The sequence below is a fragment of the Hippopotamus amphibius genome, chromosome 11 (genome assembly GCF_030028045.1).
Source record: "Hippopotamus amphibius kiboko isolate mHipAmp2 chromosome 11, mHipAmp2.hap2, whole genome shotgun sequence".
NCBI lineage: Eukaryota > Metazoa > Chordata > Mammalia > Artiodactyla > Hippopotamidae > Hippopotamus > Hippopotamus amphibius.
In genome coordinates this window covers 49,806,995-49,951,173 of record NC_080196.1, presented here as the reverse complement: position 1 = coordinate 49,951,173, position 144,179 = coordinate 49,806,995, and the positions used below count along the sequence as shown (strand labels likewise).

Sequence of the window (144,179 nt, the reverse complement as noted above, 5' to 3'; positions counted from 1 at the left end):
TGCTCTGTCCTGCTGCCTCTCCATCCTCAAAAATGTAGACCGCACTTCAAGACCCAGGATGACTACATAACGCAGGCATTATGTCTTCCTTCCAGGCATCAGGAAAGGACAAAGAAAGGAAGGCTGTGCATTCTTCCTTTAAGAATATGCCCTGGAAGTTACACATGAGACTTCTGCTTGCTTACTTCCTTTATCTGAACTCAGTCACGTGGTTTCCCAAGCTGCAAAGGAGTCTGAGAAATGTAGTCTTAATTCAAAGTGAACATATAATTTAAAATATCTTACTATTGAGTGAAAAGATAAAGGTGATTTTCAGGGACAATTAGCAGCTACCACCACTTGGAACTAGCTAACGGAGATGTCAGAAAGCCAGAGCTTATCGAACCAGCTTCATGTAGAGGGCACAGGCAGGACTGCCATAGGTTTCTGGGTATTGTGAAAGGATTGATAGTGGTTTTGTCCACTGATCTAAGGAAAAACTAGTTTGTAAGGAAGATCATGTATTCATCTTGGAGCATATTAAGCTTGAGATATTTGTGGGACAACCAAATGGAAAGTACAGCTGAACAGTTGTAGAAATTTGAGGAGCTTGGAAGATTCATTGCAGCTGGTCACATAGATGTGAGAGTCATCGGTGTATAAAGTAGTTAAGGACAAGGGAGTGGGTGAGACAGCATCGGCTCCACTCTCCTTTCCTTTTCATGGCTTAGAAGGGTGAGGGATGTGGCTGGTAAAATTTCCGGCCATGACAGACCCCATGTGGCCCCTCTGAGCGCCGGCATAATTCTAGACCCTCATACGAGCTGGGAAGGACCTGTATGGAAACAGAAGCATAGTAAAGACAGACGAATAAAAGCATGTTGCACAGTTTGAAAAAAAAAAAAAAAAAGAACAGGTAGAAAAGGAATTCTATGGAGAGTCTGTGGGTGAAGAAGCGTTTATTCAGAATGGACTCTCCTTCCATTGCGATAGCAGATAGCCCGCGGAAGAGGAGGGGGGCAGGAGGGAAGCCCCTGCGGAAGTGTGTGGAGGAAGAGGTGGCCGGAGAGGCCACAGGATGACGGGCACCTGAGGATGGAGGCTCAGGTGTCATGATGGGAGGCCTGATCTCTTCCCTGAGTCCTGGTAGCTGCTAATCCTTTAGGAAAAGGGTTTTCTCCAGTGATTTCTCAGTCCATGGCTTTTTGCATAGGTAAACCCGTGTCCTAAATCCAATCAGCAGCAGAGGGCTAAGGACCCCACAGTCTGAGGTCCTGGACCACAGTCTTCTGCCTGTACTCTGCGCTCCAAGGGGAGCCAGAAGGAGGGGTAATTCTGAGACTTCCTAAGATGCGGGCGTGTTTGCAGGGACGCATCCTACCTGTCCGGGGAGTGGAGGGAGGGATCTTCGGATTTCTCTATCCCACGGGCAGCTACCCTCAGTGGCTTGGAGATATGTCTTCAGTAGATAGACCAGTTACCTACGAGCATCCATTTAGATCAAACTTTGGCAGACTGGAGCCCACTGGGCCAGATGGGACCCACTGCCTAGTTTTTAAACGGAGTTGCACTAAAACACTGCGATTCCTCTACGTAAGAACACTGGCAGGATTGTCTCTGGCTACCTGGGCGCTGCAGCGGCAGAGCTGAGTAGGGTGATGCAGACTGCATGGCCTGCACAGTCTGAAATGTTTACTACCTGGCTATTTACGGAGAAAGCTGGCCAAGCCCTAATGTGACAATATATACGAAGCACTTAACACAGTAATCTAGTGCATAGTAAGTGCTGATAATTTATAGATGTTTTTATTTTGACCTCTAAAGGCCAAATCTGCATCATTAATGTCTTTGTTACTAGCAATTTGATTTTAGATGCTCTGGAAAAGCGCTCCATCCTTCTAATGGTGGTGGTGGTAAAATTTTCCTATTTCTCCATTTTCTCTAAAGGCATGGACATATCATTCCAGCCATATGGATCTTTACGAGTGTGGAGATCGTGCCTAATTCAACCATATGGAAATTATTTTCAACTTAAAAGCATTTAAAACCAACAGATGATTTCATCTCTTATATACGCAATTATTATAAGAACTAAAATGTCCTACTTTTGGATGCCAGGACAAGTGAATTCAAGTGTCTTTTAATCACTAATAGTGACTATAAAAAGGGAAGTAAAAGTGCAATTCAATTAAAGTGTAATATTCATGGTTGTTGCATATGAAAATTAATAATATGTGAGAATATCAAAACAAAGCAAAGTAAGACTCATGGATCTTATAACCTCTTTTCCATTTACTTTAAGCACATGATTAAAAGATTTCAGCCTTAAAACTAAAATGCTGTGATACGGTAATACATTAAATGTTAACCCAAATGATGTTCAGAGTTTGGTGGAAAGAAATTCCTTCTACAGAATGTGGGAAATATACCTAGTTAATATATTTGATTAAATTTAATTGGAATCGTCTACAGAATGTAATTTGAGAAGAGCTGGACTGAGTTGACACCTTATAAAGAAATACCAAAAAGTGACTCGTTAAATGAAAGGTAGTAATGGCAGGGCCCCCCTGCAAGGAGACTTCGAGTTGAGCTCAGGTAGTAATGGGAAAGGAAATGACTCATTTGGGGAAGTCTGGGCATGTTGTGTTCAATCCTTAGCATCCTGGAGGGTCAGAGAAGTTCACGTCTCATAAAATCTCAGGCCTTGGCCAAGGTCAGATTTGAAGCAGTCATAGGCTGTTTTCAATCCTTGTCCTGCTCTTCTTTCAGCACCTATTTACCGTCTCATGGAGTTCTTTCCTCCCCTTCCAAGACCAGCACTGCGATGCCAGGAACATCCCGTATCTGCACTGCCCACCCTTCACCACCCATGACTCCTGAGCACTTGGAGGTGGCTAACGCACTGAGGAAATGAATTTTTTATTTTGTTCTGTCTAATTTAAATTTATGTTTAAATAACCACACATGGCTAACAGTTACCGCACTGGAATCACAGGTTCTATACCAAATAGGTTTCAGATTATCTTCCGAGAAGAGAGGAAGACGGGACGTTTTCCGTAAGTGACATTGATTGATTATGGCTTGAAGATGTTTCCTAACACTGTAGGAAACCCGCCAGATGTGACCCACTACATTCTGTACCTCTCACTACCTCTCATCCTTTAAAATGTACTTATCCCATGTCCCCTTTCTGAAATTATTTTCTTCCAGTCACTTCTCTACTTCATTAATTCAGCAAAGAATAACAAAGCAGAAACTACTGAGACAGTTTCTTCCCCTCAAAGACTTTTTTAGTCAGTTCTGTCCACAGATAAATACCACAGATTTTTAAGAAAAAAATAAATCATTCAGGCTAAGATTGAAAAATTCATTTAGAAATTGTGGGAAATCCTTACAACGTCATCTTGGTAAATATCTGATTATCTAGCATGATTCCAATTTTGTTTGTGTACACATGAAACAGGAGGGAAGGGGCCAGGGCACAACCTTTAAAAGAATGACATAGCCCGAGGACACAACATAAACTAATTAGAACCAAATAGGTCCAAGATGGCAGATGAGTCCACTTCCGCTAGACCTTGAGCCTTAGTATACGCTTATCTTAACACATCAGTTAAATGACAAACTCATAGGTGCCATGACAGTTCCAGGGGCAACCATAAAGGTCAAAAAGTGGGTGGTGGCCCAATTTCTGGAAATTCCCACCCCTTCCCCCAAATAGTTGGAACACTCCTCCCACTCAGTAGCCTATGAAATTACCCACCCCTATAAAAACTGACAACCCTGTACCCTGGGGCCACTCTCACCTTCTGAGATGGCCCACACTCTGTGGAGTGTGTTTCTCTCTAAATAAATCTACTTCTTATCTCTCACTTTGTCTCTCACTGAATTCTTTCTGTGATGAGACATCAAGAACCTGAGCTTCATTAAGTCCTAAAACCAGGTGATCTCAGTTAAAAGAACGTGGGTTCAAGTCCCAATCTGAGTTGCATGGTTTCATGTATATAATCCTTAGATGTCCAAGTTATTAGACACAATGAAAGTATTATTTTATAAAAGCAGACAAAAAGTAGCAAGACAAGTCTGACTCTCTAATAAAAGAATTTTCTAGAAAATCTGTAAAATGGAAAGATTTATATAACCCTGGACTTTTTTTTTTTTTTTTTTACTTCTCTTAAGTAAAGGCCTGTGTCTGTCTATTGGGGTAATGCAAGAAAAAAATCATGTCAACTCCGTCAATGACTAAATCAAGTAAATCTCACAAACTGGCCAGCAAAACAAAATCTTGTCAATGAGTTTTCTGACTCATACACGAGGAAATTATTTTTTTGGTTTTCTGAGTTTCAGTTTCCTCCTCTCCAATGGAGATTAAACATGTGAGGGGCGTCCCCATGACTCAGAACTCAGGGGACACACTGCCTGCTGCCACTAGGCAGTTGTGAGAGCAAAATTGAGCATGACTCTATGGGGCTCCTGGGCATAGAAGCCTTTCAAACAGCTGCTAATCAGGGAAGGGAGGGGGTGCAGAGACAAGGGAGGAGCAGGCAAGAAACAGTAGTGCAGCCTTGAGGCAGGGCTCTGGATCCCCCTCAAGGGATACACAGAACAATATCTTTGAGCTCTTTACAGAACCCCCACCAAATGGAAGATGTTCCAGAGAGAAGGTCACAGGTCAATAAGCTCGAAGCTCATCAGGAGACCACCTGAGGCCAGACTAAAGGAGGGTAGGTCTTGCACACACCCTGATCCTTATCAGCAACCCCACCCTTGAACCACTGTTATAAAACACCTCATCAAGTCCCCCTGGGTTAGGACACACAGTTTTGAGGGCATTAGCCCTCTGTGTCCTTTCTGCCTGGCAAAGCAATAAAGCTATTATTTTCTACTTCACCCAAAATTCTGTCCTTGAGATTCGATTCAATGTACAGAGACCAAGTTTTCGGCATGGAGAGGAATTTCCATCCAGTGATCACATTTATATTTTAGAGAGATTGCTTTATTTCAACAAGGAATTGAAAAGAATTGGCCAACATCCCTCAATGCCCTTCTTAGCTATGTCACTGCTTTTCCTCCATGTAGACCCTACACAGAGTCATCTCAGCCCGACATGGGAAAGTGACTTCTCCAGCCAGAGTCCAGCCTGGGGAGAGAGCGAGATGCCTGCTTTTATCAAACAGTAAGGAGTATTCTCTGTGGCTCCCACCAGACCTGGCTTAACTCCCAGGGTAGCTGTAACTCAGACATCTTGCTGCCACTCATTAGCTGCCATGTTATACTATCAGTTGGCTATATTCTAAATTCTTTTCAAACTTATATATAAAATTTTTAAATAAAATTCTTAGGGTTAATAGAAAATTAATGTTTGCTATGTACACCTGAGAGGGATATTTTAAATCCCTTTTAATATTCATGGGACACTAATAATGAGAATTAAAATGAAGGCCACATTTTGATAAACTTAATATTAACAGAGAAATAAATTTTGATACAAGTTACTGCCTTAATTACACTGAGTTGATATAATAAAAGATAGCTAGAAGTGCAATTAAATACATTTTTTAATTGATGTCAAAAGAAAGATGAAAAGGGACAAGTTGGGACTTCCCTGGTGGTCCAGTGGCTAAGACTCCACACTCCCAATGCAGAGGGTCCAGGTTTGATCCCTGGTCAGGGAACTAAGATCCCACATGCTGCAACTAAGACCCGGTGCAGACAACTAAAAGAAAAAAAAAAAAAAAAAAAAGGAAAGGGACAAGTTACACAGGGAAGGGGAAGTAGAAAATGATGATGTCAGAAAAGTAAAATACGCATGACTACAAGTTATGTGCCAACTTTTTCAATTTTTATAACAAAAAATTGTCTAGTCTCACTAGCACTTGACACAGAGACCCACCCTTCAGGCTCCAACATCATTCCAAGGAAACTTGGAAAAGCTCCATCTTAGAGCCTGGAGCTCAGGAGGAGGGAAACCTCTGACCTCCAAGTTAACCTGGGCAGTCAGATGTTTCTCTTGCATGAGGTGGGCCCTCAGTAGCAATGGTGAGATTTACAAGCCAGATACATGTTTGTCTAATCAGAGCCAGAAAGGGATTCTCTGCCAGTGAGAAGTGGAAAAGGCATTGTTCTGGACCAGAAAATTCCAAACTGGTTGATTAAGATTACATTTCTGCGAAAGGTCAAAACTGTGATTAAGTAAGGTATAAAATCTAGGTTTGCTTTTAGCCCAAGGGACACCGTTTTGGGCCTGTGGATTTGGGTCCCTAGGATGAGCCCTAATCTAATATGACTGGTACCCTTACAAGAAAAAGAGATTAGGACACAAACATACATGGAGGGAAGATCGTTTGAAGATACCAAAAGAAGACAGCCATCTACAAACCAAGGAGAGAGGCCCTAGAAGAAACCAAACCTACCAAAACCTTGATCTTGGACTTCTAGCCTCCAGACTGTGAGAAAATAAATCTCTGCTGTTTAAGCCACCCAATCTGCTATGGCAGCCCTGGCAAACTAATATAGGCACCTTTCCAAAATTTCTAAATCCAGTTGGTGCCTAGATCAGATTACACATAGAAAAGTGGTTACAATGTTTCCTCATTACTGTCCACTGGAAAAAAAAAATGCACAATCTAAAAGTTGAGAATTATGTTTTATTCTGCGGAATTTCTGAGGACTCCAGCCCAGGAGGCAGGCTCGCAGATAGCTCTGAGGGACTGCTCTGAAGAGGTAAGGGAGGAGCTAGTATACAGAGCCAGTATACACAGGGGTTTTTGCAACAAAAACCAGGTAGTTGGATCAGCAAAGACTGTTTAGTAAAGAACACCATTCATCTCAAGTTAATGAATTTTAGCGCTTCTCTATGTATGGGAAGATGCAAAAATCTGAGCTCCTTGAAATCTTTCCTTTGATATGCATCTTAGCTACCTAGGGCCAGTGTCCTGTTCATTCCCATCCTGAATCCCCTCCGGGCTCAGCATCAGAGGGGCTACAGTGGTGATGGCCACTGCACCCTTTGCTGATACGGCAGACAATGTTTTTTATTCACACTACGAAAAGAAAAGAAGAAATACCATCAATCCATGATCTGACTTTTACTGGTCTACTGGTACGGATCCCAAGACTTTCCCACTTCACTTTTAAACACAGATTATCCCCAAACTTAAGGCTGTTTGCTCACTTTTCTACTTCTAAAATGCTTAGCGAATGGACTGAGTAATTAATAACAGATGGTGAACAGGAGAAGTAGAATAAAAGAAAAAGCTATCTCCCGGTGGCATTGTTACCAAGACCTTTCTCCCAGACGGGTTTGTAGCAGAGGAACTACTGCAAAGAAGCAACTGGGGAGAACTTTAAAATGTGAGCTCGATGGAATAATCACCCCCACTTCCGGCACTTGGGTCTTTGTCAAGGGACCGGAACACCAGAACTGCCCTAATGGAACAGAACAATGACTTACTTATTCTGATATCCTGTCTCTTACTGAGACTTATGCCAGGTTGTTTTGAGGAAAGGCTAAACACCACATAATCACCTATTGTGTACCACTTGCTCAGTGCAGAGGGGCGTTTTGGGGAGTATGGGAAGGGTGGTTTTCTTCCTGAAGCATACGGGGCGTATAAACAGTATCCAGTCATCTGTCCCGCTAGTTTGGATTTCTAGGGACCTTGGTGAGCAGAATTTCTGAGCTGCAAAAAATATACTGTGAATGGGATAACACACACACCAGTATTTTATTACTGTCAACTACCTCGTGGATTCTCTGTGCCTCACCTTCTTTGATCTCTGAGGATCACACTACTAACTTTTCTGAGCTTTTTATTTTGACCTTGGGTAGATGTTATACCTTCATTTTTCCACTTTTGCCTATGGAATACTAATAACTTCTAGAAATCCATATTGATTAGATCCATTAAAAATGTATGATCTCTAACTTCACCTGGAGCATCAAGACAATTATTCTATTTATCTCTATTTGAGGTTTATTTATTTACACAGCTGTTAAAAAAAATACTATTTTCACTCTGGAATGCTTCGAAAATCCCAAATGCATCCTTGCATTTCCTACTACTTGCCTTATTTTGTTAGAATCTAATGTTTACTCAAATTTTACTACATAATATTTTATATCTATTCATGAAGTTTCAAAATATGCCAACAATTTTAATTTCTTAACTGAGTATCTGTGTATTCCTTTAAGAAGAAACATAAAAGTCTCAGAACACATTCTCATTATATCAGAGTCCCCGGTTCTGTCCATTGTAGTGCTAGTGATGTGATGCCCTCAAACTATATAACTTGAAATCTTTTTTACATGGTAAGAGCTACGAGAAGATGGACTAAAAACTCACAGGAAGCATTATTCCAAAGCAATTTTCTCTGAAAGGAATGCCCTCACCAAAGTGACAATAGAACTCATATGGGAAAATTCTCCATTAGAAGCACTAGGAACTGGGGTGTATTCCGAGCAGCCTGCAGGGGTAGATGGAAAATCAGCAGAGGATGAAAAGGCAAGAGCCATTCACATTTCATTGAGCTTTCACTTATTCTGACCCATCTCCTATTGTCTGGTTCTGTAAATTTGTTTTTAAAAACAATTATTATTTCATTTTATAAGAAGTATTAAACTCAATGCATGCAGTGATTCAAAATGCATAAAATACAAAGGAATCTACCCACATAACCTGAAATTTATAATAATACAAACAACTTGGGGAAATATCCAGAAAAGAAAATTATATCATATGAGATAAACAAAAGAAGGAAAAGACCAACAAATGAATCCTATTTGACTGAATCATCCACACTCCAGTCAACAGTCCTGGCCCCAGGATACTTTGCAGAAATGGTGGAGTAGTTTACATGCAGTAATGTAGGAGAAGAAAAACCTTTTTCCTTCTGCATTTGTATATTCAGTGACTGGGCCTGCAAATTAAACTGGTAAAAAACAGACTAACAAGAAAAAACACAGTTTTAATTATAAATGTATGCATTAGACTTCACAAAGGAAAATGTGGCTCCAGGAGGCAGCCAGGCGATTAAGGCTAAACAAAGGAAAAGGGACTGTGGGCTTCTGGCCTGGGGAGGCAAGTTTTGGGAAGGCCAGGGGAAGAAAAGTATGATTAATAAGGGTAGTCTTGTTATGCAGACTAGAGGCTTTCAGGTGATAAGAGTTTTCTCTCTTTCTGATACAGAGACAGCTCTACAATGGAAATTTCCATTTGTAATAAATAAATTTAATTTATAAAATGGGACATTTATATTTACTTTATTTTTAGGCAATAAGAGGGAGGTGAAGAGCTTTCCCTGTGTCTGCTGGTTCTCAATTTCCTTTAGCTCAAAATATCCCTAACACCAAAGTGGCATATTTCGGAGTGCCCTATTCTGGTTCCCTTCAGGGACATATTACCACAAATCAATGAATGTGAAATCCATCACTTCCCACTCTGTCCAGTGGAGACTGAACAGACTTCATTTCATCCCAGGAAAACTGCTAAATAATTTAAGAATATAGTGTGCTGCAAAGCTTTTTATTTTATAACAATGATTGGAAAAACTTTGCTATAGAGAGTAAATACTCAGCCAAGAGTAGGGTAAGGCAGGTGAGGCTTCTCAGGGACAAAACTTAAGGAAGCTCTCTTTCATTCAGGGTCATGCAGGTGCCCCTGGGAATGAGCACCTACTTAAATTTTACACCCCAGGCCCCTTCCGCACCTCACCCTCCTCCTGATCCCAAGTCAATCTGTTATGCTTTGCAAGCCAGATGGGCTTCCGCATCTATCCAACTCTTCCATTGTCCCACCACCACAGCATAGACAATGCCACCTGAATGGGCGTGGCTGTGTTCCAATTAAACTTTATTAACAAAAATAGGCACTGGGCCAGATCTGGCCTGAGGGCTCTAGTTTGCTGACTGCAGTTTTATGGAAATATTTAAAATTAATATAAATGTTATATTATTTGATTTGCCCATTAAATTTCATCAGTATGCAGACAATGTTTTATGTCAACAAATATCTATTTAAAAACAAGCTTCTCTAATACTGAGTGGACTTATGTAATGCTGGAAAGAAAGTTCCAGAATTGGGATCCCAAATGTCACACATTTCTGGGCTAAGGTATGTGTATATTGTCACACCTTTTAAAATTTATTAAAAAAATTTTTTTTCTTACTTATTTTTTTGGAGGGAGTGGCGGCTTCCACCTACCCACCTCCTAGTCCACTTGTCAACATACTAATTTTTTTTCTTTAAAAGCTAAATTTAAAAATTGCTTCCTCTATGAAACTGTCTCTCTTGATCTCATCTCCCCAAATACAACATTACTTGCACTCTCTCTGTGATGATACAGCCCTCGGTTTGGAATTCTATACTAAAAGTCTTCAGGTGGCCTTGTATTATAATTAACTATACATGTGTATAATCCTCACTAAATTGGAATGGCAGGGCTCTTCTTGAACTCACTTATTTTCCTAAATACTAAAGCATATTGCATTCTTGGTGGTCTTTAAATATATATTGCAATAAAGTGAACTGGTATTTCACATTGATTTGTTCTTAAGGTTTATAAAGCACCACTGTTACAAATCTCTCTCAGACCACTGCGCTCCAAAGAGAAGTGCCCTGAAGCCATGTGGGAAGCATATTCGGCAGACTCTTGGCTCCAGACCATGACCACAGCCCACACTTTGTATTTTGACAAGCTGATATACCACCCACCAGTTAATTATTATACTCTAATTTTCTGATGCTACATAACTCGTAATGAGAATACTCTAACAGCCCAAATATTCTACGCTTTATTAGAAAAAAGATAAATTGCAAACTATTTCTCAGAGTTATTCCACCAAATGCTATGACATCTGGGATTCTTTTCATAATAATCTAGCTGGGCAGGGGAAGAGGGGGCATAGATGAACCAAGAATGGTCACGAGTTGATGATTATTATATATAGGTACTGGATCCATGGGGGCTTTTGTATATTTCTCTCCAATTTTATGCATGCTTAAATTTTTCCAGTAATAAAATAATAGCAATTCAGCTAAAAAACAAAAGTCTGCCTTTGCCTTTGTAAATACATTTTTAATCAGAGGCCAATCCACAGGGAAATAGAAAGGAAGAGTAGATGGATGGATGGATGGATAGATGGATAGATGGATGCTAGATAGATAGACAGATAGATAGATAAAGCATTTCCCATTGAACTCATCTTTCTGGCTTCATTTGTCTTGCCCCAATTCCTTCTTGACCTTCACAGCTCTGGTAGTTTTTTTACTGTCTTCTCCAAAAGCAGAGTATTGTGGCATAATGGGTGAGTGGCTGGGGTCTTACATTAATACCATCTAAATACTGAACGTGCAATAGAGACAAAACACTGAAGTGCTGTGTATTCATACATTTCATACATTTAATCAATCATCCTTGTATACCAACCAATGAGTTCAATCCTGTTTATTACCCTGATTTAGAGAAGATATTGTGTAACTTGACCTGTGCAATTCTGCTTATATATCATTGGTGAAAATTGGGTCACAGAGTTATCCAATTGCAAAGACATCTGGGTCAGTATCTTTATTTTTTTAAAAGCAATTATAGTCTCAAGAAGCTGCAAAAATCTTATATCCCATGTAGCAATTACACTGCTTCCCCCAATGCTAACAACTTGCGTAACTATAGTACATTATCAAAATTAAGAAATTTACATTGACAGATTGCAATTAATGAGACTAGACTACAGACCCCATTAAGGTTTCACCAGTCTTTTATAATGAACTCAGTTTTCTTTTTTTTTCTATGCCTGTGTATGTGGTTCTGTGAGATTTTATCACCTGTGTAGACTCACATAACTATGGTCACAATCAAGATATGGAACAGTTCGCAAACACAAAGGAACTCCAGGAGATGGGTCTTTTTAACTACATACATTGCAGCCCTGAACAAAATCAGGGATCCTGCTAGGAAGGAAGAAGGGAAATGGATTTGGGGTAGGCAGCAAGCAATACCTGCCACAAAGGGCAGCTATTTTAAGCAGATGGAGTTTTCCATGATCTTGGAGGTATGAATAGATTCCATCCACCCCGTCCTTCCTCCTGACACATACACTCCTTTTGTTCTTTAGAAATCTCTCAAACAAATGCCATACAATTTGATTTATCTCATGCCATAGGGCTGCAATGACCCCACTGAGATATGGAATTCATGGTTTCAAGAAACAGAAAATATATGTCTGAATTCAATACCACTAAAACCACCCAAGAGACCAATGAAACAACAAAGGGTTTTTGTTGTTATTGTTCTAATGAGAATAATTCCTTGACACAAGACCAAAAGGCAACAAGTATAGGGAAATGAAAAACCCATAGGTTCTCAAATTGCATCATGTTTGGACAGGATGCTGGGAGTAAGGGTGACCTCTTAACTAGAGAACCAACCATTATTTGCAGTTCAATTCCAGAATTTCCTGAATGAAATCCAGCAATTTGATTATCACAGGACCTGAGGAACATTCCATCTTATTGACTAACATGAAAGTTCTTAAAGTGCCAATAATGAGGAGGAATGAATATGAAGAAACATAGAGAATTTGCACATTCACAGTAGGAAAAAATTATTTTCCAAAAGGTACAAATGTATCTAATAGGATAGGATCATTTATTGAGTGAACTTAGCTGTACTTGCTTCGTCAAAACAAGGGCAAGCTTGATATGATGTGGTTGATTGGTGACTAACAAAGGCAACCTGGGGACATTCTGATGACTTAGGACTTGTCCTCCCTGTAACTATTAGCTATGAGGGGTCTGCTGCAACCACAGCTAATATAATTAGCAACAGACTGCTCAGACTCTGGGGAGACTGACCCCACACAAGTAAGGAAAGAGCTACAGGGAAAGCAGTTTACCCTCCTGAGCACATCCTCTTAAAATGCTGCCTTTTTCACCATTTTTGAGATAGTAACAGAGGTTTAGATGGATGATGTAAGACACCAGAGTAAGCAGAGAGAAAATAAGGGTGAATCTACTCAATACTGGGTTGAAACCTTAGTGCTCAAACTCGCAGAGAGCCAGCAGAATTAACCAGAGGGTGATACCATTGTTATATGCAGGCTCCCCAGGATGGAGTGATGCCTGCAGCATTCTACCCTCCCCCAGCTCAACTGGGCTCCAGTTCTAGGACCAACCATCAGCAGCTAAGGGTGGGTGATAGATGTTTTGTGTACTCATTTCCCTTCATGATAGAAATGACCTTCTGAACTCAAAAGACTTGAAAGACTAGAGAATGCCATAGAGCTAATAATGCCTTCTCAAGTTTCAGGTCTTACACAGGTAACATCCCCAGGGGAAACAGATCAGTGCATTCCAAGAAGGAGTGGTGAGGACCATACCTAAAGGTAGCATGAATACCCTCCCAGAGCATGTTCAAATTCACAATAAAAACACAACAAACAAAGAAAACAAACACAAGCACAATGGTATGCTCCCTGGATAGTGAGGGACAAATTTAATCTGGGATCCTCCACTATGAGAATTCTACTGAGTAAAAGACAAATATGTTGTGTTCTTCCAACACTCTCCACATTTCCTTTGTTGCAGAGCTAAAAGCCAATTTTCTGCCTTCCTCATGGTTTCTTCCATTCATTGGCATTTTGCAGTAAGTTAAACCTTGATATTTTATTACTCATCTCTAATGCAGTTGATTCACCTTTCAATTGGTCTACTCAGCCTGAAAATTGGCTGATGGATGAGTCTTGCAGTTTGGATGCTGAGCGACGATCTTCAGCAGCATCCAATAGCTTCACGGAGGTGACAGATGTCTAAGCACATAATTGCCAGGTTCTAAGGGCTTGAAATCTCTTGTGGCTCAATTCACAGAACAGAAAGTCACGATAGCCCACCTTTTTTTTTTTTAATCACTTTTTAAAAAATTAATTAATTAATTAATTGTCTGCATTGGGTCTTTGTTGCTGCATGTGGGCTTTCTCTAGTTGCAATGAGTGGGGGCTGCTCTTTGTGGTGGTGCTCAGGCTTCTCATTGGGGTGGCTTCTGCTATTGTGGAGCACAGGCTGTAGGTGCTCGGGCTTCAGTAATTGTGGCACATGGGCTCAATAGTTGGGGCTCGCAGGCTTAGTTGCTCTGTGGCATGTGGTATCTTCCCAGTCCAGGACTCGAACCTGTGTCCCCTGCTTTGGCAGGCAGATTGTTAACCACTAAGCCACCAGGGAAGTCCCAAGATAGCCCATCTTAAAATCAAGAAATCCTGCACTTGCTTTATAGTACAAAATATTAATAGCTTTATTGATACTAAGAAAATATTAAAGGATTAACCGCTCAATGGTTTGTGTGTCCAAAAGTCTCCAAACACAAATTTTTCCTAACACTGTTTAAACTGTGTTGCATGAGCAGCACTGGTGAGACTGAAGGGGAAATGTGTTTCCAGGTAGTGATGTAGTGCACATGTCTTAGGCTGGACCAGAGGGTGTGTACTTAATGAGATAAAGATGACAGCAATTTCTTCACTTTTTTCCCATTGGGATGTGCAATCTGATCCTTTCCCCCTTGAATCTCCATTGGTCTCTCTGTTTGCTTGAACAACAGAATGCAGTGGAAGTTATATTCTGGAAATTCTAGGGCATGGTCTTAAGATGTCTTGCAGTTTCCACCTGGGTCTCTTGGAATACCTGCTCTGAGAAACCATGTGAGGACTCTGCACAGGGGCTTCCAATTTGAATTAGTCATGTGTAAGCTCTCTGCAGGACAGTCCCAGACTTCCCGTCACTACCCCCAGGTGCAAAACATGTGAATAAAGCCATCCTGGGCCCTGGGTCAGCTCAGCCCAGCCACCAGCTGAATCCCACTGAGTAACCGCAGTCAATGTCTAGAGCAGCAGAAAAATTACCGATGTGAGCCCTACCAAACTCCTGTCCTATATAATCGTGAGATGTAATAAAATGTTTTATTTTTAAATTTTTATTGGAGCATAGTTGTTTTACAATTGTTACAGTTGTGTTAGTTTCCACTGTACAGCAAAGTGAATCACCTATGCATATACAGATATCCCCTCTTTTTTGGATTTCCTTCCCATTTAGGTCACCACACAGCACTGAGTGGAGTTCCTTGTGCTATACAGTAGGTTCTCATTAGTTATCTATTTTATGTAGTGTCAATAGTGTATATATGTCGATCTCAATCTCCCAATTTAAAATGCTTTTTTTTTTTAAGTCACTAAGTATTGGGTGAATTTTTAAATAAGGAATAAACTGAGCCCGAAAAAAGTATATACCATGGTGTAATATTATAATTGATAAGAAATATACTTGGTCATTTAGATGACCAAATGTATTTCTCCTATATTTGGTCTTCATCCCTGTTTCCTGGATCAGAGCTCCCCAAATGCTTGCAATTTTCTTACCAATGAGAGCTATGAGAATATCTTTCATTATAATATTTGGTGTCGTCCTTAGTTCCTGAAATCTTTTCAGAGCCATAAAGGCAAAATGGGTATCTTATTATTCATAACAAGCCCTTTCCACGAAGACTGGGTTTATGCTAATGAGGTGACTTTAGGAAAGTACCTGAGGATGGGGGCTGGTTTCCAGGGGAACCAACAGGGAGGATAGGCTTGAAATCCCCCGATCTCTGAGGAGGGGAAAGGGTGCTGGAGGTTGAATAAATTATCAACGGCCAGTGATTTAATCAGCCATGCCTATGTAATGAGGTCTCCACAAAAATCCCAAGAGTAGTAGTGTTTGGAGAATTTCCAGGTTGGTGAACACATGGAGATTTTGGGAGAGTGACTCTCAGAGGCAGGGAAGCTGCAAGTTCTTTCCCATACTGTGCCCTACGCATCTCTTCCATCTAGCTGTTCCTGAGTCCTTCTTTACAATAACCTGGTAATCCAGTAAGTAAAATGTTTCTTTGAATTATTTGAGCCTCTCTAGCAAATTAATTGAACCCGAGGAGGGTGCCACGGGAACCTCTGATCTATCACCAATAGTCAGGAGCACAGGTGACAACCTGGACTTGCAGTTAGCATCTGACGCTGAGGGCAGTCTTGGAGGACTGAGCCCTTCACCTGTGGGATCTGACATTATCTCCGGGTAGATAGTGTCGGAACTGAGGTGAATTTTAGGACACTTGGCTGATGTAGGAGAACTGCTTAGGGTGGGAAACACCCTCCCCCCACCCATCTACATTGGAATTGGGTGTAGAACATTTTAGATGATTTAGTTCAAAGCCTTACATAGGATAACGACAGTTACATAATACTTACTATGTGCCTGGCACTGTAACACAAGCCGTTCTCAGAAAACCCTATGAACTAAGTGTTATCATCCCTACAAGGAAACTGAGGCACAGAAGGATTATATAACTTGTCTGTGGTCACTCCACTAACAGCAGCAAGGCTAGGGTTCAAAAAGTTTGCGCTCTTAACATTTACACTAAAATCACAACACTTCTCTTTTAAAAATTAGATTCCACTTATTTGAGTTAGGCAAGGCAAGGGCTGTGAGAGTGTGCGTCCTAAATCCTTTTCAGGTGGTCTGTGTAGGCAGACCATTGGTTCCCTTCTGCTTCGCTCTGGGCCGAGCTGACCAGCTCCAGGAAGGACTGGACGGGCTGGTGTGATGGGCACTGTCAAAGAGAGCCCCTGTGAACAGCCTGATTCCATTATACCATGCTCCATTTACAAAGATTCTCGAAAAATATATGCTTCCTGACATTAGGAACAGGAATAGTTACAATTGTTCTGAACAACAGGTTGGCTTTGAATAATGACTACTTAGTTTAAAAACAAATATACCTCCTGACAATAGAGGATCTCAGGTTATGCATTTTCTCTCTTCCTCTCTCCAGGCTCTACTGGATGCCCTAACCCTTGTTTCAGTTTAGATTTGGTCCTGATTCTTTTTATTTCAAGTGTCTGCAATTTGTAAATGCTTGTAAGTTTTTCTAAACACATTTTAGAGTAAGAAAAGGTAGCTATCAATCCATGAATAAAACGATAGGTGAGAAGATAGTTTTGAGTACTTGTGTAAGTTACAGAATTTAACTTAGGATGCTCTCATATTTTGATCTTGAACCTGAAGTGTGTGTGTCTGTGTATAAATTATACCATACGTCGTCCAGTTAGAAACTCTGGAATATTATTTAAAAAAAAAAAAGTTTTCGGCCAGAGAAGAAGAAAGACATCTGCTGTAGACATCAGTTAGAATGCTCTCAGGTAAACGAAACAAAAATACTAAACTACAAGGAGACCCAAAGTTGAGGGCCATTGATTTTTATTTAGCAAGAAGTCTGAAGCAGCTCTTCCAGGGTCAGTTCATCAGCTCCACCATGAACGCGTGGAGGACGGGTATTGGATATTCTCTCGGACCCTGCCCTGGGGTGGTAAGGTGGCTGCTGCCGTCTCCTACATCACTTCCTTGTGTGACTGCTTCCCAGGGCAAGCCAGGAGGGCAAGAAACCTCTCCTCGGTTATCCTCCTGCTTTCATCACAGAGGAGCAACTCTTCTTAGAAGGACTCCAGAAGACGGCCTCTTCCACCTCCTTGTTCAAAACTACCTGACGTGGGCATTCTCGGCTGCGAGGGAAGCTGGGAAAGGCAACGTGGACTTTTCCATCCTTCAGAGTGGAAAACAAGAAAGCAGAAATGGGGCTGGGAACAGTTAAGAAGGCAAATATTGCTGTCTGCCACAAGAATTCAATAAAAAACACTGATTATATAGAATATTTACTAAAGGGCAAAGAGTGATCAGAACAGAGGTGGCCTCGAACAGCCAGTTAGACTGAAATGGGGTTGCCCTTTACGTATTAAGCCTCAATTAGATACAAGTCCTCCAAAACATTAGCAAAATTCTCCCAAGAATGTGCATGTTAACTGTGTAGTTCTTCCCAGGAAGGAGCTGGAAGGGCTTTTTGTGGACTCCAACTTGAGGAGAGCCCCCGGGGATGCTTCTTGGGTCACCCCTTGAGGTCGAAGGGCAAGTCAAGGCTGCCAGTTCTCAGAATGACCACCTGCCTTTGTCAGAGAAACTCTGGATTTCTTATCTTTCTATATGGAGTTTAAAAAGCATTTAGCTGCTTGCAAAATGTCTGATAAATACAAGTAATTTGTTACAGCTGTAGTGTAGGGGTTCCCAAAATGTGCTCTGCATCAGAATCCCCGAGGCCTGCTTGTCTAAAATTCAGTTTCCCAGATGCTATTCCAGGCCCATAAATTAGATATTCTGACTCACTGATTTGGGGCAGGAAACAAGTTTCTGTATTTCAAGCAAGATGTAAAGTTGGAAACCCACTGAGATTCCCTATAACCAATATTTCCCTAAAAAGACACCTATTTCAATAATTAAGGATGTGAGCAAAGATTAAGTTACAGGGATGATTATCCTTTTGTCTTTCAAGTTGATTTTTTTTCTTCTGCCCTAAATTCTTGCGTTTGACTTTCAGCCTTGAAATTTTCATAGATTCAGAAATTACATTCCTGGTTTCTCCCAGCTTGTGTCTATGTATGCAAATTAAAAAGTGAAATAGTCATTGAAAGTATTATATATAAGTCACTTTTTGGTCCCTGTCAGGAATGCTTTGTTCTTTTCATCAATGAGGCAATATTTCAGAATAATTGTTTTAAATGACTGATGCAGACTTTTTCTTTTCCAGGAGTTAAATAAAAACAGGCAAGTACAGACAAATGCAAGCGGTACTTTGTGAATGGCTGAAATTCAGGTACCGTTTTATTACATCACAGCAGTGAGAGGCAGATTAAATTTCAAGCGAGGAGACTTTCAATATTGTTCCTCTGACTGCAAAGCGTCCATAGGCATTCCTTTGCACTAATAATTACCCTTCTCAGTTAATGCAATTGTTCCTAAAAATCAAACAGAAAGGTGCTAAAAAAATTAGTTTCTTTTTTGTTTATCCCAATACGAGAGGATCAACTGTAGATTAATTAATTGTTCTTGCTTCAGTTTCTATAAGCTACTGGTTTTCAATTCAGAGTTAAGCTTATGCTTTCACACTTAAAAGCCTGTTTATAGGATTATTTTAAATCCTCTTCTGAAAAGGTTTAATTTACAATTGAGCATGCTCTCTCCTCCACTTTAATTTTTCACAACAAACAATGCAAATGAAAATGTCCTCTAGGGCATGGAAAATTGGCGATGAGAGAATTCTCACACATTGACTTTCAATGTTTTTCTAATTTCTCTGGAAATGGCATTATATTTCAGTAAGTGCCCTCTCCCATTACAATGGAAACATGGACCCAAAGAACAAGAGAGCACAGGTTTCTGTCGCAAAGGCAAGCCCACTAGGACCCAGCACAGTAATAAAGAGTGAGAGCTTTGATTAATGACTAGAATGAGTAATAATTCTGTCCAGGCTTTACTTTGGCTTCTCCTGCTCCCCTGCTCCGCTTTTCCCCATCTTAACTTCAGTGACTACTCATCTCTTGTTAATCTTTAAAAGTTCTTCATAGAGTTTCTTCAAAATAATATTTTGTATATTTTAGAAAAATACCAAGGCAATAAGAGAAGAAGAACTGAAATGGGCAGGGAGAGTGAACTGCACTAAATCCAAGTTTTGAAAAGTGTCCCTAATAATCGACTGCTCATGTTGGAAATGTTAGCACACACACGCAAACGTGCGCCCACGTGTATCAAAAGCAAAGAATAAAGATAGTACCTTTTGAAATGTACCCTTTGAAAAAGGTTATGACCCTAACTTTCATCATGAAAATAAAGAGGTTTATTAGCATGAAGTGATTCTGCCCTCCCATTTTGTCTGCCTAGTTTGGGAGTTTCCATTTGTTTCATTTCCATTTCTATTTGTATTTATGTCTTGATAGCAAAAGTCAACCTTATCCCAAATGGAGCTAGAAGCCATGATATAGAATGGAAATCACTGATAAAAGGTAATCCCCTTTTCTCCCAGCCTGGTGGATGAGATCTGGGTAGATTAAACAGATCTGGATCAAACCAACAATGCACTCACTGATTTATGAAAGTCTAAGCTGTGAGCTTGGCATCACACCAGAAACCATTCGTTGGATGCCCTACCCAGGAAATACAGCATGTCTCTTCTTTTCCAGCAAGGTGGAATCATGAGGGAAACACAAGGGAATCATAAATCTCACCCAGTTTGGAAACGATTAACTGGCCTGTAGATATATGTTGTTTGACTCATATAGGTTTTTAATATTTTAAATTCATTGCCAACATTTAAAAACATGAGATTTAACATAGAAAAGAAAGATAATTGATATCTTTCAATGTAATAAAATATATGCTCTTTAATATCGTGCTGACAACTGTATTCTGTAGAAAGATAACTGATATCTTTTGAAAAACTAAAATATCTGGCAGCACCGAGCCTGCGTGTGGCAGTGATTGGCAAGAATGAAGTAGATGCTACTGCCTTTGGAGAGAAGGGGGGCCCTCCTTCCAGTTATCAGTCTCTACCCCCACCCCTCACCCCCTCTTGCCCATGGCCTGCCCACTTCACTCACAGCCACTGCCTGCCTGGCCTCTATGGACATCTGAATGTGTGTCTGCTGATTCAGCTCAGCATCTGCAATTTTCCAGGTGAGGAGACAAGATCGTAAGAATTAAAAGCCTTGACTGAAGTTGCAAGTCGACAGTTGAAGGCAGCTTATCCCTCAGTGGGGTAAAGAGGAGCAGAACACAGTGAGTCAAACTCCCCTATGCTGAGCAGGTGATGGGGTGTCATTCCAGACACCCGTGTGTGGGAATCTCAGAGAGCAGGTATGTGGGCAGAATTCCTTACCTGGATATGCTTCTGCTTTCTCCCAGTAAACTTAGAGTCTCATACCAGGGATTAGAGGTTTACTGTTACTGTTGCTAACAACATTATTAACCTTGCTGGAAAGACTAGGCCCAATTCCTGGGGCCTGATTAGACATGATTTAGCTCTACCATCTGGCAAAGATTGCCCAATACCCAGTACATACCAAGGGAAGCCCAGGAGTGGCTGGCCCTCACCGCATTCAAAAAGACAAAGATGTAGTGCAGTAGACAATGCAAAAACAGTAATAACACTTACTAAAAGTCGGCCTTAGTACACACTAGCAAATCTGAACGCCAGTGATACTGAGATATTCCTCTCTAAAAAATATGTTGTTATTTAAGTTCTAAGCAATTGCTGTGGCTATAATTGAATTTTCTTTTAACTATAGAAGCAGAAAATTAGCATATCATTTCTACATGAAACTCAGAAAATCCTCAGTTAGACATCCTGCCCCAGAACACCTAGACCCAGCAATGTGAATTCACTTTGACAGCAAGTTTTGTGACAGTTTGAAATCCTTTGAGCTGACTGCAGGCTAAGTTCCTGTTTCTAACCCCTGCTGTACTACATCTTCCCGTGTTTAAACAGGAGCTTGGAAATAAACAATGATGGCACAGTGACTGCAGAGACAAGAAACAGAACTTGAGTGATGAATTCTGTCATTGTATGGTATTTTATTTTGTGTTTACAATTCTTCAACTGCAGAAACCTTTATTTAAAGCCCCTACAATCAATCGCACTATCTTGAAGAAACAAATACATGGGTAGTTGCATTTGGGGAGGTTCATTATAAAATGGAATTTTTATAATCTCTGCCAAATTTATCCTTATGTTTAAGATTTTTCATAACTATTTTTGTCTATGTTGCTTAACGTGAAATGTTTTGAAATTAAAATGAGTAAAACGTGTTCTCTGATCAACTATGAGTGAAACTGATTTTAAAAACCTAGCTATCCTCTTTTTTTAAGGAATGTGTTAAGATTAATTTTGATGAGGTTATCAACAACTTGGCAAAAGTTAAGCCTCAAAAGCCAACTGTAATGTTATTATTCATTACTATGAGTGAACAATATGATCGTTACATCTTCCCCTTTGTTCAAAGAATACATTAATGTAATTAAAAAGTTTTAAACCATTACTCTGTGTTTCTCGTCTGGCCATTACTATTAGGAGGATTATTACTGATCATAATGTTATCTAATAAAGAAGGGTAGCATTTGAATAGCATAAACTCTGGGTCTTGACTATGCTAGAGTTTTCACATTTTGAAGTGCCATGTTCTGCCTTTACCCCGAACTAGATTGCCATGATTTCTCAGATACAGGGTGCAGGTTTTCACCTGTCCTGCATGTGGACTGGATTTAGTGCCAGGTTATTATCTACAATAGAATTGTCTGCACTGTGAAATATTCCCAGAAATCTGGAGACCTGGAGAGCAGTTTACTCCTCAGTTGATCCCACAGCACTTTGTTCACAAATATGTATGTCATGAATAAATGTTTGCATGACCATCTCCTCCAGCAGACATGAGCTCTTATAACATAGGGAAGGTGCATTAATTATACTATTTTGACGACATTTCAGGTACCCAATAAACTCCATTGAATGAGTAGACGGATGGATGAATGGATGGATGGATGGATGGTTGGATGGAGAGAGGGGTGGTATCTCACTGAAGATCAACACTTTGTAAACATATGAGGTTTCCTTATGTATTTAATTTATTAGGAAATATAATTAATTTAGTATTAATATATTAATTTAGTAGGAAATACATTCCTACTAAATTAAATAGATACTTTTGAAAGGAGTGATACTTTAATAGCTTGCTCTAACCCTAATATCATTGATATCACTTTAAAACTGCACCTCAGTTGTGTTAAGTATCAGTTAATCTGAACAAATTCTTTGAAATCCTTAAAAGCCAATAGCCAATCAATGATATGGCAGCCTAACCTAGCACAGAGTTTCTCAAACTTCAGCTTCATTGCGTACTACTTCATATTTTTGCATAAATTATTTTATGTGATTATTTAGTAAATATTTTTGTTTACCTCCATCTGCTTTTTTGCTTTCTTAAAGTTTATCTTACTATCTTAATTCTAAGAAATAATACCTGTGCATATTTGAGCTTTATGTGCCTCTTACGTTATTTTTCTAATGCACTCTTAAATAAACACATAAATATTGAAACATATCCTGTCCATTTTAGAACCAAGATCACCTTGTAGATACCAGCACAGCAGAATGAACATAGGCTTTGGGATAAGATAAATGGGTTTTCAAGACAGAGCTTCGCCATTTCCAAGGTAACTTAATGTCATCAAAAGTCAATTCCTCACATACATATGGAGTAGGAAACTAACGTCACAGAATCGTGACGTGACGATTAAACGAAAAACATGCAGATCTCCCAGCAGGAGCTTCCATAGATTATTTAGGTGCTCAGTCAGCTGCTACAATGGTGCTGATGTTTCACTTTTTAAACAAACCTTATTTCTTCTATCTGCACTTCTTACTTTCTCTAAAAATCTGTTGACCATTCTTATTCTAAATACACTCTCATAGAACCAACATGCCCAATTTTATGCAAAACAAGCAGCAGTCATAGCAACTGCATCAAATAAAAATAAAGATGAACAATATAAAAATAAATATGGACAGCTCTCAGGGAGCAAGAGTAGAGAATGGAGAATTCTCCTCCAGACACTGCTTCCGTGTTTCTCTGCCACCTCAGAAATAGCTTGTGGGCCCTCCAGACCTTGGACTCTTTATCTAATAAAAGGAACTGAATTCTTTCTCCATGGAAAACATTAGTTGATGAAATGTTCACTGATACACCATCCCTTTGCTTTCTCTTATTCCCTCTCAACATTTTCTTATTCTCATTGTGAGAGCATATGTAGAGCGAACGTGACTATAAAAGTGAGATCTTGTACTAGGGTTTCAAGAAAGGATTTCTCAAGTTCAAACAAGTTTTAACTGAAGGTTTCTTAACGCTTCTGCTATTGAACCAGCAGCCCAAGCCCTTATCAGGTGTCTGATCCACCCCACTGCGCTGTCTTTCACCCAAATGACATCAATTTGCTTTTATTATTCTTATCATGCTGTGGGACTTGCACTCTAAGAGAGAAAATAGGTTAAAAACAAGAGCAGAAATCAATAGCTGGAATCTGAACAGTGAACAGAAATTTTAGTTTACTTTTTTTTTCCCTGAGAGAGAAAAGTGCTTCAAGTTTTGATTGTATGGTACTGGCCTCCAAAGCGTTTAATTAAGATGTCTGAGGCAGATAATAACAAATGTGAAGGACTGGGCTCCTCAAATGATCACCCTGCAGACAGCCCAGAAACAAACAAGCACCGGAGCAAGAATACATGTTTCTCCTTCTAGCCCTTCGTCCTTTGGACTGAGCAAGCTGAGCGCACACGTGCCCTCAGAGGTCAGCCTGACTGCGGGTAGAAGAACAAAGAATCTGCCTTCAGTCAGACCTGGGTTCCGATCCTAGATCCGCCATTATCAAAGGTAGATCTGAAAATTACTTAAGTTCTCTGACTCTCAGTTTCCATCTATAAAAATGGGGATTATGCAGGGTTTTGTGGAAACTGATTACCAAACCCTTCTGATTATTTATTACTGGACAATACGCCACTCCAGAATTTAGGGATACATTAATGACCATGTTATTATGCTCATGAAGTTTGTGGTTCAGGAATTTGGACAGGGGATGGCCAATGTGGCTTGTCTGCACTGTTCTGCCTAGAATCTGGGCTGGGGAGACTCAAATGGCTGGGGTTGACTTGAGCAGATGAGGCCTGGGATTACCTAAGACTTCTTCCCTTGCAACGCCTGGTGCCTGAGCTGAGATGATGCAGATGGCCAGGGCTCACAGGATCTCTCTTGGGTAACATCAGGGCCTCTCCAAGTGATTTTTCCAAAAGGCCTTATCATCATGGCAACCTTAGGGTGGTCAGATTTCCTACATGGCAGCTCAGAATTCCAACAGCAAGTGTTCCAGCAAACAAGGTGGAAGCTGGATGGTCTCTCAGGACCTAGCCTTGGAAATCATGCAGCGTTATTTTCACTGTGCTCTGTGGGTTGGCACATGCCCTGCTCTGTCAGACTCAAGGGGAGGACACATCGGTACTGTACTTAAAACACGTTATATTTAAAAACATCAGGCCCACACCTGGAATATTACTTAATCTCCAGAAATATTGTAGATCAGAATGCCCCCAAGTCAATTCCCTGTTGTAATCATACTATTACAAATAAATCTTACAGCATATGAGCATATCCTTCATAAGGCACTTTTATATCCACTGATTCATTATGTTATATTATCCCTATCGAAGTAGAAGAAATATTTTTTCATATTTTGGAAATAACATTCAGAGAAGTTGAATCAGTTCCCCAGGATCACGGATGCATCGTTGGTAGTTAATTACACTGTTGGAAATTAACTCTCAAACAGTGGCACCCTCAAACACTAGAGACACATTGAGTGTGAGAACTCGGGAGTGAGGTCATCTATCTCTCATTATCATTAGAATCAGACCTGCACGCTCATTAACAATTTTTCATTTTATATACACTCAAGAACCTGAAAGTTAAATGCCTGAAAATGCACTGAATGTAATACACTGACAAAATACCACATTCACATGCCTTTAAAAAAATGCTTAATATTGACATTATTTTGATAATAAATTACATATATATACACATATAAATACATACATATATATGTTATAAAGAGCATTCATAGACATCATTACATTTGATTCTCAAGGAAATATAGTTATACATGATTTTTAATTAAACTCTTTTTTGAAAGTAATTATAGATCCACATACAGATATAAGAAATAAAGCAGAGAGATTCCATGTACTCCAAACCCACTTTTCCATTAGTGATAACACTGCAAAACTACAGTACAATATTTCAACCATGACATTGACATTCATGCAGAAGGTCCCCTCATATTGCCCCCCTGTCGCCACACCCATTCCCTACTGCCTTCCACCCTCCTTAACACCTGGCAACCACTAATCTGTTCTCCATTTTTATACTTTTGTCATTTCAAGAATGTTATTGACAGGTTTCCCGTTCTCTGAAAGTAGAGCGTTCCTGGGAAAACTTCATAAGCCGAAACGGTGTGAAGCAAAGTGATTACCCTAGGACACATCTTGCTAATGATGAACAAAATAAACTGAGATAAAGCACAGAGGCTCCCAGGCACAGGGAGCATGGCCTTTTCAACAAATGGCACAAGAGCATTTGGCTTCCCATATGCAAAAAAACAAAGACAAAACAAAACTTTGACCTAATTATCTTACAAGAAAATTAACTCAAAATGGATCACAAACTTAAATGTAGAAAGTAAAACTACAAGAATTTTAGAAAAGTAAACATAAGAGGAGAAATCTTTGGGATCTAGCTGTAGATTAGAATTCTTAGTCTTGAGAAAGTCAACAAAAGAAAAAATTGATAAATGACTTCATCAAAATTAAAATATTTGCTCTGTGAAAGACACTAAAATGATGAAAAGACAAGCTACAGATGAGTAAAAATATTTGCAATCCACATATCTGATAAAGAACTAGTGTCTAGATCACAGAGAGAATTCACATAATTCAACAGTACAAAGCAATTGGGACCCGGACCAACAACATGTTTCAGGAAGGAAGACGTAGAGGTGGCAAATAAACACATAAAAGATGTCCAACATCAATATTCACTGTAGAATTAAAGCCAGAAAGAGATATCATTGCATACCTATGAGTGGGGTTAAAATAAAAAATAATGACAACACCAAATCCTGGTGTTGAATGTGGAGAAATTGGGTCACTCATATGTTATGCGTAAAAATATAAAATGGTGTGGCCACTTTAGAGAAGTCTGTCAGTTTCTGAAATAACTAAACACACAACTATCATATAACTGAGCAATTCAACTGCTAGACATTTTATCCCAGGAAAATGAAGATACTTGTTCACATCAAAAAATGATCAAGAATGTATACAGCAGATGTACTCATAAAAAGCGCCAAACTGGCAATAACACAGATGACTTTCAACAGGTGAAAGTCTCCTTTTGTTGACCCTTAAACTGAGTGAAGTTTTGAAATGCAGAGATGATCTCTGACACTTACAATGGATACTTGTATGTTCTTACTATGTAAATAAAATTGCTGGTGTGAAATGACATTGAAGTTTGTCAACAAATGAATTCTTCCTAACTTGACTCCCAGAAGAACGTGTAGATAAACTATAGCTTTTCAATATGTAAATCTACTTTGCAACATAGCAATACAGCTTATACTGTATGAAAGTCTTACGATTTTCCTTTTAGATTTTTGTCATTGACTGCTGTGTTATTTATTACACCTCCACTTCTGCATATGAAGATAATGTCTTGCTCCAGGTAACCCAGGTAATAAATGCTAGAATGTGAACTGTTAAAGCCATGCTTTGCTGCCTGTAAGATTTGCTAGAACAAATCTGACGGTAGACTATTTTGTGTGTATGTCTGTGTTTCACTTGATCCTCAGGGGAAATAAGGGTGCTAGTACTTTGATTTTTCAGATGTTGGAAATATTTCTGGAGAATCAACTTGCCTAATGAGTGCAGAGCTTAACTGAACTAAGTCGTGATTCCAAACCCTTTAAATTTGACCTGAAAACTTCCCTTAATGGAATATCTTTTGGTATTCCCACATGATTGGATATTTAGTATAATATTTGCTTCTATTTCATGTTGTTGGTTACTTCACTCTTTGGTTCATCTCAAGTTGCAATCTGATTGGGGACATAAGTTGAAATGTGTAATTTATCAACTTTTAAATTAGTTTTAAGACACTGCTACCTTTTTTACTGAGTAAAAAAACAAGGCTGTGAGTAAATTTAATTACATGGAAACACAGGCAAGGGATTGGAAAAGTGATTAGAAACTTTCTGAAAAGTCAAGCACTGAATTTTCTTTTCCTTGAGAAGAAACTATTTCTACTGTAATTTCTAACGCCAACTATGGCTTCCTCTAACTTTTCTCCTTTTTTAAGAACTGTATTTGCTTCCCAAACAACAAAAAAATCCAGTGAGATACATACCTGATATAAAAGTATCCACAATTCTTTACAGTATCTCTTTTTCATTGTTCCTACTCATCTGCAAAAGAGCAAGGACAGGATAGAAAAGACAGCATTTAGTTTTTCACGAGGTATAATTGTTAAAAGAGATTAATCCTGGAAATCATGCTTTTCTATGGTAGTTCTTACTGTTTAAGGATCAGGAAATAAAATAGCCCACTATTCCGCAAACATAACCAACTTACATAAATAATGAATTACACTGTGAGGCCAAGAGTATACTCCATTCTCTGTTTTGGATTTGAATAAGCAAAGGTATAAATTCGTATGTTTTGAGAATGAATGATGGATACGTTTGAACCACCAGGACTTTTCATCACAGCTGAAGCCATTTTATCATGTAGAAATTCCTTTTTCCCATTTTAAGTAATGAAAGGCCATTCTTAAGAATATGTGGTCTAACAAGCAACACACTCTCAAGATTTCTTTCTTGTCTGTGATGTATACTGACTCTGCCTTCTGTGATCATCCAGTACCCTCGGGGACCATCCGGAATGGCATTTGCTTTGCTGCAAATCTAGGACGCTTGTTCCAGGGTCAGGAACTAATTGAGAAATGAAGCTTCTTTCAACTCTTATAACTCTTGATCGCACATGCCCTCCAGTGCATCTATGCTGCTAAAGGACTTGTATGCACCTTTTAGCAGAGTCCAGCCCTTCTTCCTCAATGAGCTTTGTGACTTATGAAGCAAGTGATTTCTGAGGACCCTACTTTTCTGGCTCTTCGATATGCAGCTGCAGTATGTGGTCAATCTGCAAGGGGCAGAAAAGTGAAGAGCTTCAGAGACCTTTCTACCCAATCATCTTGCTGTCTGACAAAAGATCCATACCTTTAACCAAAAAACATGGCCAACAGACTTTCCCAGTTGTGCTCCAGTTATAATTAGAGGAACAGAGATTCCAAATATAATACATCTTCTCCAGTCAACTTGTGGATGAACACTGATCCGGACGTGATATTGTCTAGCTGATCAGATCCACCCAGCTGGACCGGGCATCCGTAACGCTGGAACATGTAGTAGAAATCCGAGGCCTGGAGCACCTGGTAGAAAACCTCGGCCAAACTCCTGCCTTCGAGGCTCTTGAGGTTCAGCCGTGTGCCCATGCGTAAGTGGTCACCCACCGCCGCTAGGAAGTCCACCAGGTGCTGCTTCTGGTACCAGGCCGAGCTGCGCAACACCATGAAGCCTCCCCAGGTCGGCTCATTGCTGAACAGCTGCTGGTGATGAGCCTCGAGCCCTCGGAGCCGGGGCACTAGTTTCTCTGCACGTGCTTTGTATGCAGCGCCCCCTGCTCCGTGGTACCACCACTGGGGTCTCGGGGGCGCCCAGTGGCTCCTCCCACCAGCGTGGTCACGTGGTGGCACGCTCGCAGGAAGTGAGACCAGCCCCAAAGCGCCAGCAGGTGCCCAACCGGAAGCTGGTGTGTCATGGGGTCCGAGCTCCGGAATTTGCTCTGGGGGAAGCTCCCTGTCAGGCCGCGGTCTAAGAGCTGCGGGAGCTTCGTTCTTTTCGGGGGAGAATTCCTTGAACAGATTCCCAGCCTTCTGCACCTCCAGCAACCCCTGAGCGCCCCACTGGGCCTTACGCAGCCCCAGGGCAAGACTCCTGGCCGGCCTGGGCTCCCAAGCCGCTGGCCCTGGAATTGCACCGCCGGCCCTGGAATTGCACCGCCACACGGACGCTGCCATCTTGGCGGTGGCGCTAACGCAGTGCTGCCGCTCGTGGGTTGATTTTTTGTTTTTGTTTTGTTTTGTTTTGGGCTGTTTAATTTTTGTCTTATATTGAAGTATAGTTGGTCTACAACGTTGTATTCATTTCAGGTGTACAGCAGAGTGATTCAGTTATAAGTACATATTTTTATTTTTCAGATTTTTTCCCACTTAGGTTATGATACAGTTCCCTATGCCATACAGTAGATCATTGTTGATTATTGCATATATCGTAGTGTGTATATGTTAATCCCAAATTCCTAATGTATCCCAGCCCCCCCCCCCCCCCCCCCCCCCCGCCTCATGTGGTTTTGGTAAGAAATAAGGTCATTGGTGTAGAGACTTTGCAAATTGGCAAATGCTACCCCAGCATTGTTTTGAGGTCTGACTAAAGATTGTACACTTTTTAGAAGTAGAATTTTATGTACATAATTATTTTTCTGTTATGTAGAAGATCGGATTTGAAAACTTATGAGAGTTCTGTGGTAAAACCATAATCTGGTTTTCTCTGGTTAGAGAAAAATGCCTTATGGGTGTTCCGTATAAGAGAAGCAGGTATGTTTCATTGGAGCAGATGGCTGAGATGAAAGGCAAGCATAATAAAAGGTGTCTATAAAATCAGTCAAGTAAAACATTAAGTGTTGTGAAAAGTGCTCAATGTTTTAATTCTTTCAGGAGTTTGTTCTGTGTGTGGAGGCAAAATGATAACGATAAATTTCAAAGGCAGCCTCTCTGAACGACTTCCTCTGAGATCCTATAGAACTGGTAGCATTCTGATAGCCTCTAGGTGAGGAATGAGGATGCAGAGCAGATGGTTTAACGTTATTTGCCTTGGCAGCTCTAAACAAGAACCAGTGAGTCTACTGTCAACTTCAGGAAGGAGGCAGCCCTTTGAAGTGCCTGCAGCGCAAGTGACTCATGCTTTCCCAGTGATTCAGCAGGTTAATAATTAATAACATCTGAGACTTGTGCAAATGATTACACAAGAGCACTGCATGGTGCTATGAATTCCTCACCCTTGATACACTCAGGCTAAGTGTTTGTTACCAAATACTCTCTGCAGTCATTCTTAGCCATTAATCTAAAGTTTCTATGTTTATAGAACTGCTGTGAACGGACCAATTTGTCACTGAAAAATATTTGGTTCCTTTTGGTTGAAGAGAGAAGTTGGTAATGGGTCAGAACTCCAGGTCTTCCCAACTCCTCACTAGAAGGTAACGCTTCACAATAAAAGTGGTTCTCAGACTGAATTCTGCTACATGTACCAATATTTGTCAGCAAACCAGCGTTGGCTTCCTCTGTGGGAAGGCTAAGACTCTGCTCTCAGTCCTTTCATATATTCTGAAAGTATTTTGCAGGAAATGGTCACTCTGGGAAAACGTGACCATTTTCTAGCAGTAGAATTCAGGTAATCTGAGATCATGGGTCAGGCTCTTCCCAAAGTGGCTGAACACAGGATACTGGGTGAGGCCTAGGGCATCATTCTTTTAAGCCAATCTCCATATCCCTAGCACCAATTATTTCACAAATGAAAATTCATTTCTGATCTTGTTTTGTCAATGGACAAACCCTCTGGAGTTAATCAGAGATACAGATGGCTTGGGAATTCCCTGGCTGTCCAGTGGTTAGGAATCCATGCTTCCATTACTGCGGACCTGGAAACTAAGATCCCACAAGTCATGGGGCACAGAAAAAAAAAAGATAAAGATGGCTTAAGTAATGGCAGAAGCTGCCTAGAGGTGCAGTCTTTTGATAACGGCTTCCTGAAAGCTACGATTACGCCAAATACTTATCTTTAGGGTCAAATTTTTTACCAGAATATCTCAAATATTCATTGACTCTAATTAGCATACGTGCATATTTTATGCTCTAAGTTCTGTAATAGCATGAATTTGAAGTACAAATTAAATGTAGCTTTTAAAATGGTTACTTATCATTCATCTGACACCAATTAAATAAATCCACCTTAAGATACTTATATTTTTTAAGTCATTGAACCTGTACTTTTAAGTGGTTTTGTACTTTTGTGAAATGAACAGTTAGAACAGTTTGTTGTGATTAAAGCAATAACATATTTGATTAAATTTCTAACTTTCAAGTGTTGTAATATATTTTAGTTAATAACTATTCATTTGAATGATTTTGAAGCTTGGAAAATAATGTCAAAATGAGAGGAAAGTTGTCCAGCATTTCTTAGGAAGCAAATATAGTCAGCCCCCTGTATCTACAGGTTCCAAATCTACAGATTTCAACCAACCACAGATGAAAAAGACTCAAAAAAAAAAAAACTCCTGAAGGTTCTGAAGAGCAAAACTTGAATTTTTCTGAGCTGCCAGCAACTGTTTACATAGCATTTACACTGTATTTACAACCACTTACATAGCATTTACATTCTATTAAATATTGTGATTAAATATGGTTTAAAGTATAAGGGAGGATGTGCATAGGTTACAAACAAGTATTAAGTCATATTGTATAAGGGACTTGAGCATCTGAGGATTTTGTGTCTTGAGGGGATCCTGGAAGCAATCCCCTGGGAATACCAAAGACAACTACATTCTTAGACAAAAAGATGTAAGGCTGTTCTGTTTTAATTTTACATTTTTAAAAACTTAAGAATGAGAGATGGACATTTTACTAGGATAAAATTGATTAATATAATTGTCCCAACACATAAATCCTTTCTCCTGGGTGAAATTTATCCTCATTTGTACGATTTTCACTTTGAGAAGCACTTTTTAGCATTTTAAGAGGAAGTTTATGCTGGTGTTTAGATCCCTTAACAAGCATTTCTAGCCTCATTTGGTTGTTAGGCATTGAGGGCACTGCAGATTTTATTTCCCAGATTCACAATCTGCCAAGTCTCAGTTCTTGAATATTACATATTATGGAATTTATTCATTAAATCATCCTCTCATTCACAGGTACTTAGTGAGCAACAAACATGGATCAGCCACAGGAAGCTTAAGGTATGAGAAACACAGTCCCTGTCTCAAGAATGTCACAGTCTAGTGGAAAGCCTGAGAGGTGGCTGGTGTGATGACACTAGCTGACAAAATCGCTGAGAGCTTGGGCTCTGTAGCCCTCTTGTTGGGCTGGAATTCTGGCTCTGAGATGATGACCTCCCTGTGGTTCAGTATCCCCACCTGTAAAATGGGTACAATAATACTATCAACTTCATAGGGCTGTTGTGAGGTCTAAAAGCAGTTATTCATATTAAAAACTCAGAACAGGATCTGTCACATAGTAACAACTGTTGTGGACAGCACATGTTGGCAACAATTATTATCAAGTGTAGGGTACTAGGGGAGATGTTTCCACAAGAGTACCTCTGGTTCATCGAAGTCAGTTCAGGCACCAATTCCTTCCAAACTGAGCTCTTCGTTACCTTTCCTATCTAGAATTTCCCTTCACTCCCTGATCATGACTCTGGTAAGAGTGGTCATTTCACACTTCTTTTCCTGACAGTCTTATGTCCTCAGATGCATCTTTCACACTTCCCAGCCACTAATTTGAAAATCTTATATGATTATCTTTGATCATCTCACTCCCCTGATCAAAATCTCCTTCAATGTCTGTCATCATCTTGAGTATAAAATACAGACTTTTCAGTCTGACATGAAAAACAGGGCCTCCCAGAGCTCAAATTATCCTGGATCCCTCTTGGGTTTTGAGATGCCTTATTAATGTGTAAGAAATGGATAACTGCTAAAACAAAATCTCAAAATTTTGGTACATTTACATGTTTGTAACATAATAAACATACAAATACATATGAATATATATTTATTTATAAGTACATAAACATGTAATTATGTAATTCACAAGATAATGGGAGAAACCCTACAGTTCTTAATTCGTAGTTGATGTGGTTCATGTTTGGTACACAGATTGACAGCCACATGGTGACTGGAGCATCTTTCTCTTTCCATATGATCAGTGAACTTCTCTGTATTAGTTAGAAATGATTTTTAAGTGGAATTAATAAGTAATGTAATATCAGTTTATTATGTCTCATGATTCTGCCATTTAGATTGAACTTACCTTGCTGAGTCTATTCCCTCTGCACTTGCTGGGGCTGGAAAGTCCAAGATAGCCTCATTACTCACATGTCTGGTGCTTCAGCTGGGGGGTGGGGTAGCTGGTGGCTGACCAGGTGTCTCTTTCTCCATGTGGTTTCGCATGGCTACCTTGGGCTCCCTCACAGACAGTCTCGGGGTATGTAGACTTCTCACCTGGTAACTGGTTTCTGAGAGAGGAAGTCACTCTTTGAGACTAGTCTAGAACTGGCACTGTGTCATTTCCATCATATTCTGTTGGCGAAAGTAAGTTACAAAGCCAGGCCATTCAAGGAGAGGGAAAATAGAAGATAGACCCAATCCCACCTCTGGATGTGGGAAACAATGTGTGAGTACAGTGAGGGGAGGAAGGGATCACAGCCATCTTTGAGGACTTTCTACCCCAAGTAATGTCCACATGGAGGTAGTTACTATATTGATTCAGTGGTTCTACTCTGATACTTTTGGCTTCCCTCTCATTGTTGAAAGGTTATTGCATCTCCTCTAACTGTTTCAGCTTCCCCAGTCATGTTCAAAGGTAGGAAACAGAAGTGGTGAGGGGCTCAGTGGATTTCCTTGGGTGCTTCTTTCTAACCACTTAGGGAAAGAGTCTTTCTCACAAGCCCCAATCAGATTTCTTCTTATATTTCTTTGTGCAGGATTGGATCGTATATCTACCCTTAAGAGGATGGGTCCTTTCCCTAAGATGTAGTTAACTTTACATCTTAAACAAAATTGGACTTCTGGGAGCAATATAGAAAGGGGAGAATAGATTTTGTGCAAGCAAGCAGTGATGCTGGCCATGTTCTGTAACTGCATGTATAATCCAAATTGTAGAAGAATTATATAATTGTGTATAATTGCAGATAACACTGAAATATCCAGGTTAGCTATTTACCATCTACTGTCTGCATAACAAACCCCAGGCTAGTGTCTGACCGTGAGAACCCTTCACCTCTAGTGGGAGGAACTACACAAACATGAAGCAGAGAGCATGAATTCAGGGAGGGGTGCAGAATTGTGGCGAAAACATTCCATCTAAAATCCCCTCAAATTTATACTCCAGGCATTCTGAAAGCTTTGATTTGCATACCTGTAACGTCCTTCCTCATGCCTTCACCTGATCATCCTTCAAGATTCAGCTCAAAAGCCATTTCTTCCCCTGGGCCTTCTCTTAGTCTCAGGTTAGATTAATGGCCTCTGTTGCCTTCATACTCCTTGGTGCTCTGAGCTCGTCACCATTGTGATAATTGTATTATTAGATTTATTAAAATTATTTGTTTACTTATATATGTTTCATATTAAATCATAAGGACAGCCTAATGCCCTTCAATTAAGGCTAGGATTACATTTTCTGAGTCCTCATATCTTCAGCACTTTAAGAGTATTTGGGTCACAGTAGCAAATCAAATACTGGTTGAATACATAAATGGATGGACAGTAGGTTGACATTCTATCCTGAAGGCAGTGGGAAGCCATTGGACAATTTTAAATGTGATTGTTATTTTTGTAATTTTGGAGGGAAACATTTTGGTAGCAGTGAAGGATTTAGTAGAAGGAGTGAGACTAGAGAGGCAAGCAGATCAGGAAACTGACATAAGACTATATGAAATAATAAGGGATAGAACTAAAATAATGTCAGTGTTGAGGATGAGAACAGAGTAGACTCAAGCGATATTTAGAAAGTAAAGAGAAAAATCCTAATTCCCCATTAGTTCTGGGGGGTAAAATAGAGGCCAGTTCTTTTTTTTTTTTTTTTAAGCTCTTTATTGGAATATAATTGCTTTACACTGTTGTGCCAGTTTTTGCTGTACTACAAAGTGAATCAGCTGTATTTATACATATATGCCCATATCCCCTCCATCCCGTGACTTCCTCCCACCCTCCCTATCCCAGCCCTCTAAGTCATCACCCATCATTGAGTTGATCTCCCTGTGTAGAGGCAAATTCTTAGCTGGTATTTATGTTTCTGGCTTGGATTACCCATTGGAGATAGAGCCTTTTCTTGCTGTCGGGAATGTACCAAGGGGCAGGCATTCTGGAGTCTGATTTTAGAATAATGAGCATGTGGTAGCAGTGGAACACCCATGAAGACAGTTGAGTAGGCAGTTGGAATAATTGTAGCTTAGGTGAGAAATCAGAACTTGATAATTAGATTTGGAAATGATCGTAGATTACTGAAGCCATAGAAATAACTGTGTTCCCCAGGAGGAGTGAGAGAGGGGGCAGAGAACAAAGAACTAGCATTTGGTAAGAACTAGCACTGACCAGTGAGTGGAAGAAAACAAACCTGTAAAGATACTGAGAAGGAACAGCTGGATAAGCATGCAGGAAGTGAGGTGGACTGATTTGCTAGGGCTGCCATAGCAAAATACCGCAGACTCAGTGGCTTAAACAACAGAAATCTACTTCTCATAGTTCTAGAGGCTGGAAGTCTAAAGTCAGGGTGTTGGCAGGTTTGGTTTCTCCTGAGGCCTCTCTTCTTGGCTTGTAGGTGACCTCCTTTCTGCTGTGAGTTCACATGGCTTCTTCTCTGTGTATGCACAGCAGCATCCCAGGTGTCTCTTCCTCTGCTTATAAGAACATTAGTCACATTGGGTCAGAATCCTGCCTTCAAATGTAGTCATGTTGGGTAGGGCCTCAAGCTGTGAATGTTGGGGGATATAGTTCAGTCGATACCATGGGGATACAGTAGCAACATGGCAGTCGAGGGAGGCTACATGCTAGGGTCCACGGCATGAGACAAGGAAGCTTCCAACTGAAATGTGCCCACGAGTTTTACTGGTTGCAGACAAGGTGTAAACTAAACAAAAGGACTTTCTACTGGACAGGGGGCTGCAGTGGCTGATTAGTGAGTAAGAGATGAGAAGCAATAGCAAAGGGTGGCCTGATCATTCCACAGTCATTTCAAAATACTAGGGTGACTAGGCCCGTCAACCACCTGATCACTTTATCTGAGAGTGGAGACTCTAAGCTGAGCTGGATAGGCCTCATTTGCACCCAGGTTCTGATCCTTAAGAGCCCTGCGACTTTGGCCAAATGCTTAATCTCTCTAAACCTCAGTTTCTTAGCTGCAAGGTGAAGGGTAGAGTAGTATTGTGAGGACGTGCTCCAAAATGTTGAGGGATTATCTTTGGGTGATAGAGTTAAGGATCCTTTTTATTTTCTGCCTTTGGCTTATCTGTATTTCAGATTTTTTCTACCTAAAATTAACGTATATTACTTTGTAATTTAAAAAAGTCATGTTTTCTCCAAAAGAAACTTCGTGCTTTCTGTAAATGTGTGGCAGAATTGCAGTTTCTATGAATATCTGTGAAGACTTGCAGACAAGGAAATGGATTAGAGAAATATTCTCATTTTTCCCTTTAGTGAAGACAAGAAACATATGTTGAGTACTGCAGGGTACAGAATGGGGTTCACAGTTGAGAAAACAATCTGTGCTTTCAAGGACTTTGCAATTAGTGGGGTAGAATTCCCTCAAATAAATGAATAACAAAAGTGCACTCCATGCCAGTACAAGACAAACATTAAAAATAGGTTAAATAAACTAAATGCTTCTGGGGTTCTCCCTCAGGGAGGAGGGATGACATGAGGCTGGAGGAATCACAAAATGTTTCCTGGTGGAGGTGGCATCCTGGATGACCTGAAAGGGTGGGGGTCCCTCGCAAATTCACTATTGTCTCACTGCTATTGGTCTGCTTCACAATGGAAGGAAAATTGGTCCAGAGATAAGAGATGAAGATGTGGAGCAGCCGATTCACATGGAGAAGAGTCTCCCTGCCCACTGCTTTAGCTGCCAACCTCAACAGCTGCATGTCAGAAAGTTCAGGGGAGTCAAAGTTCTTGCTTCATCTCAACCGGGAGATGCAGGGCTTACAATAACCACATTTTGATCCAGTGCAATTGTTTTCTCTTTGTGTGTTCAAAGTTTGTAAAACTGAAAAAACAAAGATATTCAAGTTGTTTAACTTTCATTCAAGTTGCTTTTTATTGTTTTTCAATTTGATCAGAACTTAAAAATTACCCTCCTTGTTTTTCAACCCCTGAGTCACACTTTTATTTTTGGTTTCCATCTGCAAATGGCCCAGTTTTTGCAACTGTATCTTAACTGCCTATGTAAACACACAGAAAATTTTAAGTTAAATATACAGCTATGTGTGAAGAGCATGACTTAAGGGTATCAGACTGCTCTTTCAGTGAGAATTCCTAAAGGAAAGTCATACTGACAAATTTGTAAGATTGTCCAGTTGCAGTATACGTGAGTTTATGTGTCTCTAATTTCACTTCAGAGCTTTCTGAAAGATGAGTTTGCACTTTGCAGTGCTGAATTCAGACTCTCAATTTCACAGGAAATTGAGAATGAAATCAGAAATATTAAAGGCAAACAAAATTAAAATCAACATTAGTCATATATGATGACAGAGACCACCAGTTGAATATTCCACCCCGGAATCAAATACCTTACACTTGGCTTCTAACAATGTAAAATATCTGTTCTTTGCAATAAATATAGAAAAGAAGACCTTTGGAATCAATTGGGCATTTATTTGCCTCAGTGTTTCTGGGCATAAGGAAGTGTATGTATACTGTCCTGAGGAACTTGGGTGAGTTTAGAAAAAAAGAAAAAAAAACAAAACCACATACTTCCCCATTTTTAAGAAAGGGAAGTAGTATGACATCATCCTCGGCTAAAATCTAGCCTGTTTATATCTCAGCAATAGGCAGTAATAGCATGCCTTCTCCCAAGTGATAAAATGATTAGGACGATTAAGTATAATTTTCTTCTGAATCTTGGTTACCTCATTCGTTCATTCATCCAAGATTGTCTATTAAACACCTATTCTGTGCTAGGTCCTAGGGATACAGTAGTGTTTGGAGGAAAAGATAGAATTCCTGTCCTCAAGAAATTTCGACTTGGGTTGGAAGAAGGGAAAGGAAAGAATGACACAAATTATTATACAATTACAGGTGTAGTAAGCGCTAAAAAGGAGAGGCATGTGGTGCCAAGTGAACCCATAATAAAATGTCTGTTCAGGGAGGTCAGGGACATCTAGCCCACGAGGAAGTCACGATTCGCCCAAGGAAAACCAGGAGTGGGCTGGATGGAAGGAAAGACAGAGGAAGGGAAGTGCACCCAGGGAAAATGGGGAGGCTCTGTGTGGGAGGAACACAGAGCTCCTTCTAGGAATGTGGAGATGCTTTCAGAAGGAGAGGATAAGCCCAGGGTTACAAAGAGAGGAGGGGCTCAAGGCACCTTCAATGGTCTTGTTTCTATCCTCTGTCTCAAGAGCAGCAGGAAGCCATCAAATGTTTTTTTTTAATTTATTTGTTTTATTTATTGGCTGTGTTGGGTCTTCGTTGCTGCACACGGGCATTCTCTAGTTGATGCGAGTGGGGGCTACTCTTCATTGCGGTGTGCAGGCTCCTTATTGTAGTGGCTTCTCTTGTAGAGCACAGGCTCTAGGTGCATGGGCTTCAATAGTTGCAGCACATGGGCTCAATAGTTGTGGCTCACAGGCTCTAGAGCACAATCTCAATAGTTGTGGCTCATGGGCTCTAGAGCACAGGCTCAATAGTTGTGGCGCACGGGCTTAGTTGCTCCACTGCATGTGGAATCTTCCCAGAGCAGGACTCGAACCCGTGTCCCCTGCACTGGCAGGTGGATTCTTAACCCCTGAGCCACCTAGGAAGTCCCATCAAATGATTTTAGTAGAAGGGTTGGTATAATCAGGTTTGCTTTTTGAAAAATTGACTTTGGCTCTGATTTGAGAAATTGAATGAAAAGGGCCAGAATGGCTCCAGCTGGGGTTAAGTGGCTGAGAGACTCCTGATCAAGGGGTGGCAATGGCATGGGTGGAGCTGGTGGAGGAAATGGAGAGAAACACATTTTGAACTCAACTTTCCTCCATTGCTCAAGTGGCTTTGGCAAGGTGGCTGGTGGGAAGGAAGATGCCCAGTCCTGCTGATTTCACCCTGCTTCCTGCATTCTAAATTCAAGAGCTAGGAAGTGGTCTTTTCCTAAAGATACATTCAGAGGCAGCTTCCGTGCTGGGTGGAACAATGGTGACAAGACTTAATGTTCCAGGATCAAGCAAAAGAACTCTCAGATTGACAGGAAAGATTTCAGGGTTTCCTGAAAGAGCTACTTTCCAGGGAAAGCTAGCCTGGCCACCTGCTTCTGCAAGCAAGCTTTGTCTCAGATAAAGGAGTTTATGGTGTAACCTGCTGGAATATCTCCTGACCAGAGGGCTATACTGACTCCTAAGTCTTTGAGGGGGCTGGAAGTAGGGTGAGCATGAGTCGTTATCCAACCAAGACACATGGGAAAGATAAAGGGGATTCTATCAATAATTCAGCTTTGAAGCAGCTGTACACCAGGATTGCTTGGGGGCAAACCTGGTGACCTTAGCAAGAAGGGAGAGTTGAAAGTTCATCCTGTTCTGCTCCCACCAACATCCCCTTTTGCAGGGGCGAGGCTCAGGGTTCTGTCCCTTCACAGGCAGCGGTGGAAGGCAAACCCTGGCACTTCGCTGACTCCCGGGCCACTTTTACTTTCACACTTTCTGCCATACCTGATGCATTCTGAAGGTGACATTTCCCATTACCATTTTCACTCTGTGATGACTTATTATTTATAATTGCTCACTGTGTCACCCCCAGGAAGAAGGAGGTGGTTCAAAATGGGAGGCACCACCCAAAAGCTCATCAGAAATGCTGCCTCTTAGACATACTGAAGCAGAGTCCACATTTTAACCAGGTTTTCAGGGGGTCCACAAGTACATGAAAGTTTGAGAACAGACTTCTGGACTTCCACCTACAGTAAGATAAACATTTTACAATGTGACAGTGTAGGCATACACAATTGAAACAAAAGTTTAATGAGGAAATACTTTTACTACTTTATTTGGGAAAAAAAAGTGCTCACAATTCAGATTTCAGCATCCACTCTTGGGTCACCACTTCGAGTTTGAAAACCTGCTCCGAAGCACTTGGAACAGCCCAAAGCGGGTTGTGGGGAAGGGGAGGATGCTGATGGGGGTGCTTTGGAGAGTGCGCTGTCTGCGTTCAGCGACTTTCTGGAACGTCTGCACTTAGTGCTGCATAGTCAATCTTCAGAGCGGGAACGCGCGAGGCCGCTGAAAGTTTGCCAAAGCCCCGGAGGGGCCGGTCCCGGGGACGTGATTGGCAGCTGCGAGGGAGGGCTAGGGCCGGGAGCTGAGCCGGGGAGCAGGCTCGGGGCGGCGAGAGGTCCTGCCCAGCTGTTGGCGAGGAGTTTCCTGTTTCCCCAGCGGCGCCTGGGCGAAGTCGTGAGTCACTCGCGCGCCCGGCCCGACGACACTCCGCGCGCGCACCCGCTGGCCGGGCCGGCCTCCCGCGCAGCTCCCCTCGGCCACCGGGGCCCCCGCGCCTCGCCCGCCGCCACCCTCCGCGGCGTCACATCTGGCTGCACCGCTGCCCGCCGCCCGGCGCGGGTCCGCAGGGCGCGGCGCGGAGGCGCGGCGTGCGCGCTCGGGCCGGTCTATGAGGAGCAGCGGGGGCTGCCATGGGCCGGGGGCTGCTCGGGGGCCTGTGGCCGCTGCACGTAGTCCTGTGGACGCGCATCGCCAGCACGATCCCGCCGCACGTTCCCAAGTCGGGTGAGTGGCCCCCGCCCGGGCTTGGCGCCGGGGTCCCGGGGCCCCGCCGGGCTGCGCTTGACAGTCGGCCCGGGAGGCGGGCGGAAGCCGGGACGTGGCCCTGGTCCCAGTGTCCCGGCGCCCTGCGCTGGGACGGGTGCGTTTTTCTTTCCAAAGACCTGGAAAGTGGCCTCGGCGGGGGGCGCGGGGGGCGCCCAGCCCCCTTTGTGCGGGCAGGAAGGGCGCTGCGTCCTGGGCCGCCCCCACCCCCGGAAAGGGAAGTTTGAGAACTTGGTGATCGGCGGAGGCAGGACGCGGCCCGGGCGGCCTCCGAGCGAGCGGCGGGCACACCTGGTCCCCGGCCCGGGATTGCCCAGCGCCCCGAAAGAGCAGGGCCCCCCACCCTCAGCTCCTGCCCAGGGCCACGTGTCCCCAGGTCGGCTTTTTGGCCCAGAGTTACTGTAGCAAAGTTTCAAGAAGAGTGATTGCCAAAGGAAAGTCGTCTCGATGCACTGCGGGCTGGCGCGGATGGGGCAGGGAGTGGGGCTCGTCAGGTGGAAGGCGGAGTATTTACTGAGTGCCTGCTCGGTGCTCGGTGCTCGGTGCTAGGTGCTGGAGATGTTGCCTGGGGCAGGACAGCCCCGCCTTCTGGGCATGAAGGTTCTCTGCTATTGTTTGGTGGAAACGGAATGGTTAAAATCATAAATCCCCCTGCCCACCTGATCTTGGTGTCTAGAGGGGAGAGAGATGCAGAAATTGAGGTCCTAAGTGTTTGTTATGGAAATTACCGAACCCATGAGACCTTAAAAGTTAGAAATTTTGCAGCTTTTAGCTACAGAACTGAGTACCTGCATATGGGGTCTGGCAGTGGAGTCTTTGGAGTTTTGGGACCTTTCTGGGCTTCAGCCTCCTCATCTGTGAAAGGCCGTGGTTAGATTTGGATCATTTTACCGTCCCTTCACCTTTAACATCTTCTGTCTCTCTCCTCCCTTTTGGTGACTTGGAGGTGCCCTGTGTAGACTTGGGATGAAATGTAGAGGATCTGACAGCCCCCATCACTCTGAGGCACACATTTTGTTTACCAAGGGCCAGAGGCAGACTTACCTTTGGTTTTGTTTAAAAGAATTATGGACCAGTTTCTACATGGGACATTTCACAGTTCTTGAAGTGGATTGAGAACTTTTAAAAATTATGTTTTATATCAAAGGTGGCATGGAGATGGGAGTTTTTAATGGAATGAGGAAGCACTGTTGTAAACAAAAAAATCCTAACACAAGTTTGACTTCTACAATTTAATAAAGTTGCACTGTTTCATTCTTGGATGCTTTCTTACATTGCAGTACCAGAATGTTCAACTCTCTCTGATTATACACCAAACTCTTAAAAACTGAGTTATGTTTTGCTAATATTTTAAATGGCACCCTTAATTTTCAGTGTACATTAAAAATCATTAAAACTTTTGTTTCAGGTTACGAAAGAAGGAAATTAGTGGGCCCTGATTCTGTTAGGCTTTGTTTACAAGGATAAGATTTATGATTTGCAAATTCCAGACTCAGTAGTTCATGAGTCAGTCTCAGTTCATCTATATACACACTTTTAAACAATTAGCTTAAAAGCCAACTGGCTTTTTATTTGGGCTTTTAAACAGTTACAAAACCCACAGAATTCATATTTTTATGGAATTAAAGCCACAAAATGGTTGAACTAAGGAATCATTTTGAGTTGGTATTCATTTGAAATTACATTTTTGAAGATAGTTGAAGGTCAAAGGTAGCTATAATGGAGATGGGAAACCTAATTCCACTTGCATTTAATTTTCCATGTAAGTAATGGTTTCAGGATTTTCCTAACGTAATTGGTAACCTGTCACTACATCTTCCAAAATATCTTAATGCATGATATGATAAGAGGAAATGAGATTGTTCACAGCCTTCTCTTAGGTTACTTAAAAAAATCCATCTTATATTTAGTATGTTGACAGGTGAGCCAGGGACTTCAGTATAAGAGCAAACTTCACTAAGATATATACTTAAAGGTATTTTAGTTTTTGTTTCTGACTTAGTAGATTCACGTTTCCTAAGTGTCCCAAATAAATTAATTGCTCTTTGGAGGAAAATTTTAAATGTCTGAAAACTCTTCAAATCTGAAAAACATAATTTTTACTTTTCAAATACCTAACAAGAGATCTTTGTTGAGGACTCAATGTTGGTAAAAGTGTCGTATGGATAAATTTCTTTCCCCAAATCACTGCTGATTTTGTCAGGGTTCTGGAAACTGCTAGGCCCAGAATTTGATCTTTGGTCTGTTTGCTTTTGTTCCCAGAAAGCACATTTTTCACTTCTAGGCCACTTCCATTAGTGACATCTTACTTTTAACCAGTTATGGTTTCTATAAGATACTCATTACATTTTGTATTCCTTGCCTTTTTTTCAAAGTAGCACCCCACCTTGAAACGATGAGTCCTCATTGCTGTCTGTGGAGCCAGCATACCTGCTTACATGGTCTCCATTTCAGTTATCAACACAACTTTTAAACATTTTTCTTTTTTTAAACCATTTGTTCCAATTAAGAATGACACTTCATTGGTGCCATTGGTGCCATTGCAGAAAGTGGCCATTACCCATTCCTTTTCAACAGTATTTATAGTTCACTTTTTGCCAGGCAGGAGGCTCAGACCTAGAAACAGCATCTTGAGTGAATAAGACAGGCCTGGTCTTTGCCTCCATTGAGTCTAACATATCAGGAGTGTGTTGAGGCCCAGAGAAGGGTGGGTGCGTGTGTACTTGGAAGCATTATTGACTCTAGACCCGTTTGTCAAAAGCCCAGTCTGTTGGGCATTGAGTGTTTCCTTTCTCTCTGCTGTCCCTTTTAACATGTTTTTCATTGATCTGTCTTTTCTGTGCCTGCCTTATTCCGGGCCCCAGTTGGGCCGCCTCACCTTTGTTCAAGCTGCTGTCTGTCTGGAACTCCTGAATGGATAATTTAGGCTCATCTTTTAAGACAACTCAAGTGTCATCTTCTTAAGCAAACCTGCTTTCAATGCGCTGGGTGGAGCTAAAGTTTCCCTACTGGGGACAAGGCCTCTCTTTTTGCTGGTAACAATAGTAAGGCAGAATTAGCTCTTTATGGGACTCCCTTACCTGTTAGGCCTTTAATTCACTCAAAGGCACTGGGTTTGTCTTACTCATTTCCCTGTCTCCAGGGTCTCTCTCAGCACCTGGCACATCACTTTGCCCCCAGGAGCTGAGCCTCCACTTTATCCTCCTGGAAGTATTGCAAGCCGTTGAGCATTTTCACAACCAGGCAGTCACTATTTATTGGGTGTTTGGTCTGAATGGTAAAACCTTTACTTTTAGTGAGAATAGTTTGGCTTTGATCTCAATAGGCAATTTGGCTGTTTTATACTGTGTCATGGCTTCTTTTATTTGGAGATCTGTGGAAAAAGATGCTTTAACTTCTGACAAACATGATGGAAACCTGCTGGAAGTATTCATCCAACCTGTTTAACTATACATTTGAAATCACGTAGGGCATTCAAAGCCATTGCAAAACTTTTTCAAAGTTTCACCAAAGACATTTTCCAGTGAATACTGAATCCCCTGTCTCTCTCTCTCTCTTTTTTTTTTCTAGAAGGTTGTCGAAAGGAGACTTTCATTAAAAATGAAGTGCAGAAATCTAAACTTAGCTTTGAAGTTTCTTTTTTCATCAAGGTCTTCTGTTTTGGTTTATAAGCAGTGAAGCAGAGTTGGTCTAAGGGAAGTGTGGCCCTGGGGCAGCTGCTGTCTGCTGAAGAGCAGTGGGGCTATTATTTAGGTCTGATGCAAACCACCAAAACAGTTTAAAATAGGGTGTGGAGGAAACGTCCTTCCTGGCTACAGCATGGCATTATTTAGCCAATTTCCACAGAAGAGCATAACTCTTGTCACCTTGTTGGCTTCTGCCCTCCTGGGCCTTCTGTACAGCATCAGCAGATTAACTCATGATTCTCAGTAGAAATGATTTAGCAGACAGGCATTAGCAGCAAGAATGCTCACCATTTGTTTCACACTCTTTCTTTCCCTTGTAATATTTTGCTTCCTGTGTACTTGTGGCTTCTGACCAAGGCAGGCTAACTATGATTCTCCTTGCCTGGCGTGTCAGGGGGTTTGGGAAGCCGAGTAGGCATATTGGCTCATCTCAAGGACAAGCTGGGAGAAGGGAGAAGTAAAGCTTGAGAACCTGTTCTGAACCTGACATTATTATCTAATTTAATCCTCAGAAGAAACCGATAAGATAAGTTTCATTATCTTTATTTTATAAGTGGGGAAGGTGGAGTCTGCACAAGGCAACTTGATGTTTGCCTCTGTGTGTGTGTGTGTGTGTGTGTGTGTGTGTGTGTGTGTTTTCTAACCTTGTCTTCCTTGCAATCTGCTCGGCCCTTTTCCCTGGTGTATCTGTGTGTCTGTGTGTTGGGATGGAAGTTAGGGAGTGAGTAAAGGGATATCATACTCAAGAAAGGGGAACTAATATCCATTCAGTGCCCCCAAGATCATGATTTGCTTTGCTCACATGATCTGCCTTCTTCCTGATTGTCACTGTCCTACAGAAAATCAAGATAGGGTAGAGTCTCTTTGCCCCAGAAAACTCTGCTGTTGCTAGTCTGGTAACAGTGTCTTGGTGGTGGGGCGCCCTGCAGGTGACTCTTGTATTGACTGTTGACAGCAGTTGGACATGCACTGTTTTCAGAGATGTATACTGTCAACCCCAGATTCCAGGCACGCAGAGCCAGCATCTGTGAGGGCAGGTGGGCGGGAAGAGTCGAATTTATCCAGTCACAAAGGGGGACAATTTGACGTTTGGGGTCCAACTGAACACTTGTCGGTGGTTAGTATTCTTCTCCTCCCCAAAGGATCTGTCTTTTACCACAATCAGCGTTTCAGGACTTGGCACTCAGTGTGGAGTAACTGCCTCCTTGCCTGTGGTCAACTTAGGATCCCTTGCTTAGCCTCTTTAGGGTTCTCTGGCGTCTGTGTTTTGTTCGTGGGGCTGAAGCTATAGATCATTAGAATGGACTTAGCTCAGGGAATGTGCATGGTGATGGGTGAGATTGTATCTGGGGAAGGCTACTGCTCTCAAGACATGCTGCTCTTTCTTTATTTTTTCTCTTTTCTGATGAGATATTTCCCCCCAGTTTTTCTGCTCAGTTAAAATATAGGCCTAGTATATGGGCAAAAGGAGACTATATGCTAGGGATTTGGAGGGCACTACTTTTATGGTTCTCTGCTCAGGCCCCTGTCCATGGGGTGAGGTGACTCCTGGGCCTCTGAGTCCAAAGTCTCCCCTTTTTAGATCAGTTTCAGGTACCTGGGAACCCAAAATATGCTGCTCAGATGGCCGTGGACCAGCTTTTACAGCCTGTATGGACCTTTGGACCCATCTTCCTGAGGGCTTTTGTAGCCACTAGTCTGTGGGCCTGAGGGGTAGCAAAGGGACAGCTGTGTATGTGTGGAGGGGTGTGAGTGTTAAAACTTGGGTGTTGGGACTTCTCTGGTGGTGCAGTGGTTAAGAATCCGCCTGCCAATGCAGGGGACAGGGGTTCAATCCCTGGTCCAGGAAGATCGCACATGCCATGGAGCAACTAAGCCTGTGCACCACAACTACTGAGCTTGCACTCTAAAGCCCACGAGCCACAGTTACTGAGCCTATGCGCCACAGCTGCTGAAGCCCGTGTGCCCTAGAGCCTGCATGCAGAAATTACTGAGACAACACACTGCAGCTACTGAAGCCCGCATGCTCTAGGGCCTGTGTGCTGCAACTGCTGAGCCCGCATGCAGCAACTAACTGCTGAAGCCTGCGTGCCTAGAGCCTGTGCTCCACAACAATAGAAGCCACCGCAATGAGAAGCCTGCTCACTGCAATGAAGAGTTGTGGCCCCCACTTGCCACAACTAGAGAAAGCCCTTCTCGTAGCAATGAAGGCCTAATGCAGCCAAAAATAAATAAAAACAAACAAACAAAAAAACAACAAAAAAAAACCTTGCATGTTTTACATATCACAAGGCCCCTCTTGGTGCCAAATGGAGCTGCCAGTGGAAAGAGGAAGGTAGATTGCTGACCAGGTCTGGGCCAGTGTTTCCCCAGTTTCAGGGCTGGTCTCTGAGCAGGTCGAGTTTGAAAGTTGAACTTGGTCTTTTCCAAGACGTTATAGAGGTTCATTTATCCATCAGGGTAGAAGGATAAAACCTATTTTATTGAACAGTTTGCAGTATGATTTATGACTTTCAGTATTCTGACCTATGGTCTGTGGACCACCATTTGTACCCCTGCCCTGGGTCTTCCAATGCAGGGGATTGATCTACACCAATAACACACTTTTGCAGAGGTGTTAGGTACAGGATTAGTTATTGTTGATTATATCATATTTTCCCTGGAGTAGAGAGATTGCTCATTAATGAAAAAGCTAAGAGTTTCGCTGTAATCATAGAGTTGTATTTCCTTGGGGAAATTCAGTTTTTCATGGCTTGTCTTTCCTGCAGGAAACCTCGGCTGTATTCATTTGACTTGTTCTATCCAGGATTTCACTTACACAGTTTAAAATTTCCCAGCGCCTTGGTTGCATTTCCTCTGGGTATTGGGAACATGAGGCAAGGTGCAGCTTATCTGGATGTTTTCTTCTTCTGTTGTAAATATTTTATTTGAGTGATCCATGGCCTTCTCAAGCCTTTTTAAGGAAACAAGAATATCAGAACAATATAAAGAAGTAAAAAGCCATTAGGATACTATACAAGGTATGGGATCGTCAAAACTAGGCATTTTAGGGAGCTGGGGATTTGGCAGAACAACCGTGAGTATATTTGAAGGAAACTACGGAGTCAGGTGTGTATTTTCAACATTTGTCACTTTATCTGTTAAAGTTGTAAATCGTTACAGAGGATTCATTGGCTGTGGCAGGAAATTCACTCTGCTGCTTTGTGGATGACTGCTGGTTGTCCTAAAACTCTGCAGAACTTTGCTTTAGAAGGAGATGACAGTGGCTCATGCCCCTGTGAGTGCTGTTTCTGTCTTGAGGAAGCTTCACTTGAGAGATTTCCTGAGCAGGTTTCCCAGTAATGTATAGTAATGATTGTAGCTGCATTAACTGCTACTGCCTGGACCATGTTGAGCACTTCATGTGTATTAATTTAACCTCCAGACAGCTCTGTTAGGTTGACTTTATAATGCTCATTGTAAGTCCTGCAGAGATCAGGGAAATTAAGGCCACTCAGTTAGCAAATGATTAGGCTGGGGTTGAACCCAAGATGGTCTGGTTTGGGGACCTAGACCCTAAGTGTTATGCTCTACTGGACCAAGCCACCTCGATTGATATAAATGACTTCTCCGTTATAGCATGGGTGCTGGGAGACTCTAGGGGTGAGATCCAACATTTTTCTAATGCTTTGGCGCTTTTCATATGTTACCCCATTTAATTTCTTTAAGTACGGAAAATAATGTTTGATCCATACACCAGGTAGTCAAACCTTAGGCCTGTCTTGTGACCTCAATGGGAAAATGAAATATACACATCAGGTGGTACAGTCCTGGCTGAATCATGGCATAGTTATGCCATCAAAGAATTTAGTAGGTATTCTGAACAGAACAGGCACTTCATTTGGAGGAATTGGGGGAATTCAAGAATGCATAAGCAGGTGGGGGATATATATGATGTGCCAAGGTGGATTTACCACTATGTGGTTGGAACTTAACCTCCAGGCTTCTCCCTGATACAGGCCCACCTCCTGGCTCTAGGAGGGGCCCTGGCAAATATGGTTAACGAGTGTTATCAAGGTAAAGAATATTTAAGACATCTTGAAATGCCCTGAATATTACAGCTCATCTGTAAAAGAAACTTGATAGAGGTGTTCCCAAATTTAGAGGCAACCCAAAACGTTTATAATGAGTTATGAGGCTTAAAAAAACTTCTGTTATTCAAGAGTGAATTACAAATTCTGATCAACAGTTCTAGAGGAAAGATTGAATTTTATTATGAATTTTCTCTAAAGAGAATATCCTGAAAATCACTGGAAGAGGTGATCAAAGAGAATGCAACCAAAAAACGTAGCAATAATATTTCAGAGGTGTATCAGGCAATTAATTAATAAAAATATTTGTTTTCCTTTAACTTTTATATTTATGATATCTGCAGCTTCTTAAAATTTGTAATTTCTAAGATGCTACTCTATATTCTAAATATTTACTTTCATACCTGAATTTCTATTCTTAATTTTTTATATTCTTTTTCTTAAAGATTGCCTGTGAAACTTCCAAGCTTTGACTTCCACAAGACTTGACTCTATGCCTAATGGTAGGATTTGCTTGTTGGCTTAGAAAATAAATTTAAAATGCTCCTCACTCCCAACCCCATATAAATACTCTGAAGTTTGCACTGTTACATCAGCAAACCAAAACTTTTTTTCCCCTAACATCTTCATCATTTTCCTAGTGTAGAGGCCCTATATCAAGTAGAAAAGAAGTTGTAAATATGTAATTATCACAAAACTTTGATCTTGAATGATCTAATCCAACTCTGACCCTTAGTTTGAGATTAAGACTCTGCCTAGGAGACAGCTGGTAAAGATTAAACCCTGTCATACTGGCAATCAAGGTGTCTGGGGGACCTGGTTACCTCCTTCAGTCTTCCTGGGTCTCATTTTTCTTCTTTGTATAGTCACAAGAATGGAACTAGATGAGATTTGCAGCGTTTTCACTTCTGAAGTGTTTCGTTCTGGATGTTAGTAGAGGAAATCATTGTCACTGACTTAGAAAACATAATCCTTAACTAATCAAAATAGAAAGCTATCAAAAGTCATCACAGGTTGGAGCTAACAAACATCACAAACATCCAGTTGGGGTTTGTTGGAGATGACTGCTATTTAAAAAAGAAACAGAAGCCACAGTTATTTTGAAAAGTTCCTAGTGCAGGTGCCTGAGCAGACACCCTCACTGAAGAGCGTGTTTACTGCAGCTCCCGCTTTCTCCTTGCTGAAGAAAGGCTGCCTTGATTTGGGTGGGAATACAATTTCCCTCTGGTTAATTACAGTGTTTGCATCCTCTCCTTCCTCTGAGTTGGTGAGAATGTCTGTGAAGGGTTTTTCTGGAGGTAGAGAATTATGAAATGCTTTGCTATGCCTAGGAAAAGAAAGCCCTAAAGGAGCTTCTGTTTTTTGGGGGGAAAAGAAAGGAAACTTGTCTGAATATAGTTAGTCTTGTCTTGCCTTTCAAAAATTTCTCCACCTCTTTTCTTAAAATATTCTCAGAAAAGACAGAATTTACTCCAGATTGGCAGTTTTCAGATTGCTGTTTTAGACAGGGGAGCAGTTGTGAGTCCTGTAATTGCATTTCTGTATAGTCAGCAGTGGAGGAATCTTCTATTACTTTGAATGACTGTCTTGTTACTACAGCTCACATTTATGTTTTATTCTCTAAAACCCACAGTTTTGGCCAAAAAAAAAGAGACCATGTGATAAAATTTGCCTACAAATATGTGAAAAGGGAAAAAAACATCAATAGTAACATTTTGTATACACTATTCTGGAATCCCTTAAAGTTCAGTGTTACAAAATAATTTCTAACACTCTCAACCCACCCTGGGTACTTTTGCTTTTATTGTTATAATTTCTCTCTTGTCACCTCTTATTTATTCTAATGAGCAGCAGGCCCGCCAGCCTTTTCCTCTGTTGCCCTGTTCTGTTTTCCATCCCCTCCTCCTGCAGCCCTGCTGGCTCTATTTTCACTGTCCAGGAGCCTCATTCTCCTTTTCACATCTACCTTTCATGACTTATAGTGTGCCTTGAGGCCCAAATCTTGAGCTCAAAAATGATGCCTTTCTACCATCCCCTGATAACAGCAACTAAAGATGCTCTAATACTTTACTACTCAAAGGGTGGTCCAGCCGATAGCAGGATCAGCATTACTGAGGGTTTATGGGAAATGCAGAATGTTGGGCCTCTCCCCAGACCTGCTGCATGGAATCTGCATTTTAACAAGATTCCCCAGGTGATTCCTGTGCACAGTGAAGTTTGAGATGCACTGTTGTAATAGCATGAAAACCTTTCCACAGAGGTGTCAAGTGATCTGCAGAGATTTCAGTGTGGCAGATCAGACTTGTTTCTGTCACTGAGGAAGAGAAGGATTCAAGAAAGGGTGGCTGCCCATTTTATGAAGGTGCTTTGATGCCTCCTCAACTACAGGGCCCGTTTTAACTGGGGATAAGTAATGCTCTAAGGCCAGCAGGAGAGAGAATTGCTGAGGGCACGTCGAGTCAATTAATGAGTGGCTTTTAACCCATCTCTTTCTCCGAAACATCCGTCTTGGCTGCTTCCTCCACTGACTGTTCCTTGACCACCAAGTGTAGCTCCCAGCAATCCTTTTCTCTGCTGAACTCACACCATTCATCATGTTTACCCCTTAGGTATTTAATCACAGACCACCTTGACATCTGTAGGCCTTAATTCAGTCTGGAGTTACTACACCTTGGCATTTCTTAAAATATGTCGCACTTCCTTGTGTACAAAGTATGTCTCCAATAAATTATTGAATTAATGTCACGTTTTTCAGGAAGTCGTTCTACTTTTCAAAATTAGAAACAAATCTTTTATCTTAAGAAATTTATTTGGTCAGTGCTCAGTGAGGACTCAATTTTTCTTGAATCTCTCAAAATTAGTTTTAGACTGTTCTGAGAGCCCCACAGCTGGCTTTCTCACTGATGAACTTCTGTATTTTACTCAACATAAGGCAATGCTTGCGCCTCAGTTGCTTTTATCTTTAAGAATTATGGGTCCCTGTCAGTTGCAACAACCAGTTCTCACAGCTACTTTCTGATTTTTCCAAACAGTTTTATTTTCTGACTTTTTTTTTTCTTTTAACATCTTACTTGGCAGAAACAAAGACAGAAAAACCTTTCCATTGCAGCCTAGTCTCATGTTGCTCTCTGTTCCATCAGATCTCAACTTATTTATCAGAATAGCTTTCAAATCTTAATACCTAGAATCTCAATCAGACATTATTTGTGAGAGGAAACTACTTACAGGAAATGCATTTTTGCTCTTAAATTATACTACCACAATGCAAATCTGAAGTCCTGTTTTCTGTTGTATGTAAGGATCTCCTTGTTGGTTTCTGCCCATGGACACCCCTTGTCTCTTCAATACACAATACATCGCCATCAGTTAACTCCCCCTCAGATGTCATGTTGAACAGGTGACCTGCTGGAAGACTTCCATGGATCCTAGGTGATTCCACGGCCCTTGCTTCCTTTCTGAGGCCAGGGCTGCATCCCTGGCTCCTAAGACACACAGGAGGGCCCCAGCATCAGTTAGATGACTGCAGGTATGCATGAGGCCGTCCTCTCCCCCAGTCCCCTTGCTGCCCTCATACATCCTCAGGCCCTGGTTTCACTCAGCTTTCCTAGCCTGTGACTCTTCTGCTCCCCACAATTTTCCCATTCTCTCTTCATGCCCTACAGTACCTCTGTTCCTTTGAAACAGTGCCTGGCCAAACCCCACTTCTTCTGTTGTGTCTACAGTCAGATTTGTCCTGTTTCTCACCTTCGCAGCCTCTCCATCAGGCCTGGCTTCCTCTTGGGTAGCCTTGGTGGGAAGCTCCACCTGGCTGGATGTGTGTGTGTTTTAACTCCCTTTCTAGAAGGAAGCTCTTGGAGGGAGAACCATCTGTTGGCTTCTTCTCTGGCGCTCAGCATGCATGCCCCTCTGAAGACCAGAGACACTGCTTATAAATGCCAACATGGGGGTGACAAGAATTTTTTTTTTTGCTAGACTGCCTGCCTTTTCCCAAGTGTCATCAAGGGTTTTGTTATTTATAGCCATCTGTCGTAGTGTGTGAGAGAACCATGGGCTTGAACGTTCTCATTTGTGTAGGTTGCTCTTTACAGTGGAGGTTTCCTGTGTGTTCAGCCTTTAGTTTCTGTGAATTTAGGGGAGCTGCAGTCTGTGGGTGTGGAGGGCTATTGTTTTTCCATCCCTCACAGCCCTCCTTTGATTCACGTATCTCCTTGTGTGCATCTTTTTTAGAGGGCCCAACGTGTTATGACTCCAGAGGCCAGGAAAAGTCAGAAAGCAAATCATACCACCTGACTTAGGACAGTTTTTTGTTTGTTGGTTGGTTGGTTTGTTTATTTGTTAGCTAGTCCCACCTTTCATTTTCTGACTCTTAGGTTATTTCCTGTGTTGGGATGGTTGGAGAAGGGGCTGTTGAATAGAGGGGTATTAGAGCAGTGGAGAGTGGCTGAAGACATCCTTCTACCTGCCTAATAGAAAACATCGCATGTGCAAGAGGACTCCTGGCTGCACTTTTGGGAAAGCCCTGGTAAAACAGCACATGCTTAGGAGACTTAGGTAGAAAGGCTGCCTTAAATGGGCGCTTAATAGGGATGGGTCTCCAAAGAATGTCTGGAAGGTCCCTACCCCTCCGTCATTGTAGTCTCCACAGCCCCCTGCTGTCCAGGCTCCATCGCAAGTGTGCCTGCTGAGCTAGCAGGGCTTCCAGACATGTCTCCCCTCCTTTCCAACTGAGTCATCACCCCTGAACCCTCCTCTATGGAAATTCTGGGGTGGACTTTAGAAAATTACATAGGATGGACTAGCAGTGCCCTCCCTGCTCTATCGATGGGGGAAAAGGAGGTGAAATAAGAAATGTGTGTCTTAATGTTTCTGTGGCACTTACTAGACAGAGAATGCTTTTAATTTGATGTACTGTTGGTGAGCTCTCAAAACTGTTGAAAACATGAATCTTTCAAGATTTTGATAGTATTGTTGGTGGGGATGTTTGTGGCACTTGTAGAATCACTTATATTTTCTCAGCACTTTGCAAAGCAGTTTGTTAAACTCAGAGTGTTTCCCATTACCAGTTTGTGAATGAGATGCTTCTAGCGTCTTCAGGGCCCAGGAGGGAATCTGGTTTCTTAACAGTTCGGTGGTTACTTCTTGAATAACTGTTGGAGCTCCAACGAACTTGAACCCCCTCTGCTCTAAGCCTATTGGCTTTGCTTCTCCAGGTGTCCCTTCTTTTATCTAAAAACAATGGACTGAATGTTAGGTGTCTATGTTACTCATTCTGCCAGTCAAAGTAGTTTTGTTCTTCTCTGTATGTCTTTATTTATACATTTAGACTTAACTTCTGGAAAAGGAAGCCCCAAACATTACCTGGCCTCTGACACAATGGACTGTTTTGATAATAACCCGTACTCTAAAATAATTTATGTTCAGGAGAGTTTTTGGAGCAAACCCCTGAAAAATCTTGGCAGAGTCTGATTGGTCCCGGGTCATTTTTTTTTTTTTTTAAGCTCTTTATTGGAATATAATTGCTTTACACTGTTGTGCCAGTTTTTGCTGTACAGCAAAGTGAATCAGTTGTATTTATACATATATCCCCATATCCCCTCCCTTCTGCGACTCCTTCCCACCCTCCCTATCCCAGCCTTCTAAATCATCTCCCATCACGGAGTTGATCTCCCTGTGTTATGCAGCAGCTTCCCACTAGCTATCTGTTTTACATTTGGTAGTGTATATATGTCAGTGCTACTCTCTCACTTCATCCCAGCTTCCCCTTTGCCCCACACCCTGTGTCCTCAAGTCTCTTCTCTACATCTGCGTCTTGCTTGCCCTGTCACTGGGTTCATCAGTACCAGGTCACTTTTCTTAAGTCATCTTCCCAGGTAACACAAGAAACCCACAGAAGCAGATGTGGCCCTCATGCTCTCTCAGTTGAAGTGTCTTGAAGGAAACCAAGAGATAAGCATGGATAGTTGAGGATTGTGCTGATTGAAAGCAACCACATAAACCTCAGGACACTATGGGCTTGTATGCCTTTTATCAGCAGTGACCAGGGCTGTAGTGGAAGGACCTGATTTCAGAGAACATTTTCTGCCCACTGCCCTCTTTGGTGCCTATCTCTTGGGAAAATATACAGTGTCTTTCATTGTTAAAATAACTGTTAAATGAAAATTAAAAGCACAACAAACATTGTAAAAATAGTCATTTGCTTACTTGTCCAGGCAGATGGAAAACTAGTGCCAGGGAAACAGAAGAGAGAAGTTATTTGAATAACTTTACTACCATTGAGACTGATGGGGAAAAGAACACCAGTGGAAAAAATCTAGTCGGATAACTTTGAAGGAAACATATTGACCATGTCTTATTGTAATAGCTTTTTAATAATCCCATACATTCATGGAGTACTTTGTTATCTGTAAAACACTTTCCCTTGCCTGTCACATGTAACCTTGGAAACAACCCTCTGAGATGGGTCTAGTTATCCCATTTGAGAGACCTGGAAACGGAGGCCCAGAAAGATGAAACCACCTGAAGCATCGTAAAGTATCATTTGTCTTCTCATCATTTTACTGTTTTTAGTCATTGTATTCCCTCATTGGTTAATTCCTAAGTAACTATAAGATCAAAACTCTGGTCCCATCGTGTTTTTATGTTTCCGTAACTGAATTGCAGAAGAGGAGATGGAAGGGTTGGCATCAGAAGTCTCATTTTTTTTTTTTTTTTTTTTGACCTGAGAAGCCACATTTAGGACTGGAGCATTCCCAGACATTTCTTTGAGGATTTTGTCCACCAGTCTTACTGGAGTTCAGACTATGTTGTGAATCATTTTTTTCCCCCTTTTCTTGTGGGAACAGTTTCTCTTTTTAACACCATGTGGTCTGTTTTCTGAGGGTTATGTCACCATTGTCAGGAGACAGATGTTGCCACTTATAAAAGCCTGTGGCCATGCCCCAGTTCTGTAGGTTTGCTTTTCCCCGGAGCCTCAAGGTGCATGACATGGTCAGGAATATGGGGATCTTTATGTAGGAGGCCCAGAGGTCAAGGGCTATCTGGGACTCCTTCACAGATCTTCTTAAAGATGGATGTCTGAAAAAGATGGAGGGAAGAACATAATTGTTTGGACTGGCAGAAAACGAACATTAGACATCTAATATTTAGTCAAATTGCTTTGATATTAAAGAAGTTATACCTTGAGGAGCAGTGAAGACTGTGCCTGTGACTGTGACATTTTGAAAGGATTTGGTAAAGAAAAAATGACCTCGTTGCCAGAAGCATCATTCAGGCTGCCAGCACACAAAGCTAGTTTAGATTCCTGCTTCCTGTACCTTGCTCTGTGTAAATGTTCTTTTCCCCACAACATAAAAAGAGAAGTTGGGTTATGTTGTTATTTTAATTAATTTCATTTAAAGAAACCCAATAAAGCAGCCCCATCTGTCATATCGATCGCTTTCTCTCCCCCACCAGATCCATCAGGATGACTTCCTGTACTTAGGACAACAGATCATTCTGATCCTTCCTCCTCAGTGAATGTTTCCTAGAACAGATGAGCTTCTTTACATAATGACTGGGTTCATGAATTTATATTATAATTGGAGAGATTTTCTTCAAACTATAATACATTTCAGTGTTACCTTTTATGCACTTTTTTTTAAGGGATTTTGTAGTAAATCCTCTGGAATAATACCTTTCATATAATCCTTTAAAAATTATTGTTTTTACATACTGATTCCTATTAAGGCAAATGTAACTGTACTAAGGAAAATACATTTTGAACATTTCAGAAATGATCCTTTCTTGGATCTATCATATAGATGGTGCTCAATATGTTTGTTTAAATAGAATGAAAAAGAAAAATATCATAAAGACTAGGAAGAGAAATTACATTGCAGGAACATATTGACTTCAGACATCTTTTTTTGCGTGTTTTATCTACTTAGCCTTGTGAGTTTTTGAGGGAAAAGCTTATCTACAACTGTTAACTCTGATCTAAGGAACTGTGTATCTTATTAACTTCTTTGCTAGTTTCTCTAAAGGGAGATACACTTTCTCATGTTGGTCTCCTTGAACTCGCTGTTCATTTTGCCTCATGGGGTCAGAACACTTGAGAGATTCAGCTTTCTCAGGAAGCCTGCACCTCAGATCTTTCAGACAGACCTTCCTGTAGGCTTATTGTCCTCTTGATGATTGGCAGAGGATTTCCACCCTTTAAATGATAGGAACTTGTAAAATCTGTACTTAAAAATTAATCTAAAAATGTCCTGTACAAGAGCAGACAAAGGCCTTGGGGGCATTGTGTTTCTGATCCCTGCCTCATCCCAAATGATTTCTTATAAGTCACATAAGAAGATTGCTTGGGTTGGACTTGATCCTACCTGTATACATTTATCATGAGGGTCAGTTTTAATGCAGTCTGTGATTTTCCTAACAGCAGGCCAAATGGGGAACATGGCTGGTAGGCCTGGCCACCTCTGTCCAGTACTGGCATGCCTCCATCTCTACACTCTTAAGATTGTCCCTGCTGAGTTCTTCATGCCGTATATAGAATAAATCTTCCTTGAACGGTATTTCTTTTTTTAAATTCTGTCTGCACATTAGAATCGTCTAAGGAGGACTTCTCTGGTGGCGCAGTGGTTAAGAATCCACCTGCCAATATAGGGGACATGGGTTCGATCCCTGGTCCAGGAAGATCCCGTGTGCTGCAGAGCAACTAAGTCCATGCGCCACAACTACTGAGCCTGTGCTCTAGAGCCTGCAAGCCACAAATACTGAGCCCACATGCTGCAGCTACTGAAGCCGGTGTGCCAGGAGCCCGTGCTCCACAACAAGAGAAACCAGCACACTGAGAAGCTAGCCCACTGCAACAAAGAGCAGACCCCCACTCGCCACAACTAGAGAAAGCCTGCACACAGCAATGAAGACCCAACACATCCCAAAATAAATAAATAAATAAATAAATAAATATATATATATATATATATATATATTTTAAAAAAGAATCATCTAAGGAGCTTTTAGATGCCTGAGCCAAAGCCCTAAAAATTTCGATTCATTTGCCCTTGGCTTGGGCCCTGGCATCAGCATTGTTTCAAAGGATCCCCAGATGAGTCTCATGTGGAACCCAGGTTGAGAAACACTCACCTAGCCTAAACCAGCTAGGTTACAAATGGAGAATTTGACCAAGAGACTTACATGATGTCTCCCAGCTAAGAAGTACCATTTTTTAGGTTCAAAAGCTCACATCTTTGGACGTTAAACTTGGTATAACAAGTAACAGCAAGGTTTTATTATACAGCTATAGGAGAATCAAAATCCCTTCTGGAAACTCACTGGCAGAGTGAGGTAAATACAGGTCTACCTCACCATAAAGGTGGTTAAAAGACAAGGCCAAAGGAGGCAGAGAGCTGTGTGTTGGGTTGGAGATTGATGCCCTTCCAAAGGAGGAAACGGTTGACCTGGGTCTGAAGGGTTGAGTACCACTCAGTGGCACCACAGTCCACTCATTAGCCAGGGTCACACTTCTGCGCTTGCTCTAAGGAAACAGGAACCTAGGAAGACGCCTGCTCGTGGTGTGTGCCCACCGAACACACAGAGGCCATTCTCCAGCTCCCCGGCCACAGCCAAAGTGAGCATCAGCCTGCTGTGGACACCAGGCCTCCTTGGAGAAGCCATTCTCCTGGTCACAGTCAACCTCACAGCTGCTGGCAGAGGCGCTGAACTCTTTCTCAGGCCCGGGAAGGCCACCTTAGAGGTGATCCCTTTGCCTTGTGCTGGTCGATCTTGGGGGAAGGTAGAAATGCCAGGGGTGAGGAAGACGGAAGGAGTTAATATATCAAAGGGTTTTTTCAGCAGAAAGATAATCAAATTATGGGGGCCCTCAGTGCCACGCCATGTTGTTTAGGCTTAATTCTTCCGTCTCTGGCAAATTATAAGTAGGGACATGTCATCCTAAAACCATTGCAAGGCCAGGAGTGTGTGATGTTCAGGCAGTGGACCCCTTTCTTCTTTTCCCATCATGCTTCTGCAATGAGCAGAAGTCAGGGGAGCCCGTCACAACCTCCCTATGCATCAGGTCAGCTCCTGGACCCTTATTTCTGATCCCATGGTGGGGGTAGGGTTCCACCAGCAGCAGCACATCATAATTTTTTTTAATATATTTTTAAAAATTTTATTGAAGTATAGTTGGTTTATATTGTGTTAATTTCTGCTGTATAGCAAAGTGATTCAGTTATACATATATACATTCTTTTTCATATTCTTTTTCATTATGGTTTATCACCGGATGTTGAATGTAGTCCCCTGTGCTCTACAGTAGGACCTTGTTGTTTATCCATCCTATATATCATGGTTCGAGTCTGCTAATCCCAAACCCCCAATCCTTCCCTTCCCCAAACACTTTATGATTTTTTAAAACAATAGTTCCTTCATTGCAACTCAAAAGATATATAGGGGAGCTCTTAAGAGTCCCAGAACCTTTAGGATCCCCACCTATCCTTAGGTTCCATTTAGACCTCACTCCACGCACAGTCTGCTCACTCCTCTGAAATATGGTGTGAGAAAACAAGGACACAGATTCATTAATTCCAAGGGAGCACTTTCTTTTACCAGGTCTCACTCATAGATATTTTCTTGGCATGTCCGTATCACAAGTAACTCAAAATATGCTTCATGCTTTTAGAAATCTAACAAATTTAGAGTTTCAATTGAGGAGAACCTCAATGGAATCCTTTTGTCATATCTAATGCCATTAAATGGGCCTGAACCTGGGGAGGTTGGGTTGATTGGACAACATATATAAACCTCTGCAAAGAACTCACTAGTGGAGAAGGATGCCAATAGCCCAGAAATGTATTCAGGGAGCTTTTAGTTTAATAATCTCCATGACGTTATTGGGACAAATTATGTAGCCGTCTTGGCGAGCAGCAGTGTTTAGTAGAACTTTTTGCGATGGTGACCATATCTTATATCGGAGCTGTCCACCATGGTAATTACTAGCCACATATGGCTTGACATGTGGCAGGTGCACCTATGGAACTGAATTATAAATATTATTTTATTTCAATTAAATGTAAATAGCCACATGGGGCTATTGGCTACCATAATGGGCAGGACAGTTATATCCTTGAAGTTCCTATTCTCCTCAAGTCTTCCAGTGAGGATAAATCAGGTCATTTCTTAGCGGGACATATTGAAGTATTTGCACCTTTCCATTCCTGTCCTTTGGAATTAGAGACTGTCTCTGTCCTGAATCTGTGATATCCTAATGCTTATGGAAATACTTGTTAGCAATACACTCTAATTATAATACCCTCTTTTATCATCTGTGGTTTTAGTTTTAATCTTTAAAGGGCTGGACAAACAGTCTTGTCTTGCAGGAGAGAAATATGCTTAATGTCTCTGCCCATGAAGAGGTAGGGACTATAAACGACCCTTGCTGGAAAACCAGGCAAAGAGAAGTTAAAGAGGCAGGTGCAGATCTCAGGAGGAAACCTGCTCTGAAGGGATGCTTTTCACTTGGTTCAGCCTCCTTTAAGGGTCCAGTGGAAGTGGTTTCCCTGAGGGAATGGGATTTTTCCCCTGTGAATACATTCTCCCCCCTTCGTCACCTCTCTGCTGTGTTCTTCTGGGAATTCACCCTTCTTTGGCATGCTGTGACTTACACCCTCCCAAAAACCCTGAAACAACAAAAAAAAAGCCAGTATTTTTCTTGAAATGTTCATTTCCTTGCTGTAGGCTTATGTGGGCTTTGAATGGAAACATGATCTGTGCGCCTCACTCTGCATTTGGTTCCAACTATTAAAATGAGGTCTAATAAGAACTGTTTGGTACTTCAGGAGTCAGATGAGCCTTACTTTGTGAGCAGTGTGTTGCCTTAGGCAGAGGGATTTGCTTCTTGAGAGGTGGCACCAGCTGACTTGAGCCCTCCTAGGTGCCAGCTTGTGGCAAACCTAGTTCGGTCCATTTTTTTCCTCACTTCTGGAAACTTCTGTGGCTGCCACTCACAGCTTATGGGTTTACTCTGGAACTCTAGCCCTTGTCCCTGACTGTCTTCTGTCCCTCCCTCAGCTGTAGATGGTCAATCACTTAATACAAAACACACTTCTTATGAAGTCAGGATGGAGCTTTAATTTCCAAGGACACCCTAGCCAGTAGGCACGTCTCTCCTGGGGGACGTCTTTTCTGATTCTGCCCTGCTTCTCCTTCCATATACCTTGGATTTCAGAGCTCCTTGGAAGCTGAGGTTTTTTTGGATTTCTTTAAGATCAGTGGTGTCCAGTAGACCTTTCTGCTGTGATGAAAAATGTTCTAACTCTACCCCGGCCACATGCAACTACTAAGCATTTGAATATGGCTAGTACTGCTTGAAACTGGATGTGTGATTTTATTTAACTTTAGTTAATTTAAATCAAAATGTCAACAGCCATGTGTGCTCCTGGCACCAGGTTACGCAGTGCAGCCCGTATCATGTCCTTGAACTTCAGAACAGTGCGTCAGAGAGAAGCACCTTCTCATGGCTGCCCCTGGTCCTCCACCTTTGTGAACCAGTTCTTCCTGGGAAGGAAACTCTCTTTGACTTCTTTTTTTTTTTAATTTTATTGAAGTATAGTTGATGTATAATATTGTATTCATTTCTGCTGTACAGCAAAGTGATTCAGTTATACATATATATGTGTGTATATATATGTGTATACACACACACACACACACACACACACACACGTTCTTTTCCATATTCTTTTCCATTACGGTTTATCACAGGATGTTGAATATAGTTCCCTGTGCTGTAGAGTAGGACCTTGTTGTTTATCCCTCTTTGACTTCTGAACTGACTTCTTTATACAGTTAATGTTGACCAGACAAAGCTCGAGGTTTTCATTTTCTTTAAACTCTGCCCTATTTATACCCTCCATGCCTGGGTCCAATACGTCTTTTTACCTCTGTTGTCCTGTTTCCTGTGTGAGCGTATTTTTATTTCTGGTCCAGCAAATATGTGCTGATTTTTTTACAAATAAGAGGAGTTTATCAGGAGGGTAGAAGGTTTCTCTTGGAACCTAAGGAAGGGATATGAAACTTGACTTTGGAGTACTAAGGGAAACAGAAAACTGGAAGCAGTAAGTGTTTATGGAGGAATAACTACCACGTGCCAGGCAGTGTTCACGATTCTGGAGCACGAAGTCCACGTATACGAGTGAGCAGAGAGTGATGGGTGTCATACTTCTGTCGGAAGAAGGCAGATGGTTGGGGCAAGAGTGTTCTGGTTGGAGGGAACAGCAGGTTCAAATGCCCTGAAACTAGAGGCTGCTTGTCACCTACCCCTCCCCCCACCGCCTCTCATCTTTACTTCTCTCTTTTTACATTTATAGACACATGTTTTTACATTGGACTCCACAAGAAATGGAGCCAGATTGCACCTCCCTTGGTGTTGGTAAAAAGATTAGACTAAGATGAGTAAGAGACTGAAATGGAGTCAGAATGTACTTTCTTGGTGTGTCTGGGGCCATGTAGCTTTTTACACATCTTGGCCTTCACTCCAGCACTGGGTAGGTTTAATGAACGAGATTATTTGACTACAAATCAAAGATGCCAACGTTAGCTGCATACAAGAGCTTGCATAAAAAGTCTTCTTAAGATTTAGAAAGAATTGTAGTTTGACCTCCTAGTCAAAGGTAATTCACAACATTTCAAGGTTGAAGTTACATACTCCACCTTTAGCCCTGGTAGTGAATGTTATTTCAGTATGTAAAGGTAGCCATCGCCCATAGTTGGAAGCAGCCCACTGGATTCTAGTACCAAGTGAGAAGATGCACTTCCAGGGCTTTGTGGTTCTCATTTTTCCATATTAAAATGACTGCTGGATGAATAAAGAAGATGTGGTACATATATACAGTGAAATACTACTCAGCTGTAAAACAGAATGAAATAATACCATTTGCAGCAACAAGGATGCAACTAGAGATTATCATACTAAGTGAAGTAAGTCAGAAAGACAAATACCATATGATGTCATTTATATGTGGAATTAAAATATGGCACAAAAGAACTTATCTATAAAGCAGAATCAGAGTCACAGACATAGAGAATAGACTTTGGTTGCGGAGAGGCAAGTGGGGGTGGGATTTTGGGATGTGCAGATGCAAATTATTATATATAACATGGATAAACAATAAGGTCCTACTGTGTAGCACAGGGAACTATATTCAATATCCTGTGATAAACCGTTATGGAAAAGAATATTTTAAAACATATACATATGTATAACTAAATCACTTTGCTGTACTGCAGAAATTAACACAAATTGTAAATCAACTGTACTTCAGTAAAATAAATTTTAAAAATACAATAAAATAAAATGACTGCTGGGATCTATCTTGACCCTACTGCAGCCTGTTGACAATCAAACATCATCATGCAAATACCGCTTTCTCTTCTCAGCAATGGGCGTGGGACTCTTAGGGCTGGGAGGGCTGTTAACTTCTCACTCATTGGAAGATAGCATCGTAAAGGTCACAGCTACTTACCTCCCCAGAGCCCTTCACACTGTTTACTGCAGATAACAGTAAGGTCATGACAGCCACGGTGATGCCCAGGAAGAGCAGAGACCGCCTCATTTTCTCATCCAGCTGATCTGTGAGAAAACAAGCCAAGTTGCCCAGTTTAAGGGCAGAGTCTCATATTATGTTTCAAATTTCCTACACTTTTTTGTCCTTTCTTGAAGCCTTAACAGTGCTTGAAACTTGTTTCTTTTTTGTTTCACTTCCTCTGCTTGAAGACATGGTAGGGAGAGGTTTAAAAGTGGGTGGTATCATCTTAGAAACCAAAGCTGCATCTGGCTGCTTTTTCCTCCTTTTATGCCAACGGGACATTTGGCTGCTCCTAATCCAGTAAAATCCCCCTCCCCCCCCCCCGCCGCCCCAACAAGTTCTAGAAGTGGGTGCCTGTTAACATAATGCTGAGACTAGGAGCGCTTTTTACTTTCATTTCCTTAAAATTGGCTTTATTTCTTTTCCTTCATTTGCATTTTGGGCAGAATCAGCCTTAAATATATGGCACTGTGGCAGGAGCCTGATTTTGAATTTTAGCCTTTAACTCAGCCAGTATTTATGGAGCCGTTAGTATGTGGCTGACCTGGGCTGAGGAACAAGACAGGTGACAGTCATGCCCTCATGAAGCTGCCAGCCTCTGCCAGCCAGCCTCAGCTGGTTACTTAAACACATCCCTCTTCTGTAAAATGGGAACAGTCACACCAATCTTTCATAACTGTTTGTCACATGTAATCAAGGTGTTGAGCAAGCAAAAGGATCTTTCTGTGTAATCATACCTGTTATTATTAGTTATCATTCAAGCTGATCCCAGACAATGGATCCAGAGTAAATATAGATGTTTCTAATGCTGAAGGTTGTTGTTTGAAACTGTTACAGTGAGAGTCTCTGTTCTACATCAGAATTTCCTCCACATCCCCCATGAACTTAGAGGAAATGCCTATAGGGGCTGAATGAAAAGTGGTTCTCTGTCACCTGACAGAATTTTCCTTCCTTCCAACCTTGTGATGCATGAATGACACTGTAGTTTTGTTCTTGGAAGACTGATCAGCTGCCCTGATCAAGTTTAAGTCTGTGCACATGAAGGGGGGATGTGGTCCTTCATCAGCGTGCTGAGAAGTGGCACAGAGTGGATTTCTCCATTAGTAGAGAAAACAAAACAAAATGATAGACCTGAAGCCATTTTTCTTATATAAACGGAATCATGGCATCTCATGCTATTTAATATTTAAGTAGGGGTGCCAGGTCAATTCTGGGACATGTTTGAATTACTCAGCTTTCATGACTTCGGGGGTGCAATTGTGAATATTTTCCAAAATGAAAAGGACCTTAAAAATCATTGTGTTCAGCCCAGTATTTGACTGGTCGGAGGAGGGGCTGAGTGACTGCCCAGGAGCCTGGAGCTAGCTCACGGTCACCCAGAGAACCTTCTCCACTCCTGGCCTGGACAGTTCTCAGGTATGACTCGGAGAGCAGTAGCCCCTCATTAATTTTTATGTGACTAAATGGCCTCAAGGAGAAGAGATTAAGGAATATTCCTTTCCATACATCTGACTGGCATGGAACCCTTCTTAACTAGACACTTAAAAATCTAGTAAAGTTGTTGCTGGTGTCCTCCAGTTTTCTGGTCAGCTGTGAAATCTAAGTGTCCTGGTTTTGTTTTTTTGAGAAGGAAAGCCAAACATAACCTTATTTCAACATGTTAGAATTCCAGAATCTTAAGGCATCTCCTTGCCTCCCTGTCTCTGAGTGTTGAAACTCTCTAATTTTATCAGTACGTAGCCAGATAACATACTAGGTGTCTCAAAGCCAAAGCAGATCAGCTCTGGCCTATTGCATGTTGTACAAGGGTCAGCAGAGGGGGAAAACTGAACTTGATCTTCAACTTACTGCCTATTTGCCAGACCTAAGCTGGTTATGAACAATATTTTAAAAACCAGATTATTTGGTTCCAGAAGGGTTGTTCAGAGACCCTAAGCACTGCTGGAAACTTGACAGTAACAATGACTGATTCCATTCTATCTCTTTGAAAGCTTTGGATCATCACAGTAACAAAAGTTATTATATTTCAATTTGTCTATCCACTCATATGTCCTGAGAGATTTCTTAAAAGTCATCAAACTGCTCCATTCTGTTGGTAAGTGGGAACAGATTTACCGAACTCTTAATTATCTTGGCATTGGCATTGGCCTTTCCTGTAATTTTCTTTCAGGAGAGAGCATCACCTGCCCTGTTCCTTTTCTCACCAGAGAGTGCTTGTTTGGCACTTTTTACTGTCTAGACAGTTTTCACGTGTAAGTCAAGATGTTTTCTCTTCGTCTTGACCCTAAAAGGTACTATTTAATAGATCAAGAAACGGAGGTTCTGAGAAATTAAGTGGCTGGCCCCAAACCTGAACTCACACTCAAGTCTTTGACTTGGACTTTACCAACCTGCCCTTATTCTAAAGTAAAATAAGCAAAGTAATTGCATAGAACCAAAGCTGTCTTCTAATAAACATACTGCTCCCCCCACCCCGACCTGCTCTACTCAACTCCAGCGGGCCACACTCTGTGTCTTTGTGTTCGGCTGGAATGAGTATACGACTCTGCTCTTAAACCTCTGCAGTGGCAATCTCTATTTTATTGTTCATATCGGGAAGGATGGGGGCTTACGTATGACGTGTGGCTTTGTTTCCCTTGGCTGTCTCTCATTATTTCACCTCTTTGACCCTTAATTTTCCCATCTATGAAATGGTGATGACAAAATTACGTGGCATTTGTGTGAGTAAATGAACTAAACATTACAGTACTTAGCACTGGACTGAGCATTTGGTCTGCATCCAATAAATGGTGATAATAGACGTTATTTTCTTTGCTGTTATCATCATTATCCCACACAGATGTGATTTCTAAAGCAGAATATTTTCATTTTTCTTGAACTGAAATGTGAGCATCCACATTAGAGAATCAAATACACATTGGAAAATATCCATATTAGAGAGTTAATCGTGAATTTGTGAAACCTCTAAAAATGAAAGAGAGAATTGAGTGGACATGTTAAATACCCACTAATGGTAAACATTCAGGTGGCCACAGGGGCCAGGCAGGAGGTAGGAGACACGGGGGTCGTGGGGCTGAGACTGACTCAAGGATGCTTGCAGCACCTTGAGGTGGCACTGCCCTCACCTCCGGGCAATGGTTGCCATGGAGGATGCTGCTCACTCTTGCCTCATCTTTTTATTTTCTTAAGTGGAGTTGGAAATCCAACTTTTCATGTGTCATCTCCTCATTTTCAAACTTGGTTCACATTCGAAAAACAAAAGAAGTTAAGCCCAATGATATATCTGGAGGCTGTCCACTCCCACCACCCCCACATAGCGATCTCAGCTACAGCATCTCCCAGCCTGGTCCAACCCCAGGCTCCTTCTTTGCCAGAAACCAAGCCTCTCGGACTCACCATTTAAAAGAGTATTTTAAATGGTGCAGTAGTATTTTGTCCCTTTTCCAGATCACAAATATGGGAGTTGTCTGCTTTGACTGACATTTTCACATACTTCATAAAACTGTAATTGGAAAACCTTTCCAGCACTGGGCATGCATCAGGACACTGCAGTGCATTTTGGAAGAGAGGCAGGGAAAAAGCAGCACAGAAATTTAGAAATGAAAAGCCGGATCTCACAAGAAATTGATATTCAGACCAGATTTCTTTTGCCGTTGAAGCAAATGGCTCAACCCCGATGCCTATTTTTCTGATTCTCAAATAGTTGCTACCTTTTAAAAAATCCCTTCTTATCAGATTTTGTATTAGTTCTGGCATTTTGCATCCAGTTGCCTCAGCATTTTGAGTTAAAATATTGTTTAAATCCTAAATAAATAACTTAATGGAAAAGCATATCTTTGGGTAGACCATTCCCAAAGTTCTTTTGCTGAAGATCATTTTTGTGCGTGTGTTTACTTCCTGTAGGATCATAAGCATCTTGAAAAAAGAACAGTGCCCTCTTCTGTCCAACCTTTCCATAAAGGGTTAATTTGAAGGCTCTTCCAGAGCAGATAAATAATGCATGTTTGTTTATGTTGGCTAATTTTTCTGGTAAGTAACAAATGATTTTAGCTGACTTGGAATGCGATAACTCCCCGTAAATCCTGTGCTTCTTATCTTGCCTCTATCAGATTATTTATCAGTGTTGTTGTGACTGTCACTAAGAGAGTTAGTTAATCATCTTTTACTTTCAGTGATCTCTGGATTATTTTCCTTGTTGCTGCAGTCCACCATCCAAGTCATATTAACTGAGCAGGGATTGTTTTCTAAGTTACTGTTACTTTATGGAAAGGGCCAACTCTAAAGCCCTTTCTAGCAAGATAGCTATGATTTTGACAGTCCATGAATTAGCGCCGTGGTCTGCTCTTCACTTGATGAACTATCCCATGTGCATTGATGTGGCTTCATGTTTTCAACTTGTTTCCTCTTTTCCTCAGCCCTAGCCCCTGCTTGCTTTTGGGTTTTGGCTCATTTCAAAAACTCTACAGTTAGGATGTGCCAGATAAATGCACTGTTAAAATCAGCTTTCCCAATGATAAACTAAAATTGGCAAGTGTAAATGGTGGCATTTGTTGCAGACTGCTCACCTCTGTCCAGCTCTCAGAAGGCTATTGTATCCATGAGATCCCTGTTAAAAGATGAAGCATCTCTATTACAGGTGAGAGGGCTAAAAGTGTTTCAGCTCTTTGAATAGGGCAGACGTGCCTGTATTCTGAAATACTGCCTCTGGCAACAATGTAGATATTTCCATCTGCAAGAATCATTTTAAATGTTTGGGTTTTGTCACCTGATATGTGACCTGATTCTGGGACATATATCAAAAGAAAAAAGAAAAAGCAAATTCAGCAACTTGTTTGAGAACTCAGACTGCACATCATTCCTTAGTGACCCAAGAAATTCAGGGATAAGCAAGAAAACAGAGCATGCCTATTTGGGAGCTTTTTGGAGTTAGTGGGGCTGGGGAGTATTAAATAGGGAAGATACAGATGAAATTTCTGCTCAGTTATTTTATGTTTGTCACTGGAAAAAAGCAATTACATTTCCATTCAGCTACAGCTTGTTTTACACTATATATAACTCCTTTAATATTTACTTGTAAATCACAATTTAAAAATCCTACTTCAAAGGCACAGTCAGGTTTTCAGTTTAAAGTATTGTATTGAATTAATCCTTTTGAAACATCCCTTAATTCCTTAATTTGCTTGTTTGGGGAATACAGATTTATGTTTATACAGTTTTCTTAAAACCATGCATAGTGAACTGTTAAACTCATGAACCAAAAAGGGTAAAAAAAAAGAAAAGAAAAACCCTCAAAGCTAAGTTACCTCAGTCGAACAAGCCAAAGAGGGTGGGGAATTACACACATAAAACACGCACACACACATACACCTACCTCCTTTCCAGGTTATGCACAGCTGCCTACAACAGCAGTGAATTTAGGCTGGAGTTGTCCAAATTCGGTGGTTTATTCCTCAGCCTTACTTTTAAGTTTTTTTAACCAGGCATTGATTTTCTTCAATTCATTTTTAGAATAGAATAGTCCTATTATGGGATTAGGTAGAGAAAACTGGATTCTGTTCATGCCTGATGTGAATCTGTTGGGACATTTTTATTCCTCCTCCACTCGCCTTGCCTGTTGTAAATCTAGTTTTGGCCAAGCCATGCTATGAACTGCGTACACACCTCAGACACCTGTGTGCCTCACCTTCTCTCCATCTGTAAAACAGCGGATGCACATTTGTTGAATAATTCTCTGTCTTCAGAGATCCTGCGCCTAGCTTGTCTGGATCCCCTCTTCTCCTCAGCCTCTGCTGCTCTACACTCTGTTCAATCAAATGCCTTTCTGTCCTCTCGTGCCTCTCAAAACCACCCATTCTTCAAGAACAAGCTCCTCCGTGAACCTGGGTATTCCTGTATCAGCTCTTTCTCTTTTTCTGACCTCATGCTTGCATGGAAAGTGAGTGGGTTGCATTTGGTAATCTTGCCTCTTTATCTAGAGTGTGAACCACAGGAGGGCAGGGACCCAGCTAATGTTTGTTTTACGTCTCTTACTGCGTGGAGAGTATTACAGATACCTGATAAATCCCTGATTGTTGACCCTGTAGTAGGCAGTTTCAATGTGGAAAAATATGTATCTTTTCTTGCTAGGTTTTTGACTACTGAGAATGATCTCCTTGCCATTTCAGAGAGATTTTAGAGTATGGATTAGGTCGTGCTTGGAAGGTTTTTAAAGAGTATTATCATTACAAAAAATATTTGCATGAAAAACATTGATGCCTTTAGGCCACTGGCTCTGAGTCTTTAGTCCAGTGCAGACTCTGGCCGCCCGGTTACCTTAGTGGTGGTTTCTCCAGTACTGATCCTGCTGCCCAGAGACCATAGGAGACTGTCATTGGTGAAAAGCCCTTCCTTTCCTGCTTTCAGTATACTTATAATTACTTAAGGGATGAGGGTTAAAGTACAATTTAAAAACTAGTAAAGAAGGTATTGCCTTGTGTTAGAAATTCCAAATATGCAATAGATGTTCAGAGAAGGAAAATCCTCCTAAACTATCTTTGACTCAATTACGAGGTAGCTTTTGTCTTGTATTGTTTTTTTGGTTTGTTTGTTTATAGCAATTGGCCAAAGGATTTGATTTGCTGGGGAATGTCTTTCTTTCATGGCAAGTCTTGAAGGGTCCTGGCTGCTTTGTTCTGGATGGGAGGGCATGTGTGACAGGCCAGTAGGTTGGTCCCACCTGGTCTCAGGGGCCATGGGTGTCTGTTGCCAGCCTCACAGACCATGGCGGCTGGCTGCCAGATGGCTGCCTCTGTGTCTGACTCTGAAATGCCAACTGCGATTAAAAACCTTCTTGCCGAGAACAAGTCTTTCCATTGTGGGCCCATATGGTGATCAGAGCCTCTGGGCCCATGATCATTTACAAGCCCAGGCGCAAGAGAAGAGCAGATGGAAAGAACTGTAAGAGGGGACCATGCCTGGAAAAACAGATAGGAGGAATCAGTATTTGATTTTGCTAGATCCAGAACAAGTGGAGAAAGGGAAATCATGGCCAGCCACAAACTGGGTTCTGCACAGACTTACCCAAGTGTGGACGGACAGTATCAGCATCCTTGGAGGACAGAGTCGCTGTCCTACTTGTGATGGTACATGCACATGCCTGGCGGGGCTCTGGTACCCTTTTCTTTCATCAGACACAAATCTAGGGGTTGCTGTGAAGGTAGATGATTGACGGCTACAATCAGTTGACTTTCTGGAAAGTAGAATACCTTCAGTAATATGAATGGGCCTCCTCCAATCAGTAGGAAGGCCTTACAGGCAAGAACTGAGATTTCCTGGAGAAGGAATTATTCTGCTTCAAAATCGCAGCATTGATTCCTGCCTGAGTTTCCAGCTTGGCGGCCTGTGCTAGAAATTCCAGACTTGCCAGCCCCACCATTGCATGAACCAGTACACTCAGTACACATACCCCCGTGGGTTTAACATATTCCCAAGGGATTTGTGTGCTTATTAATATCTGGAGAGCACTGCTCTAAGTCATAGTGAGTTCTCTTCGCCAGTTGCTGTAGATTATTCTTTCAGATGCTGCACTTGGTTATATCATTTTTAATGATCCTGCTATGAAATTTATAGCACAAAGCAAGACATCCACAGGTGTTTGTGGAATAAATGAATTCCTAAGTGCCCCTGAAACATACCATAAAGCCAGAGTAGATAGATGCAGGAATTCAAAGATATGTGAATGCATTTCTGCCAAAGTGTTTGGGATTATATCTGGAATTTTGAGATTTTACCTAATAGTTCAGCTAATAGTAGACACCATTCCAAAGTTACAGAGTTGCATACAATTTGTATGCAAAATTCCTAATATTTATCTGGAATAATCTAACTCTTTTTAGGCTGCTCATCTATGACCTTCAAAGACAACAGTACTGTTCCAGAAATAGACACAGCTAAACATTAGTTCTTATTCTCAAGACCTGGAACCTCTGTCTCTAGGCAGTGAGTTTGGGGAAGATGTGTCCTAAAATGAGGAAGGCAGTGTGATCTAGACTGAAGGTCTTGCTATTACTCATGGGTCTATTTGAAGAGAAGTGACATGTGATGGGCCATGTGATACTGTCATATGCTGGAGGAGGCTACCCTCGTTCACTTCCTTTACTGGGTGGCTTTCTAGGTGAGAGATCGTCTCGTTCTGGAGAATGTTACGAAGAGCTCATTTGCCTGTTATAGGTAGAAAATTCCCTGAGGGTGGTCAGCTGCTCACAGAGGGTCCCTAGGAAGTAAAATACACCTTAATATGACAGCATCTTAACTGAAGACACTTAGGAGAGCAATTTTCCAACCTGTGTTGGGAGGAATTTTGAAGTTGCTTGAGGTTGGCTGTAGGGTTCATTAGGTGGTGTTTGTTGTGCTGTCGTTTAGAAGAATATCTTTGTTCATGGCTACTCACATGCATGCGTTAACTCTTCAGTCCTTTGGCCTCACAAACGTTATATTAAGCATACAATGTTGTTTGCTACGACAGTAGCTTTTCCTATGGGCTGGCATGTACAGAGGCAGTTGTATGTGGAGTGAATCGCCATCTGCCCCACTGGCCCTGCCCCCACTCTGATTAGCCTTGAACTGTCCAGCACGTTCTCAGTGACCTGCGGGGACTCCAAGGTGGGCCTCGGATTGTTCACCTGGGGCTGTGGGCTTTCAGGGAATCTGTGAACCAGCCTCTGAAATGATGAGCAAAAGCTTGTATGCATCTCTCTCTGCCCCCTTGCCCCAGAGTGAGCATGTAAAGCCTATATCAAGATTAGGGGACCCCCCAACAAAGGTGAAGAGAGCTGTGCCCTGCACTTACTTCTCTATCCCACCACTGCACCTGCTCACAAAGGACAACGCGGGCTTCAGGCGGAGGCTGGACGGTACTCGGTGGTGGAATCATCTGGATCAGGAGCCTCCTGGGTCCGCTAGTAGGCAGGGGCTGGTGGGCGGGGCATGGCAGTGACTACGCCCTGTGTCAAGGCTTTCAAACTTTTCCAATTAAAAGAAAATCATCAAGCTAAAAAGTCCGCTCACCTTAGCAGCGGTAGCTTTTACTGTAACAAAGGGAAAAACGGGATCTCCTCACTGGTTACTTAGGAGGCTCTATGTGATAACTTAGCACCTTGACTAGCACACAGTAGGTGCTTAGTATGGACAAGTTCCTGTTGTATGCATCCCCCTCTTTCCACATGCCTGTGCCCGTAAGTGTGGAGTCAAGTTGTCCTTTTGCCTTTTCCCCAGAATTCAGCAGTGAGATTTCTCTTTTTTGGCCCCTCCATCTGGCAGCAGAGCTGTGCATCTGCCTGTCTCCTGGCCTCCTGAGCACTGCAGCCTGCTGGCCTTTCTTTCTTCTTCTTTCTCTTTTTCTTTCTTTTTTTTTTATGACCCTTTTTGTCTCTTCCCTGTGGATTTTGTTTTGCAGGCCTCGGATCTAAAGCACTTACACTTGTCAACACATCTGTGGTTGCCGCTGCAGCTCCCAGCACCAGTGACATCTGGTTGTTTTTCTCTCCCATCACTTCTGACTCTGCCACTTTTGTCACAGTTCTTGGCCTTTGTTAGAAAAGGATTTGCCAGCCCAGGACCAGTGTGTTGATGCTAATCACGTGGCTTTAGGTGCATGTTTTTCACAAGGAAACGTCTTCCAGCTGTATTGTGGGGCTACCCTGCCACTGTCACATACATTACATATGTGTTTGTGTATTGGGGGCGGGGAGGGTGTTTTTGTGCTGATTTGTTTTGTGCCAGTTGTCATTTCCAACTAATTCCATGTCAGGGTCTCAGCTTTGGTTGCACCTGAGAATCATCTGGGCAGTTTCTAAAAGTCCTGGTGCCCAGGCTACCCTCCAGAATAATTAAATCAGCATATCTGGGGGGTGGGGCTGCTTCATGAATTTTTAAAGCACTCTAAGTGATGGATTCCAACCTGGCCTCCAAGTTGATAACCACAAATAGAGGCCAAAACCCTAAAATGCTAGAAGGCTGAATTCCAAGTCTTGGAGACTTGATTTTATATTTAAAAACAACAAAGCTATCTAACCAGCAAATAGATGTTCCTCTGAAATTACTCTATAAAAAAATCGAATAAGCAGAACACGGCCTAGATTTTTTTGTTGCTGTTGTTTTGGGTTTTTTTTTGCCTGGCCCATGTCTTGTAGGGAAGCCTAAAGGGTTAAATTAGCAGTTTCACAAATGGATCCAAATCTAACCACATATATATGTGTGTGTGTGTGTATATGTGTGTGTGTGTGTATATATGTGTGTATATATGCGTGTGTGGGTATATGTGTGTGTAAGTATATGTGTATATATGTGTGTGTGTATATATGTATATATATGTGTGTGTATATATGTGTGTGTGTGTATATATGTGTATATATGTATGTGTATATATGTGTATATATGTATATATATATGTGTGTGTATGTGTGTGTGTGTATATATATGTATGTGTGTGTATATATATATATTCATTGTTGTCTTAGTCTGAAATGGAACACGATTCAGAGAGCATTGTGGCCTGTATTTTTAGCTAAGCTTAGTTAGAGCTCTCGGTCTGGGAGACATTGAGAATTTCAAAATAGTTTGTTACCTAAAAATACACTTCCTGAAATGAACTTGAGGCTTGAGAGGGATGAATGGGTTTATTTTTTTGCTTCTATATTTAATGTACCACAAGAAAGCAAATCATAAATTTATATAGGTTTATATTTTTAGAGACCCAGGAAACAGGTGCTATGCCCGGGCAACAAAGAGGTCTGCGTAGCAAAGTGTCAGTGACAGAAACTAGAATTCACAGGCAGGGAGTGGCCGTGGGTGGGCGTGAAAGCTTTGCACCCGGCCTTAGGCTGGAGCGTCCTTAGCACAGGAGAGGACGAGGAGGATTTGCTCAGGCCTTTCCAACGGTGACCCTGGGAGAAACACCCTCCCGCTTCTTGTTGGCATCTGGCCTAGTGTCCCCTGCTGTCTGGTGCCTAATCTTTCCTAGTCTAGTGCCGAAGTGTGTTTGAGTTCACGTTTGTTGACAATAGCCTGGTCTCACTCTCCAAACTCATGCCTTCAGTTACCACCATTGCCAATGGAAGAGGATCTCATTGCAAAAAAAGAGGGGGAAGGGGTGTGATATCTTTTTAGCGCCTCTCAACATGCCGATGTGTGTTGCCAAGGACAGTTTGTCTTCAGTGTGTTACTGATGAATGTGAATGAATAACGTGTGTATCATCACACTCCCCCTAACGGGAGGGAGGAAGCACGCTGTCCCTTCCCACCTGGTGCCAGGACCAGGTATGAACTTCTTGTGTTCATTCCTTTGTACATTAGCTAATCACCACTGATTCAGTACGTTTGTTTGGGTATATTCTATGAGACAGCGCCTCTTCTTGGCCCTGGAGAAGCAATGTGGAAACAAGGCAGAGAAGGCCTTGTTTCCACACTGGAAACTTGCCACCAAATGGAGCTTGCATTTTAGTGGCTTGAATAGAAGCCAGTGAGTGATGGAGATTGTTTGTGCAGAAAATCAAACAAAGCCCTATGTTGGTTCTTTGTGGGCTACTTTAGGATGAAGAGGTGACATTTAACCAGAGATCAGGAAGGTAACAAGAAGGCAAGCAAAGGGTATAGCAAGGGAGAGGCCTGAAGAAGGCAGGAGCTTGGCTGTTTGCAGGAAAGGCCCGTGTGTCCTAAAAGGTAGTGAGTGAAGAGTAAGAGGGCACATGGTGATGGTGGGAGGGATGAGGTCAGAGAGGTTGCCAGCGGCAGACCCTTGAGGTGGAGCTTGCTGGTACTCACCTGCAGGACTCCAGGCCTCACTTGTGTGTGTGTGTCTAGGAGACACACTTTATCAGCTGAGTTGGCTCAAGGCAACAGGGTGCGGTCAGAGCCAGGCTCTCTCAAAGACGGCCCTGGTAGTTTTGTCGGGTGTAGTCGGGACAGCGATGGCAAAGCCCCACCTCCCCCCCAGGGTCTCCTCCAAGCTGGCTGACCCCCTTTCCACACGTCACAGCTCTGCTCCTCGTGACCCCTCTCTGCCCATCGGGAGGTGACTCCTGTCTGGCTCCCACATCTTCTGTGCCTCTCTATAGTTTGGGTTGCCCTGCCCCGGACTGTTTTTGTGTTCATCCACCAGCTAAACTATAATTTCCTTAAGGGTACACTCACCAGCACCCAGCACCGTGCAGTGGGCCAACGCAATCTGTCTCTGGATTGAATTGAGGAGGTTTTCACTGACAAAGGCAAGAAGTTACCAAACCTTCCCCACCCCAACCATCTCCACCCTGCACTGGCTTTCATTACAAAGTTCTAAGCTGCTGTGGAGGCATCATGTGGCTTTTCTCCGCATTCATTCTTCTGACACCAGGTTCATTTGAAATCGCATCATATCAGGAATCCATTCACAGCTGATGGTGCTGGTTCATCATGTAATGCATCTCTTTTTCCCTCCCAGTTAACAGTGACATGATGGTCACTGACGACAATGGTGCCGTCAAGCTGCCACAGTTGTGTAAATTCTGTGACGTGAGATTGTCCACCTGTGACAACCAGAAGTCCTGCTGGAGCAACTGCAGCATCACGGCCATCTGTGAGAAGCCACAGGAGGTCTGCGTGGCTGTCTGGTAAGGTTGCCTTGTAACACCTTTCTTTCCCCCTTTTATAAGCAGTGCGCGCTCGTGGTACATAGAGTCACGTGCCTCTGTGCCTGAAACGCCAACGTCTATCCCCATTCCCTTCCCTTTATAGCATCTCTTTTTCAGTTATTCACTGTAATTTCTAGAGATACTCTATACATTTTCAAATACACACATACACACCTTCACTATTTATAAGTCTGGAAACCCTTCCTTATGTCAAGGAGAGGGATTTGCCTCTTACCAGTCATTTAATTGATACCCTTTGGGACCCCTGTGGTGACACAGAGAGCTTTGTTCTTCTGATGTAGACTCAGTCCTATTTCGTGGAGATGTAAGGTGGGCTGTTGCAAGAGGGATGCACTTGTCAAAAACGGGGGCAGCAACTCAGCCTCAGGAGACAACCCACTCCTTAGTCAGAAACCTTGGCCAACACACCCCACCCCCACTGGGCCAAACACTGCATCTTTCTTTGGGAGCAGCACCACGTCTTCTTCTTGGGGCAGATGCCCTTCTCTCCCTCTCCCCTCCTCCCTCTCACATCCTCCCATCTCGCTTTATGTGTGTAGATGCGTGTGCGTGCGCACACATGCACAGGCACAGACACACACACACACACACACACACACGCGCACAGTGGGTGCTCGTGAATCATTTGATTAGCTCGTAGTTATGAATTGGGAGTATGAGCCAGAGATTTAAAAAAAATAGAGATTACTAAGAGAGTTCTTATTTTATAAAAAACTATACATTCATTAATGAAATAAAACACATTTTGAAGACTTATTCTGATGGTTTCACTTTATCAGCTGTGTTTTTAAAGTAATCTCTGTGTCTCCTGGCCATTTGCAAATGAGAATATAAACCCAAATATCTCGCCCGCTCCTTTAGGAAGGAAGGAGTCTTTTGAGACTTTCTCCAGACTGTGTATACTCAACCCTGATGATAGATCTGAAACCCTGGCACATTGCCCTACGTACTAGGACATGAATTATGTTCTTAAGAGCTAAAGGAATGTTAACAGCAGAGACCTGTCACGGTAGTTTGCTGTACCTGCCAGCTGCACTTGCGTCCAGCTCTGAGTGTAGCTTTTGAAAGAGGGATTTTGACAGAGGGAGAGGAACGCGTGTGATCAGAGGTTCAGAAGTGTGCCATCTGAGGGCTGGCGGGGGCAGTTAGCCACAGCTAGTCCAGTAAGGAGGATGTGGGCTCTGCTGAGAGATCTGAAGGGCTCTCAAGTGGAAAATATATAGTAAACTTGTGCAGAATTCTGCAGGGCAGGAGACCCACAGCGTTTACAAGGGGACAGACAGACAGACGTGCTCAGTATCATTTTCTCAGTCATGGGTTGCTGCCAGTGGGACAGGTTATCTTCTCTGGAAGAGTCAGACCAAGTTCAGGAGAGGATGGATGACACCTGTCAGATTCAGAGCAGGAAGCTTCAGACCCCAGACCAGGTGACCCCAGACTCCTCCTTCATTTCTGCTCTCTGCTGACCGTCTTTACTTAAATATCCACTGAGGTTGAGAACTTACTTCTGCACCACAAACAAGCTCTTTTCATTAAAGGTCATTTCCCTACCCCTAGTACAAGTCGAAGTGGGAATCATGCATCCCTTGCATTGAAGCTTTGCTGTCTCAGAAGATGGAAGCATGTGGGGAGGCCTCTCTGTCCCCTCTGTGTCTCAGCCCTAAAGAGTAAATGCAGTGAACGTTATTTTTACTTGTCTGGGCAAAGACACATCTGGATGTGGAGAGAGGGAGGTGCCGTGGATGCTCTCCTGTGCCCCCGCCCCTGCAGCACTGAGTCACCCCACGCCCTCCAGGGTTAGGGGTGTCCCTCCCCACTGCTCACCTAAAACTGCTTCATTGGAGTCCGGCAGGTTTGGACCCTCTGCACTGGCAGCCTGTGTCCTGGGACTGGTTGGTTCAGGCACCTGAATGCCTGGCCACGTGGCCTCAGCTTGGGGCAGCTCTGATGGGCCTTCCCAACCCCCAGCTGCCCAGAGGTCAGCAGAGGCCTCATGGCAACTCCCTCCCTGCTGTGCAGGCTTGCTCCCTTCGGTGCCTACAAGGGCATCTCCCCAAAGCTCCTGTGCAAAGATCTCACAGCCTCAGATTGTGTGTCTAGGCATGCACACTCAGACACGAGGCTGTCCTAGAAATAGCCAAGAGGAGTAAAGACTCTGCTCTCTGTGGTGCTGCTCTCCCCTGGTTGGTTTTTGTGTTCTTTTCATTCATTCACTGACTCATTCATTCACTGAACTAATGCCAGTTGTATACTCTTATCATGTGAAATGCTGAAGTCCTTTTCAAGGATAGAAATATTTTGGAACCAAAATTAATTTCATTACTGTGGTTCTTTTGTCGTGGATATTGACAGTCTCTTCAGTAGCAGGACAAAGAAGTCTGTATTTATTTCACTGTATCCTCCCTTTCTGTGCTCCAGCGTATCCACAGATGTTTTGCACAGTGGGCCCTGCCTGTCCAGGAGGCACCGATAGAGCACTGAGTGGAGGAAGCAGTTGAGGATCTCATGGAGCCTCAAGTACTGTGCTTGAGTTTCCTCCCTGCGATTCTAGTTCTGTAGGCAGTGGTGGGGGGTGGCAGGCAGGGGGCTCTGAAAGAGCTGCCCTGGGCTGCGGAGCAGCTTTCCTTCATGGCTCACAGTTTCTTCCTTGTCCCATCCCGGGGCCTCTGGAGGCCTCACAAGGGAGAGACACCATGCTTTTCCATGGGAGCCTGGAGGACTCAGCATGCCTTCATTTTGTTACCAAAACCAAACACAAACCCCTACCCACACAGGTATGCACACACCTATGGGAGCAGGGAGGGAGGTCCTCTTGTCTCATGGCCCCTGTTTTTGCCAAGATCTCCCAATAGGGGTTAAGGATGGGTAGGGTGGTTTTTTTGTTAGTTTTTTTCCAAATTTTATTACTTTTTAATTTTTTATACAATTTTAAAAGGTTATACTTCATTTGCAGTTATTACAAAATATTGGCTATATTTAGCAAGGGCTTTTTCCTCTTGTACCTGCTGGAGTGTTAATCCTGGAACCCCTGAGCACTTTCACCCAGGGACATGAGTCAGCTCTGTCCTGCAGGGATGATTCCCTCCTTTGTTGGGCTGTTCCATCCTCACCCTCACTCCTGCTCTTCTTGTCTGCTTGCCAACAAACTGTCCCTTAGTATCCTTGAATTAAGCACTGTGCTGCAGGACTGGTCAGAGCTGCTCTCTCCCTGTGGGAGGGGCCCCGCCTCTTCTCCAGGTAGAGGCTGTACCCTCACTGCTTCTTGCTTCCACCCTGCCTCCCATTTTCCTTGTGAGCCGCAGTGAGCCTACATGTGTGTGTGTGCGTGTGTGCGCAGGGGGGCGGTTGGAGAGTGTGCACGAACATGTGTATATGACACATGCCTGCACTCAGAATCCTTCCCAGGGAAGATTACAGTGGCGAAACAGACTGGACCCACCGTGTCATTTAAGGCCCAGTGAGTCCTTCCCTAGACTCCGTTCCGGAGAGAGAACCCCATTCAAGACGCCAGGAGTTTTGCATCTGAAAAGGGCAGAGACAGGAGGAAGGAGATCAGACCAACCTTGGTGTTGGACAGAGCCATCCAAGATGGCAAGCTTATGAGGGGAGCAGGTGGAGACAGAAGATAACAGTGCACTCTCTAAGCATGCCAGAGTTTTATTTTGGCTTTTGCAATTATAATAGTGGACATTAACTATGTCATCTTTGAATGTAGTGTACATGTAGAGCCAACAGAGCATGTGTCCAGCCCACGTGAATGCCTGTGTGCGGTGTGGTGGGGACACGGCATGTGGAGTCACCCGTTTTGGCAGCATCACAGAACACTTTCCAGTTCTTTCCCGCGTGTTTGTGTCTTCCCTCTTATGTCCTTTTCTGTCACGCGGAAACTACAGTTCTTCATCTAGGAAGTTGCTTCTGTTTTTTCTGCCCCACCAGCTGCCGGCTGGGATGGTTCCCTCACTCACAGTGCCCCGGGTCTAGCAAACAAAAAAAGAAGAACTGCAGCCACTTGGCCAAGCAAGCTCTGTGAGAGTACTCTAGCTGGATTCTGTCCAACAAACTAGGGATGCAATGTGAGCCTCACAGTGCAGTCAGAGTGGAAGGTTTAGAGTCACCCCAAGGACCTAGCGATCTCCTGTTTCCCCACACTCTTCCTTTGATGATTTAATTAAGGCTTAAAGTGTAAAGTTCTCTGACAGGATAGTCCCCAAGGAGAGCCCTCACATTATGACCCTAAGTGGGTTCTGAGATAAGCAAAGGAAAAACCAAAGTGCATGGAAAAGCACAGGAGATGATGGGACAGCCTATAAGTGATGGAGAGCAGGAGACAGTGGTGCTGTTGAAAACAACGTCCTGAAGGAGAGACAGCCCAGACTGCTTTCCTGTGGGACCACACTCACCTCCTGCTTCTCTACACCCCAGGAGAAAGAATGATGAGAACATCACACTGGAGACGGTCTGTCACGACCCCATGAGCCCCTACCATGGATTTGTCCTTGAAGACGCTGCTTCTTCAAAGTGTATTATGAAGGAGAAAAAGCGGTCTGGAGAGACTTTCTTCATGTGTTCCTGCAGCTCCGAAGAGTGCAACGACCACATCATCTTCTCCGAAGGTGAGTGTTCCTCTCAGGATGGTCTGCAGGCTCAGCGCACATCCCTCCGTGGCTGTGCTGAGGGTCGGCTCACTCTGGGGATCAGGCTCCCTTTACCTGCTGGAAAGAGGGGCTTTCAGGGCAGTAGGGCTGGCTCTGGCCTGTATCACATCTGGCTCCCGGGGCCCACATTATGATCTGTCATTGAGAAATAGTTTGTGTCACCCAGAGCAGTGGTTCTCAAAGCGTGGTGCCTGAAACAGCAGCAGTGGCATCACCTGAGAACTTGTTAGAAATGCAGATTCCAGGGCTCCACCCCTGACTGTGGAACCAGCAACTCTGGTGCAGGTCCAGCAGTCTGGATTTAAACAAGCCTTCTGGGTGATTTAAACAAGCAGCTCAGGTTTGAGAACAACTTGTCCAGAGATGGAAGGAGGCTGTTTGATTCAGGAGGGAGACTTGCTTTGAGTTAACTCAAGTGGTTGAGTGTACATATGCCTAGGATTTGTCTGAAGGGAAAGCACATTAACCTCAGTGTTGATAGCCTATTGGAGGCACACTTGTCTCTATCGATCACTCATACTCATATCTAGGTTCTGTGACATCATACAGGAAAACCCGAATGAACTCTTTGGCCAACACAATACTTTTTAAAAATTAATATTATTTTTTTAGTTTTGGCTGTGTCACGTCTTAGTTGCAGCACATGGGATCCTCTGCTGTGGCACGCAGACTCCTTGTTGTGACGTGTGGGCTTCTCTCTAGTTGTGACACATGGGCTCCATAGTTGTGGCATGTGGACTCTGTAGTTGCAGCATATGGGCTCTCTAGTTGTGGTCCACGTGTTCATAGTTGCAGCATGTGGGCTTAGTTGCCCTGTGGCATGTGGGATCTTAGTTCTCCTACCAGGGATTGAACCCATGTCCCCTGCATTGGACGGCATTGGATTCTTAACCTCTGGACCACCAGGGAAGTCCCTTGGCCAACCCGATATTATCCCTCCTTCCCCTCCACGTTTTCCTGTTCCCTCTCTCTCTCCCTCCTACCTTCCCTCCCTTCCTCCATCTGCCCATCCATCCATCTGTCCATCTGCCTGTCAATCTGGCCATCCATCCATCCACCCACTTTTCCATCTGTCCATCTATCCACTCATCCATCTGTCTATTCATCTGTCCATCTCTGTCCATCTGCCTGTCCTTCTGTCCATCCACCCAAACACCTGTCCATCTGTCTGTCCATCCACTCATCCATCTATCCATCTGTCTATTCATCTCTCTGTCTCTCTGTCCATCTGTCCATCCATCCACTCATCCATCTATCCGTCTGTTCATCTGTCCATCTATCTGTCTGTCTGTCCATCTGTCCATCCATCCAAATACCTGTCCATCTGTCCATCCATCCACCATCCATCTGTCCATCCATCTATCCATCTATCCATATGTCTGTCTATTCATCTGTCCATCTATCTCTCTGTCCATCTGTCCATCTATCCATTCATCCAGTCATCCACCCACCTGTCCATTTGTCCACCCATCCATCTCTCTATCCATCTATCTGTACATCTGTCTATCCGTCTATCTGTCCATCTGTCCATCCATTCATTGCACCCACTTATCCATCTTTCAATGCAAATAGTTGATCATACTATAAATATTACCTGCCAATATTTTCTTCCCCCAACCACTTTTACTCCTCTTCTAAGCAAGACTGTATATAGATATATTGTACATCTTTTAATTGTTGTCTAGAATTGCATAATATGGCAGATCTTCTATGAGTGACTTAACCATTCCCCTGTTGGTAGATTATTCTAGGTGTCTCCTGTTTTCCACTTAATGCTACATTGACTATCTTTGTAAAAGCATACATTTGTGCTAATATTTCTGCAAAGATATCTTTCTAGAAATGAAATTTCTGGATCAGAGGTATGCACATTTTAAATTTGGATAGCCACTGTTAAGTTGTTCTCCTCCCCCTCAGAATATATAAGCATATGAATTTCCATCTACTTTCTCTAATACTAGAGATTATAAGCCTTTTAATTTTTCCAGGCTGATAGTGAAAATAATATTTTATTGGTTTTAGAAATGTAAGTTCAGAGTGGGGAAAGATTTAGCCCCAAAACAGGGGCTAAAATAGGTCCAGTTCAATAAAAAATCCTTTTAGAACGCAAGTGCTGGGTTGATGCACTATCCTTTCTACTGTGTGTGTCCCAGGTTTAGAAAATGATGAGTCTCATGCTTTGTGTATGGTGCTCATGGGCACTGCAGATCCACCTCTTTCTCTCTGTGTCCTTCAGCCAGTTTCCCTCCCTTCCTGTTCAACACCCCAGCTATGCCAAGTTCTCAGGGTACAAAGGCAGGCATGTACATTTTACCAGCACAACACTTTCCAAAAATCACTCCCCTCTCCTATTTTTTCATCCTACAAGCACTCCATTTCTCATTTTCCTTGTGTAATTTGAGTTAGGAGGGACACTGTAACTAGATTAAATCATGCTGAAACATGGTAACCCTGATATCCTGGTTTAACATGTTAACTTTCGCCAAGTACTTCACCTTTAAAAAGAAGGCCCAGGCTAAGCCAAAGGAATTACTCCCTAATAGTGGAATATCCAGACATGTTTATTACCATCAATGAAACTTTTCTCTCCTTTTGCATACTGGCTTATCCTCAATGGAAGAATGTATTTCATTCAAAGGGGACAAAAGTTGACAAATGGCTTGTAAGTCGGATATATTATATATATATATATATATATATATATATATAATATACATATATGTGTATAAATGTATATTACTATAAGCCCTTAAGGTATTTATGACTTCAGTTTTCAGTGTATTTCAACTCATGTGATAATCATGGGCCTACATTCATGTTTTCCCGCTTATTCATTATCAGGCTATTTGTTTATGAGGTGAGATAGCATAAAGGCAGTTTCTCATTGTACAGCTCAAGAAATCCAGTGCAACTGATGATTCAGATATCTGAATGATTTCCAAGTCTTCTAAAATACTCCAGGGAGTATGCTTAAAAATAAGCATCTCTCTTCTCTACGATGGGATATTTTCCTCACCTACAACATCAGGTATTAGGAAGAACACTTTGGGATCCATTTCTCTTATTGCCACAATCTCTCCTTTATACTAAGGAATGAAAACCCTTTTTTTAAATTGAAATATAATTGACTTACAATGCTGCGTTAATTACTGCTGTACAGCAGAATGACTCAGTTTTATAGACACACACACACACATTCTTTTTTTATATACTCTCGTCCATTGTGGTGTATCATAAGGTTCTGAGTATAGTTCTCTGTGCTATACAGTAGAACTTTGTTGTTTATTCATTCTATATATAAAAGCTTACATCTGCTAATCCCAACCTCCCAGTCGATCCCTCCCCAGCTCCCTCCCCCTTGGCAACACTAGTCTGTTCTCTATGTCCGTGATTCTGTTTCTGTTTCATAGGTAGGTTCATTTGTGTCATATTTTAGATTCCACATATAAGTGATATCATATGATGTTTGTCTTTGATTTGCTTCACTTTGTCTGATCATCTCTAGTTGCATCCATGTTGCTGCAAATGGCATTATTTCATTCTTTTTTATGGCTGAGTAATATTCCATTATATATATGTACCACATCTTCTTTACCCATTCATCTTTTGATGGACATTTAGGTTGTTTCCATATCTTGGCTATTGTGAATAGTGCTGCTGTGAACATAGGGGTGCATGTATCTTTTTTGAATTAAAATTTTGATTAAAATCCCAGGAGTAGGATTGCTATGTCACATGGTAATTGTATTTTTAGTTTTCTGAGGAACCTTCATACTGTTTTCTACAGTGGCTGCACCAACTTGCATTCCCACCAACAGTGCAGGATTGTTCCCTTTTCTCCACACCCTCTCCAGCACCTGTTATTTGTAGCCTTTTTAATGCTGGCCATTCTGACTGGTGTGAGGTGGTACCTCACTGTAGTTTTGATTTGCATTTCTCTAACAATTAGCGATGTTGAGCATCTTTTCATGTGCCTTTTGGCTCTCTGTATGTCTTCCTTAGAGAAATGTCATCTGCCCATTTTTTGATTGGGTTGTTTGGTTTTTTTTGTTGTTGAGTTCTATGAGCTGTTTTTATGTTTTGGAAATTAAGTCCTTATCAGTTGCATCATTTGCAAATATTTTCTCCAGTTCTGTAGATTGTCTTTTCATTTTGTTTACGGTTTCTTTTGCTGTGCAAAAGCTTGTATGTTTGATTAGGTCCCATTTGTTTATTTTTGCTTTTATTTCTATTGCCTTGAGAGACTGACCTAATAAAACATTGGTACGATTTATATTAGAGAATGTTTTGCCTATGATCTCTTCTAGGAGTTTTATGGTGTCATGTCTTAACATTTCAGTCTTTAAGCCATTTTGAGTTTATTTTTGTGTATGGTGAGAGAGTGTGTTCTAACTTCATTGTTTACATGCAGCTGTCTAACTTTTCAGCACCACTTGCTAAAGAGACTATCTTTTCCCCATTTTATATTCTTGCCTTCTGTGTTGAAGATTAATTGACTTAGGTGTGTGGGTTTTCTAGGCTTTCCATTCTGTTCCATTGATCCATATGTCTCTTTTTGTACCAGTACCATGCTTTTTTGATTACTTTGTAGCATTGTCTGAATCCTGACAGGGTTATGTCACCTGCTTTGTTCTTTTTCTTCAGGATTGCTTTGGCAACTCTAGGTCTCTTATGGTTCCATATAAATTTTAGGATTATTTGTTTTACTTCTGTGAAAAATGTCATGGGTAATTCAATAGGGATCACATTAAGTCTGTAGATTGCTTTAGGTAGTATTGCCATTTTAACAATATTAATTTTTCCAATCCAAGAGCATGGGCTATCTTTCCATTTCTTTGAATCATGTTTAGTTTCCTTTATTAATGTTTTATAGTTCTTAGCATATAACTCTTTCACCTCCTTGATCAGGTTTATTAGGTACGAAAACTCTTGAAAAAACTTTTATTTTTCTACTCCAGGACAAATAAGATGGTAAACACAAAAGCTCTCTGGAGTGTTTTGTGCTACATTTTTTATTAGAACAGCACGCTGTTCTTTTTTTTCTTTTAATTAAATTTTTTTTTTATTATTATTTTTGGCTATGTTGGGTCTTAGTTCGGCATGTGGGATCTTCATTGTAGCACACGGGATCTTTCGTTGAGGCATGTGGGCTCTTATCTGCGGCACATGGGCTTCTCTCTGGTTGTGGGGTATGGGTTCTCTCTCTCTAGTTGGAGCACACGGGCTCCAGAGCGCATGGGCTTGATACTTAGCAGCACACAAGCTGTCTAGTTGAGGTGCGCAGGCTCAGAAGTTGTGGTGTGCAGGATCTTAGTTCCCCAACCAGGGATCAAACCCACATCCCCTGCATTGGAAGTCAGATTCTTTACCACTGGATTACCAGGGAAGTCTCTGTTCTTGTTGATTTCATTTATTTATTTAGTTAGTTAGTTAGTTAGTTAGTTAGTTAGTTAGTTGTGCCAGGTCTCAGTTGCAGCAGGCGTGCTCTTTAGTTGTGGCTTGCCGGTTCCTTAGTTGTGGCGTGTGAACTCTTGGTTGTGGCATGCGTGTGGGATCTACTTCCCTGACCAGGGATTGAACCTGGGCCCCCTGCATTGGGAGCGTGAATCTTAACCCTGCACTACCAGGGAAGCCCCCGTTAAGTTCTGACCTGCAAACACAATGGATAGTGATTACTCACATCTTCCATTTTTCTTAAATATGCAAGGGAGAAAAGTTGAGCCACAAAATTTATTCTTTATTTTTAGTGCTACTATGAATGATAGCTGACATGCAGAGGGAAGGTAGTTGTTGAGTTTGGTGCTAAGCCCTTTTGATGGCCTGGCCCCATGTAAACTTATAGCCACCCCATAAGGTAGGCACTGCTAGTGTTCCAATCTTATGGATGAGAAAACCAAGCTCAGAGAACTTTAACACTTTGTCCAGGATGCCATGACTAGTGGGTGGCATAGCTAGTATTCATAACAGGCTGTGTATAAAATAAAACTTCTTTTTTTAATTTTTGTTTTTTAATTTTTGGTTGTGTTGGGTCTTCACTGCTGTGCGTGGGCTTTCTCTAGTTGCAGCGAGTGGGAGCTACTCTTGGTTGTGTTGTGTGGGCTTCTCATTGCAGTGGCTCTTCTTGTCTCGGAGCATGGGCTCTAGGCACACAGGCTTCAGTAGTTGCAGCACACGGGCTCAGTAGTTGTGGTGCATGGGCTTAGTTGCTCCGTGGCATGTGGGATCTTCCCAGACCAGGGATCTAACCCATGTCCCCTGCATTGGCAGGTGGATTCTTAACCACTGCGCCACCAGGGAAGTCCCTAAACTAAAACTTCCGTGAGACTTTTTTCCCTCTTGCTTTCTTTTTATTTCCTTTTTTCTTGAACTCTATCTCTGTCTATCTAAACAGATAATATGTGCACATATTTAAAAATTCAAATTTGATAAATTGGATACAGTGAAAGAAAGCCTTCCTCCTGGTCTGTGATCATCCATTCATCCAAGTTGCTCTGTGTGTAAATCCTGAACTTGGTAAATCATATCATTGAGATTTTTTTTAAAGTCAGACTCACTAATGTATAATTTACATAAAAGAAAATCCACCCTTTGAAGATACTGTCTTCACTGAATTGTTTTTTTTGTTTTTTTTATTTTTATTTTCTCACTGAATTGTAACTAATGTATATAGCTGTGTAACTATTACCGCAATCAAGATATAGAACACTTTTGTGAGTCTAGTAAATTCCCTTCTTCCCTTTTGCCATCATCATTGGGATTTTTATTCTCATTTTAGAAATTTGGTTGCTTTCTTCCTGTGTTTGGTGATTTCCATTTACCTAACCGAGGCCATGATCTCAGTCCTCTAAAGAATGGACAAGTGGGACAGCCCAGCCTCAGACAACAAGATACCATTGTGTTCCTTTGCCTCTATAGGCACCGAGGCCTAGTCTACCAAAAAAAAAAAAAAAAAAGCCAAGTCTCTGCATCATTTAGCTCCAATTTTCTCTCCTGCTCCATGTTGCTGGCAGATGGTTTGGGGGAGGATGGGCTTCTACACAAGCCCCAGGCCTTCCATCTTCACCCCTTTCAGGTTCCCATAAGTTGGCATGTAGTTAGCGTTTATGTGCCTCTGGTCTTGTTCACCTTATCAAACCACCTTTACGTTCTGTACCTGAGAAATGTACAGAAAGTGAATTGAAGATAGTGAAGATAGATATATTGTGATAATCCTCTTAAGGCCCAGAAAGATGATTGGATTACTCTCCCCAGGTGAGGCAGAGAGCTAGGCACACAGAAGTTAGGTAACTTGCCTACTCAGCTAGTTAGTGGCAGAACTGGGTTACAGGTGTGGTCTCCAAACTCTCGCTAAGGTCTGTGTCCCTAGTACAGGGTTTGAAGCCTGTCTTCTGAGGGGCATCAGCAGCTGCTCGGAGGAACTGAGGGAGAAGGGAATAAGTCAGTTCTCCTTTACCTGCCATGTGTACCACGCTTCAGTAAGAGATATGAATCACAGAAAGGTGTTGCCAGTTTTCATGAGTTTGCTGTCTTTCTCTTTGAACCAGATACCTATCTTTTCTCCCAGGATCCCCCAGTGGGGCCTTGTGCTATGCCCGGTGGCTCCCTAATTCCCTAAAGTAGACCAGCTAAAATGAGGCCAGGGTCCACTCTTCCAGCTGCTCTCCAAAAGTCAGGTCTCACTGTCTGATGATTCCTGCTTGGTGAAAGATGTGTAGAATTCTAAGGAAGTCATTGTCTCCCCCTGAGCTCTCCAAGCCCTACAATTACGGTTAGAAGAGGGGACATTTGTCTGGCCTGGTGACAGCTGTCAGTCAGACAAGCCCTGTCAGGCTCTTGGACCAAATTGAGCCCAGGATGTGGGCAGGGACCCCTGAGCTAACGGCTTCCTGTTCACTTGCAGATGACATATCAACTTCACAAAGATATGATGTGGGTAGGATTGCTCATTAAGCCTTGAAGAGTCCAAAAAACCACTCAGTTTTATTCATTTCATAAATGGTTTCCAGGTGCAGTAAAGATGCTTCATTTGCAGAGTGCTGGGCAAGGAGATGATTTCTGCTTGTTTTAGGTATGAGATAAACAGTCTAGTGTAATGGTTAAGGTGGGCCCTAGTGGGTTTCTAGAATTTTAAGGTCCATTCTGCCACTTACTAGCTTTGCCACGTTAGGCCAAAGCTAACTGACATCTCCTAGTCTGTAAAATGGAGCTGAAAGGAAGGGAGGTGGTTGTGATGTGAGGACTGGCTAGGTTATTACATGAAAAGTGTTTATGACAGAGCCCCATCTGTTAGCTCTTGATATTATTTGGGGTTTTATATTGGATGTGGGTCTTTTGCTCATCCTAAGATGTGAAGCCAGGACCATCCGGCCCTCAGGTGTGTTCCAGCGTTGAGATCTGTGGTAGACCACTGTGTGCAGCGGGGCACTCAGACCTCCTACTCATCATGCTGTGAGTTCGGTATCCCACCGCAGTGGTTCAGTATCGCACTGCGAGAGTTCAATATCATGCTACAGGAGTTTGGTATCACGCTGCAGGAGTCAGTATCACACCGCAGCAGTTTGGAAGGGACTTGTGTGGCTTTAATTTATGCCTCATGCAGCTTCTCTCTTCTCCATGTGCCTTCACAGAGGCAGAGGGGAGCATACCGAATCCCCAGTTTGTAATCAAAGCTAACCACACCCCTCCATCATCAGATAATATTACATATTAGGTGCGTTGTTTCTGTTTTGATTGAATCACAGTAGGAGGTGGCTAAATACAAGTGGGAGGGCTCACAGTGCCATTCAGGTCAGTGCTCAAGGCGACCAGTTCCCTCTTCCTTTTCTCAGTGGAAAGCTGCTCTAGGCCACGTGGCCTCGTCAGTGAATGGCTGTGCCGCTGTTGACAACTTCCTGCTGATAACTTCCTGCTGATGGTGGTCCCTGCGGCCTGGGGATTGAAGGAGGGGATGCTCGGGAGGGCTGGCACACAGTAGGTGCCTCCGTCCTCCCTCATTCCTCTGGATAAGGAGCCTGCTCTGTGCTGAGGAGAACCCCTCTTCTGAATGGGGAACCTCGCTACTCCAGGTGTCCACAGACCAGCTGCAGCATCGCTGGGTGGCTTGGTAGAAGAGCAGAACCCCAGGGCCCTCCTGGACCAGTTGCATCAGCATTGGTGTTGTAACAGTGTCCTTGGTGATCTGTTCTTACACTGAAGTGTGAAAGCACTGGTGTGAACTCACCCAGCTAGGGATAGAACCAGGGAACCAGAGATGGGTCTTGTTAGCTTAATGATGGTAACTTGCCAAGCTGATCAATCAGCCCAATGGCAATGCATTTAGTCTTAAACCTGGTCATGTGGAAATGAGCTAAATATGCTTTACTCTGTCCTTTCGTGTAACAGAACTCCCCAGTGAAATGGGCTGTTTTTCCACAGCAATAGTGAAGTCATTTTTTGTACATGCTAAAAACTTTGCGCTGGCATGGAGCTCCACGTAGAGAGGATGAGGTTCCTTTTCAGGAACATCTCTTTGGTATGTTCACATACTTTATCTGTGCGATTGTACCTTACTATTTCCTGAAGCAAGAAGACATGTGGGAATGCCTTCAAGATGCATTTCACAAGATGTTGTTTTCAACTGGATCTATTGATATAAGGGAGTTGTTCGGTAGCCCGGTGGAACCCTGGACAAGGAATAGGGAGGCGTTAAAAGGAGTTCGCCTGACTCAGTTCACTCCTCAGCTGTTTGTGGTGATTGTCTGCTGGGTTAGGAAGGTGACTCTTGACAGCTTAAAGGAGGTGCGCTTCTGGACTGCTTCCAGCTCCCGGAGGGCTGGACCGCTGGCCATCCCACCTTTCCTCCTGACTTAGAGCTGAACTGCTTCTTTTGGAAATGGGAAGACCCCATGCCATGTGGGAAAATTAGCGTTAAACTCAAGTGTGGACTCTGAAAAGATTGGTTCCTAGGCCAGGGCCCTACCCTCTTCTTTATCTGAAGTGCAGGGGAGCTGGCACCATGCCCCAGACCCAGGCTGTGTAAAGTCCTAGAACAATAGTAGCAGTGGTCTCTGCCCTGGGGTGAGAGCCTGCTATGGTTGTTCCACCTGTGCTAACTGCTTTAGGGTGTGTTGCCTTGTTTCCTAGCGTCATAACTTTTGACGTCATATTCTAGCATTTTCTCAAATTTGTTGAGTTATAATTAACAAATAAAGTTGTAAATATTTAAAGTGTACCTCATGGTGACTTGGTATACATATACTTTGTGAAAGGATTCCCTCCATCTAGGCATTTTACACATCCATCACCTCACATATTTATCTTCCCTTTGTGTGTGTGAGAACATTTAAGTTCTACTCTTGTGGCAAATTTCAACTGTACAATACAGTGTTACCAACTGTAGTCACTATGTTTTACACTAGATCCTCAGCACTTATCCATCTTAGAGCTGTAAGTGTGTACCCTTTTACCAACCTCTCCCTGTTTCCCCCACCCCCAGCCCATGGCATTTTACTCTCTATTTCTGTGAATTTGCTTTTTTTCCCCTTAGATTCCACATATAAATTATACCATGAGGTATTTGCCTTTCTCTGGCTTATTTCATTTAGCATAATGTCCTCAAAGTCTATCCGTGATGTTACAAATGGCAGGATTTCCCTCTTTCTCATGGCTTAATACTATCCCATTATATATACAACACATCTTCTTTATCCTTTTATCCCTTGCTGGACACTTAGGTTTCTTCCAAGTCTTGCCATTTATAACTGATGCTGCAGTGAACATGGGAGTATAGAGAGCTCTTTGAAATGTACATTTCTTTGGATAAATACCCAGGGGTGGAATTGCTGGATCATATGGAAATTCTATTTTTTATTTTTTAAGGAACCTCCGTACTGTTCTCCATAGTGGTTGTACCAATTTACATTCCCATCACCAGTGCAAAGGGGTTCCCTTTTCTCCACATCCTTGCCAAGACTTGTCATTTTAACTTTTTGGGAGTCGTATCTTTTTTTATGCTGAAATGAAACCGATGCAATTAGCTTGTCCAAACTTTTAATTTTACTGACAAAGAAATGGGTTTCTAAAGAGTGATATGAATTTCCCAAGATTTCACAGTTGGTTCTCCGCCATTTGTCCACAGGAGAGTCAGAGAATCTTGTATCTTTTTCAGGGAATACCATCAACCCTCCACATTCAGGTGTCAGGATGGTGCTTGTTGACAACAGTTTTACCCCCATGTGCGGCTGTGGACACACACCTGGTTGCTGAACTGTGCCCAGAGTCCCCATTCAGCCGTCCTGGGCAAGCAGCACAAGCGAAGGCTGTACCATTCACGGGCTTGGGAGGAACCATCTTCATAAATGATGGTCAGCAGGATGCTCACCTTTTGAGAATAGTGTGGTCTCCTCAGTGAGATTTTCTGGGTTCAGATCCCAGCTGAGCCATTTATAAGTTGTGTGCCCTTGGGTGAACCAATTCACCTCAGTTTTACCCTGTGAAAAATGGGGTAGAAGTCGGGCTCACTTTGAATAGGATTTTTGTGAGGATAAATGTGTTTATTCATGTAGTGAACTTAGAATGGTACCTGGCACAGAGCAAGTATGCAATAAATTTTGGCTGTAAAGAGTTACTATTGTTCCCCTAGATTCAAATGTTCTGTTTATGCATTTAGCCAGATGAGTGAGGCACTTTGTACCAATGTCGTATTGCATTCTCCTTCCTGAAAATTCCTTGTGCTGACTCGTGTGTAGGTACCATCCATCATCAGCAACAGTCCTGTGAATCAGAGGGACAGGCTCACTGTAAAGAACACTGTGGAGGAAACTGTTCTCTGCATTGTATTGTCACCTTGCTAAGGAAGCCTGGAGAAATTTCTTTCAGCTCTCTGCCTTGGAAAGGTTATCCCCTCCTGAGGACATATTTGCGTCTGATCTTAAGGACACTTTGAAGCATATAGAGATTCAAGTAGAGCAGGGATCAGCAAACTTCTTTGATAAAGGATAAGTTCATGAATATTTCGGGCTTTGCAGGCCAGAGAACCTCTGTTGCAGCCACAGACAGTATGTAAACAAATGGATGCAGCCGTTTTCCAATAAAACTTTATTTACGAAACAAGGCTTCAGCCCAACCCCTGATTTACATGCCTGTGTTTTGTTCTATTTCTCCCTACAGTACTTACTACCAGAAAAGCTTGAGTCATGCTTCTAGCAAATGTGTGGGCGCAATTTTGTATACTGACATTACCTCTGCTTGCCTGTTTTCCTGCACTTACCTTCCATTTGTCTTGATTCCAGCTCCCATTTTTACTTTTTTTTGGTCTTCCCCCACTTACTGTGTCTGTCTGTAGGTTGCATGAGATTTTTTAAATTTATTTATTTTTTTACAGGATGGAACAATCAGTACACATGTCAGTTACATCTAATTAACTTAGAAACCAGGACTCTAGAAACCGCTCTGACTCAGAGTTCACCCGATGTGGCTGAATAGAGAAGCAGCCATCACACAGTGATGTGTGTGCTCCTGACTGACCCACAAGCTGCCTGCAGGCCCTGCAGATCCCCGAGATGCTCAGAGCAAAGATGTGAGGAGACAGGGACTCCTGGTAGCCACAAAGTTTCCTTCTTTCCTCTCTCATTGTTGTCGAGTTTCTTTTAAATGAAAACAGCCTCTTTGGTTTGCAAGTCTAAAGCTGGCAGGAAGACAAATGATTTTTTTTTTTACAGTATCAGACACGCGGTTTCCTGTCTCTGTTCAAGTTGCTAGCAGATCATCTCAGCCAGCTGGGTCCCCCTGGACCTGTTGTGACCTTAATAACATCGCTTCCCACCATCCAGCAGACCCACTCTGGGTGTGGATCACGTGCCTTGCGTACTATATGGACTTGTCTTGGTTTCTGAGTTGGGGAGGGCTTGGACATGCTGCCTCCTGTGTCTGCAGTCTCATTTTGTGTTCGCTCTGCTTCAGCGTGCGGCAGGCAGCTGGCTTCTTGGGGAAGCTCTGAGTTCCTGCATGTAAGAAACCAGCAGAATGTTGGTGCCCTGGCAGCTCTGGGCTCTGGGCTGCCTTTGAACTGTGCCCTCATGACTCAAAATAGCTGGCTCTCCAGCTGTGCCTTTTTGTTTCAAGAGAAACAAACCAAATGTACTTTCTGGTCTCAATGCAAAAGGAAAAAAAAACTAAGTGTGGAAATTTGGTGGAGAAAACTTGTTAGAAGAGGAAGAATATTATGAAGTCTCTCGTCTCATTCCAGGGAAGAGAAATCATTTATTTGAGGGGATGACTCAGTGCTGAAGGAGCCTTGGGTTGTGAATGAGTTAGAAGCATCCTCTGAATCCCTGAATATGGCCCCATGTCTGGCCAAGGAAATTATAAAGATCGTACGTGCCAGAGGGCACTGTGACTCAGTCCAGTGAGGCTTAGCATGTATTTGAATTGTCTTCAGGCAAAGCAACTGGCTTCTGTAGGTTTTCTTTTCCCCCTAAGCAGCAAAGTAAATAAAGATGCTCTGAGGCCAGATGTGGTTGCCGGCTGTGAATATTTCTACCCTGGAACCTCATTCTGACGTGAATCACAGCCGAGTGGAATCCATTAAGGACACAGTCTGTCTCGAATCCCATCCCTTGGATGTGAGTGACCAATAAAATAGCTGGGCCCGTAAGGCTGGCGTTGCTGCGAGGCTGTGGTGAAACGTCTGCAGTCTCTCCTCTCACAGCGGCCTCCTGTGTTCTGTAAACAACACACAGATGGGTGATGGCGAAAGGGTCCAGGAGACTGTATGCTACGCTCCAAGTACCTCGGTGTCCCACCAGTGGAAAAACACTGAAGCTAGCTAACTACTGGGAAACTGACCCTCATTTCCGCCCGTCCTGAACTCTAGAGGCTGTATTTACCTTCAGTTGGCCATCCGGCTGACCGGCTTTTGGAAAACCTTTTCTGATCCTCAAATAACTCTCGCACGTTGCTAATTATGTAAAATCTCAGTGTTCCCAGCAATAATTATGCCTTACAAAAACTAATATTAACTTTTAAAGAAACAATTCATATTTGCTTCTCTACTTTAAAAAAATAGATACACCTCATGTTGCTGGCTCCAGTGTCAGGAACAGTGGATTCTAAATTTAGTGATTACAGTTCCTTCCATGCCTTCTCTTTTTCCCGGGTCATATCCTAGTCTCCTGTCAGGCTGAAGTGGTTCTTCTTGGCCTTGGCTACACATTGGAAACACCTGAGAAGCTTTAAAAACAACTCATCAGCTGGGTCTTATAGCCCTGCAGTTTTGGACTTAATTGGTCTGGGGCCTGGTGTCAGGATTAAAAAAAACCAACAACTCACCAGGTATGCAGCCAGTGTTGGGAACCACTGAATTCAAGACAGTTTGTTCCGCCAGATCTTTTTGTATTTTTCGTCATGTTCCCCATATAACCTGAGAGAGGATGGTTACAATTAGAGTGGCAGCCACCACAGGAAGTAGCTAAATTCAGCCCTCGAGGTTAGAGAAGAAAAACAAGCAGACTCACACCTGGGTCACCCTCTCCCTGGGGAATAACAGGATTCCTTAATAGAGGCTGTCACTGTGCTTGCCACACTTCACCAGCAAGTGCTTCGGAGCGAGGCGGAGGGCCTCACTGGGTAGGCCTCTGAGGTTGTAGACCTGGTGAAATCATACATTCAGGGCAGGCCCATTTGCAGCCTGGAGGTGTGGGTGGCAGGGTTTGGGTGCCAAAGCCCAGCCAGAGTGTGGTTCAGGTGGAGCCAGAGAGAAGGTAGGAGGTGTTTCGGTGACAAGACAGATATTGATAATGTGCGTAATTGACGTGCTTTTCTAAAGCTGGCGCATCTCCCTGTTAGAGGAGATAGCGGGATAACTCAGGCCCTCTCTCTCTGCTTTCAGGTTTCCTGAAAACGTGCAGGGCCCCAGGACAGGGTGGAAGATACAATCCAGACAGGCAGCCAGGAAAGAATAGAGAATTGGGGCAGCTGGGAGTCTTAACAAAGCCCAAGCTGGCTCAGTGGTCAGAAGACTCTACCACAGAGGAGGAAATGAGAAAATCCTGCCCCAGAGAGCACAGGTCAGCCCGTGGAGGATAGACGCTCATAAGACATGTTGTTGTGTTGTGGGCAAAGCCCGGCATGTTTGAGGCTCTCTCTTCATGTGGGAAGGTCGATCAGCACAGGGGAAGGGGTGCCTCGCAGCAGGGACGGGATCAGGGTTCTAACTGCCTGGAATGACCGCGATGTGAAACTGAACAGATACAGGTCAAGCCAGGCCTATCCGTTCATGTGATTGACGGCAGAGGAGCAGCGTATTATAAACCTGGCCTGGCATCTGCTCAGGTGGTAAAGACCCAGGGGTTTAGAGGTGAGTTAAGGTCATTCTGACATTGGGGTGACCTGATGGAGAGAATCAAAAGGAAACGAGAACGCACAAACCAGCAGTGGTCTGCACTCACTGGCATAAGCACTCACTGGCATAACAGAGAGTCCTACTGTTACCAGTCTACACGGATTACTTTCCACGTATTGGAGCTGGGTCTAGGGAAATGTTGCAGAGAATCTTGAGAAGCAAGAATGATTTCAGAGAACAGATCACTTTATACTTAGGAAGAAGATCTGGCATGTATGGGGTGCCTGCCCCATGCTGGGCAGGTACGCGTCTGATAAATATGTCAGACTTTAGGGTCTGATGAATAGGTCTTTTTAGGAATGATTGAAGAAAACAGGTGTTCAGCCTGAAAAAAGAGATGATTTAGGGATGTGGGTTAAATGCCAACAGCAGGTTGACGGCTCCCCTTCCACAGGAGGAGGAGTCATTGCGTTGTCTTTTGCTTTAGAGAATAGCCTGAAAACCAGCAAGTGGACTGATGGGAAGACCATATGTGATAATAAAGAATATGTTTTAAAATATCCCAAGGTTGAGACTTTCTCCTAATAGGTCTATTGGGGTTAGATTATGGGATGATTAACAGAGAAGTGGAGTCCTTCTTTTGTAACATTTATGACAGAGGTTTGCTCTGTACCTCTCAGGAATATTCCAGAGGAGGTTGTCATACTGGATTAGACTACACGTAAGGCCCTTTTGTTGGGGAGAGAGGTAGGAAGGAAAAAACATAAAGGAGACTGTGGAATGGGATGTGAGGTGAGGCAATAGCTTAGTTTTGAAATATGTACAATTGGAATAAAAGAATCAAATGGACTGTAAAGAAGAATTCTTCCATCATTTGGAGGAAAAGTATTCTCAAAGTCTGTCTCGAATGTCAAACAGTGCTGTCCATATGCTGGAAGTTAAATTAAGCCCTGCATGCCCAATGAGCTACTGTCCTTCTGTTGTTTAATTTAAATGATTTTTTATTGTTTGCCTGAATTTGTTTACTTTTTCTTGAGATGACGGATGGGGAATTATATCTCATTCTGCACTCCTCCTGCAGTTCATTTATCTAGAACATTCTCACAGACCATTTTCTCATTGGCTAGCACTGAAAACAATTGTCTTAGGGTTTTGCCCACAAGTCCACAGTGAATTTTCTCTATAAGAGGGAAACATCTCTATGGCAGAATCCCAAGGGGTGTTTGCTAAAGCAGTGCTTCTCAAACTTTACTGCGTAAGTGAATCTCCTAGAGAGCTGTGTAAAATGCAGATTCTAATGCAGCAATGTAACACAGGGCTGAGATTCTGTGTTTCCAGTAAGTTCCCAGGTGCTGCCTGCTGATGCTGCTGGTCTGGAGGCACACCTTAAAAAGCAGGGCAGCAAGAGATCCCTTTTGTACCGTGCCACCAGAAAATATGCAAAATATTGGCACTCCCGAGTTAGAAAGTATATATATAGTATGATGGATTGGGGGGTGTGTGTGTGAGAGAGAGAGAGAAAGATGGGACAGCAACAGAGGAAAGCTGATAGGATGTGGAGTGTCACAGAATAAGGAGGCAATTTGCTTTGCTCCTTAAGAAATCGTGTATTTTTCCCTTTAGGGATCCCTGCGTGTCTGTGCCTGGCCAGGGCTGTGACTCAGTAATGCTTCCTTTTCATGTCAAATGAACATACTTGGAACATAGCCAGTAAATGTTTAGGGGATTTTGGTACCTTTTGTTCACTTTCATCATTTTCTTCATTATAACTGGGTCCAACTTCACTAGACCTGTGATAAAACTGTTTTGTCTCTGGGAAAACAGAATCCAAAACAAATGACCAAAAAGCACCTGCTTACCTTCTCTCAGTGCAGCCAGACTGACTCCCTCCATAGCCTTTTACCTGCTTTTTTTAAAAAAAAAAAAGATGAAGTATAGTTGATTTACAATGTTGTGCTACTTGAAGGTGTGCAGCAGTGATTGTTATACATATATACATATATATTATTTTTCAGATTCTTTTCCGTTATAGATTATTACAAGATATTGAATATAGTCCCCAACTAGGTCCTTGTTGTTTATCTGTTTTATACATAGAAGTTTGTATTTGTTAATCCCATACTCCTAATTTATCCCTTTCCTGCACTTTCCCCTTTGGTAACCATAAGTTTATTTTCGAAGTCTGCGAGTCTGTTTCTCTTTTGTAAATAAGTTCATTTGTATCATTTTTTTAGATTCCACATATAAGTGATATCGTATGATATTTTTCTTTCTCTGTCTGACTTAATTCCCTTAGTATGATAATCTCCAGGTCCATCCACTTTGCTGCAAATGGCATTATTCCATTCTTTATTATGGCTGAGTAATATTCCATTATGTATATGTGCCACATCTTCTTTATCCGGTCCTCTGTTGATGGACATTTAGGTTACTTACATGTCCTGGATATTGTAAATAGTGCTGCAGTGAACATTGGGGTGCATGTATCTTTTCAAATTATGGTTTTCTCTGGATATATGCCCAGGAGTAGGATTGCTGGATCATATGGTAGCTCTGTTTTTAGTTTTTTAAGGAACATCCATACTGTTCTCCATAGTGGCTGTCACCAACTTACATTCCCACCGACAGTGTAGAAGGGGTCCCTTTTCTTCACACCCTCTCCAGCATTTATTGTTTGTAGATTTTTTGGTGATGGCCATTCTGACCAGTGTGAGGTGATACCTCATTGTAGTTTTGATTTGCATTTCTCTAATAGTTAGCAATGTTGAGCATCTTTCCATGTGCTTTTTGGCCATCTGTATGTCTTCTTTGGAGAAAAGTCTATTTAGATTTTCCACCCATTTTTTAATTGGGTTATTTGATTTTTTGATATTGAGCTGCATGAGCTGTTTGCACGTTTTGAAGATTAATCCTTTGTCGGTCTCTTCATTTGCAAATGTTTTCTCCCATTCTGTTTGTTGTCTTTTCGTTTTGTTTATGGTTTCCTTTACTGTGCAAAAGCTTCAGAGTCCCAAATTCTTAAAAATCAACTTACACTACTTCTAAATATACAGAATGGTATCTGCCAATTTTTTTTTATTTGTTTTTTTGTGGCTAAGCTGCTTGGCTTATGGGGTCTCAGTTCCCTGACCAGGGATGGAATCTGGGCCCTTGGCAGTGAAAGTGCAGAGTCCTAACCACTGGACCACCAGGGAATTCCTGGTATTTGTCAATTTTTGAATCTCTGAATCTACCTTGAATATTCTTAGGGCTTTCCATTGCCTAATAAAATGTTATTCATTTGAGTCCAGAACTGTTTTTTTTCAAATTGTCAAAAAAGGCAACTTCTCAGTGTTCATTGAGAAAATCATGAAATTGAATCTCAGCTCAGTGTGGTGTCTGGATACATCATGGTTTAGAGGCAAAGTAGTAACATGAAAATACATCACTTAGATTGTAGACTTGGAAAGCTCAAGAGAAGTCCCCTTCCAAAAGCTGTGGGGACTTCAGGATTTGAAATACAGTTGCAGTTGTGTAATATTCTGCACAAAAGTGACCTTAAACCCAAGGCAGCAAGCACAATGTGGCAAAGAGATGATTTGGGGATATACAGGAGACTTGGGATAAAAATAATTAAATAAGCTTTTATAACAAAATGTGCTATGTGTTAGTCTCTTTGGTAATAATAGGGTTTGGGGACTGAATGTAAGAGTGCTTTGAATATTGTGAACTTCCTGTCTTCCCAATACCAAATTGCCCTTTAGATATAAATTATATCATCAGAAAAGCAGCCACCTGTCAGTGGGTCTGTTTGTACAGTAGATGAGCAAGCACAGTGACATCTGGAGACTAAGAAACACTGATCAGGTGTAAAGGACCAGGTAAAATATGGCTGCGGGTGTATAGACTTTTTTTATCTGGTATGGCAGGTTCCCCATTTTGCCTTACTGTGCTGGTTGGTTGCCATCTGTGATTCATGTTGACTAGGTCTAGCTATATTTGATCTCAGTGCCCGAACTGTTTTTCAAAGGAATGCATTTAAAATGTCCCCATTAGGATAAGGTTTGCTGAAGATTGTTGGTCTATATTCCTATGGAGGGCTATAGCTTTATCATACTTTTTCTGTATCTACTGAACTGATCATACAGTTTTTCTCCTTTAAATTATTAATGTGGTCAGTGATAGGAGTTGTTTTCTTTGAATATTTGTTTTTAATTTAAAATAGTACTTTTTATTTTATATCCTCGACTGTTTTTGGGTTGCTACCATTTATATTTAGAATTTGTTTTTTTAAATCATGGTACACGAGTGAGATTGTTCTGTAGTTTTCTTATATTCTTTTTGTCTGCTTTTGTTTGTCCTATTTTCAAAGAACGAACAAGCCGCAGTATGCTTTTCCTAGTCACTGAGTTTGTGTGACATTGAAATGACCTATTCCTTGCAGGTTTGGTGGCTGTCAGCTTCATCTGGGTGCCTGGAGCTTCAAGGGGGACATTCTTGCTCAAATGTTTTCGGGTACTTTTTTCCCGCAACTTTAACTGGAAAAAAATTAAACTTTCTGAAAAGTTGAAGGAGTAGAACAATGAGCCCCTGTATACCCTTTCCCTTTCTCTCTATTCACCATGTGTTAACGTTTTACCACCTTCTCATGTCCGTGTGTGTATGAGGCAGTGGGGGTGGGTGTGTGGGTGTATTACAGTCCACATTCAGGTTTCCCCAGAGCAGTGAGGCTGCTGCTGAGCTGGTCAAGGACCACGCATGGTATTTGGGTATTTTGCCTCTTCAGTGTGTTTCTTGTTTTTTGTGACTTTGACTTGAAACAGGTGGGCCATTGATTTCATAGAGGCACATTCTGGATTTATCTCATGGTTCCCACTTGTTTAGACTATGATTAAACATTTTTGTAAGGATTCCACTGGCATTTTTGTTGTAGGAAGTTTTTTTTAGTGGGTTGAAAATTCTGCAAAAATGAAATTCTGACGTGTATTCAGTCACTGATACTAAGAAATTTGACAGTAGAGGGCTTTAAAAAAGAAAAAATTAGGGTTATACTGTAGGAAGATTTTTAACTACTCAATTTCTTTGATGTTTGTAAGGTTATTCAGGCTTTTCTTGGGTCAGTTTTAGTAAGTTACACATATAAACTTTTAGGATTTTGACCAATATTGTTTAAGTTTTCAAAGTTACTGGCAAAATTTTTTCAGATCCTTTGAGTCTTGGCTGTGACTGTGATTCTGTCTGCTCCAGACCTTTGCCCTTTGCCGTGTATCAGTCTCCCCGGGGTTTACATGTTGTGTTGATCATTATACAACCCATTCAGTGTGGTGTTGATTCTCCCTCTTGTATCTTTGTTTTCTATTCCACTGATTTCAACTTTCATCTTTACTCTCTCTTTCCTTCTCTTTTCTTTGGCTATATAATCTTGTCCTTTTTCTAAATGTTCATATTGAAGCCTCTGTTGGCGGAAGGTCCTGGGAGCTGCGGTCGGCATCCCTCTTGAGGGACGCTGCCCCTCCAGCTCGCCACTAACTGCCACCCCAGCCTCCTCTGGGGGGACCACAGCTCACTGTGCACACAGGCTTCTATTTGCATCTCTAGGAAATGGGAACTGATTCAGATCTAGCAGTGTGGCTGCAGGGGTTCAAAATAATCCACATGAAACCCAGTGTTTGGCGTTTAGTAAGTTCTCAATAAATGAATGCTGTGCTTTTAAATATTGCAATTATCATAACGACTTGAGACAGGAAATTCTCCCTCCCCCCAGCTTATCTCTCTTGAGCACAGTTTCCTTCTTTGGATCTCGGCCAGTTGCATATATATCCTGTTGCTTTAGATGAACATGTTGGCGTGTGAAAATCTCTGTGGTTAGCATGTCACTCCCAGCTTCAAGAATCTCTGTGGTTGTCATGCAGTGTTCACCAGCGCACTAAGGTGTACGGAAAATGAGCATCTGTATCCCTTTCTGTTTCTTGGATAAATTATTATTTTGTTAAATTTTTGCCCAGATTCCTTCATTGAGTCGGGGAATTGCAGAACTAATTCCGATATTAAAGTAGGAGCTCATCTCTCAAATTCAGCTCTTTTGATTTGGTTTTTATCAAGATGCATTAACCAAGCCACATACACATTTTTACTGTTGGCCTTAATTTAATGTCTTTTTTACTATGTGATTTTTTGGGGAAAAAAAGAATTATAGAGGTTCCTTTTGGCAACGAGTGTTGGATTTGGGGGGCCTCACAGAAGACTTGAAAGAGCCTTGGGAGTGACATGTTTCCACTGTGGTGCATGTGTGTGTGCACGCCTTTGTGTGTGTGATTAGGCAACTTATTTACTTTTAAATCACTCCAGAGGATCCTATACCAAGGAATTTCTCCTTGAGGTTTTCTGCCAGTTTTGTATTTTTTTATCTGTACTAACATTTATCTTTGAGGTTTGTCCTTAAAAAATATTTATTTATCAACATTCTGACATTTGCAAATGGCTCCTTATTTGCAGCTCAGTTTGGCTCCTCTATGTGGGACACATTTGGTTGGAAGTTTTTGAAATTATTAAACGGGCCTTTGGGTTCATTGCTAGGGAGATAGCTTGGTGGCGTGGAAAGAACAGGTCTGGAGCCATGCAGACCTGTGGGAAACTGGCTCCTCTCAGTTTTCTGTTTCTGTTTTCCCTTTCTTCCTTTCCCTCCCCGCCCCACTCCCTGTCCCCCACTCCTCCTTCTGTCTCTCACTTCCCTCCCCTCTCTCTCACTTCTCCTTTCTCTCTCTCTCCCCTTTTCCCTTGGTTCCTCTTTCCCTCTCTCCCTCCCTCCTCCCTCTCCCTCCCCCTCTCCTTCCCTTTCTCCCTCCATCCCTCCCTTCCTTCTTCAACAGCCTCCTCTATAAAATGGGGCAATGAATAGAACCTGACTTGGCTGTTGGAGAAATAAAGTGAGATGCTGCTGATAAAGTGAATGACCTGTACCCAACTCGATAAAGCCTGTAACAGGATAGTAATCTCTGTTGTTCTTAGGAGAGTTAAGAGGAGGGTTTCCCATCCTGTTCCACTGCAGAGCTCCCCTCACACAGGGCAGAATCCACCCTTGCCTGTGGGGCACACAACACATCACCCCAGGAGGGTCCATCACTGGCACCGTTTTCTCCCTTACTGACTTCCCAGAGAAACAGATGAGACTGGAAATCTCTGCTCTAGGAAATCCTGGAGGAGAGGGCTAGGGCTGACGCCTTCACTCTGCCCAGCGCTCTTTGGTTTTATGTATGTGCCTTGCACTTCTAGGACAACTGGTGAAGCCTATGGATCTCTTCACAGTGTTGTCTTCAAATGCCATAAAATAGAATACACAGGAGTTCAGAGAAGATCAAACACAGTGTAATAAAATGATCAAATATTTTAAAAAATCAATTTCTGATGTAATATTTGCTTATATAGTAATGGTTTAAATAATAAGATCTAGCATGAGGTCGAACAAATTGAAATGGCTGAGTGATGAATATAAAGGATTCACTGAGGTCTCTGCAACAAACATAACCCGGCATGAAAATATCTGTGGTTTCTCTTGGTGACAAAGTCATAGGTGTGGCTGATACTGGGAAATGTGAAAATTTAGTTAAAGCTTAGAGAAAATAAAAATATGTCATTTTGCCCGTTTAAGTTTACAGACTCCCTGAATTCTGTCTCTGGAGCCAGGCTGAGAACGTCTGCTGTCACTGCGGAGCTCCACATTTGTTTGAGCCCTGGAGAAGCTACCCTGTTTGTAGTGTCCCCTAGAACTCTGTGTGACTCCGTGTTACATAACAAGGGAGTGTAATGTGAATGTCAAGTTTTGAGCACTGGTTACCTGCCTGTCAAAGAAACAATTCATGGAGGGTTCCAGTAGTTCAACAATTATATCTTGGGAGGGAGGCTCAAGAGGGAGGGGATATGGGGACATATGTATAAATACAGCTGATTCGCTTTGTTGTACAGCCGAAACTGGCACAATAGGGTAAGGCTATTATACTCCAATAAAGATTAAAAAAAAAAAAGAAAAAAAACCCAAAACAAAAAAACCCCAATTATATCTTGAGTCTCCTATGTTCTAGGTCCTATGATGGGTTCTGAGAGAAGAAAGCAAAAGATTTTAGGGTTCTTCCTAGTGTAAAACTTTTCCTTTCCAGGCAAGGGAAAGATGCATACTTGCAGGAACACTACTCTACTCTGGTTCTTAGTTAAGAGCAAAGGGGAACAGTCTGCACACCTGAATGTGCCCCCTTGGACACATTATCTGAGAACTGCCCATACTTCAGAGTTAACCCTTAGTGAACAGCCATGAAGTCACTTAGTCCAGTCCCCAGTGAAGAAAACCACTTTATCAAATTGAGAGCTTGTATAAAGTCATTCTTAATTGGTTCCTACTGATGTGACGTTTAGAGACAGTATGACATGGGGTTAAGAGCAGGGATCTCTAATCAAACAGAGCTTGAGAAATTATTTAACCTGTCTGACCCTTAGCTTCCCTATCTGTAAAATGGGGTTTATAATAATAGCAGTATCTACCTTATAGGGTTTTTCTGTCAATTAAGAATAAATATTATATAAAACTCTTGGCACACAGAGAAGTACATAATTTGTATTTGATAATTATGAGTTTCAGTGTAATTGGGGCCTGGCAAAAAGAGATACTTGCTGCTGTTCTCTGAGTAAAGGAGAAGCTATCTTGTACCTACTATACCTAAAGCTGTTGGTTTTTCTAGGAGCAGCTCAAGGGTTAACTCTGAGAGGGTGTGGGTGGCTTCTGTTTAGATAAAGCCACATCCCAAAGCTTCCTTTCTGTGTGATTTGCTATTGTTAGGGTTTTTCACCACCTCTTTGAAGTTTCAAGATTGAGAGCTGTTAATAGATAATTCCCTCCTGACCAAATTTTTACCCTTAGGTTTTCAAAAAGAAATCATAGGAAATTTGAGGGGAAAGTAACATTTCAGTTTCTGAGGTTGAGAGGGGGATTTTTAGAGTTTTCTTCAATCAATAAATTTCAGGAGATCTCTGTTTTTGTGTTTCTCTTAGCCTGAAAAAGACTAAAAATGAGAAAGGAAGACCCTTTTTCATATATGGATAGGAATTAGAAAATAAAATTGTCAGTGATACACGAACAGCTCATTTGGATGCTTTACCCCTTTTAATGAATTGGAGACATAGCTAAGTAATTACGAAGTTAATATTTAAAATTTTTTCATTGTGCTGTTGTCTCGTATGTAAAAGAATATTCACATCGGACCAAAATGAAGTCTCTCCAAATTCTTCCAATGCATTGCAGGTTGTTAAAATAACACCAGTAGAAGAGGGGCTTGCAAACTTTTTCTATTGAGGGCCAGGGAGTAAATATTTTAGGCTTTCTGGGCCAGATATGATCTCTGTTGCATGAACTACTTAGTTTCTTTTTTTATTTATACAACCCTTTAAAAATGAAAAATCTGTAGCTCTTGAGGCTGTACCAGAGCAGCCTGTGGGCCCTAGGGCCATATTTTGCCAACCCCTGCTGTAGGAGCATAAAGAATGGGAGGGTTTTTTTTTTTTAATTGAAGTATAGTTGATTTACAATGTTGTATTGATTTCTGCTGTAGAGCAAAGTGATTCAGTTATACATATATGTACATTCTTTTTTTTAATATTCTTTTTCATTATGGTTTATCCCAGGAGATTGAATATAGTTCCCTGTGCTATACAGTAGGACCTTATTGTTTATCTATTCTATATGTAATGGTTTGCATCTGCTAATCCCAACTTCCCAGTCCATCCCTCTCCTACCTCCTCTTCCCCCTTGGCAACCACAAGTCTGTTCTCTATGCCTGAGTCTGTTTCTCTTTGGTAGATAGGTTCATTTGTGCCATGTTTTAGATTCCACATATAAATTATATCATGGTATTTGTCTTAATGATTTACTTAGTATGATAATCTCTAGGTCCATCCATGTTGCTGCAAATGGCATGATTTCATTCTTTTTTATGGCCAAGTAGTATCCCATTGTATATATGTACCATATCTTCTTTATCCATTCATCTGTCGATGGACATTTAGGTTGCTTCCATGTCCTGGCTATTGTGAATAGTGCCAGCAAACTATTTTCAACGGCCAGGTGTGGGAGGGGCATCCCAGGGTATGTGATTAGCTCATGCACAATTCTCTGATTAGTTGATGTTGAGTTTTGATTTCTAAGATGAGTTTTGAGGGAAGAGTAGGAGACATTGACTAGATGGCCAGAGTCAGGGAAGACTGGACAAGTACACACCAGCATCCATGCCTGGAATAAAAATTCACCATACATTGTCAGCAAAAACTATGCTGAAGGTAAAACCTGAGATGCCTGGGGTGTGGACCACTTCCTTCGAGTGCACACCTGCTGACCCAGCTTCTTCTCTCCTTCTTTGTTTCCACCTCAGAGTATGCCACCAACAACCCCGACTTACTGTTGGTCATCTTCCAAGTGACAGGCGTCAGCCTCTTGCCGCCTCTGGGCATCGCCATAGCTGTCATCGTCACCTTCTACTGCTACCGTGTCCACCGGCAGCAGAAGCTGAGCCCGGCCTGGGACTCGGGAAAGCCACGCAAGCTGATGGAGTTTAGCGAGCACCTGGCCATCATCCTGGAGGATGACCGCTCTGACATCAGCTCCACCTGTGCCAACAACATCAACCACAACACGGAACTGCTGCCCATAGAGCTGGACACCTTGGTGGGCAAAGGGCGCTTCGCCGAGGTCTACAAGGCCAAGCTGAGGCAGAATACTTCCGAGCAGTTTGAGACCGTGGCTGTCAAGATCTTCCCCTATGAGGAGTACGCCTCCTGGAAGACAGAGAAGGACATCTTCTCAGACATCAACCTCAAGCACGAGAATATCCTGCAGTTCCTGACAGCTGAGGAGCGTAAGACGGAGCTGGGCAAGCAGTACTGGCTAATCACTGCCTTCCATGCCAAGGGCAACCTGCAAGAGTACCTGACGCGCCACGTCATCAGCTGGGAGGACCTGCGCAGGCTGGGCGGCTCTCTGGCCCGAGGCATCGCACACCTGCACAGCGACCACACCCTGTGCGGCCGACCCAAGATGCCCATCGTGCACAGGGACCTCAAGAGCTCCAACATCCTGGTTAAGGGTGACCTCACCTGCTGCCTCTGTGACTTCGGCCTCTCCCTGCGGCTGGACCCCACTTTGTCTGTGGACGACCTGGCCAACAGTGGGCAGGTAGGGCAGCCCCGGCCCCCTCGGGCCCCTCCCCTCACTCCTGGCACCCCTCCCTCTGGTTTCCATCAGCCCTGCACTCTAACACTGGTCCAGGGAATCCAGTTAACCTTGGCCACGCCCCACTCTCCTGACAAATGGCGCCTCTGACAACCAGCAGCATTTTTCTCCCTGCTTTTCCAGATTCTTCTCCATTCAGGACAGGCATTTTCACTTCGAGTCAATACTCATTTCTCTTCCATTTGGACATTATTTTTTTGCATCAAACACTGCTCTTACTGTATCTCCATCTTTTTCCTGTCTTAGGGTTGTACTCAGCCCTTTCTGCTCTGTACTCTTGGTCCATATATTGTTGTTGTTGTTTTGCTGTTGTTTTTGGCTTTGGTTTACGATTTTAGAAGGCAGTCTCCTTGAAGTCCAAATCCACATCCATTTGGTTACATCCAGCACAAGGCCTTGAATAGGGAAAGTGACCAAGAAGCATTTGTAGAGTGAGTGATGGACTGGGGGAAGGAAGGGTTCCTCTTTTGAAGCATCTCACTGATTAAAATTGAAACCTTTCTGCCTAAGGAGCTATTAGAAACTAACATTACCATCATCCTTTATGTTTCACATGCCGGGAGCTTGGCTGTGGGTTAGAGTCAAGTCTTGAGAGCACCGTTGTTTCCTCTTACGAGGCTGGGGGGGTGTGCTTTTGAAGCATCTAATCACTGCTCAGGCAGCCCTCTGGGTCCATGGCTACACATCCAGTGTAGAGATAAACGTGTTGAAACACGGACAGATTAATGCGCCAGGGTAATGAGTCAAGCAATGACCTGGTAAAAAATTTCTTTTAATGCATGCCAATAAGAAGCATTATTTGGGGGTAATATTATTAACTCACTTGACATTTCTTGGATCCTTGGGAAGGTAGGACTTCATTGTTATTTAGCCAGTCTATACAAGCTGCATTATTAAACATTCAAGTGGTTTTTCTTTTCCCCTAGGAACATTTTTTTCTTTTTTCCTATGTATTACACTGTTTTCATATTACCAGTCATCATTCAAATAAAACTACATAGGATTCCCATCAAAATTATAAAATGACCAGGTTTGGGCTCTTAACGGAAATACTTTTGTACAATTCAATTTAACAGAGATTTTATGTAATTATATAACATCCTTAGCACACTAGATTGTGCCGGGGGTAAACAAAGAAGATTAAGACAATTCTCAAGTGACAAAAAATTAATGGCAGTTATTATTTCACCACAAATCTTGGAGTTACAAGAGTGAAAAAATATTGAATTTGCAAAAACAAAAATAAAGATGTGAAGTATCACTGATGTGGCCTCTCAGGTTCTCTGCAAGGATGTTGTATACATGATAGGATGACATATGTCATGGGGCTAGACAAAGCAGCTCTGGGGTTTGGCATTTCCTTATTTTGGCATTTTTTCTTTACATTCTTTAAAGGGTTTTTAGGGAGAAAACACCTATTTTTAAAAACATAATTACATCGCTGTACCTTTCTGTGCAGGTCTCATTACTTTAAAAAGCATTGTGCTTTTTAAAGATCGACTACCCATGTCGGGGGCAAACGTCAGCTATATTTTGAAACTGGACATGCAGTTGGAATTCAGTGATGGGCCTCAATGTCTGTTTTTGCTTTAGGTGGGAACGGCGAGATACATGGCTCCAGAGGTCCTAGAGTCCAGGATGAATCTGGAGAATGTCGAGTCCTTCAAGCAGACGGATGTCTACTCCATGGCCCTGGTGCTGTGGGAGATGACATCTCGCTGCAACGCGGTGGGAGGTAGGCACGGACCACTGTCATGGTGCAGTGGTGCCACACACGCCTTCAAAAACAATATCGTGCTCTTTGCTTCAACATGATTTCAGTGATACAGAAGAGCTAATTGAGATCTGGTAGGACACAGCTATTCAGGAATGATCTGGAATTGTGCTAAAAAGCCTGGGTTTTATAGCTGAAAGCCAGGTTTGGAGCATAAAGCATTTTATCTCCTTTTCTGAAGTATATACTTACTTTTTCTCTTGACCCATCGCTCCACAGGTATTTACATATCTAGCAAGAGATGAACACATAATATTTATAAGAATTATTTCTGCTTATCAGATGGGTACCATGATTCAGAAAAGTATCTTATTTTTGTTTTTTTTTTTGTATTTTAAGGTTTTTCAGAATCATAAGATCCAGGAAATGGATTTGACTCAAATATACTCTTACGACATAACTTTCCTTTGTTGGACAAAGCAAGCAAGACGGTTTGACGTATTTGTTTAGGTTTTGAAAAATCTAGTGAAGAGAGGTTATTGAGGAATGCAGTATTCTTAAGAGGTACAGGGGGATGTCATTGTTTTAGAGAGCATTGTCCCCTGGTCTTCCTGGAGATGGGAATGGCTGATGTGTACATCACTTTATCCTTTTCTGACCCTCCTCTCAGTGGTTTCCATCAGGGTCTTAGGTCTCACCTTAGAAGTTTATGTATCCCAACCTGGTCCCAGCTGGATGCTTAGTCAAGCCAAGCTAACTCCAATTTTAACCCTTTGTTTTCTAATAATGTTAGACTCACAGAATCATTGCATGAGTAGTACAGGGAGTTCCCATATACTTTTCACCCAGCTTCCCCTCATGTTAACATCTTACCTAAATCAAGCATAACTGCAGAAGATGGGACATTGACATTGGTACCATATCCTTAATTAATCTATAGGACTAACTTGTATTTCCAAGCCCCCGGTAATGGGGAACAGGATCCACTCCAGGATTCCACATTACCTTAGCATCCAGGCCACCTCAGTCTCCATCGATATGTGATGGTTGCTCAGTCTGTTTCCTTCGTGACCTTGACACTTGGGAAGAATTCAGACCAGTTATTTTAGAGACTATCTCTCACTTTGGGTTTCTCTGATACCTTCTCATGATTAGATTGGGATTGAAAGTTTTTTACGCAAGAATACCAGAGAAATGACATTGTGCCCTACTCAGGGTGTCACATGTGTGTGGAGGTGCCAGTGTGCTGTCCAATATCATCATGTGGTGAAGGTGTCTCTGTGTTTCTCCCTGTAAAGATACTACCTTTTCGATTTATAATTAATACATATCTTGTGGGAAGGCACTTTGACCTGTTTCTACTAAACACCTGTTTAGTAAGGAGACTAGACCTGTTTTTTATCATAATTTTACCTGCTAGTTCTAGGGTCCATCAGTAGTTCTTGCCAGCAACAATTATTACTGTAATGTTTGCCTAATGGTGATTTTCTGTTTTTCTTACCCCTTCTGATTTATTCATGGATATTCAGCTTATGAAATATCTGTCCTTTCTCTCACCAGCCCCTGTTATTTATTCATTTTACTGTGTATTTATATGAGTATGAAGTTGCAGATATTTATTTTATTCTATGAGTATTTAAGATTATCAATATTTATTTTGTCACTTAGCTTATAACAGCTTTGGTCAGTGGGCCAAAAGAGCCAGCGTTTTGCTTCAGGTGGATCTGGTTGGCACCATTGCCGGCTCTCATAATTCCTCCTATTGAGAACTTCTTAGCTGACTCTCCAGAATGGGTCCTGCTGGGGGACCTTGCTGTCCCATCACCTAATTCCCTAGGTCCCTGCATGGGGATGGCACTTCCTGCCTAGCTGACCCTGTTATTTTCTAGTTTCCTGCCTCAGATGTCTTTCCCCGTAGCACTTCCGAAAGTAACAGTTTTTCCTTGCGCAGGGAAATTTGTTTAACCACATTTCACCCACTGAGAATCACTTTCTGACTGAAAGCTTTGACAGTTCCAAAATGAATTCTTAGACCAGACCAGTGTGAGTTGTGTATGAAGAGATGACGCTTGTTGTCACTGTCAGAATAAATTTACCTAGGTTTCGATATCTCTCTTGTCCTTTCAAGCCCATCATTCTATAAACATGAGCTGGAGACTGTGTCTCTGTCTTCCCATCTGGCAGTGCCGCCAGCTTCTTAAGGCCTGATGTGAGCTCCCTGCTTTCACAGTTATCAATGACTGACGCCCTTTCCTGTTGATATTTGCTGAGTGTGGAAGAATTCGGGCTATTGGGGAAGAACAGAGTTCACCAGCTTTTACAAGGTCTAAAAACAGATACAGTATAAACAAGCTTTCCCAAGGAAGGAACAGGGTCCCATTTGTTCAGCAAACCTCAAAAAACCTTTCATAACCTTTAGGATAAGAACAGACAGCTTTGGGGAACCGGAAGGAAGCCATCCCGGTTCTCATTTTGTTTGATCTTAAGCCCATAAGTACTGTTTCTCCCATCTCTGCTCAGGCTGCAGAAATCAAAGTTCTTTGTCTATCCTAACTTTTGTCCAGCAGATAGCCCTTCACTTGATTAAGTGTGTGAACTTCCGTATTAAACCCTTTCTTTTGCCTTCTTTTATTTTATTTTTTTATTGAAGTATAATTGCTTTATAATGTTGTTTTAGTTTCTGCTGTACAATGAAGTGAGTCAGCTATATGAATACCTATATCCCCTCACTCTTGGACCTCCCTGCCACCCACCCCACCCCATTCCACCCATCTAGGTCATCACAGAGCACCCGAGCTGAGCTTCCTGTGCTTTACAGCACGTTCCCGCTAGCTATCTATTTTACGCATGGTAGTGTATATATGTCATTCCTAATCTCCCAATTCGTCCCACCCTCTCCTTCCCCAGCTGTGTCCACATGTCCATTCTCTACATCTATGTCTCTATTCCTGCCCTGCAAATAGGTTCATCTGTACCATTTTTCTAGATTCCACATATATGTGTTAATATACGATATTTGTTTTTCTCTTTCTGGCTTACCTCACTCTGTATGACAGACTCTAGATCCACCCACATCTCTAACAAATGACCCAATTTTGTTCCTTTTTATGGCTGAGTAATATTCCATTGTATATATGTACCACATCTTTATTCATTCATCTGTCATTGGACATTTAGGTTGTTTCTTTGTCGTGGCTATTGTAAATAGTGCTGCAATGAACATTGGGATGCATGTGTCCTTTTGAATTATGGTTTTCTCAAGGTATATGCCTAGTAGTTGGATTTTTGGGTCATACGATAGTTGTATTTTTAGGTATTTAAGGAACCTCCATGCTGTTCTTCATAGTGGCTGTATCAATTTATGTTCCCACCAACAGTACAAAAGGGTTCCTTTTTCTCCACACCCTATCCAGCATTTATTGTTTGTAGATTTTTTGATGATGGCCATTCTGACTGGTGTGAGGTGATACCTCATTGTAGTTTTGATTTGCATTTCTCTAGTAATTAGTGATGTTGACAATCTTTTCATGTGTTTGTTGGCCATCTGTATGTCTTCTTTGGGGAAATGTCTATTAGGTCTTCTGCCCATTTTTTAATTAGGTTGTTTGTTTTTTTGATACTGAGCTCCATGAGCTATTTGTGTATTTTGGAGGTTAATCCTTTGTCTGTTGATTCGTTTGCAAATATTTTCTCCCATTCTGAGGATTGTCTTTTTCTCTTGTTTATGGTTTCCTTTGCTGTGCAAAAGTTTTTAAGCTTAATGAGGTCACAGTTGCTTATTTTTGTTTTTATTTTCATTACTCTAGGAGGTAGGTCAAAAAAAGATATTGCTGTGGTTTATGTCAAAGAGTGTCTTTCCCATGTTTTCCTCTAAGAATTTTATAGTGTCTGGCCGTACATTTAAGTCTTTAATTCATTTTGAGTTTATTTTTGTGTATGGTGTTAGGTAGTGTTCTAATTTCATTCTTTTACATGTTGCTGTCTGGTTTTCCCAGCACGACTTATTGAAAAGGCTGTCTTTTTCTCCACTATATGTTCTTACCTCCTCTGTCATAAATTAGGTAACCATATGTGTGTGGGTTTATCCCTGGGCTTTCCATCCTGTACCATTGATTTATATTTGTTTTTGTGCCAGCACCATACTGTCTTGATTACTGTAGCTCTGTAGTATAGTTTGAAGTCGGGAAGCCTGATTCCTCCAGCTCCATTTTTCTTTCTCAAGATTGCTTTTGCTATTTGGGGTCTTTTGTGTTTCCATAAAAAGTTCCCATACAAATTGTAAAATTTTTTGTTCTTCTAATGCTGTGAAGAATGCCATTGGTAATTTGATAGGGACTGCACTGAATATGTAGATTGCTTTGGGTAGTATAGGCATTTTCACAATATTGATTCTTCCAGTCCAAGAACATGGTATATTTCTCCATCTGTTTAATGTTATCATTGATTTCTTTCATCATAGTTTTATAGTTTTCTTAATACAGGTCTTTTGTCTCCTTAAGTAGGTTTATTCCTAGGCATTTTATTCTTTTTGTGCAATGGTAAATGGGATTGTTTTCTTAATTTCTCTTTCTGATTATTTGTTTTTAGTGTATAGGCATGCAAGAGATTTCTGTGCATTAATTTTGTATACTGCAACATTAGCAAATTCACTGATTAGTTCTAGTAGTTTTCTGCTGGCATCTTTAGGATTTTCTATGTATAGTATCACGTCATCTGCAAACAGTGACAGTTTTACTTCTTCTTTGCAAATTTGGATTCTTTTTATTTTTTTCTTCTCTGATTGCCATGGCTAGGACTTCCAAAACTATGTTGAATAAGAATGGCCTTGTTCCTGATCTTAGTGGAAATGCTTTTAATTTTTCACCATTGAGAATGATGTTCTCTGTGAATTTGTCATATATGGCCTTTATTATGTTGAGGTAGGTTCTCTTTGGATCCATTTTCTGGAGAGTTTTTGTCATAAATGGGTGTTGAATTTTGTCAAAAGCTTTTTCTGCTTCTATTGTGATGATCATGTAGTTTTTATATCTTAATTTGTTAATATGATGTTTCACATTGTTTGGTTTGTGTATATTGAAGAATCCTTGCATTCCTTGGGTAAATCCCACTTGATCATGTTATATGCTCCTTTTAATGTGTTGTTGGATTCTGTTTGCTAGTATTTTGTTGAGGATTTTTGTGTCTGTATTCATCAGTGATATTGCTTTGTAATTCTATTTTTTTGTGATATCTTTGGTTTTAGTATCAGGGTGATGGTGGCCTCGTAGAATGAATTTGGAAGTGTTCATCCCTCTGCAATTTTTTGGAAGAGTTTGAGAAGGATAGGTGTTAGCTCTTCTCTAAATGTTTGATAGAATTTGCCTGTGAAGCCATCTTTTGATGGAAGATTTTTAATTGGTTTCAATTTCATTACTTGTAATAGGTCTGTTTATATTTTCTAATTCTTCCTGGTTCAGTCTTGGAAAATTGAACATTTCCAAGAATCTGTCCATTTCTTTGATAATGTCCATTTTATTGGCATATAGTTGTTTGTAGTAGTCTCTTATAATCCTTTGTATTTCTGTGGTATCAGTTGTGATTTCTCCTTTTTCATTTCTAATTTAATTGTTTTTTTCTTGATGAGTCTCACTAAACGTTTATCAGTTTTGTTTATCTTTTCAAAGAAACAACTTTTAATCTTGTTGTTTGCTGTTGTTTTCTTCATTTCTATTTCACTTATTTCTACTCTGATCTTTATGATTTCTTTCCTCCTAGTGACTTTGGGTTTTCTTTGTTCTTCTTTCTCTAGTTGCTTTAGGTGTAAGGTTAGATGGTTTATATGAGATTTTTCTTGTTTCTTGAGGTGAGATTGAATTGCTATAAACTTCCCTCTTAGAACTGCTTTTGCTGTGTTCATAGGTTTTGGGTCGTAATGTTTTCATTGTCATTCGTGTTTCTATGTATTTTTTATTTCCTCTTTGATTTCTTCAGTGATCTCTTGGTTATTTAGTCGTACACTGTTTAGCCTCTACGTATTTGTGTTTTTCACAGTTTTTTTCCTGTAATTGATTTCTAACCTCATAGCATTGTGCTCAGAAAAGATGCTTGATACAATTTCATTTTTCTTAAATTTTCCAAGGCTTGATTTGTGACCCAAGATGTGATCTATCCTGGAGAATGTTCTGTGTGTACAGAGAAGAAAGTGTATTCTGCCACTTTCAGATGGAATGTCCATAAATATCAATTAAATCTATCTGGTGTATTGTGTCATTTAAAGCTAGTGTTTCCTTATTTTTTTCTGTTTGGATGATCTGTCCATTGGTGTAAGTGGGGTGTTCAAGTCCCCTACTATTATTGTTTTACTGTCAATTTCCCCTTTTATGGCTGTTAGCATATTTGCCTTATGTATTGAGGTGCTCCTATTTTGGGTGCATAAATATTTATAATTGTTATATCTTCTTGGATTGATCCCTTGATCATTATGTAGTGTCCTTCCTTCTCTCTTGTTAACAGTCTTTATTTTAAGGTCTATTTTATCTGAGTATTGCTACTTTGGCTTTCTTTTGATTTCCATTTGCATGGAATATCTTTTTCCATCCCTTCACTTTCAGTCTGTATGTGTCCCTAGATCTGAAGTGGGTCTCTTGTAGACAGTATATGTATTGGTCTTAATTTTGTATCCATTCAGCCAGTCTGTGTCTTTTGCTTGGACCATTTAGTCCATTTACATTAAAAGTTATTATCAATATGTATGTTCCTATTACCATTTTCTTAATTGTTTTGAGTTTGTTTTTGTGGGTCTTTTTCTTTTCTTGTGTTTCCCGCCTAGAGAAGTTTCTTTAGTATTTGTTGTAAAGCTGGTCTGGTGGTGCTGAATTCTCTTAACTTTTGTTTGTCTGTAAAAGCTTTTGATTTCTCCATCAAATCTGAATGAGATCCTTTCTGAGTAATCTTGGTTGTAAGTTTTTCTCTTTCAGCACTCTAAGTATATCCTGCCACTCCCTTCTGACCTGTGGAGTTTCTCTTCTTCTGGCCAAAATCAGCTGTTAACCTTATGGCAGTTCTCTTGTATATTATTTTTTGCTTTTCCCTTGCTGCTTTTAATCTTTGAACTTAATTTTTGTTTGATTAATATGTGTCTTGGTGTTTTTCTCCTAGGATTTATCCTGTAATGGACTCTCTGCACTTACTGGACTTGGGTGGCTATTTCCTTTCCCTTGTTAGGGAAGCTTTTGATTATAATCTCTTTAAATATTTTCTCAGACCCTTTCTTTTTCTCTTATTCTTCTGGGACCCCTGTAATTTGAATATTGGTCCATTTAGTGTTATTCCAGAGGTCTCTGAGATTGTCTTCAATTCTTTTCATTCTGTTTTCTTTATTGTTATCCTCAGCAGTTATATCCACCATTCTGTCTTCCAGCTCACATACTCGTTCTTCTGCCTCATTTATTCCAGATTTGATTCCTTCTAGTGTATTTTTCATTTCAGTTATTGTGTTGTTGTTCATCTCTGTTTGTTCTTTAGTTCTTCTCTATCTTTGTTAAACATTTCTTGTATTTTCTTGTTCCATGCCTCCAATCTGTTTTCAAGATTCTGGATCATCTTTACTGTCATTACTCTCAGGTTGCCTATTACCTCTTTATTTATTTGGTCTTGTAAGTTTTAACCTTGCTTCTTCATCTGTAACATGGTTTTTTTTGTCATCTCTCTTTTTTTAAAATTAATTAATTAATTTATTGGCTGCATTGGGTCTTCATTACTGCGCACAGGCTTTCTCTAGTTATGGCAAACGGGGGCTACTCTTCATTGCAGTGCATGGGCTTCTCATTGTGGTGGCTTCTCTTGTTGCAGAGCACAGGCTCTAGGCGTGTGGGCTTCAGTAGTTGTAGCATGTGGGCTCAATAGTTGTGGGTTGCGGGCTCTACAGCACAGGCTCAGTAGTTGTGGTACACAAGCTTAGTAGCTCCACGGCATGTGGGATCCTCCCGGACCAGGGCTTGAACCTGTGTCCCCTGCATTGGTAGGTGGATTCTTAACCACTGCGCCACCAGGGAAGCCCTTTTTAAAATTTTTTTGATAGGTGGTATTGTGTTCCTATCTTACTGATTGTTTGGCCTGAGGCTTCCAGCATTTGAATTTGTAGGCTGTTGGGTATTGGTGCTGAGGTGAGGACCTCTAGCAGACCCCACTCTGATGAATATTCCCAGGGGTCTGAGGTTGTTTATTAGTCCAATAACAAAGAATAAAATATAAAATAAGATTAGAAAACCAACAGGTATGTTAGAAAAAATAAGAATATAGATGAAACAACAGCCAGAAGGTAAAATAGAACCACAGTAGCAAAAAAGAGGGAATAAAATTTTAAAAAAGCCAGAAAAGGCCTTGGCTGTGGGGGGCAGAGTTTAGGCAGGGGCAGGATTTAGGTGGCAGGCAGGGTCTAGGCTTAGGACCCATGTGGCTGGAAAAGGCCCTGGAGGGGTGGTGGGGAGGGGCTTAGGCTCACACAGCTGGAGGGAGCCAGGAGTGCCTACAGCCTCAGAGGGCAGAGGACCAGGTCCTGGACCCCATCAGGCTCCTTGGGCCCGAGTGGGTGGGGGAAATGCTAGGTGTGTTCTACTTGATCCTCTGATCCCAGATGGTCCTTACCTGGTTGCCTCTGCTCCTCTCCCCCACCTCCTTCCAAACCCCTAAGACTTGTGCAGCTGAAGGGAACCGTGGAGGGTGGGGGACTTGGCCCAGGAGCCCAGCATACTTCCTAGGGTCTGACTGGGCAGGAGAAACACCCTCCGTACCTCCCGTGATCCTCCAGTCCCAAAAGGCTCCCCTGCTGCACCATCTGCCTCTCCTCCAACCTACCCCTCCTCCCTCCCTCCTATGTCCCTAGGATCCATGTGGCTGGAGGGAGCCCTGGAGGGTGGAGGACCAGGCTCAGGAGCCCAGCAGGCTTCTTGGGGCCCAGCTGGGCAGAGGAAGTGCTAGGTGCATTCCCCCCGATCCTCTGATCCTGGAGGGCCCCTCCCTGTCCACCTGTCCTCCTCTTCCCCCTGCCCCCCTTTTATGCCCCTAGGAGCAGCACGGTTGGAGGGGACCTCGGAGGTTGAAGGACACGGCCTGTGAGTTCAGCAGGCTACCCGGGGCCCAAGTTGGCAGGATAAATGCCTGCTGCACTCCCCCTGACCCTCCACTTCTGGAAGGTTGCCCCCACCATCTGCCTCTCCTCCTCTTCACCCCTCTCCCCTCCTTCCTATGCCTCTAGGACCCATACTGCTGGAGGGGGCCTTCAAGGATGGAGAACCAGGCCTGGGAGCCCACAGGCTCCCTAGGGCTGAGTGGGCAGTGGAAATGCTAGATGCGTTCCCCCTGATCCTCTGATCCCAGACGGGCCCTCCACATCTACCTGTCCTCCCCCCACCTCCCCCGCACCTCCCCCAACTCCTCTAGGACCAACACAGCCAGAGGGGGCCCAGAAGGCAAAGGAACCAGCCCAGGACCCCAGAAAGCTTCCCAGGGCCCGAGTTGGCAGGGGAAATATTAGCCACTTTCCCCCCAATCTTTCGAGCCACAAAGCATCCCTCCAGGTGTGGGGACCCCTCCCTTCTCCCAGTCACCCCTCAGGGGTGCCGGTCTCATCCAGCTTCCACTTTTCCTCCCCCCTCACTCCCCCACATGTCCTACTCGGTCGCTTGGGGGTTCCTCCCATATCCTTGGGCATTGAGGTCCCCACCAGTGTCTGGTAGGTGCCCTTGTTGTGGGCAGATGCAAACTCCATGTCCTCCCATTCCTCCATCTTGACTCCATACCTCTTGCCTGCTTTTTTTTTTTTTTTTTTTTAATATTTATTTATTTATTTATTTTTTGGGGGGGTACACCAGGTTCAATCATCCATTTTTATACACATATCCCCATCTTACCTCCCTTCCTTGACGCCCCCCCCCAAGCCCCCCCCTTGCCTGCTTTTTAAAGTATTGTTTTTTTCTGTTTTGTTTTCTGGTTTTGTGTGTGTGTGTGTGCCTCAAAAACTGTAAAGGCAGATTTTCAGCCTAGCCTTAATTTCAGAGACTTTTATATTTAAAGAGCCCCTTAGAAGGTACATTAAAATTAGTAACTTCAAAGGGAAATTAGGATGTATTCCCTCTCACTTGTTATACAAACACAGATGGAAGGACAAGTATTTCTGTGAAGAACGTTGCTGGTGAAGAACGTTGCTGTCTGTTGATGTAACAGACTTTTTTCTCCTTTACTTTCAAAAACTTTGCACATTCAGATACATTTCTTACCTTACACATAAAATAGATAATATCCCTCTAGTTGATATTACACTTTAATTTATACAGAGATAGGGCAGGATATAAAATGGCTTTCCTGAAGCTTACTTCTTTCTATGACTTGGACTACAACATATGTAATTACTGTTTTTATGGACAGTCTCATTTCAGAAAAGGAAATGTGGAAAATGCTTACCTCAGTGTGATGAGTTATAGATTGATATTTTATTTGACAGTATAGATCCACTGATATTCCCTCCCATTTATTCTGAGTAGCAGGACATCTAACTGAATGAAGCAGGAGAGTAGGTGTCAAAGGATATTTGTACAGGAGGAGAAGGTGAAATCCCAGCTTTCCTGCCTTGAGTGACTCCACTTTCTTCTCAGGGCTGAGGCCAAACCCTTGGTGTGGGTGCCCAGCTGGATTCACCTGCTTCTCTCTGTGTTTATCACAGGTCTCAGCTCTAGACTTTTTTTGTCTCGTCCTGTTTACTGAGCCTGGAACACTGAAAGAGACTTTTTAACAAGTGAGGCAGGGGACAAGGGACTGAGTGCCCAGATTGGCTAAAGGGAGTGTGACAGTAGGGTCAGGAACAGTAGGGAGAGTTAGCTCATCTCTCAGAGGAACAATGAGGCTTAGAAGTGTCCTCTCTGTGCAAGAAGCAAGGAACACAAGCAAGAGACAGCACAACAGTGGAGAGGCCACACTCTTCTTGGGTGAGAAAATGCAGAGGTCATGATAGCACCCTTTGGAAGCCAACTGCTCCAGCTCCCTTACCACAAAATTCCACTAGGAGCTCAAGAGATTGGTTGTCATAATTGAAGAGAGTCATCAAAAGGGAAAGGCTTTCTGGTGGAAGTAGGTTTAGTCCAGATGAAGAGGGCCACCGAGAAATGATAGCTACCATTATATAAACAGTTGCTTCATGGAACAACTTGTTCCACCTACCAAGGACTCTTTGAAGGTTGTGCTGTTACTGGCCCCATTTTACAGATGGGAATACTGAGGCTTCAGAAAGTGGGAAAGTTGTGGAAATAGAAATCAAAGCCCTGTTGTCTGACTCTGGCCCACAGGCCCTAACCTTCCTAGTACAGTGTTGCCCTGACCAATGGGGAGCATGTTTAGCCCATGGCAGCTTGGACTACCATTATTATTTTTACAGAAAGGGGTAGTCAGTGCTACTCTGTGTATCATGGTCTTTGACTTGAAGCCATTCTGGAAGCACCTGGCCAGATAGTCACGCACTTGTGGAACATTTGGTGATGTGCTCACTTCTGAACATTTCCAGTGATTGACTTTCCTCTCTCCTCTGGGTGAGTCTCTGTTAACAGAATCCCAGGTCTGTTAAATGCTGTAGCGTGTTACAGCCTTGGTGCCTTAAAGTCTGAGATAACTTCCTTATCTTTATTTCTCTGAGTATATATTCTATCATTCACTCAACCAATATTTATTGAGTACCTACTACATGGAAGGCATTACTCAAAGTGCAGAGACTCTCAGAAAATCACAGAGTAGAAGGATGTGAGCTAACCCCATCTCACAAAGACAGCAAAATCACAACTAACTGCTGAACAACCATCAACACAGAAGCTACCAAAAAATATATACTACATCCAAAGACAAAGAAGAAGCCACAAGACAGTATAGGGGGCGCAATTGTGATAAAATCAAATCCCATACCTACTGGTGGGCAACCCACAAACTATAAAATAATTATATTGCAGAAATTCTCCTACAGGAGTGAAAGTTCTGAGCATCACGTCAGGCTCCCCAGCCTGGGGGTCTGGCATCAGGAACCCCCAGAGCATCTGGCTTTGAAGGGCAGCAGGAATTTCACAGGACTGGGGAAAACAGAAACTTCACTTTTGGAGGACGCATATAAGTTTTCATACATACCAGGACCCAGGGCAAAAGCAGTGACCTCATAAGAGCCTGGGCCAGACCTACCTGCTGTTACTGGATGGTCTCCTGTGGAGGTAGGGGGGCAGCTGTGACTCACTGCAGGGACAAAGACACTGGTGGCAGTAGTTCTGGTGAGTACTCATTGGTGAGCCCTCCTGGAGGCTGCCATTTTCTCACCAAGACCCGGCCCCATCCAACTGCCTGTAGGCTCCGATGCTGGGAGATCTTAGGCCAAACAACCAACAGAGTAGGGACACAGCCCCACCTATCAGCAGAGAGGCTGTCTAAAATCTTCCTGAGCCCACAGCTTCCTGCTAAACACACCCCTTGAAACAGCTTTTCCCACCAGAGGGACAAGACTCAGCTCCACCCAACAGTGGGCAGGTACCAGTCCCACAGGAAGCTGGCACAAGCCCATTAGACCGGCCTTATCCACCAAGGGGCAGACAGCAGAAGCAAGAAGAAATAAAACCCTGCAGCCTGTGGAACAGAAACTGCAATCACAGAAAGTTATACAAAATGAGACAACAGAGGAATATGTCCCAGATGAAGAAACAAGATACCCCAGGAGGACAAATAAGTGAAGTGGAGATAGGCAGTCTACCCCCAAAAAGAATTCAAAGTAATCATAGTAAAGATGATCCAAGATCTCGGAAAAAGATTGGAGGCACAGATCGAGAAGATATAAGAAATGTTTAACAAAGACCTGAAAGAACTAAAGAACAAACAGAGATGAACAATAAATAACTGAAATTGAAAATACACCGTAAGGAGCCACTAAGAATAAATGAGACAGAAGAACAGATAAGTGAACTGAAAGATAGAATGGTGGAAATTACTGCCACAGAACAGAATAAAGAAAAAGAATGAAAAGAAGTGAGGAATCTAAGAGACCTCTGGGTCAACATTAAACGCACCAACATTCACATTATAGGGGTCCCAGAAGGAGAAGAGAGAAAAGACTGGAGAAAACATTTGTAGGGACAATAACTGAAAACTTCCCTAGCTTGGGAAATGAAGCAGTCACCCAAGTCTAGGAAGCACAGAGGGTCCCAGGAAGGATAAACCCAAGGAGAAACACCCGAGAAACATAGTAATCAAATTGACAAAAGTAAAAGACAGAGAAAATATTAAAAGGAACAAGGGAAAAGCAACAAATAACATACAAGGGAATTCCCGTAAGGTTATCAACTGAGTTTTCAGCAGAAACTCTGCAGGCCAGAAGGAAGTGGCACAATATATTTAAAGTGAGGAAAGGGAAGAATCTACCAGCAAGAATACTCTACCCAGGAAGGCTGTCATTCAGATTTGACAGAGAAATCGAAAGCTTTACAGACAAGCAAAAGCTAAGAGAATTCAGCACCACCAGACCAGCTTTGCAGCAAATGCAAATGGACTTCTCTACATGGAAAAGAAAATGCCACAACTAATAATAAGAAAGTCATCAATGGAAAATCTCACCAGTAAAGGCAGACATACAGTAAAGGTAGGAAATCATCCATACACAAATATGATATCAAAACCAGCAGTCATGAGAAGAGGAGAGTACAAATGCAGGATATTGGAAATGCATTTGAAATTAAAAGACCGGCAACTTAAAACAATCTTGTTTAGATATAGACTGCTATATCAAAACTTCATGGTAACTGAAAACTTAAAATCTACAGTAGACACACACACACACAAGAATCTAAGTACAACACTAAAGTAAGTCATCAGATCACAAGAGAAGAGAGAAGAGGAAGGGAAGAAAAAAGACCTACAAAAACAAATCCAAAACAATTAAGAATATGGTAGTAAGAACATTCCTATTGGTAATTACCTTTAACATAAATGGATTAAATGCTGCAACCAAAAGACACAGACTGGCTGAATGGATACAAAAACAAGACCCATATATATGTCTACAAGAGACCCACTTCAGACCTAGGGATACATACAGGCTGAAAATGAAGGGATGGAAAAAAGTATTCCATGTAAATGGAAATCAAAAAAAAAAAGCTAGAGTAGCAATGCACCTGTCAGACAAGATAGAGTTTAAAACAAAGACTGTTACAAGAGACAAGGAAGGACACTACATAATGATCAAGGGCTCAATCCAAGAAGAAGTTATAAAAATTGTAAATATATATGCACCTAACATAGGAGCACCTCAATATATAAGGCAAATACTAACAGCCATAAAAGGAGAAATTGACAGTAGCACAATAATAGTGGGGGACTTGAACACCCCACTTACACCAATGGACAGATCATCCAGACAGAAAATCAATAAGGAAATATAGGCCTTAAATGAAACTTTAGACCAGATTGACCTAATTGATGATAGTTATAGAGCATTACATTCAAAAGCAGCAGAATACACATTCTTTTCAAATGCACATGGAACATTCTCCAGGATTGACCATATGATGGGCCACAAAGGGAACCTTGGTAAATGTAAGAAAACTGAAATCGTATCAAGTATCTTTTCTGACCATATGCTATAAGATTAGAAATTAACTACAAGAAAAAACCTGTAAAACCACAAACACGTGGAGGCTAAAGAATATGTTACCAAACAACCAATAGGATCACTTATGAAATAAAAGAGGAAATCAAAAAATACCTAGAGACAAATGAAAACAAAAGCACACCAATCTGAAACCTGTGGGATTCAGCAAAAGCAGTTCTCAGAGGAAAGTTTGTAGCAATACAATCTTACTTCAGGAAACAAGATAAATCCCAAATAAACAACCTAACCTTACACTTAAAGCAACTAGAGAAAGAAGAACAAACAAAACCCAGTTAATTGAAGGAAAGAAATCATAAAGATCACAATAGTAATAAATGAAATAGAGACAAAGAAAACAATAGAAAAGATCAATGAAACTTAAAGCTGATACTCTGAAAGGATAAACAAAATTGATAAAACTTTAGCCAGACTCATCAAGAAAAAAAGGGAGAGGACTCAAATCAATCAAATTAGAAATGAAAAAGGAAAAGTTACAACTGACACTATAGAGCTACGAAGGATCTTAAGGGACTACTACAAGCAAATATATGCCAAAAAAATAGACAGCCTAGAAAAAATGGACAATTTCATAGAAACATACAATCTTTCAAGACTGAACCAGGAAGAAATAGAAATTAGGAACAGACCAATTGCAAGTACTGAAATTGAAACTGATTAGAAAACTCTCAACAAATGGGACTTCCCTAGTGGTCCACTGGGTAAGACTCTGGGCTCCCATGCAGGGGGCCTGGGTTTGATCCCTGGTTGGGAACTAGATCCCTCATGCATGCTGCCACTAAGAAGTTCATGTGCACAACTAAGTCTGCATGCTGCAAGCAAGAAGTCTGCATGCTGCAACTGAGACCCCAGTGCAGCGAAAATAAATAAATAAAATAAATAAATAAAGATTAATTTAAAAAAACAGAGAAAACCCCCAGCAAACAAAAGTCCAGGACCAGATGGCTTCCAGGCAAATTCAGTCAAACATATAGAGAAGAGTTAACACCTATCCTTCTGAAAGTTTTCCCAAAAATTGCAGAGGAAGGAATACTCCCAAACTCATTCTGTGAGGCCACTATCACCCTGATAGCAAAACCAGACAAAGACACCACAAAAAATATAATTACTGGTCAATATCACTGGTGAACATGGATGCAGAAATACTCAAGAATACACTAGCAAACCAAATCCACCAATACAGTAAAAAGATCATGCACTGTGATCAAGTGGGATTTATCCCAGGGATGTAGGGCTTTTCAGTATCTTCAAATAAATGTGTGGTATACCACATTAACAATTTAAAGAATAAAAACCATATAATCATCTTAATAGATGTAGAAAAATCTTTTGACAAAACTCAACAGCCATTTATGATGAAAACTCTCCAGAAGGTGGGTGTAGAGGAAACATATCTCAACATAATAAAGACCATATATGACAAACCTACAGCTAACATCATACTCAGAGGAAATGCTTTCAGCTTTTCACTGTTAAGATCAGGAACAAGGGAAGAATGTCCACTCTTGCCACTTTTATTCAATTTAGTTTCGCAAGTTATAGCCATGGCACTCAGCAGAAAAGGAAGTAAAAGAAATCCAAATTAGAAAAGAAGAAGTAAAACTATCAGTGTTTGCAGATATCATGATACTATACATAGAAAATCTTAAAGATATTACCAGAAAACTACTAGAGCTCATCAATGAATTTGGTAAAGTTGCAGAATGCAAAATTAATGCACAAAAATCTCTTGCATTCCTATACATTAACAATGAAAGGTCAGAAAGAGAAATTAAGGAAACAATCCCACTTACCATTGCATCAAAAAGAATAAAATACCTAGGAATAAACCTACCTAAGGTGACAAAAGATCTGTACTCCAAAAACTATAAGGTGCTGATGAAAGAAAGATGACACAAACAGAGAAATATGCCATATTTTTGGATTGGAAGAATCAATATTGTCAAAATGATTGTACTGCCCAAAGCAATCTACAGATTCAGTGCAATCCCTATCAAATTACCAGTGGCATTTTTCTCAGAACTGGAACAAAAAATCTTAAAATTTTTATGGAGTCACAGAAGGTCTGAAATAGCCAAAGCAATCTTGAAAAACAGAGCTGGAGGAATCAGGCTCCCTGAGTTCAGACTGTACTACAAAGCTACAGTGATTAAAACAGTATGGTACTAGCACAAAAACAGAAACATAGATCAATGGAACCAGATAGAAAGCCCAGAAATAAAACCACGCAACTGTGGTCAACTATGGCACAACAAAGGAAGCAAGACTGTACAATAGGTAAAAGACGGTCTTTTCAATAAGTGGTGCTGGCAAAACTGGACAGCTACGTGCAAGAGAATGAAATTAGAACAGTCTTTAACACCACACACAAAACTGGTCTCAAAGAGGATTAAAAACCTAAATGTAAGACCATACACTATAAAACTCTTAGAGGAAAACATAGGAAAGACACTCTCTGACATAAATTGCAATAATATGTTTTTGATCCATCTCCTAGAGTAATTGAAATAAAAACAAAAATAAATTGGACCTAATTAAACTCAAAATCTTTTGCACAGCAAAGGAAATTATAAACAAAATGAAAAGAAAACCCACAGAATGGGAAAAAAATTTGCAAACAATGCAACCAACAAGGGATTAATCTCTAATATACACAAGCATGTAGCTCAAAATATAAAAAAAAAAAAACATAAAAAACAAAAAACCCAATCAAAATATGGGCACAGACCCTAAATAGACATTTCACCAAAGAAGACATACAGATGGCCAAGAGGCACATGAAAAGATGCTCAGCATCACTAATTATTAGAGAAATGCAAAACAAAACAACAATGAGATATTACATCACACCAGTCAGAAAGGCCATCACCAAGAACTCTGCAAACAGTAAACACTAGAGAGGGTATGGAGAAAAGGGAATCCTCCTGCACTGTTGGTGGGAATGTAAGTTGCTACAGCCACTATGGAGAACAGTGTGGAGGTTTCTTACAAAACCAAAAATAGAGCTACCATATGATCCAGCAGTCCCACTACTGGGCATATACCCAGAGAAAACCATGATTCGCAAAGATACGTGGACCGCAACATTCACTACAGCACTATTTACAACAGCTAAGACACGGAAGTAACCTAAATGTCCATCAATAGATGAATGAATAGAGAAGATGTGGTACACGTATACAGTGGAATGTTACTCAGCCATTAAGAAGAATGAAATAATGCCATTTGCAGCAATGTGGATGCACCTGGAGCTTATTATACTAAACGAAGTAAGTCAGACAGAGAAAGACAAATATATCGGTTACATGCAGGTTCTAAAAGAATGTTACAAATGAACTTACTTATAAAACAGAAACAGACTTAGAAAACACACTTATGGTTACCAAAGGGGTGGGGGGATAAATTGGGGGCTTGGGATTGAAATATACACACTACTATATTTAAAATAGGTAACCAACAAGGACCTGCTCTACAAGCACAGGGAACTCTGCTCAATATTCTGCAATAACCTAAATGGGAAAACAATTTGAAAAAGAATAGATATATGTTATATGTGTAACTGAATCACTTTGCTGTACGCCTAAAACTAACACAAACTTTAAATCAACTATCGTCCAATTTAAAACAAAAATTAAAAAAAAAAAACTAAGGATGCAGCAGTGAAAAAAAGTCTCTATCCTCAAGGGACAGGGTGTCTAATGAAGAGCTAATATGCTAGACAGACGGATAATGCTTGAAGAGATGTGAAATCATAACTTCAGGGGTGGGGTGTGTATGATGATTGCAGAAAGAAAAAACAAAGCAGAGTTAGGGAATAAATAATAACAGGGGGTGTTATTTCAGACACTTGGGTCATCTGAAATTATACAGAAGAAAAACCAAGAAAACAGGTTTTTCAGAGTTATTTGAGGAGGGAACAAGATGGAAGGAGGTGGCCAGTGTGTTACTGTTTTATAAAGAAGGAGGAAAGTCATGAACTCACCATCCCTCCAGGACAAGTCAGGAGATTGACTGGTTCTCTTTTACAAAGAAATCTCTGTCCTGGCTTTTGGTGTGTCTGGTGTCCATTGCAAGTGTTTGCATGGTGTGTGGTGTGTGGGAGGTGGAGGAAGGTGGGTCCTTTCAGGGCCCCCTCTGGGAGCGCAGCAGGCACAATATTCATGTCACCCCAACCAACCAGGCTCCCAGGCTGGCTGACTTCCAAATCCCTGGCCATGTAGGCCTTTGAATAGCAGCTGACACACGGCAGCCAGCCGAGCAAGTATTTTCACAGGAGGAGAAACACAACCCCAGCTTGCTGCAGCCTGTGAGGCAGACAAAACATGCAAAAGAATCAAAAGGAAAGGAAGGGAACAACAACAAAAAAAGAGGTGGGAGAGGAGTGAAGAGAGCCTGGGATCACAGCCTTCTTCTTCCTGCATTTTCAGGCAGGGTAATATGGAAGGAAGGCAGATAATAAAAGTCAGGGTTCTGCTCGAGGGAAAACTGCCAACAACTTTGTGGCTCTGTGAGGTTGGAACCACGATCAAAACAGCAGCTGTGGACCAGATGCTGACTTTCAGAGGAGCATCTCCGCTGCCCAGGCAGCCCCTCTGAGCTCCAGAGCTGGAGATGGTGGATTTTCTCCTGAGAGCCTCCAGCCAGACAAAGTGATGCTGCGGGGCTAGGATGGGGCAGCGGCCCTCAGTGCAAGGACTGGGGGAGGGCGAGGATGGGCGTGGAAAGAAGAGCAAAGAGATTTAGAAGTTTCTTAGAACAGAAGTTGTCTGAGGCCCTCAAGGAGATCCCAAGGTGTCTTCTATGTACCTGTGGGGAGGCAGCCAGCTTGGGCAGAGCGGAGACAGAGCCTGGTCTCAGCAGGTGATCCTGCCGTGGGGAGGGGGGTGTCTGCCTTGGGCCGGGTGCCTCAGGCCCTGAGGAACCCGAGCTGAGCATTTTGTAGGAAAAAGAGGGCAGGAAAAGCCACAGAGAGAAGGAACAGGCAGTGAGTCAGGAAGGGGAGGGAGCCGATGAGCCCTGTGCTGCCAGGCGGGTCACCACGGGGACAGACGGAGCATGATCCTGCCGGGGACTCCGCGGCACACAGAGCCCACACGCACCTCCACATCACACCTCCGCTCAAGGAGGCTTGGTTTTTCTTCCAGCCCCCATCTGCTGCCGGTTGAGGGCTGCCCTTTGGGCACGGCAGGAGGGTGAACCCCAGGCACCAGCCTGACTCACTTGGACTTGGGCCAGTGTGGGTGCACAGAGTGAGTGCTGAGCGCTGCAGCCTGGATTCTAGGGTAGTTAGTGTACCCTCAGCCAGCACCCAGATCCAGACACTCGCGGATTTCGTACTGTGTTTACAATCCATGGTTGCTTGAATTGTGGATGTGAAGCTTGCACATACGGAGGGGTGAATATGGGCTTGTGCATCTGCACATGTTGGTTTCTGCCTCTGGTCCTGGAACCAGAGCCCCACGGTTGCCAAGGGAGGACTGTGCTGAGTAATGACGGCCAGCACTTGCGCTTTCTCTTGTTTTGTGGATACAGAAACTGAGGCACAGAGTGTTGATGTCCCTTTTCCAAGTCCTCATCTCTAGTTTAGGATGGCGCTGGGGTAAACACAGCGAGTAATACCCCTACTTATGATGCACATTGTTAGTGCTTTTTTTTTAAAGTGCTAAACTCAGTCTTACTCTCTAAACTGTTTGCTTGTTTTTTCTTAGCGGCATTTCCAAAATTTTTAAAAGATGGTATTTATTTTAAAAGATGGCACTCTCTGAACTGTCCCCAGTCATCTTTTGACTTGCTTTCTCTGCATTTCTTCACATTATTTGATCAAAGGCACAAAAAGGAAAATGCAACAGTCTCATTTTTCCCCACCTCCACCACCATCAGCCTTATTCCCGGGGGGAGCTTCGGAGCATGAATTGCACTGTAGCCTTCTCCTGTAGAAGCAAGACAGTTAAAACCCATATGTTGACCCAGCAGTCCCACTATTGGGCATATACCCAGAGAAAACCATAAGTCAAAAAAACACATGCACCCCAGTGTTCACTGCACCACTGTTTACAATAGCCAGGTCATGGAAGCAACGTCTATCATCAGAGGAATAAAGAAGATGCAGTACATATGCACAATGGAATATTAGCCATAAAAAAGGAAAAAAATTGGGTCATTTGTAGAGATGTGGATGGACCTAGGGACTGTCGTACAGAGTGAAGTAAGTCAGAAAGAGAAAAACAAGTATTGCATATTAACACATATATGTGGGATCTGAAAAAATTGGTATAGATGACACAGACGTAGAGAACAAATGTATGGATACCAAGGGGGAAATGTGGGGGCGGGATGAATTGGGAGGTTGGGATTGACATATATACACTATTGATACTATGTATAAAGTAGATAACTAATAAGAACCTACTATATAGCACAGGGAACTCTGATGCTCAGTGCTTTGTGGTGACCTAAATGGGAAAGAAATCCAAGAAAGAAGGGATATATGTATATGTATAGTCAATTCACTTTCCTGTACAGTAGAAACTAACGCAACATTGTAAAGCAACTATACTCCAATAAAAATTTAAAAAAAAACACCTCCCATGTTAATTTGCCATTGGCTACAGACTGCCCCTGAGGGTGAGGCTATCATGTTCTGGAAATCTTCAGGCCAGGAAGCTCGCATCAACCAAGGGCCATTCTCCATAGAAGGGAGAGAGTGGGAGCCCTTATGACACAGCACCTACAGCAGCTCAGGGCTGATGCTCTTGGCTTGGTAAAGGGGTCTCGTCAGGTTACCAACCACACCTGTGACAGCAGCCAAAAGAGTTGAGAATGGAGAGTCAGTGGATTGATACATGGTCTAAGAAGCAGTTTATGTCATATGCAAATCATATTATATTACATTATATATATTATGTTATACATACCTCAAGGCATGGCACTAAGAAAGCATCATTATTTGATTAGATTGAATTATAGGATAGCTCTGGAGGCGGACATGGAGGGCATCCAGTTCAGCCCATTGATTCTATAGAAAAGGAGATTCAGGTCAGAATAAACCCTTACCGGGAACCAGCTCTGATTCTCAGTTCTCAGCTCTTGCTTGAATTCAAGCCAGCTCATATTTATCGAAAGCCTACTATGTAGAAGACACAATTTCAGTAGGGAATTGAAAGACAAAACTCAGCCTCTGCCTTAGGCCTTAGGAATTTACAGTCCAGTAAAAGATAAGCGAATGGAAGAAAGAAATAAGACATAAATACTATGCAAATCAAAGTTCAGATCTCACCCCACGAGCAGTATAGATTAAGTGCTATGGGCACCTGAAGGCAAAAGCAGACACACAGAAGGATAGTTTGTGCTTGTCTTAAAGTGATGGAGGAGGGGAGGCCTTCATCCCAACTAAGGAAAAAGAAACTACCCTGCCAACTCTTCTAGTTGGGTGAGGCGGAAAAAGATAAATATGCAAGTAGGATTCTGGGAAAGGGGAAAAATCAAATAAACAAGAGCAAGCCATTTCTTTTCGAAATGTCATCTTGCCTTAAATGCTTCTTCAATTCTCAGCCTGGAAGGGCAAATTATTGAAAGTTTCAGTCATTAAACAGGGTTATTTTGAAATAAAGGCCAAAGGTCTTATTTATTTTGGAGGAAAATGTTGAATCCAGCCCACTCTGCCCTTTCGGCTCAGACATGCTGCAGTACTGGAGTGTTTTTATTTTCAAAATTGTCCTGTGATGCACTGACGTGGGTATTGTCCCACCTACTTAAATTAATAGCTGTTGTAATATTCACCTAGAGTTTATATCCATTGGCCAGTTTGGACAGGATCTAAGATTAATTCATTCATTCATTCAACAAAGTGTTTATTGATAGTCTGTTGTGTAGGAGGCCCTGCCATGGGTACCAGGAATACAAGCATGAGAAAGGGACTCTGAACCTGCCTGCAGATGCTCACTGTCTGGTCGAGTGAGACAGATCAGCAGTGGCTGTACATCCTAAAATAGAGCTCTGCCCAGGATGTCTGATAAAGAATGGCTATGAGGATATTCAGGGAAGCTTCTATAAAGAAATTGACCTTGGAACATGAGAGGGGATCAAGATGGCAGAATAGGAAGACCCTGAGCTCACCTCCGCCCATGAACACATCAAAATCATCACTACATATAGAGCAGGTCTCTCTGAGAATGAGCTGAAGATTAGCAGATCAGCTCTTCTACAGCAAAGGCTATAAAGAAACAACCACACAGAGTCGGGTAGGGGGCAAGGATCTTGTCTGGACCCACACCCCTACTGCATGACTCAGAAGAGGAGGGAGTATCACAAGCTCAAGGATCCTCCCTGGGAAGCAAGGGGTTCGAGCCCCATATTACATATGCCAGCTCTGGGGTCTGGCACTGGGAAGATGGGCCCCCTTGGCTGGCTGGAAAACCAGTGGGGTTTACCAGAGGACTGTAAGAAACTGAGACCCCACTCTTGAAGAGCATACAAACAGATTTGCTGCTCCCTGTCACAGAGCAGAGGCAGCACCCCAGGAAGACATGGTCCACGCTTGCTTCAGATCCAGCTCTCCCACAAAGGGCATGTGCAGACTGCAGAGGGATGCTTCACTCAAGGATATGCCTTCAAGACCAGGACAGGTAACTTTTCACTTCACTTAAGAGAGACAAACAGAAAAAGTCAAACAAAATGAGAAGACAGAGGACTCTATTTCAAATGAAAAAAGCTAAAACCCAGGAAAAAACCCTAATGAAACACAGATAAATAATTTACCTGATATAAAGAGTTTAAAACAATAGTAATAAAAAATACCTTGATACAAATGAAAATAGAAACACAGCTTTTCAAAATCTATGGGACATAGCAAAAGCAGTTCTAAGAGGGAAGTTTACAGTGATACAGGCCACCTCAAGAAACAAAAATCTCAAACAACCTAACTTTCTACCTAAAAGAGTTAGAGAAAGAAGAACAAAGCCCAAAGTCAGCAAAAGGAAATAAAGGTCAGAGAGGAAACAAAATAGAGATAAAAAAAATAGAAAAGATTGATGAAACCAAGAACTGGCTTTTTGAAAACAGAAACAAAATTGATAAACTTTTAGCGAGGCTCACCAAGAAGAAAAGAGAGAGGACCCAAATAAACAAAATAAGGTATTAATGTGGAGCGGTAACAAGTGATATCACAGAGACATACAAAAAAATCATAAGATAATACTACTGACAGTTATGCCAACAAATTGGACAACCTGGAATAAATGGATAAATTTCTAGAAACAAAAACCTGCCAAAATTAAATGAATAAGAAACAGAAAATTTGAACAGGCTGATCACTAGAAGTGAAATTGAATTTGTAATTTAAAAATTCCCAGGAAACAAAAGTCCAGGACCAGATGGCTTCACAGGTGAATTCTACCAAATATTTAAAGAAGAGTTAATACCTATATTTCAAAAACTATTGCAAAAATATTGAAGTGGAGGAAACACTTCTAAATTGCGAGGTCAGATTTACAATTTACAAATTCTAAGAGGTCAGCATTACTCTGACCCAAAAACCAGACAAAGACATTACAACAAAAGAGGCAAAAATATACAGTGGGAAAAAGACAGTCACTTCAATAAGTGGTACTAAGAAACCTGGACAGTTACATGTGAAATAATGAAATTAGAACATTTTCTCATACTATGTGCAAAAATAAAATGTACATATGTGTACACACATACACACACTGGAATATTAGCCATAAAAAAGAATGAAATTTTGCCACTTGCAACAACGTGGATGGTCCTGGAAGGTATTATGCATAGTGAAATAAGTCAGAGAGAGAAAGACAGCTACTGCTTAATTTCACTTATATGTGAAATCTACAAAATAAAACAAGCGAAATAGAAACAGACTCACAGATACAGAGAACAGACTATGGTTTGTTGCCAGAAGGGTGAGGGGTGAGGAGGATTAAGAGGCACAAACTGCTAGGTATAAAATATATAACAAGGACATAATGTACAGCACAGGAAATATAGCCAGTTTTTTATAATAATTTTATATGGAGTATAGTCCATAAAAATATTGAGTGGCGATGTTGCATACCTGAGACTGATATAATTTGGTAAGTCCACCATACTTCAATAAGAAAAAATGAGAAGAAAATCAGTGACATGAATTTCCTTTGAAAAAAAAGGTTTTGTCCTTAGTTGAAACCAGAAGCCCTAATGAAGGGTTTACATGATCCTTCGTTGTTTTCTTTTTAGCAAGTATCATGGAGGAAAATTACCCTTTCAAAGTTTGTTTGTTGGTGTTATCAATCTCTCTCCTTGGTCATCTAACTAAAACAGCATTTCTGAACCTCCTTTTCATTGTTACTATTGTAGGGAGCCTTTGTAGACATTTTTTTCTTAATCACTACTCCCCGTGATTTTTTTCTCTGTGGGAAAGTATACATGATATAAACGTCACCAGTTTAGCCATTTTTAAGTGGTTACAATTCACAATTTAAGTAGTACAGGTCGGTAGCATTAAATACATTCACAGTGTTGTGTAATCATCACCATTATCCATTTCCAGAACTTTTTCATCTTCTCTAACTGAAACCCTATACCTATGAAACAATATCTCTCAATTTCTTCTCCCCGCATCCCCTGGCAACCACTATTCTACTCTCTGTCTCTGTGAATTAGCTTGTTCTAGGTACCTCATATAAGGGGATTCATACAGTATTTGTCCTTTTGTGTCTGGCTTATTTCATTAAGCATAATCTGTATTGTAGCATCTATCAGCATTTCATTCCTTTTTTATGGCTGAATCTCCCCCAAGAAATTTAATACCACATATTAAATCTATTTATTACTGTGGACCTTTGTAGGGCCACAAACCATTGTACTATGTAAGATTTTTCTACCTTCCCAAACCCAGGATCACCCCGTTGAAAGACCTGCATTAAAACCTGAATCCCGTGACCTTGTTGGTCTTGTTCTCTGCTCTGTTCCCAGCTGTTAAGACATTGTGGGCACTCAAAAATCATGTGTTGACTACTTCCCAAGCTCCTTCCACGATCCTTCATTATATTTTAATCCACTAGAATTAAAAATTGCCTCCAGCATAATCACAGGTGCATCCTGACACTCAGTGTCCCAGCTGTGCACACCCTTCTCAAGGGCCCTGTGTTTGCCTGCTCTCTCCAACAGAAGTGAAGGATTATGAGCCTCCATTTGGTTCCAAGGTGCGGGAGCATCCCTGTGTCGAAAGCATGAAGGACAACGTGTTGAGAGATCGAGGTCGACCGGAAATCCCCAGCTCCTGGCTTAACCACCAGGTAAGGAGTGACGGTTACAAAGGGCAAGTAAAGTTCATCCCGAGTAACATCTTAGGTAGGAGAGACGTCCTGGCTGTTGGGCATAAATCTGAGGGCGGGTCGCTTTGTGCTCCACGATTGTTCAGTTTTCTTTATAAAGAAGTTTCAGTAAAGCAGGGTGACCTTGTTATTGTGTGTTCTACCCACCCTTCAGAAAGGGCTCGCACAGAATCATTCGTCATACTGTCCAAGCTCCCTTAGTCCTGAGTTAAAATATTTTGTTTGCATCCTCCGCCACTCACCTCTTACAGGGAGTTTATGTTTTGTTCCCTTCTGGGTTCCAAGTGTTTTCTTCTGGGAATCTTCAGCGCCAGCAGGAAATACTTAATGAGAAAGAAGGGGTGTTTGTCAGCCAGCTGGCCCACGAGGGGCTGCTGTGTGCTCAGGCTGTCGCAGGCGTGTCGGAAAGGAGGAGGCTGGGATAAAGGAAAGCAAAGAAGAGCAAAGGGCAAACGAACAAATAGGAAATCTGTCTTTCCAGAACTTCCCAATGGCTCCTTTTTTTTTTCTTTTTAAGAAATGGTAGGTTAGGCCATCCACCCACAGCAGGGTGGTGGTTCTGATTTACGGGGGGACCTATCCATATTCTTCGTTTATTGCCCTCATCAAAATGCCCCCAATCAGAGGAAAAGAAGGAAGCGTGGGTTTTGAGAGTAGGGGACTATCTGGCACAGCAGGGAAGAGCCATGAATGAGAGAGAGGGGCCCTGTGCCCCCAGCTCACTGACAAGACTGTCCTTTCCATTGACGTAAACCTTTTATGGCTGCCTGTGGATGAATTCCCTTATCCAGGGAAGGCTGGGGCTAAGTCATAGGTTTCCTAAGGGCAAGGCAAACTCAGATAAGAAACAGAAACCACAAGTCAGGCGCAGGCGAGGAGACAGATGGAGCGGGAAGCCTGGTGTGTGCCAGCCCTGGCCAAGAGCCACTTCAGCAGACAGACCCTAATAAAGTCGGGGGAGAGCGTGGACCAGGCCATAGACCAGACAGACTGTGGTGGCTCAGGGCTTCTCCCCAGGTTTCAGTAAAGCCTCTTTGACTTTAAAAGTGCAAGATTATTTAGTGTTAACTCTGAAATCAGAAGGCACTAGTATTGTTTCTTTCAAACTCTGTTGCCTCCTCTGCTGTACAGTTCTTGTAATGGAGCCATTATTCATGATGATAAAATTCTGGAAAGAATTTGCATAATACATTTTTTCTGTTAATGAGATTTGTTGCCCTATTGATTTCAAGTTAATGCTTAATATTTAATTTAATGTACTGCCTGTAATTACAGTGCCAGAATAAAATAAATGTTACTTGTGTACCAACAATAGCACTCCACTCTTAACAGGGCCATCAATCAATACCGTCAATTAGGTGAATTACACAATTAATTCAACATCGTGAACTCACTCACAGGGCGGGAAGGGAGGGTTGGGTTCCTAGGTGTGTGGGGAGATTTGCTGGTTAGACTGCGAACAGGTAAATGCTGTCCTCAGGGCAGAGTTGGGATGGATGCACCCACCTGGGCCACTCGTGTGAGGGGTCATGTGAGGGGTCACCAGTGACAGGGCTGGGCCTCTGATGGGCAGGAGCACAGTCTGTTTCCACCTGTTGGGCTATCTAGGTAATCCATGCCTGCTTTATTTCCAAAAACGACTTGAAATAACAAAAATATTTGCAATGCAAAATAAAAATTAAAGTCGTGAAAGAAGACCTTTTCTTTTGAGTGGGGCCTCTATGGGGTTAGGTGGAACCCTCTGAAACAGCCTGCACCCTGCAGGATCTACAAAGCCAGACAGGGTCCAGCCTGATGCAGGAGAGGAGGTGCCTAGCAGAGGGTCTCCTCAGCAGCTGCTGTAAGATGGGACTTGAACCCAGAAAATGCAGCCAGACCAATGACCGGACTTCACTAGGACTGGGATATTCAGTCCTGTTTAAATAGGAATGTGTAGCTGATTCCAGCTCTAAGACTCTCTGGAAAAGGCAAAACCATTAAGACAATAAACAGATCACTGGTGGTCAAGGGCTCGGGGAAGGAAGGGGGGTGACAAGGTAGAACACAGAGGATGTTTAGGGCAGTGGCCTTCTGTGGCTACTGTGATGATGGACACATTTGTCAAAACCCATATCCTGTACCTTACTGTGAACCGTGCTCTGGTTGACTTTGGTTGATAGTGATGTGTTAGTGTTGGTTTACTGATTTTAACAAATGCACCACACAGATGTGAGGTGCTGATGGTGGGGGCGGAGGTTCTCCGTGAAGGGGGAGGGCATATATGGAAACTCTGTAATTTCCACTCAGTTTTGCCATGAACCTAGAACTGCCCACCCCCTCCAGAATAGAAAGGTATGAAATGTCATTAGAAGCCCACTTCATAGGAATTTTCAGGATTGGGGATGCTGCTGTACCCCAGAAGCCTACTGGGGGGCCTTGTGCTGTGTCTCCATTTCCCCACTTCATGTGATCAGCTCGCCCCCGAGTGCTGGCCTCTTGCAGTGGTCAGATGGTGATGGGGGCCAGCCTGCAGGTGGGGACCGGGCGAGGGCAGCGGGGACAGGGAAGGGGCTCCGTTGCCCTGGGAAGCTGCCATCTCCTCTCAGGGGCCTGTGGACCCTCTCCCCCTGCAGGGCATCCAGATGGTATGTGAGACGCTGGCCGAGTGCTGGGACCACGACCCCGAGGCCCGGCTCACGGCACAGTGCGTGGCTGAGCGCTTCAGTGAGCTGGAGCACCTGGACAGACTCTCGGGGAGGAGTAGCTCTGAGGAGAAGATTCCCGAAGACGGCTCCCTGAACACTACCAAATAGCTCTTCCAGCGGCCAGCCAAGTGAGGCCGCCCCTGTGGCCAAAGAACAGAGGCAGCAGGAAGCTGCCCCTGAATGATACTTCCAGGAACCCCAGGGCCACTCCCTCCCCCCAGGCTGGGGAGGGGGGTGACAGGAAGCGTCCTATGTCTTTGACTCTGTCATAGGATAAGCTGTGTTAGCACTTCCTCAGGAAATGAGATTGATTTTTACAATAGCTAATAACATTTGCACTTTATTAATGCCTGTATATAAATACAAAGTAGCTATGTTTTATATATATCTATATATGTCTATATCTATATATACAGCCATACTCTAGAAAGAGGTGAGGAAAAGGATCAAATTTGCCCAGGAAATGGGTTGGATGGGCAAACTTGGCCCTCAGCGCAGAAGGAAGGGCTCTGGGGCAGCCTCAGCACTTGTCCGTCACGCGTGCTCTGGGCCTCTGAGCACACGTGGGTGGGGGCGGGGGGGGATGGGGTGATCTTTGCCTTCAGAGAGAGGCTCCAGGTCTCAGAGCCTGCTGTGGCCACATTGCACTTGCTTTGGCAAAGTAGTGATTCCCTGCACTGGGTGCTCTTCTGGCCGTGGAGCTGATTGGAGTTGCACTGTTTGGGGACCAGACCCTGGGGGTCCCCGTGTGCCATCATCTCTCCTGGACTTGTCACCGGAGCTTCACACACCACCTCTGGTTGTGAACCTCCTTCTTCAGCTAGCTCAGAAACTTTGCCCTATGTTTAATTACTTAAACATTATGCCCCATCTTTTACCTTCACAGGCTACAGAAAAATCAGGACACATTTCCCCACCCGTGAAATTGCCACACCTGTTACTAATGAGAAATTGTTCTTTTTTAAAAATCCTCCCCCATACCTATGTTACTGTTCCCCATTTCCTAAAAGGGCGCAGATCTCCCCTGTAGGTTCTTTATGTTTAGTTTTTCATCACACTTGGTTTCAGTCTCCAGCTTTCTATGCAACACTGGTAGGTTCCATGCCCTGGGCTTCAGGGGACTCGAGCACATTTTGGCAAAGTGGAAAGTATCTGAGCAGCACAGCACTGCCACAGTTGGGACTGTCTCCTCAGGCACTCTGAACGTGTGTTTTGCTTGGCCAGCACAGTATTTAACAAAATCGAGCCACTTTTTAAATATTTGGAGGTTTTGGAAAAAAAAAATTTGGATCCCCATGTAAGACTAGATAGCAAATGGTTTCCAGTTCTCTCTGGTCCACATCATTCACAGGTGAAGGTGTGGACACACTTAGAAAGCTGCTCGCCCCCCTTGTGAACGGTTGTGTTTTCTGCCCACCGCCACCCCAGTCTGGGAATTGAACCTGCCCCCAGCCAAGGTCCCCTGTGAGAGTGTGCATTCATGCAATCATTCTCTGGCTGTAGAGTATGATTTTGATTCCCTTCCTTGGATTAAGATTTGCAGTCAGCCTTCTTTTGGACGAAAGGGGACCTCCTGTGGGTGGTCCCTGTTAACCCAAATCCCTTTTGCTTGTACTTTAAGAGCTTCCCCCTCTGCATTTGAGAGGGGAGCCCTTTACTCCGAGAAGCTGTCATCATGGTTACCGGTTTCTCCATCACACCCACCTTCGAAACTTTTGCAGCATTTGAATGTGGGACACAGGAGTCCCGTCAACAGTTAGGAAACCTGTGTCCACATGGACAAGAACAAAGACTGAGCTTTAATACTCCATAGGAAACTCGTTAATCTACAAACAACTGTTAATGCTGCAAATAACAATTTTTAAAAAATGTTATTGAAGCTTATTTTCAGCCAAATAGGAATATTGGAGAGGGACTGGCAGGGAGAAGATCAGCTCTGCTTGGGTTTTGGAAGGTCTCATCTCATTGGGGTTTTAGCACATATGCTGAAGTTTGGGATTAGGTGGAACTTTTAGGAACCCTGCTCAGCAGGGGTGGGCTGATTGAGTTAAGGCAGTTTGGCCACAATGCCATGGAAGTGCGCAGAAATCCCCTGCACTTTAGGGCTGGTCATGCCGTCCCAATAGCTGTTGCTCATTGACCTCTAGTGGTGAATTTCTAGAATACTGGTCCATTATGGGATCTTCCAAGATTCAAAAGAGCTTTATCACTTCTGGGTGGTCATCAGCATAAACTGGAATGTAGTGTCAGGTGATACTGTGGCTTGTTTTATGTTTTTTTTTTCTTTATTCAAGAAAAAGACCAAGGAATAACATTCTGTAGTTCCTAAAAATACTGACTTTTCCACTACTCTACGTAAAGGGAGAGTTCTATCTTTTCTGGAGCACTTCAGCAGTACTCATGTATTACAATAGGAATGTGAATGCTATATACTCTTTTTTATATCAAATGTGTCAAGCAATTATTTTCATTCTATGCATTGTTTGTCTTTTATATAAATAAAGTGTTTATTCGATTGAATAAAAAAAATACTCAGGTCAGCTTCCTGCCTCCTGTTCCTTTTCATAGGAGCACATGAGCCTCATTTGGTTATTTTATAATTTGTGCAGAAAAAATCACAAGACAGATCTGCAGCTTTTCCATATTCGTTGTCTTCTTCAACTGACAGTGTCAGGTCCCTGTTTGGAAAAAAGCAATCCCTTCAGTACTGTGAGAAGTCGCAGATGCTGGTGGTGCCTTGCCCCTTATCCCAGGTCAGGGCCCGGCGTCCCTCTGCATCCCCGACCACCGTCTCCCTTGTCCCTGCTGTCCCAGGAGTGGCCCACATCCACACGTGGCTTCTCGCAGGGTGTGGCACAGCCGGCTCCACACACGCCCACTTCTTCCCTCCCCTCCTCCTCGCAGTAACAGGCTGCTCCCATCTTTTCCTTCTGCCACATGTCAGGCTTCCTCCCTCTTCCTTTCTCCCCAGCCACTGCATCCTACTTGGAGCTTTTTCATTAAATATAATTGACATATGTTATGTCAGTTTCAGGTATACAACATAACGATGCAGTATTTGTATGTATTGTGAAATGATCACAAGTCAACATACAGAGCTACACTTCTTTTTCTTGTGATGATAATGTTTAAGATCGACTTAGCAACCTTCAGATATGCAACACAGTATCATTAGTTATAATCACCATGCTGTACGTTACATCCCCAGAACTTATTTTATAAACTGTAAGTTTGCACATTTTGATCCCCTTCACCCATTTCATCCACTCCCCACCCCCTCCCTCTGGCAACCACCAGTCTGTTTGCTGTATCTCGTTTTTTTTTTTTTTTTCCAATTCTACATATAAGTGAGATCATATGGTTTTAACCTTTCTCTGTCTGACTTATTTCACTAAGTGTGAGGCCCTCAGGTTCTGTCCATGTTGTCACAAATGGCAAGATTTTATGTTTTTATGGCTGAAAAATATGCCATTGTATACGTAGGCCACATTTTTTTTTAATCCATTCATCCATCAGTGAACACTTAAGTTGTGTTTATATCTTGGCTTCTGTACCCAGAGGTGGAATGGCTGGATTATACGGTAGCTCTATTTTTAATTTTTTGAGGACTGTCCATACTGTTTTCCATAGTGGCTGCACCAATACATTCCCACCAACAGTGCACCCACCCCATAGCTGCAACAACCAGAAAATGCCACCAAACATTGCCAGATATCCTCTGGGGGACAAAAATCATTGTTCTCAACTGGGAATCACTTAGCTGGATGATGTGGTCCTATACTACTGTGGGCATTAGCTGTAGTCCTGTCTTAATTAGTAGCTTGGCAATTTTAGAGGTTACCAATTTTAGCAGTTTCCAGCTCCTCCATTTACCACCTATGAGATCTGGGCAACTTAACCTCTCCCTGCCTCACTTTAATTATGTGTACAATGGGATTTTACAGGCTTCATCCTATACCAGCAACCACTGTGGTAAGGAATACTGGCAAGGCTTTTGGAGTTGTGTCTTGTACATGGAAAGCCTTCAGTGCATATTGGCCAATGTTAGGTTGGTTTAGTGTGCCAGGGTTGCTTTCCAAAGAGGCTGATACGAGATACGTCTTAGAGAGTGTTAACAGCACAGAGAATTGGACACACACTGCAGGCCCGGAGCACAGGGAAGCCCCTGTCCTGGGTGAGCACTGGTCATCTGAGGAGGACACCCATTCACTGAGCACCTGCCCAGACTAGCTCCGTGAGGTAGGTACTGTGCCCATTTTACAGATGAGAAATCACACTTGGAGGATTCCAGTAAGAAGCCTAGGGTCTCACAGAGGTGGGTCTGCTTGCAAAGCCAAATTGTCCTGGACCTCGAATTTGAGAGAATTTGGAATAGTGCTTGGTTCTTTTCTGTACTTCGTCTTGTCTCCTGAGGGACCTGGCCTTCCCAATGGGGTGAGGGGGGCTGCACCACCATGAAACATCCCCACGGCACCATCATTGTTCTCATCCACCCCCCGGCCCCCTAGGGGTCTGCCTGCACAATGGGGACAAGGAAGGTGTTTCCTCATATCTGTTGCCAGACTTGCTTCCACTCATGAGAAGTGCTGTCTAATTTCTTGCTGAGAGCACAACTGGGAGGTGAGTGAATAATGTTGCCCAATGTGTGGAGTGTGCACAGTCCTTCAGACAGTTTCCGATTGTGCCAACCTTTAAAAACATTATTTTAGTGAGTCTGTTTTTGTTTTAACATGCATAGAAAAAATAAACACACCCTAGGCTTTTACAAATATTATTGCTTGAGATATAGCTGAGTTTAAAAACTTGAATTGACTTTTTAAAATGCATAAAGTAGATAACGGTCCTTATTTTTGGCAAAGGCAGGGGCTGAGAATATGAATGATGAGGTTGACGTGTTCCCCGCAAGGAAGCAAATCCATATGAATCGCTAATATTCATGGAGCACTTGGGAAGCACCGAACACCATCCTCTGCGTTTTACCATGTTTACCTGCTTTAATCGTCACCACCAATCTGTGAGGTAGTCTTACTTCCATATTAGAATGAGAAAACAGGCAGGGAACAAAGTATTACCAAGAGTACTACCACAGTGAGCAGTCTTAAGGCCAAGATTAAGCAATCAGGCTCCAGAGCCTGCGTGTAGACCTTGAACACAGGCGAGCTGGAGTTGAAGGGCACGGTGGAGTCCTGGAATGCTCGAGGGTCTGATTCCTTAGGGTCAAATCCAGAGGAGGAAGGTGCAGTGCACACTTGAGGGGCTGGGGTGGCCATCAGGAAGCGAAAGTCATTCCTCAAAGGCACATGGACTCTGGGCTCCAACCCAATTGCTCCAGCCAAAACAGGAGCCAAGGTCTTCTGACCCCCCTTGCAGGCTCTGTTTTGCCTGAGTTATTTAATTCCAGGCTACTGCAAAGTCGGGCACACTCCCGGTTGGCAGTAAGTCTCCAAGTGCCCTCAGCGGGGTCCTGGTCCTTGCGCCTGTCAGCAGCTTTGGAATTCAGGTGCCCTCTGTGCCTGGCAGTTTCTAGTTTGCTGTGGTGGTTTTTGTTTTAAGCTCCCTATGCAAATGACAGTGTGTATACTAATAGTCCAGCCCTGAGAGAAATCCCTTCCCAGGGTGACAGAGAAGTTTTCATTTAAGCAAGCGTGTCCATCCTTTTTCACAGAAGTCACTGCAGTTGGCATTTCCACCCAAAATAGGATGTCTAATCATTGTTTATCACATTTCCAATTACTTCTTTTTTTTACTTGGATAATTATAGCTCTAGACTATGGGTGTGGTGCCATGGTTTTCAGGCCTACTTTGCAACTGTGCAGATAAAGACAAGATTGTGAACTTTCTCCCATTACATGGCCTGCAAATCAGCCTCCCACGGTATAATTTAATTCTAATACACCTCCTGATCTTTGCTGCATTTAAAAATAGATTGTTAATAGTCTTCCTATTCTAATTAAGCTAAAATTGCACATGCTGTGAAATGTGTGCTATCTCTCACTCTTTCTCTACACACGCACGCACACCTGATTTTGAAAACTTACTCTGCATGCAGCCCATGCAAAATAGTGCTGCTGAAACTGTCCTCGAATGTTCCCCCCTCTATGCCTGCAGTGTAGACAACAGAATAATGATAGCCCTGGTGCTGGTGTGTCACAAAAAAAGATAGAATGCCTTTGAAATGTCATATTTTGTATAATTATTCATAACAAAATCACTAAAACTGGG

General features: G+C 42.3%; 1 protein-coding gene and 1 pseudogene across 1 annotated transcript; one reads left to right on the top strand and one right to left on the bottom strand.

The window, feature by feature from the left end:
* Positions 1-28,232: 28,232 nt before the first annotated feature.
* LOC130830901 (tyrosine--tRNA ligase, mitochondrial-like) lies at positions 28,233-29,605 on the bottom strand (annotated as a pseudogene).
* Positions 29,606-40,924: 11,319 nt separating this feature from the next.
* TGFBR2 (transforming growth factor beta receptor 2) lies at positions 40,925-140,497 on the top strand. Its single transcript, XM_057698908.1, has 7 exons — positions 40,925-41,321; positions 76,138-76,306; positions 80,771-80,961; positions 106,714-107,513; positions 109,164-109,305; positions 135,107-135,234; positions 137,886-140,497. Exons 1-7 carry the CDS (start codon positions 41,228-41,230, stop codon positions 138,063-138,065), a joined length of 1,704 nt encoding a protein of 567 aa, XP_057554891.1. The 5' UTR covers positions 40,925-41,227; the 3' UTR covers positions 138,066-140,497.
* The last annotated feature ends 3,682 nt before the right edge of the window (positions 140,498-144,179 follow it).

Coding starts and splice junctions, on each gene's coding strand:
- TGFBR2 (XM_057698908.1), top strand. CDS start 41,228: ATGGGCCGGGGGCTGCTCGGGGGCCTGTGGCCGCTGCACGTAGTCCTG. Junction 80,962..106,713: donor CCACATCATCTTCTCCGAAG/GTGAGTGTTCCT, acceptor TTTCCACCTCAG/AGTATGCCACCAACAACCCC. Junction 107,514..109,163: donor ACCTGGCCAACAGTGGGCAG/GTAGGGCAGCCC, acceptor TTTTTGCTTTAG/GTGGGAACGGCGAGATACAT.